This window comes from Eleutherodactylus coqui, chromosome 3 (assembly GCF_035609145.1).
Source record: "Eleutherodactylus coqui strain aEleCoq1 chromosome 3, aEleCoq1.hap1, whole genome shotgun sequence".
Taxonomy (NCBI): domain Eukaryota; kingdom Metazoa; phylum Chordata; class Amphibia; order Anura; family Eleutherodactylidae; genus Eleutherodactylus; species Eleutherodactylus coqui.
This window is the reverse complement of record NC_089839.1, coordinates 231668853-231808301: the sequence shown is the minus strand read 5'-3', so window position 1 is coordinate 231808301 and position 139449 is coordinate 231668853. Positions and strand designations below refer to the sequence as shown.

Here is a 139449-nt window from a genome sequence, read left to right as displayed (position 1 = left end):
ACTTATGAGGGTATTTTTTGCTGGGCAAGTTGAATTTTTAATGGCATCAATTAATGTACCATACAATGTATTAAAAACTTTTAAAATTTCTGATGTGATGAAATAGAAAAAAGATACAGTTGTGCTATTTTGGGGCTCTAAAGGATGTGATAAAAATGTCATATCCTGATTGTGTTCATCAGAATGATTATGGTGATACCACTTTTATATAGTTTTTATTATGTTTTGCCACTTTTAAAAACTATAAACCTTTAAAAAAATAGCTTTTTTTTGCTGTCACATTTTGCCCCCCGATAACTTTTTTATTTTCCTGTCAGCTGAGCCGTGTTAGGGCTTGTTTTGGGAGAGCGAGCTGTCGTTTTTATTGAAACCATTATGGTGAACATACAACTTTTCGATCATGTTTTTTTGAGTAGCAGAGTGAAAAAAAATGCAATTCTGGCATTGGATTTTTTTTTTCAGTGTTCATGGTCTATGATTAAAATATAAGCCCTTACCTGAAAATCATCCCTAACTGCTGTAAAAAATAAAAAATATATATACATCACTTTCCTCCGCTGTCGGAGCTCCGGCGCATCTTTTTACTGGCTCCCCTGTTGTCTTGCCCACTCCTCATGCACTTGTATCACGTTGGTAGCATATTAGAAAAGGCTGAAATAAATGTATTTATACTTGAAGACACCACCAATAAAAATCTTAAATGAGTATACCAAGCCATGCATCAGCCATTCCACTGCTGGGGGCGTCATCTGCCCCTTCCCTGTCACTTGTCCAGGCCAACCCCTGTCTCCACCCCTAGTTCCGGTGGAGACAAGATGCACCAGTACCGATTAATACAATGAATGTCCAACAGCTAGCTCTCATCAGTTTATTTACTGTATAACGTCATATTTGGCACATTTACTCATGATTTCCTACTGCTTTTCAGTTTCTCATAAAGGAAGGGAGTTGTCTCAAATATAACACTATGGAATCCTGAAACTTGACTTCAAATCTCCTAGGATAGAAGAATAGGAAACAGTAGGGTTTAGCGTTTGTAAACTATAAAGTCTAGTTAACCCTTAGTAGTTTTATGTCACAGCAACACATACTACATGTCAGTTTTAAATGTTATGGCAGCCAGAGCTTTTTAGTTGCCCCAGTGACTAAACAATCCTAATTAATGTGATCATATCTACAAATTCTAATCATGCAAATAGTTGCAAAAAAGGCTGCAAGAGAGTATTCATATAACATGAATAACGCGTCATGATCTTGTGTTTTGGCAATATTATATGGAGGTTTTTATTCAAATGTACAAACAAATGTCCACACATGATAAGAAAATACCGGCTCCTTTATTGCTCCCTTATTGTTCAAGAGATTAGGTGTTTTATGGTTTCCTGAGGAACTTTGGATGTACCGCCATAATGTTGGACTTTATGGTTGTTTTTTCAGATGTTCTATAAACACTGATAGCTTATTTATGTTTTTGGCTTATGTATACTGACCCTGTACAGCAACATACAGAATCCGCCTGTCCACGGACAATGATCCGCGGACGAGATCACGCTCTGTAAAGCTTTCCATAGGATTACTATGGAAAGCGCAGCACTGGCGTCCACGAGTGGAGAATCATAGTGATTCTCCACTCGCGGGATTCAAATTGCAGCATGTTGTGATTGCCGCCATTCTCCACGTGAGCCTATCTATTAGATAGGCTCATCTCAGAGACATGTCAGTGCTCCCCCTCCTCCCCCGCGAGGCTCGCACAGAAATAGGACATGCCATGATTTGTTCACTGCACAAGATTTCACGCGGTGAAATTGTGGCTGTCTGCATAAGATTGCATTATAAATTTCCCGCAGAATTTCCAACCGTGTGCATTTGGCCTTAACCCTTTCCAGTCCAATGTCGGGCCTGCCCCGACATCATCATTTTCCTCCACAGCTCCGATGTCGGGACAGGTCCGACACTGCAGTGCAGAAGTGCATCTGCACCCAATAATCAGACACATCGGGTGCAGATAGACTCCTGCACTGATCCTCATCAAGGACCCCCCGAGGAGAAGGCTGAAAAGGTTTTTAACCCTTTCTGCCTTCACCTTTACATATTACATAGCGCTCAATTAACGCTATGTAATGCACAGAGATTCCAGCCGGCGATCATGTGACCGCCGGTGTTACCTGACCCCCAGCGAACACATGAACGCCGAGACGGGAGCCTGCACCGTGGGGGACCTGTTTACCTGTCCAGCGTCTTCCGCATTCTCCTTCTGCCTCCTGGCCCGGCGATCATGTGAGTACCGGGTGCCACCTGACCCCAGCGGTCCCATGATCGCCGATCTGGGAGGCAGAAGGGAGAATGCGGAAGACGCCTGACAGGTAAGCAGGTCCCTCCATGGTGCAGTGAGCACCTGCACCCTCCTGAACTCTGTCAGTTCAGGAAGGTGCAGGGAAAATGTATTTTTTCTCATCCATTCTCCCCAGCTCCAATTTATTTGGAGCTGGGGAGAATGGTTGAGAAAAAATAAACGGATTTGAAAGGGTTAAACTAGTACACTGTGTGTGGATAACTAGAGATAAATTAAATTCTGGTAATTTTGCTACAATTTAATACTATTATATTGTACAAAAAGCCTAAAGTAAGTGACAGAAAAAATCTGGGCAGGATAGAAAAGCAAAAACATCGGGCATGAGTGCTACCAGCTTGGATAAAGCTTAACTTTACTGAAGAAAAAGTCTATGCAAAAACACATTTTAGGGGAACCGTTTCTTCTGATTGACTGGACAATATCCAATATGAAGATGGGTGGGGTTGGATCATGTAACGTAGAAGAGGCCAGACTGTCTTTCAGATAATAAAGTTTAGCAAGCAAAAAAAACGTGTGACTGGGAAAGGACCAGATTGTCCGCATTCAAGGTACATAAAGTTTTTAATAAAATGAATTTAAAAAGTCATGTGACCAACAGGAGACCAAACAGTTCTTCTGTTGATGATGAGTATCCATTCAGTCACATCCGACCATCGGTCACTCTATGAATCAATGTTCTCCATGCATTTCTGTCTTTCACCGCTTCTTTTAGTTGTGCGATTGACATGTTTGTGGTGGCCTTGATTGTAACCAGCCATCTTGTTTTCTGCTGTCCTGCTCTTCTCTTTCCACTGACTTTATCAAGCATCAGTACTGTTTCCAGTGAGTGAGCACGCATCATATGGTGAAAAAAAGAGTGATGTTTAATGATTTGGCCCTTTAGTGATATTTTCGGTTTGACGCGATCTAACACTACCTTGTTCATTGTCGTGGCAGTCCAAGGAATCCTCCAGCACCTTAGTTCAAAAGGCATCAATTTTCCTTCTGTCTGCTTTCCCGAGCATCCAACTTTTGCAACCATACGTCATTATGAAAAAGACAATTGCATTGACCAGTCTGGTTTTTGTTGCAATGCTAATATACTTGCTTTTCCAGATCTTTTCCATTCCTTGCATTGCATTCCTACCAAGTGTAATCCGTCTCTTGATCTCAGGTCCAGATTGCCCATTGCAATCGATTTTCCATCCAAAGAAGATGAAATCTTGGACCGTCTCAACTGCTTTGTTGTTGATGTTTATGTTCACTGCACCATTGCCTACCGCGGTCATGACCTTCGTTTTCTTGCTGTTGAGGTACAGTCCCATGCGTTCGCTTTCCTTTTGCACTCATTGGATAAGGTATTCCAGGTCCCTTTCCCCAAGAAGGGTGGTGTCATCTGCGTATCGAAGGCTGTTGACATTTCTGCCACCGATTTTGACTTCGATTTCTAATTCGCCCAGATTGCATCGCCTCATGATCGCTTCTGCGTATAGAATGAAAAGGACTGGTGATAGAATAAAAAAGGTTTAAATAATAAAAAAGGTAAAGAGAAATAAACCACTTCTGTGCTTGTATAATGATGGTCATCCAAAAGGGATAATAGCTTGAAGTTGCATCATCTCTACAAAACATGCTGCATATCTATGACTAATTAATATCTGTGTATATGTCCTTGCTGTAATGGATGTAGGGTTCAGTATTTTCCTTAAAATTGAATGAGAAACACATAAAACTTTTTGACATTAGGATTTGCTCATATCTGGGTTTGGGGGTTCCATCAAGTTTTTCAGTATTTTTTACATGGAAATAGTAGAACATTGACTCACTTGGGTTCTTCCTTCAGTACATGTTATGTTGTGCTTCCACTAAATGGACTAATTCCTATAAATTGTACTTTAAATTTTATATTTCAATTAATTTTATATTTTAAATACTTTCATGTCATTAGAATATAATGACCAAGCTATGTCTGCCGTACATCGAGACAGAAAACAAAAGCTTTATCCTCAGCTAATAGAAAAGTAGAACCATTGTGGAGCTCCGTGCTATAATAAATATCTACACAATACATATCTGCCCTTTTTTCCACGGTCCTGCCCATCAGCATCTCACCAGTAGAAAAATAAAATGACTCTTTAATTGCTTGGAGAAGACAGTTTCCTAAACAGGTGTAATGCGTACAAGTTAGCAGCATTTCCAAAAGGTTTACCGGTTGCTTCCAATGGAAAGAATTACATCTGATCTTTAAAGAATTGGACGAGTTCTATTATCAGGGTTTGAATTCTTTCTTTGTGTTACTTGTTCTTTCTGTTGACGGCAACTATGAGATCATATCTCTTTTAATCTTGCTGATGCACATAAGATACATTCCTGCGAGTCCTCATTGAGCTGCTGTTACGGAGCCTCGGGCCAGGCTCTTACCATTCATCATTTTGACTGCCATAATAAGTGTTAAAAACATTCAATGAATGCAGCAATTTACACAATTAACCTTCATCTTAACTGTTAGAACTTATTGCATCAATGCAAAATATAGACCTTTAACACACCTTCAGTTTAAAAAAAATTGTCTTCAAGTTGTGTGGCCTGATTCCTGACATATATTGTTGGCCTTAGGCCTAAATTCCTTCAAGTTTTTTTTTTTTTTTGCTTAGAACTAAATTTATTACCATTTTAGGCCCCCTGGACATAGGCGGAAATTCCGCGGCGGGATTTCCCGCAGAATTTCAGCCCGTGGCCGCTGTGGGATCCGACCCGACCCTGTACAGGCGGCCTTTAACTTTATAGTCATTTTATTTTGTCCAGCTGAAGCCCATGGTCAGATAATGTCAATGCTTAATAGCGATTTGTCTCTAAGGGCTCAGTTAGACGAACCAATTCTAAACGCATGTATAGGCGCATTTTTTAAATAGATTTATTAGAATCAATGCTTTACAATGAAAATGGTCACATGTCCGGTTTTTACATGTGTTTAAAATTTGCTCTGGGAAAAAAATAGGATAGTGTTTTTCGATTTGCGCAAAAACGCAGTTTTTGTGCGAATTGATGCAACTTTGACAGTAGGAAATCCTACCATCAATGCCCTTTAATAAGCCCTAGCTGTAGGAAAAAATTAGAAATAGTAATACATTACCTAGAAGCGCTGTCAGCTCCGACAGCTCTTCTCCTCGGGTCCCCGACTCTTGGACGTGTTGCTTATGATTAGTCAAAGCACTGCCATTGGTCAAAGCACTGTCAAAGCACTGCCATTCGGCTGTGATTGGTCAAAGTGCTCAGCAAATCAGAGGCAGCGCTTCCAAGAGGTGGGGTTTTTTTCAATCCCTGGACAGAAGAACATGAAGAAGAAGAAGAAGAGCGGGGGACCCGGGGAGCACTTCTAGGTGATGTGAAAATATATATATTTTTTCCTGCAGCTAGGGTTTCTTTTTGGAGTAGGGCTTGTATTTCAAGCCCCCCCCTCCCCCTCAAATCCCTGCCTTCACCCCATTGCTTTCAATGGGGCGGCAGCAGCGCCAGCTCCATTGAAAGCAATGGGATAGCAGTGTGCTCCCCTGCCACAGCTGTTATAGCTGTGGCAGGGGATTCCTTCATCCCTACCAGGAGTCCCCTCATCGCTGACCACTGTGACAGCACTGTCACAGTGTTCAGTGATGAGGGGACTCCCTGCGAGGATGAAAGAATCCCCTGCCACAGCTTTCACAGCTGTGGCAGAGGAGTGCAGTCTTCTCCCTGTGACAGTATCCAGGGGTGACAGCATCCAGGGGTTTCACATTCATATGTGCAAATTTTAGCTTTGTGTGACCACACAACAAGTGTGAATAGAAAACGCATTTGCCGCTTCGGTCACACATTTTTTATACATACGCTTTGCGTTTTGTTTTCACGGACCTATACGTCCGTGGAAAAAACGCTCGTCTGACTGAGCCCTAAGTATTAAATATTGTTTATGCAAATGGTTGAATAAAGCTGGTCTGGAAGATAGCTCACAAAATAAAGGATAAGATACTATACAGGGGTGTATCTAAAGGTTCGTGAGCCGGGTACAGAGGGTCAGTGCTCCCCTCCACCCCTCCCACATGCGCTACGTCTTTTCATGTCCACCTGCCCATACTGTTCAGCTGTACAAACCCCAGGGGCACTGCTAACTGCTAAGGGCAATGTTAAGCTACAGGCTTCTAATGAGCAATGGGGGAGATTTATGAAACTTACCCATAGCAACCAGTCACAGCGCAGCTTTCATTTTCTATTTTGCTTTGGCACATATGTCAAAGTACTCTGTTCTGCTGGATGGTAAAAGCAGCCAGTAAACCTAATGGGGGTTCACAAAGTAGCAAAAAACTTAAGTACCCACACTTCCAAGCCAGCTTCTAGGGAGAGGAAGATAGCAACCATGGTCAACATGTTTCCTTCCACATCATGTTTGAGATGTGGGGAAAGCAGCAGCACCATGAATTAAATTTAACATGCCCTGTGGGCTAAATGAAGAGTGTAGGCCCCCCACAAGTCTGAATAATAGATAGATTCTGTACCAGAACCAAGCTTACAACATAGATACGGTACCAGAATGAATCTTACTACATAGATGCAGGGCCAGAACCAAGCTTACTACAAAAACAGAACAGAAATCAAGCTCAATGCATAGATACTTCTGCATTGAAAAAAAAAAGTGTGTTTCTTGCAAATTGCAAGCTGTTCTCAAAGTTGTGCCATATTTATTAAAAAACCTGAATTTGAGTGTATGAGTATTTGTGCACGTATCAGCGTAGTGTTTTTGTAGAACAAGCAGTCCTTTTTTGTGTGCACATCGGCATACTTTACTGTATCTTTTCCACCCGCAGGGCATGTTCATTTACGTGCAGAAAGATCTCTGTTAAATTCATTAAATAGTGCAGATTGTAATACAGATTTGAAGAGGTGGACTCCACATGGCAGGAGGTATGCCTCCTCCTGCCATGCTTGCTGCAAACCTGACACTTTTTTGAGAGGTATTTCTTGACCTCAGCGCACGGATGGGGTGTAAAAAGTGGCGCTCTGTGAGGCTTCGTAAGCATGCTGAGGTGCGGCGCTCTCACACAGAAGGTGCTCAACAAGCTGCTCCTGGAACTGAAGGAAGGCGAGCGTTAACTGTAAATTATCTAGGCAATACAAGTAGAGTTTTGAGTAACGCTGGGCTCACACGGCCGTATTTGGAAACCCCTTACGGAGGCCCGCAGTGGATCCCAGCTGTGAGCCCACCCTTGACTCACATAGGCGCTCGTGCGCATTACACCTTTATTGTACACCTTATATCTCTTGTGCCGTCGCTTAGCGATAACGCGGGTACCCACAACCCAAAATTCTATTTGTTATAAAAGCAGTCATTTTAAGCATTTTCTTACTAAAGGCCCATTTATACGGGTGGATGATCGCTCAAACGACAGTCTGAGTGACAGCTTTGAGCCATCATTTTGCATAAACTATTAAGTAGCTACTCAGCTACCTAAGAGCAATTAAGTGTGCAAATGAAGCCTTAGCTGAAAGCGGTTAATAGCCGGAGGGCTCTCATCTGCATTCAGATCCTTTGTTCTCCACGGGAAAACAATGCTATCAGCACTACCTGAGGAGAACTGCTGATAAGGCTGAAGGACGATTTTTAGGTTGGACCGAATTTAACGATCAGCTAACAGTGCCCGAAAAGCGGACAATGGGTGCACATTTACACGCACCGATTATAGCTAAAACGATCGCCGATTAGCAATTTTTTTGCGATCATCAGCTGGTGTAAATGATCCTTAAAGGGGTTGCCCCGGGCCGAAACGGGTTTGTTTTTTTTTCAACCCCCCCCCCCCCCCGTTCGGCGCGAGACAACCCCGATGCAGGGACCTAAAGAAAAATCCGCACAGCGCTTACCTGAATCCCCGCGCTCCGGTGACTTCTTACTTACCTGCTGAAGATGGCCGCCGGGATCTTCACCCTCGGTGGACCGCAGGGCTTCTGTGCGGTCCATTGCCGATTCCAGCCTCCTGATTGGCTGGAATCGGCACGTGACGGGGCGGAGCTACACGGAGCCGGCATCCTGCACGAGCGGCCCCATTGAGAAAAGAAGAAGACCCGGACTGCACAAGCGCGGCTAATTTGGCCATTAGACGCCGAAAATTAGGCGGGCTCCATGGAAACGAGGACGCTAGCAACGGAACAGGTAAGTGAATAACTTCTTATAACTTCTGTATGGCTCATAATTAATGCACAATGTACATTACAAAGTGCATTAATATGGCCATACAGAAGTGTATAGACCCACTTGCTGCCGCGGGACAACCCCTTTAAGTCCTACATTAGTGCATTGAAAATACCATATCACTGTAGCCTGCTCTGTAGCCTCAGGTATAAAAGAAAAACTGACCTATATTCTATGTCTTCCTGCAACAATTCTTGGCACTTGTTAGATATAATCAACTTAAGTGGTTGCCCTAAACCAGTGATCTACTCCAGTGTTCCCCAACTCCAGTCCTTCTGACCCCCTAACAGGTCATGTTTTCAGGATTTCCTCAGTATTGCACCGGTGATGTAATTATTGTCGGTGCCTCAGACATTGCTACAGGAGTTCTTACTATGGGATATCCTGAAAACATGATCTGTTGGGGGTCCCTGAGGACTGGAGTTGAGAAACACTGGTCTACTGCACTATACCTGGTGCCTCCCTCTAAACGATGGTGCCATGGACAAATTGCAGCCCGCTGTTACCCAATCTGTCATTCCCCTGATAATTGTTATTCCTTACACCACAATATACTAATAGACTGAGTCTGCACAGCAAGTATTCTCAAAGTATTTTGAAATAGGTGCAATAGCACAAACATTAGGGAGGTAGGGTGGATATGGCTGTGAATCTTGGCATGCTGCTGTATGTTGTGCTACTTATCACACTGGCGAACACAGAATTTTGAAACCAATGATTTTCAATGGTATCGCTTACATTTGCAATGTTTTCACTCAGGCGATGTTGCAAGAAAAAAATTGTGGCATGCCCTATCTTTCTGCATTTTGCTTTTTATTATCTCCCATGTTTCTCTTTGGAGCCTCCTTTTTATTGCATTGCAAAGCACAAACTTGCGTTTTTTGTGTGATGCGTTTTTAACATTAGAAAGTCCTATTGACTTTCACGCAAACAAAATCGCTGCAAAATCGCGTGATAAAATGCGCAAGAAAATTGCAAGTGAGACAGCGATTTTTTTTGCAAGAAAAAGCAGGGCGGATGCTCAAAAATCATGAGAAAAAAGGTTGCGATTTTGCCATGATTTTCTTGCCAGTTTGAAGGAGTTCTTAGAAGGCAACACGTCTAGCAAGCAATATTCTACTACCATATTTCCCTGAAAATAATAATTTCTGCCCTGAAAGAGGTACAGTGTCTCACTTTCAGGGTGGGGTGGGGGCTTATACTCACCTGGCCCGCGGCATCTGAGTCCCTCCCGCCAGTCTCCGGCACTGGGCAGGCTTCCACGTCATCTGTGCTGACATATAACTCTTTTTCTGGTGATGAGGTTTTGAATACCCCGCCTCCAGCAAGCGAGTGCTGTGATTGGATCATGAGAGCCGCTGACCCAGCCAATCACAGCCATTCAGTGATGTAATTCACTGAATGGCTGTGAATGATTGAGCGCCGGCTCTGATTGGCTGGCGCTCGATCCAATCACAGCACTCGCTTACTGGAGGCGGGGTATTCAAAACCTCATCACCAGAAAGAGAGTGATATGTCAGTGCAGAGGACACAGTAGCCTGCCGCAGTGCCAGAGAGCAGCATGAAGGACTCAGACGATTCCGAACAGGTAAGTATTGATGTTTTTTTTTCATGTAGTTTAGCTAGGGCGTATTTTCGGGGGGGGGGGGATGGGTTATATTTCAAACCTTCTACGGAAATCGGGGTAGGGCTTATTATCAAGGTAGGAAAACACAGTATTTAGTAGTCTCCAGCACACTGGCACTTAATGTCTGAGCTTTGTTCAGATTCCTCTTTACCTCATTAGGATTTTGTGGACTGTCTTTTGGATTTTGGGATTTAATATTTACTCATATAGGGATGCCAGGTTCAGCCTAATTTCACAATGACTCTTGGATGGGGCATATTATCTATCACTTCCAGGACGCTTCTGGTTGTTTGAAGAGTCCCCAAGTAGAACAGGGCTTGGAGTGTCTTGCAATTTGTTTTCCAAATGGGGAATAATATAGTAGGAGCCTCTTTTATTGGGTTTAAAAATCAGGACAGGAAATGAGACGATGAAATGAAAGGAGTCACAGCAGAAATTCTACCATCTAATCACACTGCTTTCAAGATATCAGGAGCCAAGGCCAGGAAAACTAGCAAATGTTTTCATAGCAATTACAATGGAAGCTCTCTTATTGCAATATGTAACCAGTCACATATCTGATTGAACCCAAGGTCCTATGATTTGTAAGGGTTATGATATGGCATAACATTTGCAGATGTTTTTCTTGCCCTACAGAACAAGGCCTTAGGGTCTCTTTCACGTGAGTGAGAAAATCGCAGCGATATCGCACCTGTGTTCCCTGAAATATCGCTGTGTTTTCTTGGGGCGATACTGCGATTCGGTGTTGCCACAAAGTCATGCGTGCCACTACAAAAAGTGCTCTTTTACCGGGATTTTCAGTGGGGAGGGGGTTGTGCTTGGTTCATCAAGCGCTGACTCTGATTGGCTGAGCCATGGCGCTCTAAAACTAAACATAGCCAGTGCTTCCTGGAGGCGGGGATTTCGAGCCTCCAAACCAGGAAGCGCTGACTGAAAACTTCACGTAAGTCTGCTGGAGGTGCAGAAGAGACATGCGGCGGAATGGACAGTGTCTGTTATGTTATGTATTGTGGGTTTTTTTTATGCAGGGAAAGCTTATTTTAGGGCTTTTATAGTAGGATTTCCTACTGGGAAAGTCGCATCGCACCGCACGAAAATGATGCAATGCAACACATAAGAAGTTTTTGCTATAGAAATGCCCTTCACAGTTAGGATTAATACATGTAAACTTTATTAACGTGTTAAAATAAGAGACACTAGTGGGCGACAAACATAAATAAGTTTCCAAAAATCCCTCGGGATAGGAATTGATGCAAAGAGTGTAATGACACAAAACCATGTTTTGCTATTGAAGCTAAGGTTGTATGTGTGTATTTTCACTCAATGATAGTTCTAAAAACTATGTTTCTGAACAAAGAGGCAGTCCATCACTTGGATAATAGCCAATAGAACTCTGTCGTTCTTAAAGTTCAGTATAAAACTAGTTACTTATATACGTTCTGGAGAGCGATCTAATGGTACATGGACCAGAAGATAGTATTAACTCCGCTGATGTGAACTATTACACAATCAATTGTATTGGATGCGATGTTGCCCCAATTTATTAGTGTAATAATTCTAAAGAGAAATACAGTAACTACTTGATGTAGGGTGCAGAGGCTCCATTCAGATGGACTACAACAATCCGTAAGGTAAGTAAAGAAGTTTCCTCAATAGGGTGAAAACTCTTATGGAGATTATACTCAATTATAGCGCACTCCTGTGTGCTTGATATGGAGGTGTTTTATATATAACTATTGTGACTCGACGCGTTTCTCCGCAAGATGATAGCGGTTCATCAGGAGTATTGAGTTTGTGATGAACTGGTTCGTTAGTTCATTAAGAGTATAACGTATGTGCTGAAGTGGTTCGTTGAAAAACTGAGCTCAACCATTTGTAAGTGGGATATATACAGAGACCGGTCTGTTCTAAAAAATATATATCCTATGTCAGTATATGTGTCCTAGGGCTAGAGTATGTCAGCTTTGAAATAGGTAGCCAACATGCATTAGCCCGGACCAGATTCAAATTCTTTGAGTACTTGATCACGTATTTGCTACTAGGTATGATCACAAAAGTGAAATGAGGAGAAAAGCCTCTAAAGTAGACTTTGTCTATGAGATATTTAGACAGAGCCCGTATTTCGGTTAGAGTCTTAAGATTGGTATGTAGCCAATCAAGCCTCAAGGTGAGTAAAATGTATGAGCCAGAAGGAAAGTTAAAGCCCGAGAAGCCAATGCGATGAACATGGGTTGCTGACAAAAAGCATTCCAAATGGCTAGGGCTTTTCAACACTGTGCTCCACAGGTGGGAGTGCAGTGCTCACAGCTCAAGGTAGATGTTAAAGGATCTTCAATGAACACTGACAAACTACTGGGAGCACACCAAACGAACCAGACTTAAATGTGCTCAATTTAGCTTTCGTATTGACCCAGGACATAGAGTTAAATGGTCCATAAGGGTTGTTTTGCAGCTTAATGTATGAGCAAAAGAAACATAGTATAAAAGGAGCAGCGCCTCCGGCCTTCCTATCCCGAGGGATTTTTGGAAACTTATTTATGTTTGTCGCCCACTAGTGTCTCTTATTTTAACACGTTAATAAAGTTTACATGTTTTAATCCTAACTGTGAAGGGCATTTCTATAGCAAAGATATTTTGGGATTTCTCTGCCTCTGTGAATAAAAGCAACACATAAGAAGGCTCCATAGGGAAACATGGGCGACAAAACATAGCAAATTGCGGTAATACTCAGCAACCCACAATTTTTCTCTCTCGCAATGTAGCAGCCTGCAAAACATTGCTAATGTGAAGGACAGCATTGGAAAGCATGGGCTGCACATACATTTAATTTGTAGCAGTGTTGCATCGCAAGAAAAACACGTGATTTTTTCGCCTGTGTGAAACCAACCTAAAGCAGAAGGTATTAGCATCCTGACTTTCTGTGGAAGTAGGGCTCGGAAGGTACAAGGTAGAAGCTGTTTTGGTTCATTTTAGCTCTTCTCACTGTAATTTTGCTACCGATAGTTAATTTTGGGGTGATGATTTATTTCTGCTGGTACCTAAAGCGAAACTGAAGTTTCCTCATCCAGTTTAAGGGTGGGTTCACACGAGCGTGTTTTTGTGTGTGCGTACGCACGCAGAAAAACATGCTTGCATTTGCAACATTGCATTCCCTATGGTGTGTGCACATGTCTGTACTTTGCAGGTGCGTGCCGGCAAAGATAGGACATGCGTGCACCATTCGGAATGCATGCGTTGTTTTCAATGAAGCCGCGGCTGCTGCCAGCGGTTCCATTGAAAACAATGCTCTGCCAGAACCCCTGTATTCTTTTTCAGGGAAGGGCTTTACATATAAGCTCTTCCCTGAAAAAAAAAAGAAAAATTTTAGTGTAAAAAAAAAAGCAGGCATTCTCTTCAATGGAGCCGCGGCTGCTGCTGACGGCTCCATTGAAAACAGTGCTCTGCCGGCACTCCTGCATTCTTTTTCAGGGAAGGACTTTACATGCGGCAGATGTTTCCTTCATCCCCGCTAGTTAAATGAATTCTCTTCTGCTGCATCTGCCACATCTGTGACAAATGCAGCAGAGGAATTCTTCAATTCTCTACTGCAGCTGTCACACATGTCAGCTGCGGTAGAGGATTCTACTGCCAGCAATTGATTTCAGGGAAGGGCTTCAAATATAAGCCCTTCACTGAAAATCAAGTAAAAGTGGTTTAAAAAACAAAAAAAAGTAGATACTCACCTTGCTTCAGCTGCTGGGGCACAGCCACGTCTTCTCCTGCTGTCCCCTGCACTGTGGTGCTGATCAATCGGGGAGAGCTGCCTGTGATTGGCTGAGCACCTCAGCCAATCACATTTAACTCTTTCAGCAGACAGGGATTTTAAATCCCCGCCTGCTGATAGATCAGCACCACAGTGCAGGAGACAGCAGGAGAAGACATGTCTGTGCCCCGGCAGTTGAAGCAAGGTGAGCATCTGTTTTTTATGTTTTTTTAAACCACTTTTACTTGATTTTCAGGGAAGGGATTATATTTAAAGCCCTTCCCTGAAATCAATTGCTGGCAGCAGAATCCTCTACCACAGCTGACGTGTGACAGTTGCAGTAGAGAATTGAAGAATTCCTCTGCTGCATCTGTCACAGATGTGGCAGATGCAGCAGCAGAGAATTCTTTTAACTAGCGGGGATAATGTTCTTCATACTCGCGGCGGACACGGCAATGGCGGACAGGTAAGTATATATATATTTTTTTACACTAAAATCTTTCTTTTTTAGGGAAGGGCTTATATGTAAAGTCCTTCCCTGAAAAAGAATGCAGGAGTGCCGGCAGAGCATTGTTTTCAATGGAGCTGTCGGCAGCAGCCACAGCTCCATTGAAGAGAATGCCTGCTTTTTTTTTTACACTAAAATTTTTCTTTTTCAGGGAAGAGCTTATATGTAAAGTCCTTCCCTGAAAATGAATGCAGGGGGCCGGCAGTGCATTGTTTTTTTTTAATGGAGCCGCCAGCAGCAACCGCGGCTCCATTGAAGACAATGCGTGCATTCTGAATGGTGCACGCATGTCCTATCTTTGCAGGCATGCACCTGCAAAGTACGGACATGTGCACACACCATAGGGAATGCAATGTTGCAAATACAAGCGTGTTTTTGTGCATATGTATGCCTATATTGTAGGTCTTTATGAGTTGGGAAACTTTACCCAATCTTAACATTTTCATCATTTTTACCTAAAAAATGATAATGCCACGATATAATGCTAGTAAAGACTCTAATAATACACAAACATATTAATAGGTCACACACATAAACACACATGCCATATATATTTTTATAGACCTAAACATGGCCAATAGATATCACTAGAGATGAGAGAGCACCAAAATGCTCGGGTGTTCGGTACTCGAGTCAAACTTTTCGTAATGCTTGAGAGCTCGTTTCGAGTAATGAACCCCACAGAAGTCAATGGGGGACTCGAGCATTTTTCTATGCGACCGATGCTCCGCATAGCCGATGACTTGTCAACCACCAGAACACATCAGAAAGTCATGGAAACACCACAGAAACAGATAGGGAACGGCAGGGACAGCATGCATGGCTGCATCTGAGGCTCCCAGGTCCCGCTATTAAGCCAAAATGGGGGCAAGAGCCTGGCAGTCACCCCCCTAACAATTTACTTGGAACAAACCCTCATTAGCAAGGCACACGTGTTGGCACATCTTAGCTAAGCACCACACTACCTGCAACCAAGGACAATCATTGCCTGCGGGTGACACCGCTGCCTCTTTTCTTGGGTTACAGGCTGGCATTGCTGCCCAACCCTCTGCACGATCCCGCGTCCATAGCGCACACAAAATTTTCCCTGCGTAGCGTTCAGCTGGCCTCATGCCACATGCTCGCTTCATAGCCACACCACCCTCATGTCTATTTTTAAGTGCGTACTGGATGAGGAGGAACCGGAGGCACACACTGCAGAGGGTTGGCAGGGCTAGGTAGCGACCCTGTTTGAAATTGTGGGCGATAGCCCACAATGCTGTTGAGAATTGATGATAAATTGACGTACGATCATCATTCCAATCCCGTGCCACCTCCGTCACAAAATTGTCAGGAGCCACAAACGTGGGCATAAAGGGGACTCAGGTGCCAGCACTTCTACACATCTCCACAATGCAGCAATACTCTGGGTGGGAAGCACGTGAGCGGGTCCAGGGTCAGGCTCGGTCCCAGCCTCCACCTTGTGTGACCCAAGGTGCCGCAAGTTACATAGCAACGGGAAATCCATGTGTCCCCACACAATTCATTCTGTGTAGGTGTCAGATAGCTCAACACCACAATGGGAAGTCTTTGAGTTCCTTGGGCTCGCCTATGCTGTGGGTGCACAAAGATGGTATTACACAGGAAGAAATCAGAGCGCCCAAACATGGCAGAGTTTCACCCCACCAAGGACCTCGGCCCACATTTCTGCCCTAGTCAGTCAGTGTATTTGTGCCAAACAGGTAAAACACCGCAATGGGAAGTCTTTGTGCACCCACAGCATAGGCGAGCCCAAGGAACTTAAAGATGGTATTATACATAAAGAAATCAGAGTGCCCAAACATGGCAGAGTTTCACCCCGCCAAGGACCTCGGCCCACATTTCTGCCCTAGTCAGTCAGTGTATTTGTGCTGTATAGTATGTATAGTATAGTAAGGACTGTATAGTGTACATAACTTTCCCTATAGAAGTGGCTTGCCCCAACACTGTGTCTAATGCACTGCATACACAGAACGGTATAACTAAAGTCGTCTGCAGTAGGCTAGGAAATATTAGAGAGCAAATTCACGGTGGGAGCTGGTTGTACGGCACTGCAGGCTGGGAACGCTATTACTGAAAGGCTGGGAACAGGCCTAGATGCGTAATACAAAAGTTTGTGCACTACAACTCCCAGCAAGCCACAACTATAATGCACACGGTCAGATGTAGCCCTAAGAAGGAGCTTTGGGGTTCTTGTACAGAGGATCAGGACTGTAAAACTTTCCCAATAGAAGTGGCTGTGTCCCTAAACTGTGCGTTATGCACAGCAGACACAGAACGGTATAACTGAAGTAGTTTGCAGTAAGCTAGGAAACGTTAGAGTGCAGTTTCACGGTGAGAGCTGGTTGTACGGCACTGCAGGCTGAGAATGCCATTACTGAAAGGCTGGGAACAGGCCTAGATGCGTAATACAAATATTGGTGCACTACTACTCCCAGCCAGCCACAACTGTAAAGCACACGGTGAGATGTAGCCCTAAGAAGGACCGTTGGGGTTCTTGCACAGAGGATCAAGAGTCCTGTAAAACTTTCCCTATATAGGCAGCTCTGTCCCTAAACTCTGCATAATACACTGCAGACTGAGAACGGTATAGCTGAAATGGCCTGCACAGCCCGAGATGAAAAAAAAATAATTGGTGCACTACTGCTCCCAGCCAGCCACAACAGTAATGCACACTATGAGGAGTAGCCCTAAGAAGACCATTGGGGTTCTTGAAGACAGGATCCTACGCTAACACTTTCCCTATATCAGCAGCAGCACTTTACCTAACCTCTGCCAGCATGAGTCTGAGGCGAGCCGTGGGCGGGACCAGTTTAAGTCACCTGATCAGCCCAGCCACTCACTGCTGTGGGGGGGGGGGGGGGGGCTGGCACGTCACAGCAGGAAGTGGCAATGCCTTCCCCGCATGTTTATTGGCTAGAAGATGGCGCTAAACATGCGGGGAAGGAAATGCAATTGACTCGAGTACCACGTGGTGTTCGTCTCGAGTAATGAGCATCTCGAACACCCTAATACTCGAACGAGCATCAAGCTCGGACGAGTGCGCTCACTCATCTCTAGATATCACACCTCAGTATGCCTTTTTATTGATATTTGTCTTTATTTTTCAGTTAATTGAAGCTCAGAGAAACAGCAAATAATCCCAAAGGAAATTATCATGGCAAATATTTGATAACTATGTAGATTTATTGCCAGCCAAGGCCTTGTGTGACACATCTGTGCAGCGTAATAAAGGCTGACGTACAATGCAAGCAATGGATGGGATGCATCACTGGATAGAAAAGTTACTTGAATTTACTGGGTAAAAGCCAAGATTATAATGTAACAATTGTGCAGATAAAGGCAGGCCAAGCCAAGTGTAACACAAACTAAGAGAAGGTTACAGGGTTTACAGCTGCCTTATGTTACTTATACTTAGTATTCATGATGGCTGGAAGTTGTGATGCAGGGGGAGACTTTTTCTTTGCTAATTCTAGGGATGCCGCCTCCTGGATTGATACATATGAACGGTATTATTGTATCTTGACGTTACCAGGAAGTCCTGGTGGAGTCAAGATTGACAGGAGTGACGCCCCCTGTACCTGATTGGCTGCAGAGGCGGTTGGGCTGCAGGTCCTGGAAGGCCATTAAGCATTTTTTGGCAAGGCATACACCAGTGGAAGGCATACAGTGGTGGCCGCAGCTGGAAGGGGCTTCCCCGCTTGCACCCAAGAAGGAGGAACCGCATTCAGTAATTAAGTGCAGGTTGGCCTCGGCAGCAGGGACTGCAAAGCAGCATGAAGCGGCTTTAGTGGCGGCAACGACCGACAAGCACTAGCCTTCCTGCTGAGTGCGGCACCATTGGGGGATGTGAGCGGTAAGTGACGGTCACGCAGCACAGAGGCGGCGGATGGCATTGACCTGACATGACAGAGGCAGCGGCCGGGACGGAGCCTCCACATGCTACGGGAGCGGGGAGCGGCATCCACAGAGCCGGCAGCCGCCACCGACCTGAGAACACAGAGACAACAGACGGGACGGAGGCTCCTGATGAAATAGGGGACGGCTGCTCCGGCCACGCTCAGGGCTGCAGCATGTGAATTGCTTTTGCCGGGCACACTTTGGGTGATGGTAACTTTGCTTCTTAGGCTTACATTCTTACAGGTCAATGCTGTCATGTTCCAGTGCCAACATGGCAGCATTTAAAGCTACTCATGTAAGCTTCTAGGACCCTCCAGCCTTGACCCTATCAGGAGCTAGGAGTGTGACGTGGGCGTTCCTCCTGTCAAACCCCCAACTTCCAGTGGCGTCAAGATACAATAATACCCATAGGAACAATATTTATATAACATTAATAAGTATTTCTTTTTATTAGTGGATAGAGATGAGCGAGCACCAAAATGCTCGGGTGCTCGTTACTCGGGACAAACTTTTCGCGATGCTCGAGGGTTCGTTTCGAGTAACGAACCCCATTGAAGTCAATGGGCGACCCGAGCATTTTTGTATATCGCCAATGCTCGCTAAGGTTTTCATTTGTGAAAATCTGGGCAATTCAAGAAAGTGATGGGAACGACACAGAAACAGATAGGGCAGGCGAGGGGCTACATGTTGGGCTGCATCTCAAGTTCCCAGGTCCCACTATTAAGCCACAATTGCGGCAAGAGTGGGCCCCCCCTCCCAACAACTTTTACTTCTGAAAAGCCCTCATTAGCAATGCATACCTTAGGTAAGCACCACACTACCTCCAACAAAGCACAATCACTGCCTGCATGACACTCCGCTGCCACTTCTCCTGGGTTACATGCTGCCCAAACCCCCCCACGACCCAGTGTCCACAGCGCACACCAAACTGTCCCTGCCCAGCCTTCAGCTGCCCTCATGCCATGCCACCCTCATGTCTATTTATAAGTGCGTCTGCCATGAGGAAGAACCGCAGGCACACACTGCAGAGGGTTGGCACGGCAAGGCAGCGACCCTCTTTAAAAGGGGCGAGCAATAGCCCACAATGCTGTACAGAAGCAATGAGAAATCCAATCCTGTGCCACCTCCATCAGGAGCTGCACACGTGGGCATAGCAATGGGGAACCTATGTGCCACACACTATTCATTCTGTCAAGGTGTCTGCATGCCCCAGTCAGACCGCGGTTTTTTATAAATAGTCACAGGCAGGTACAACTCCGCAATGGGAATTCCGTGTGCACCCACAGCATGGGTGGCTCCCTGGAACCCACCGGCTGTACATTAATGTATCCCATTGCAGTGCCCATCACAGCTGAGGTAACGTCCGATTAAATGCAGGTGGGCTTCGGCCCACACTGCATGCCCCAGTCAGACTGGGGTTCTTTAGAAGTGGACACATGCAGTTACAACTCCCTGTGGACCGACAGCATGGGTGGCTCCCTGGAACCCACCGGCGGTACATAAATATATCCCATTGCATTGCCCATCACAGCTGAGGTAATATCGTGCTTAATGCAGGTGGGCTTCGGCCCACACTGCATGCCCCAGTCAGACTGGGGTTCTTTAGAAGTGGACACATGCAGTTACAACTCCCTGTGGACCCACAGCATGGGTGGGTGCCAGGAAGCCACCGGAGGTAACTAAATATATCCCATTGCATTGCCCATCACAGCTGAGGTAATGTCATGTTTAATGCAGGTGGGCTTCGGCCCACACTGCATGCCCCAGTCAGACTGGGGTTCTTTAGAAGTGGACACATGCAGTTACAACTCCCTGTGGACCGACAGCATGGGTGGGTGCCAGGAAGACACCGGCGGTACATAAATATATCCCATTGCAGTGCCCAATACAGCTGATGTAACGTCAGCTGTAATGCAGGTGGGCTAAAAATTCATTTGATTACACTGTAGGCGAGGGCCCCCAAAAATTGGTGTACCAACAGTACTAATGTACCTGAGAAAAATTGCCCATGCCCAACCAAGAGGGCAGGTGAAACCCATTAATCGCTTTTGTTAATGTGGCTTAATTGGTAACTAGGCCTGGAGGCAGCCCAGTTAAAATAAAAATTGGTTGAGGTGAAAGTTTCAACGCTTTAATGAGCATTGAAACGTATAAAAATTGTTTACAAAAATTATATGACTGAGCCTTGTGGGCGTAAGAAAAATTGCCCGTTCAGTGTGATTATGTGAGGTTTCAGGAGGAGGAGCAGGAGGAGGAGGAGGAATATTATACACAGATAGATGAAGCAAAAAGGTCCCCGTTTTTGATGGGGATAGAGAACGATGCTTCCATCCACGGGTGCAGCCTACGTATTGCTTAGGTATCGCTGCTGTCCGCTGGTGGAGAAGAGAAGTCTGGGGAAATCCAGGCTTTGTTCATCTTGATGAGTGTAAGCCTGTCGGCACTGTCGGTTGACAGGCGGGTACGCTTATCTGTGATGATTCCCCCAGCCACTCTAAACACCCTCTCTGACAAGACGCTAGCCGCAGAACAAGCAAGCACCTCCAGGGCATACAGCGCGAGTTCAGGCCACGTGTCCAGCTTCGACACCCAGTAGTTGTAGGGGGCAGAGGCGTCACGGAGGACGGTCGTGCGATCGGCTACGTACTCCCTCACCATCCTTTTACAGTGCTCCCGCCGACTCAGCCTTGACTGTGGAGCGGTGACACAGTCTTGCTGGGGAGCCATAAAGCTGTCCAGGGCCTTTGAGAGTGTTCCCCTGCCTGTGCTGTACATGCTGCCTGATCTCCGCGCCTCCCCTGCTACCTGGCCCTCGGAACTGCGCCTTCGGCCACTAGCACTGTCGGATGGGAATTTTACCATCAGCTTGTCGGCCAGAGTCCTGTGGTATAGCATCACTCTCGAACCCCTTTCCTCTTCGGGTATGAGAGTGGAAAGGTTCTCCTTATACCGTGGGTCAAGCAGTGTGTACACCCAGTAATCCGTAGTGGCCAGAATGCGTGTAATGCGAGAGTCACGAGAAAGGCATCCTAACATGAAGTCAGCCATGTGTGCCAGGGTACCTGTACGCAACACATGGCTGTCCTCACTAGGAAGATCACTTTCAGGATCCTCCTCCTCCTCCTCCTCCTCAGGCCATACACGCTGAAAGGATGACAGGCAAGCAGCATGTGTACCCTCAGCAGTGGGCCAAGCTGTCTCTTCCCCCTCCTCCTCATGCTCCTCCTCCTCCTCCTCCTCACCGCGCTGAGATATAGACAGGAGGGTGCTCTGACTATCCAGCGACATACTGTCTTCCCCCGGCTCTGTTTCCGAGCGCAAAGCATCTGCCTTTATGCTTTGCAGGGAACTTCTCAAGAGGCATAGCAGAGGAATGGTGATGCTAATGATTGCAGCATCGCCGCTCACCACCTGGGTAGACTCCTCAAACTTTCCAAGGACCTGGCAGATGTCTGCCAACCAGGCCCACTCTTCTGAAAAGAATTGAGGAGGCTGACTCCCACTGCGCCGCCCATGTTGGAGTTGGTATTCCACTATAGCTCTACGCTGCTCATAGAGCCTGGCCAACATGTGGAGCGTAGAGTTCCACCGTGTGGGCACGTCGCACAGCAGTCGGTGCACTGGCAGATTAAACCGATGTTGCAGGGTGCGCAGGGTAGCAGCGTCTGTGTGGGACTTGCAGAAATGTGCGCAGAGCCGGCGCACCTTTCCGAGCAGGTCTGTCAAGCGTGGGTAGCTTTTCAGAAAGCGCTGAACCACCAAATTAAAGACGTGGGCCAGGCATGGCACGTGCGTGAGGCTGCCGAGCTGCAGAGCCGCCACCAGGTTACGGCCGTTGTCACACACGACCATGCCCGGTTGGAGGCTCAGCGGCGAAAGCCAGCGGTCGGTCTGCTCTGTCAGACCCTGCAGCAGTTCGTGGGTCGTGTGCCTCTTATCTCCTAAGCTGAGTAGTTTCAGCACGGCCTGCTGACGCTTGCCCACCGCTGTGATGCCACGCCGCGCGACACCGACTGCTGGCGACGTGCTGCTGCTGCTGACACATCTTGATTGCGAGACAGAGGTTGCGTTGGAGGAGGAGGAGGAGGAGGGTGGTTTAGTGGAGGAAGCATACACCGCCGCAGATACCAGCACCGAGCTGGGGCCTGCAATTCTAGGGGTGGGTAGGACGTGAGCGGTCCCAGGCTCTGACTCTGTCCCAGCCTCCACTAAATTCACCCAATGTGCCGTCAGGGAGATATAGTGGCCCTGCCCTCCTGTGCTTGTCCACGTGTCCGTTGTTAAGTGGACCTTGGCAGTAACCGCGTTGGTGAGGGCGCGTACAATGTTGCGGGAGACGTGGTCGTGCAGGGCTGGGACGGCACATCGGGAAAAGTAGTGGCGACTGGGAACTGAGTAGCGCGGGGCCGCCGCCGCCATCATATTTTTGAAAGACTCCGTTTCCACAACCCTATATGGCAGCATCTCCAGGCTGATAAATTTGGCAATGTGCACGTTTAACGCTTGAGCGTGCGGGTGCGTGGCGGCATACTTGCGCTTGCACTCAAACACTTGCGCTAGCGACGGCTGGACGGTGCGCTGACAGACATTGGTGGATGGGGCCGAGCACAGCGGAGGTGAGGGTGTGGGTGCAGGCCAGGAGACGGTAGTGCCTGTGTCCTCATAGGGGGGTGGGATTTCAGTGGCAGGTTGGGGCACAGGGGGAGAGGCAGTGGTGCAAACCGGAGGCGGTGAACGGCCTTCGTCCCACCTTGTGGGGTGCTTGGCCATCATATGTCTGCGCATGCTGGTGGTGGTGAGGCTGGTGGTGGTGGCTCCCCGGCTGATCTTGGAGCGGCAAAGGTTGCACACCACTGTTCGTCGGTCGTCTGCACTCTCAGTGAAAAACTGCCAGACCTTTGAGCACCTCAGCCTCTGCAGGGTGGCATGGCGCGAGGGAGCGCTTTGGGAAACAGTTGGTGGATTATTCGGTCTGGCCCTGCCTCTACCCCTGGACACCGCACTGTCTCTTGCAACCTGCCCTGCTGCTGCCCTTGCCTCCCCCTCTGAAGACCTGTCCTCAGTAGGCGTAGCAAACCAGGTGGGGTCAGTCACCTCATTGTCCTGCTGCTCTTCCTCCGAATCCTCTGTGCGCTCCTCCCTCGGACTTACTGCCCTTACTACTACCTCACTGATAGACCACTGTGTCTCATCGTCATCGTCCTCCTCACCCACTGAAAGGTCTTGAGACAGTTGCCGGAAGTCCCCAGCCTCATCCCCCGGACCCCGGGAACTTTCCAATGGTTGGGCATCAGTCACGATAAACTCCTCTGGTGGGAGAGGAACCACTGCTGCCCAATCTGAGCAGGGGCCCGAGAACAGTTCCTGGGAGTCTGCCCGCTCCTCAGAATGTGTCATTGTAATGGAGTGAGGAGGCTGGGAGGAAGGAGGAGCAGCAGCCAGAGGATTCTGAGTTGCAGCAGTGGACGGCGCAGAACTGTGGGTGGACGATAGATTGCTGGATGCACTTTCTGCCATCCACGACAGGACCTGCTCACACTGCTCATTTTCTAATAAAGGTCTACCGCGTGGACCCATTAATTGTGCGATGAATGTGGGGACGCCAGAAACGTGCCTCTCTCCTAATCCCGCAGCAGTCGGCTGCGATACACCTGAATCAGGAGCTCGGCCTGTGCCCACACCCTGACTTGGGCCTCCACGTCCTCGGCCGCGTCCACGTCCTCTAGGCCTACCCCTACCCCTCAGCATGCTGTATTACCAGTAATGCAGAAACAGAACGCTGTAATTAAATGTGCCGCTTATTGGCCTGTGGTTGGAGGCTGACTTCGCTTACGGAACGCCAGGAAATAATTTTGCGCAAGCCTGCTATAACACTTAGCTGGCTGCGTATGAATTTGGAGAACTACTACACCCAGCAGAGACCCAGAACACTGAGGACACTCACAGGCAGCCCAAATAGATTTTTTTCCCCAAATGTTTTTGCAAAGGCCCACTGCCTATATTCAATCAATATGTCTTCTGTCCCTGCCTAAGCGCTTCTGGCCCTAGGGTATGTCAAAGAACTGCAGAGTGTTGCACTGTGGACTGCAATACAGCGGTAATTTCACAGCCCAGACAGAGCCAGGAAATAATTTTGCGCAAGCCTGCTGTAACACTTAGCTGGCTGCGTATGAATTTGGAGAACTACTACACCCAGCAGAGACCCAGAACACTGAGGACAGTCACAGGCAGCCCAAATAGATTTTTTTCCCCAAATGTTTTTGCAAAGGCCCACTGCCTATATTCAATCAATATGTCTTCTGTCCCTGCCTAAGCGCTTCTGGCCCTGGAGTATTACTGCAGGGCGCAATGCTCTGCACGGCCGATATACCAAAAAAAAAAAATGTGCAACACTGCAAAAAGCAGCCTCCACAGTACTGCACACGGTTAGATGTGGCCCTAAGAAGGACCGTTGGGGTTCTTGAAGCCTAAAATACTCCTAACACTCTCCCTATAGCAGCTCCGGCATCAACAGCACTTTCCCTGAACTATGTCAGAACGCATCTGTGGCGAGCCGCGGGCGGGCAGATTTTAATACTCGGCGGACACCTGATCTGGCCAGCCACTCACTGCAGGGGGGTGGTATAGGGCTTGAACGTCGCAGGGGGAAGTTGTAATGCCTTCCCTGTCTTTCTATTGGCCAGAAAAGCGCGCTAACGTCTCAGAGATGAAAGTGAAAGTAACCCGAACACCGCGTGGTACTCGTTACGAGTAACGAGCATCTCGAACACGCTAATACTCGAACGTGTATCAAGCTCAGACAAGTACGTTCACTCAAATCTATTAGTGGACTATTGGTAGAGTATTTGACCACGTGAAATGAGATTATCTGTTAAGCCGCCTGCACATGAACGTATTTTTGCTGTGAAATCCGCGGTTGGCATCCGCACAGAGGATCTGCAGCAAATACCTATCAAAGCATGCTATATAAACTTGCTTTTTCCTTTACACTTGCGGAAACGAATTGCGGTTTCCGTGAGCAGAGGAAAAATTGCAGCATGCTCTATTTTTCTGCGAACACCACACGAACGCTTCCATTGAAGTCAATTGAAGCCATGCGACTCGCAGCAATTGACATTGCAGATGGGCTGCAGGTACCTGCGTCTCTAGCGACGGTGCGGGAAAGACAAACATTTTAAAAAAATCTGTACTGCAAATGACTGACTGCGAGCGTCCACAGTCATCCACAGTACAGCAAAAGCAGGTACGCAGGGTAGTCGGCTGTGGTCAGAGCCAAAATCTGCTGTGGGAATCAGCATGTGGAATCCGTCTCTGCCATGTGCAGGCGGCCATAGGTAGGTCGGAGGTTCCCGGGTATTGCTCCTTAGTATTATTATCCTGCCTGAGGTGCTTGGTGAGGCAGTTGACTCCAGTCAGCTAAATCCCTGTAGTTATTTATTCTGTGTGGGACCTATTCGCTTCTTACCTATACCATATTATATTCATTGCTCTTTCCATCTGCATTAAGCATGGTTCCTGATGTGGAGCCATGCCTATCGGGGTGATCGCCCTACTTCTAGGCATGGTCTGTTAGTTTTTTCTGATGCAACTTTTTGTGAATCTTATCTTCTCAATAACTGTACATTGGTGATAAATATATTATCTTTCGGGTCACTATTCAGAGCAGTCTTCTATGCTGCTCCTAGAATAAGCATTTACAGGGTCAACAACTTTTCATACAACTTGTGCGTACGGCAAGACCACAACTTATTTACCTAAAATGATGTTCTTGCGCTGAAAATTACTTTAAAATGCTCTGAATTGATTGACCGGAGACATGGAGACCTTAGAACAAGGGTGGGGTGGGAATGAGTCATTAAAATGTATAGAGAGAAGAGCAATTGGGAGGAGAGAGAGTATGCGCATGGCAATCTGAAAAGAGTTAGATTTCAGTGCTGCGCTATCTTCCGATCAGGACACCACGGGTGCGCACGGAAATCTGATTCATTTTATGGTGCTGTAGGGAGGTGACAGGTTCTCTTGTCAGCTAAACACTAATTTAACGTACAGCTATTCTTACCAACTCCATCCTAAACATATATGTACTGCTCGGTAGCAGCTTATCTTCTCCTAAGATGCCTGATGCTTCTTTCGGGGACCTTACTGTTGTCGGGGACCTTACTGCTGAAGATCTATCCTCAGGATAGGTCATCGATAGTTGATTGGTGGAGGTCTGCCCCGTGGCATCCTCGACAATCAGATGTTTACTGAACCTACTGTCATTGCACACAGAGCTGGAAAGAGAGAACTCTGTCTATAGTGCAGTGGCCTGGGTTGGTATTGCAGGTGCATTTCCCATTGAATTGCATGAGAGCCATGCCTGCATTACCAAACCGGGCTGCTGCACTAAGAAACCAAAGTATACCTCCCAATCAATAAAAGAAAGTCTTGAAATGGCACAACCAGAGCCCAGACCTGAATCCCATTAAAAATCTGTGCGTTGGTCTCGGTACTCACAATTTGACAGATTTTGAGTGCTTTTGCAAGAAACAGTGGGCAAAGATTGCCAATTCAAGATATGGCATGCTTAAAGACACCTACCGAAAAAGAAGGAATATTGTCATAACGTAAAAGGGTATATCAACAAAGTATTAGTTTTATGCAAGCAGACTATTCTAGTTTTGTTATTTTTATTTTTCCACCGTAAGGGCACCTTTCCACTGGCGAGGTAATCGCACGTTTTCAGTGCGATGCGAGAGTGGGAGCTCTCGCAGGAAAGTCCCACACATGTTGTTGTATGACAACCTTTCCACTAGCGATGTTTAATGGCAAGCTGCGATGCGAGGATTAAAAATCGCAGCACGAGGATTGTTTCAGCGTTTTGCATTTTTCTGTCGCCCATAGAGTGCAATAGCAAAATAGATTCTCGCATCGCAACGCAAAAGCTTGCAATTTTGCAGCGTTGCGATGCGATCTTAACATTTCCATTTTTTCACAGAGACTTTTGCCAGTGCAAAGGAGCCCTAAGGCCTCATGTCCACGGGGAAAGCCAGGCCCGCTACGGATTCTCCATGTAGAATCCGTAGCAGGTCCCTCCTGCCCCGTGGACATGAGGCATAAAAATAAGAATTAACTCACCTCTCGCCCGCTCCGAATCTTCCTTCCGCCGCGGCTTCATCTTCTCTCCGCCGCAGCCGGATCTTCTTTCTTCGGCCCGGCGGATGCGCAGGGCACGTCGGTTGCGTGCCCCGTGCATGCGCCAGCCCAAAGAAAAAAGATCCAGCCGCGACGGAGAGAAGATGAAGCTGTGGCGAAGGGAAGATCCGGAGCAGGTGAGTAAATTCCGATTTTGGTTTCCGCACGAAAATGGAGCATGGTCCAGATTTTTTCATGCTCCATTTTTAAAAAAATCACTTTTATTGACCATCCGCGGGTATTTATCTACCCGCGGGTGGTCAATGCATACCTATGGGATGCGGATCCGCGGGCAGGAGAAGAGTTAAAATCCGCTGCGGATTTTAATTCTTCTTTTGCCCGTGGACGTGAGGCCTAAGGGTGACTACCCACTAGCATTTTATTTCCGCTGTGAATTCTCTGCGCTTTTTTTTTCCAGATGCTTATGGGACTTCCTAATGTTAAAAACACAGCGTGACGCAACGCGATGCGATGCAACGTAACTTTGCGTTTTTAACATTAGAAAGTCCCATAGGTATCTGGAAAAAAAAAAGCAGCAAATTTGCAGCAGAAAAAAAACGCTAGTGGGTAGTCACCCAAAAGATTTCTGTTGGTTCTTCAATGGAATTGTACAGATAACGGGTCACATTGGAGGTGGAAATCAATCAGCATATAAAATCAACTTAGCCTTCATTTTTAAGAATGCACCTAGGTTCCTTCTAGACTATTTATTTATGGTTATATACAAATTACTTTTTAATAGAAGAGTAATGGTTAAAATAAATTCTGCTTCTTAAGAAAGAGATATGGATCTACAGAACTAAACCACAAGCACTCCCCAGCAAGTTAAAGTATAACTTATTTTTCAGATTAAACTGCCATGTGTATACATGAGGAATAAAACTATTTCTGGCCAATATATTACTTGTATCCTGCATTTTTTTACTATTTTTTTCCTTTGTGAGCTGCATATTTGAGTCTCTCAGTATTGGTGGGAGTAGTCTTAGCTGTTGTGCTGTGTTCTATACACTGTGCACAGAGATCTGCAGATTCTGCTCTCTAGCTGTCCTGGACTTGGGGAAGAAGTTTGGCAACTGTACTGTGAGTAAAGGGATGTCTGATTGGGTGGCTTTGATTGAAATCTGTTGCGATGGCACGTGTGCTTTGTTCACCTGACATAAAGACAATCTCTAGGCATTCTGCTTGACATAACGCCATCCATCACATTACATGTAATGAAAAAAAATCACTGTGTTAGCATGAGAATGAAAAATGTTATGTTAAAATGAAGCACATTGTTTTTTTGATCTATCACACACCTACCTTTCTATTGGAAAAATTTGAGTTGAATCCAAGAGGGTGGCATTCAAAATAGCCATCATATTGGTTACATGGCCTAGTAGGTTTACCCCTTCACTGCCAGCCAAACTGTTTTAATTCTATATGGGTGTTTCCACACTTTTGAAGTATATCTGAGTTTGGTTGTTTCCTCTTCTACAATAGAGTTGCATAGAGCAGCAGCTGTAAGGATTGGCCACTGCTCCACACACTTACTAATGCTGTCAAACTAGTGGGTAGGGTTGGGAAACTTGGGTCTTCAGTTCTTTATGTTCTCACAGTTACTATAGGCTGTGTTAACTTTTTATTTTTATTTTTTGCTGATGGCATGCATAGGTCCCATGACAAATGCATGTGCAGCTCTTTTTTTCTTTTTTTAGGCAGATTCGTCATGCCTATCTGCACATGTACTGATCCACGAATGGATGACATAAGACAAAACAGCACAGTTGGGCGGGTTTATGCTATGAACTCCAGCCAGAAGAGAAGTTCTGAGCTCTCCCACCGGACCGGACAGCAGACATCAGCAGGCGGCGTGGCAAATTTTAAAATACATTTTCTGCAGGAATGCTTTCTAATGGAAAGATAACAAACTCATTTTTGGAAAGTGGTGTAATTCAGTATTCTGCTGCTATAGCCAGTTTTGTAGGGTTGAAAGCGCTGAAAGGTTCCCTTTAACCCCTTCACAAACAATGACGTACACAACCTCTCTTCATACAGTGCGGGCATCAGGTGTTTATAACAGCTGACACCTGCGGGCAATAGCCGCGAGGCCGATCACGGCTATTAACCATTTAAATGTCAATTCTGACAGCGGCATTTAAATCCCCCTAATGAAAGGCCCCAGGGCTGCCTTAACAGACTGCCTATGAAGCCATCCCCGTGGGGTGGCTTGATAGACTGCCTGTCAAAAAGCAGTATGACGTAATGCTATAGCATTACGTCATACTGCAGGAGCGATCAAAGCATTGCATCTTAAAGTCCCCAAGTAATATAAAAAAAAAAAATCAATAAAGTTTTTTTTAATTGACAAAAAAAAGGTGTAAAAGTTTAAATCACCCCCCTTTAGCCATATCTATTATTAAAAAATCTAAATAATACATTAAAAATATGTATTTGGTATCGCCGCGTCCGTAAAAGTCCGAACTATCAAAGTAGTACATTATTTTTCTTGCACGGTGAACGTCGTCCAAAAAAAAAATAAAGAACGCCAGAAATGCACTTTTTTAGTTACCCTGTCTCCCAGAAAAAACGCAATAAAAAGCGATCAAAAAGTCGTATGTATTCCAAATTGGTACTATCAGAAACTACAGGACATCCCGCAAAAAAATGAGACTTAGCTCAACTACATCGATGGAAAAATAAAAAAGTTATTGCGCGCACAAAATGACGGCAGAAAATAATTGAAAAAAATGTCTTTGAAAAAAAGTATAGTAAAAAATAAACTATACAAGTTTGGTATCATAGTAATCATACCGATCCATAGAATAAAGTTATCATGTTGTTATTGTTGCCGCTTGTGCGCCGCAGAAACAAGACGCACTAAAAGATGGCGAAATGTCGTTTTTTTCATTTTACTCCACTTAGAATTTTTTAAGAGTTTTTCAGTACATTTTATGGTACTTTATATGGCACCAATAAAAATACAACTCGTCCTGCAAAAAACAAGCCCTCATACAGCGACGTCAATGGATAAATAAAGGAGTTACGATTTTTTAAAGGGGGGAGGAAAAAACGAAAATGGCTGGCTAATCCCGGGATTAGCGGCCGCAGGCAGATTTGCCGCGGCGGAATTCTGCATGGAATTTCCGCGGCAAATCCGCCCCGTGTGAACCCAGCTGCTTCTGACTAGTATGCTTCTGAGCAGTCAAGAGTGTTATTATCACCTGCCCAGCTGATAACAGCACTGCTGCACCCCTGAGAAAGAGGGTGAGTGCCACTCCTGGATCTCAGGCAAAACACGGCACCAGTAAATAGGCTCTAATCTGTGAATTGATTGTACTGTTACGTTAGACCAGTATATCCTGATCAATGGAGCGAAAAATGCCCGAGGGCTTATTTAGTTCTATAGCTGACTTCTTGGGAAAAATCTGCCAATAAAGGCAAGTTAAGGCTCGTAGGCACAGAAATTGGAAGACATAAAGCAGCCTCTCCCATCTTGTAAGATAAAGGGAAGGTTTGTCAATCTCTGAAGCTAATGATAGTTGATGGGCTGTGAATATTCTCATAGACACAGGCACATTTACAGTAAACTGCTTCATTGACTGGAAGCTGTTTAGCTGTATAATCATAATATACTGTATGTCTGATCAAAACACACCAACCATTGAACCACTCCATGTGATTATCCAGCCCAGAACCTGTGGCTTAGGGCACTCTCACACAAGTGTGGATTACACATGAGGGTTTTGCACGAGTAATACATTACTTTCTTTACATCATTTTCATTGCTTTAAATTTTGCCTCTCATACAGAGCGCATAAAAGATCTCAGCATGTCCTATCTTTGTGCGTATTATGCACACATACACGGCAAGATAGTGTATGGGGATTGTCGGCACGCAGCAATGCATTGCATACTGCTGTGTACTCCTGTCCAGGAGATACGCTCTCAGTGCGCTGTGTTAACATGCTCATGTGAGGGAGCCCTTATAGATTCAACGCTCACTGACTAAATAACAATTAAAGGGGTTGTCCCGCAAGAGCAAGTGAAGTTATATACTTCTGTATGGCCATATTAATGCACTTTGTAATATACATCGTGCATTAAATATGAGCCATACAGAAGTTATACACTTACCCCCTCCGGTGTTGGCGTCCCCGTCTCCATGGCGCTGACCGAAGCCTTCTTCTGCCTCGATTAGACGCGTTTGCGCAGTCTGCCTCTTCTGTCCCGTTAAAGGGGCCGTTCCAGCGTGCCCGCACCGCACAGCTGGTCTGCGCATGTGCAGAAGAAGGCTTCTGTCGGAGCCATGGAGACGGGGACGCCAACATCGGGGGGGGGGGGGGGCAAGTATATAACTTCTGTATGGCCAATATTTAATGCACGATGTATATTACAAAGTGCATTTATATGGCCATACAGAAGTGCTTAACTTCACTTGCTTTTGCGGGACAACCCCTTTAATAATAACAATGAGGAACACAATTTTTGGTGACTGAGATGTTAGAACTTTTTGGGGTCATAGATTCTGAAAATGACATTAGTATTTCTCCATCAGGTCTGCTTATCAAGATATGACATATGTCCCTATAAATATATACATGTACACATATTGTATTATACATGTAATGACTGCCAATCAAAAGCGGAAGGTACAAAGGTAAATTCCAAGAAGCCTAGAATATGAATAAAACAAAAGTTTCTTCATTGAGACATGTTGTTGAAACAATGTATTTTTGTGTTTTCCTGCAATGAGATATTCCTGGACATTCGCGCAGGATGTATCACCAGTAGTCCGCCATCATATACGTATCCCATTGTCCACATTACTGTTCTTCCACGGTCCTTATTTCCTCATTAAATCGTTCACCCAAGTTTGATGGCAATATGGCAATATGCCCAATGGTGGCAATATGTATCATATTTGCTAATAGTAAGCAAATGCTGTCTTAATATAACAAAAATTGATAATGACAACAGGAATATGTCAAAAACTAGATCTCCTAGAACAAAATGGATGGTATTGTCAGAATCAGTGGCATAAAAATACCAAAAATAAAGTCTAAAATTCCAGGTATCATGAAAAAATGTTTTTCTTGTTCCCCAGTGTAATTGAAACAATTCAGTTGTCAATTCTCACTAGACACTCCCTGTGTCACCTGGCATCTTACCAGACAAAAGGGCACGATTTTGCACCGGCTCTGAACTGAGCCTCCAACATAAATGTGAACACAGAGATCAAAGCATGTGACGAGATAGTGGATTTTTAGTCATTTTTACCGCACGGGAATGCTGTAAAAACTAAACCTAAGGCCTCATGCCCACGGCCGTTACGGACTCCGCCAGCGGAATATCGCATTGGAGCCCCCCAAAGACCCCATACTGACCACTCTGGATCCGCCATGCGCGTCCCGCCTGCTGAGCCAACGCGCATGTGCAGTACAGCGTGTGACATGCCGGCAGTGCGGGATGTCGCGGCCGGGGACGTGTAATCACACGATGTGCTCACAGCGGAAGTATAGTGTGACGGCCGGCTTCCATTGACTACAGTGGAGGCTGGTCGGGCGTTTTTCCGCAGCAATTAGAGCATGCTGCGGTTTCTTTCATGCTGCGGAATTCCACAGCGTGAACATTGAGCTATTAGGTTCAATAGAACCCAATAGCTGCAGCATAACGTTGTGAATTTCCGCCAAGTAAAACACGGCAGAAATCCGGCCGTTGTCATCAGCCCTAAAGCACACTTGAGCAATCATATTTTTTTCCCTTTTACCACACTGAAAGTTTTTAGAAGTTTTTCAGTACATTATATGGTACATTAAATGGTACCATTACTAATAGGACTTGCAAAAACAAGACTTCATATGGTCATGTCACCGGAAAACGAAAAAAGTTACAGCTATTGAAAGATGAAAAACAAAAAAATAAATGGAAAAAATGAAAAATGGCTGGGCATCCAAAGGGTTTTTTGGGACTTTGAAATGTGTAAATAAAACTAAGGGTTCCTACACACAGATATATTTAAGCGTGCCATATACATTGAATTGATTTCAATAGGGCTGCAGAACTTCTTCTTTTACTCCAATCCCCTACTGCTCACAGGACTTCTGGGATTTCCACAAACGTTTGGAACAGTTTTACCCCCAGGTCTCTAATTGTTTGTATGTACTAATCCAGCTGAACTGATGAAGGGGGTCATACCTCGAAAAGCATTTTCACTTGCTGGCTTTTCACATTGTCCAATAAAAGAGAAGTTCTTCACTACCGTATCGATGACCTCCAGTTTTACTTAGTTTAGAGCGTTGCGCCTTTTGCACCAGCCTTTTCCTTTCTCCTCATCACATTTAGGTGGAGCGTTTTCTGGCAGGCAGCACCTCTACCATTCCAAACACTTATTATTCTAGAGCCCCATTGGCTTATCACCTTTCCACCGAGTTTTGCTCCAAACTCTATTTTTTTCCTCTATCTCTATTTTTCCTAGCTGGAGCACTGGAGTACCATTGGTGTAGATTGTGACTGGAAATTAGCTGCTTATCCACAGTTGATTTCATACTATGCGGTGTTCCCCCTCACCTCCTCCGTAGGCTTCCCGCTGTTGGCGCTCCCCAGCTTCTGGTTCCCAATGGCCTATAGGGGCCTCACCTAACCAATGGCGCCGCACATCACTAGGCCACTAGGAACCGGAAGCCAGGGAGTGCTGACTGTGGGAAGCCTTCGGAGGAGGAGAGGGGGAACACCGCATAGTATGAAATCAGCTGCAGGTACGCAGCTGATTTCCAGTCAAAATCGGCACCAATGGTGTGGATTTTGGCTATTTTTTGGATGCGGAAATGCTGCGGACATTACGCAGCATTTCTGCCATGTGTATACATACCCTAAGTCAGCTTGATGCATGCTGCCATGTGCAAAGTGTCCTCAGTAGTAATATTATCCCCTATATTAGCCCCAGTAGAAAGAGTGACCCCCACAGTGGCCTCAGTAGTAATAGTGACCCCTATAGCAGCTCCAGAATTAATAGTGTCCACTACAGTAGCCGCAGTAGAAATAATGAGCCCCACAGTAGCCCCATCAACAATAGTGTCCCCCATAGTGACCTCGGTAGTAATATTATTATTACTGGGGCCGATATAGGGGACACTATTACTAATAGTGTCCCCTATATCAGCCCCAGTAGTAATAGCGCACCCCCAAAACCCATATACCTACCTCCTACTTGTAGTCTAAGCGCCGTACACCTCCTCTCAGTGCTGCTGCAGGTACCCATACTGTCGGAAGTGTGTGTGTCCGGATGCATCCTTCCTTCTCCTCTCCTCCTGTCGAATTAAGGAGGAGAGGTTAGGGCAGGAGGATCCCCGATGCACACAAGCCGCTAACAGCGCCACTGAGTGATTACTGGCCGGGGAGCTGCAGCACCCAGGCCGGCATTCACTACCGTGGTGAGCAGGGATCGGCATGTGTGCCAACAGAGAGGGCTCTGTGTGCCTTATCTGGTACATGTGCCATAGGTTCGCCACCATGGACCTAGAAGGTTAGTGAGGAGACTTATAAGGCCATGCATGCTACTCTGGGCAATATATTTGCAAATAAGGAAGATGGAACAATACCTCTGCAGCGCCACCTATTGGATTCCTGCTTTATACAGGTCTTTGTAACAATGTTTGGGAATTGAAAACCAAGCCAGAATCCATATACAGACAGCTGTGTTGGAGTTTTTGTCCCTCATCAGTGTGCAGTAGGTTTCTGGCTTGGCTAGTGAGAGGTCTATTAGGTGGGTCGGGAGGAGACTTATAAGGCCATGCATGCTCCTCTGGGGAGAAACACTGCATGTAACAGCAAGCTATGTTACACAGAATGGAGTATGCCACAGCAGGAATATGCCGTCCCAGAATTTCGCACCAAAATCTGCACTGTTAACTGTGGATTTTAATGTGGAATTGCACAAAAATCCGCAAGTTAGCAGTCCAGTTTTTGGTGCTGAATATTCTACAGAGGGGCATATTTTCCCAGGTTGTGGCTCAACATTCTGTCCTGTATGAAAGGTCCCTTAGGCTGCCTGTCCACGGGCGTAGCGATATCCCGTGGCAGATCTCCGCCACGGGAGCCGCCACCCGGGAGCAGGTGAGAGCTGACAGCTCTCCGCGCTGCGCCTATCTGACAGATAGGCTCACCGCGGAGAATCGTGGCATGACGTGATTTAGATCTTAGATCCCGCGAGCAGAGAATCGCTATGATTCGCCACTCGTTGATGCCGGCCCTGCACTTTCCATAGCAACGCTATGGAAAGCTGCAGACAGCGTGATTCGCTGGCGATTTACCACCAGCGAATCATCGCCCATGGACAGAAGCCCTTACTGTTCTCGTTTACAAGAGGGTGAGTCCCAACACAGCCTCATACTGTAAGCATATTAGACTGACAGAATATATAGGGACTCAACCCCCGAAAAAGTAAACTAGCATCACCCAGTTGTCAATAGTTATACATTTCTAGGCACATTAACAGAGGAATTGGACAACATGAAACACTTGTCAGGGCCATGGACAGGACATTGGGGAAAAAATCTACATGTCAGAGATGCATGTGATAATATACAATACACAGTTCTACAAGGGATGATGGTGCTATATAACCTATATACAATAGACTAAAACTACTCCCAAATATAACAGCTGCTGTGTATTGTCTCCTGCACAGAGCCTCACAAGCTTCACTAAGCAATAGTCATACAATGAAACACATAGCTGCCAGCAAGGGGAGCACTTGCATATAGATCCAGTGTACTCTCGAAAACAGGAAAAGTTGCAGATAAAGTTATTTGAAACTTCTCTTTAAGTGGTAGCAAAGCATGCTGGGAATTGTAGTTTGAACTTTTACTTCCCTGCCTGACATTTGTACGCAGAGAGAGAGAAGAGTACAGGTGAGTGTATGTCATTGATTGTCTCCATCACTAAGCTTTATATATAGTGCTGTGATATAGGGGAGATGCTCGGAGCTCCCTTCTTCCACCACTGAGGTGAGTACTGTCAGTGGTAGGTAAGTGGTTGCGGTATACAGCGCAGCGGTGCCTTCAGACAGTGGCTGTTCTGTATGTAGTGGGGCAGAACAACTTGTCCTCAGCAGTAGTGCCGGCGCAGTCCAGCACCGCGTACACCGCAGGGCTTCCTGTCCCCCTGCGGCTGGGGGATCGTTACTAGTCGACACTTATCTCTCTGCTTCTGCTTTTCCTGCCGCTGTCTTATATGAGAACTATGGCTCCACATAAGGGACCCTGCAGGGAGCTGGATGGGATTGTCGGCAGCGCAGATGGGGAGTTTGTCAATATGTTGCAGATTTTGCTACATGTTTAACTATGGAGTGACTAAATAGAAACTTTTCTATTTACTTTTTCTGTTGACTTTAATTGCAGAATGACATCCCCTGTATGTTAGAAATCTGCAACAAATGTTTTTAATTACATAATGGAAAACTTTTTTGCTACTGAATTCAATCTTGCGGATTTGCAGTAAAGATGTGCGCAATTAAACAGGTGCGGAATTCAAGCCTCATAGGGATAACATTGAACTGTCTGCGGGGCTTATTCATACGGGTGTATTTTCACTGCGTAATACCTGAAATACGTAATAGGTGGTGAATAGTGAGTCAAAGTAAATAGTTATTACATTTGTCACGCACGTAAAAATAAAAAAAATTCGCAGCATGCTCTATTTTATCACTTGCATAAGAGCCCTATTGTTCTCTATGGTTGCGTATAATACGCAATGCTGGTATAGTATATATCGTATAATACTGGTGTAGCAGTTGCGTTTTTCATTCATGTTACTGGGAAATATGCTAATGAATTAAAGAAAAAGAGGAAGAACATCATTCTAGGCTGTTTTTCCTGCTTGCATTTAATTTTTTTTTTATGCACGCATAACCTACACATATGCTGTACATATGCAGGTATACACACATAGAAAAACCTGCATTAGCATCAGGTTGGCAACTCCGCAGTTAGCAGAGCGGATTTGGTGCAGAAGTCAAGGTCGGCATATGCAATTACATTGTTCCGGAATACTCCATTCTGCGTGAAAGGTCCCAAAGCGAAGTGTGACAAAGGACTTTGTAGCATAGAAAAGACTAGAAAATCGTCTTCCAACTGTAGGTAATGTCTAGTTTGTACACTGCCCCATTCATGAAGGTCACTGCGGCACATCTGTAAAAATGCATGAGAAAATGGGTGATCAGCACCAAAAAAATGATGCAGATGCCAGATTAAGAACTACTTTGGCTGTCTTTTATCACTTGTGCGTAAAACTGACTTTGTCAAAATTTGTGGCAAATGTATTTTTGGAAGAAAATATTGGAGTTGTCATTCCTGTGCTGTAGAAAGAAATGTGTTTCTAGCTGTGGCTGACTAAATATGTGCGCCTTTTTGATAAACTTGGTGCATAAATAAAATAGATCTTTATTAGTAGAGCTTTAGATTTTAAATTTCTATCTACTGAGCATCTGCTATAAAGGGGAAGACCCAGCTGACACATGTGCTAACGTGACAGTAGTCTAAATAAGTTGCTGGCTGTTCTGTATGCTTACATTATGGATACACATGCAATAAAGTTTGTTACAGAAAAATGTTCATAAATTATACCAGCTGTACACATAAGATGGATCGTTTGGGCAGCAGCTATTACTTCTGACTCACACATGCATGTCTGACTTCTTTTTTTAAAGGGGTTATGCAAGCCTAAGATATTAATGACCTAACCCTAGAATAGGTCATCAATATCAGATTGGTGGAGGTTTGCCTCTCAGAACCCCTGCCAAGTAGCTGCCTGAAGTGGCTACAGTGCTCAAGTGATATGTGGAACAGGCCCATGCTGTATAGTGCAGACATGTAAGTTTTTGTTTTTTTCTTTATTCTACCACAGGAGGTGGTGAGTTCTCCTTCAATGGAAGCCCTCAAGTAGAGACTGAAGCGCATCCCAGCACCCGACTACTTCTAGTGAATGCTACACTGCTGGTTAGGTGATGTACTAGTGACCAGTGGCTCTGTGCTCACTTAAAGCAGTGTGCTGACAGCGCGAAGAATTGCAAAGTGAAGGGGAGCATTGTGGCTGTAGATACGCAGTTGGTTTTAAGTCAAAATCTGCACTAATGGTATAGATTTTGACTGTCTTTTGCGGAATTTTCTACTACAGAAAATACACATTTCTGCTATGTGGGAGTACTAGAATTATAGAAGGGAGGAGTTGGAAGGGACCTCCAAGGTCATTGGGCCCCACCTTCGTCTCAGTGCAGGATTCGCTAAATAATCCTAGACAGATGTCTGCTCAGTCTCTGTTTGAAGGCTTCCATTGAAGGAGAACTCACCACCTCCTGTGGCAACCTGTTCTACTCATTGATCACGCTCACTGTCAAAAAGTTTTTTTCTAATATCTAATCTGTGTCTGCCCCTTTCAATTTCATCTCATTGCTTCTAATATTTCATTTTGCAAATGAGAATAGGGCTGATTCCTCTTCATTGCGACAGCCCTTCAGATATTTCTTCCCCCTCCCCCCTGTAAATTGAGGTGCGCAGAACTGGATGCAGTATTCCAGATGAGGTCTCACCAAGGAATAGTAAAGGGGATAATTACCTCACATAATCTAGATTCTATTCTTCTCTTAATGTATCCCATAATTGTGTTTGCCTTTTTTGCTGCTGCATCACACTTTTTACTCATGTTCAGTCTGTTGTCTATTAGTATAACCAAATCTTTTTCACAAGTGCTGCTTAGCTCAATTCCTCCCATTCTGTATGTGTTTGCTTTCTTTTTTTTGCCCAGATGTAGGACTTTGCATTTCTCCCTGTTAAATACCATTCTGTTACTCACTGCCCACTGTTCAATCTTGTCTAGATCTTCTTTCTCTCTTCTCTGAATCCTCTTTCTCTAGTGTCAGCTTACTCTCCTAGCTTTGTGTTGTCTGCAAATTTGATCAGTTTTTCCTTAATTCTGTCTACTAGATCATGTTAAAATATTGTTCAACACTGGGCCCAGGACAGAGCCTTGTGGTACCGCACTTAAAACATTCTTCTAGTTGGATGTGCAACCACCAATGACCACTCTTTGAGGACGTTCACTCAATTTTGAATCTACGTAACATTTGTCTTGTTGATCCCATATTTGGTCTTTTTTTTCAATAAGGATGGTATGAGATTTTTTTGTTAAATATTTTACTAAAGTCAAGATATACTATATCTACTGCATTTCCCTGATCAACCCAGTCGGTGATTGTCAGAGGATGAAATTAGATTCATCTGGAATGGCTTGTTTGTTACAAACCCATGATGGTTCTGGTTAATTATCCCATTCCCATCCTAGCACTGACATGCATGCCGTTTACATTTTTAAAAGCTCTTTCCTGTTATAGAAGTCAGGCTCATAGGCCTGTAATTTCCTGGGTCCACCATCTTCCTTTTTTTGAAGATGGGGACAACATTTGCCCTTCACTAATCTACTGGGATGAGTCTTGTTCTCCAGGAATTTTTAAAGATTAGGGTGAGTGGTTCAGTAATTATCTCTACTGCTATTTTTAGTGTCCAGGGATGTAATTCATCTGGAGCTTGAGACTTGAATTCATGTAAGTTAGCTAAGTGTTCCCTCACCATTTCTCTGCTTATGGATAGCTGCATTCTTTTATTCTTTCAATAGCACAGAAAAGATCAATCGATATTATACTTACTTTTTGAGAGAAAAATAATACGAAATAGAAATGTAATTTCTCAACATCATTTTTAAACAATTCACAGTTTTCATACTGTAAACAACCTATAGCATCTTTGACTTTTCCATTTTCCTTTTGACATACCCCCAAACTTTTTTTTGCTTTTGGCCTCTCTTGCAGGCCTCAATTCATTTTCAGCCCTCCAGTTTCTACTGACTGCATTATATTCTGCTTTAGATATGCCCGCTATTTTCATTGGAACTTTTTTTTCTTCCTTTTTAGCATGTGTTTAAGTTTTTTGGTTCATCCATCCTGGTCTTTTTAAAAGCTCCCCGTTCTTCCTTCTTTTAGGGATTGTTAACAATTGTGCTTTGAGAATCTCCTTTCACAAAATTTCCCATCCTTCTTGGACATTTCTGTCCGTAAGAACATACATCCATTGGATCCTTTCTACCCTCCTTCTGAGTCCATTAAAATCAGTTTTTTTGAAATCCAACCTTAAAGTCTAAGGTCTCACTCACACAGACATTATTTTCAGCTGAACTCTGTAAGAGGCTCCCATTGTTTTCAATAGAGTCTCTCACACAGCCTCAGACAGCTGTTTGAAAAGCCCTGCGATTTTCAAGCACAGTCTTTTCTATTTTAGGGCGTTTAATGCTCCTCATCAATGATTTGAATCACGGCGCTTTCAGCAACGCCTATGTGAGAGAGGCCTTAGTCGTCTCATGTCTTCCTCTCCTTCTCATCCAAAATTCAAGGATAACATGATCACTGCCTCCTAAGGTCCCAGCCACTGCTACTTCATTGGCCATTTCCTTCCTGTTAGTAAGAATTAGGTCCAAGATAGCAGAGCCCCTTGTTTTTTTTTCTATATTTTTGGAAGATATAGTTGTCAGCAAGAGAAGATAATAATTTGTTGGACCCTGTACTTTTGCCTGAGAGAGATTCTCTGGGTAAAATCTCTTATGATTACGGTTGTAGTTTTTTAAGAATTTGGCCATCTGTTATAGAAAGAGTTCATCCATATTTTCTGCTTGTCCAGGTGACCCTAGTAAATGCGTACAATGGTGTCCTTTCTGTTCTCTCCTAGTATTCTCAAACAGTTTCTACAGAACTACCATTCTCTGAAGCTTGAATCTCTGTAGAGATGAATGTTTTCCCAACATACGATGAAACATCTCCTCCTCTTTTATTAGGTCTGTTTCTTATAAAAAACGGTTGTATGCCTTGTATTCCAATCATGTTTATCATCCCACCATGTTTCCGTGATGCCTATGACATAATATTTCTCTTCCTATGTTAGGAGCTCCATTTCCCTTTGTTTGTCTCCCATGCTCTGTGCATTTGTGTAGGAACATTTTAGTTTGTGATCGGTGTCTCTTAAAGCCCATTTAGACACAACGATTATCGCTCAAAAGATAGCTTTTGAGCGATAATCGTTGCATGTAAAGTTTTCTGCTGAACAATGGACTTCAGTTCAGCTTGAAATCCGTTGTTCAGCAGAACAGCTCATAAGATAGACAGCACACTGTGCTCTGCCCGAGGACCGCTGATAACAGCTGATTACATTGTCTCAGCTTTAATCAGTGCTGCAGAGCAAAGAGAATTTAGGGCTCCAACCCACTTGCGTTTTTTTCACGCGTTATAGCTTGCCTTTTTTCATGCTATATTGCTGCTTTTTTTTTTACGTGATTGTCAATGGGACTTTCTAATGTTAAAAGCGCACCAACTTGCAAAGCGTTTTTAACATTAGAAAGTCCCATTGACAATCGTGTAAAAAAAAGCAGCAATATAGCATGAAAAAAGGCAAGCTATAACGCGTGAAAAAAACGCAAGTGTGCAGGAGCCCATATGGCATGAAAAAAAAGCAAGCTATAACGCGTGAAAAAAAAACGCAAGTGGGTTGGAGCCCTTATTCAGAGAACAGCTGTTGGTCCTTTGAATAAATTCAGCTTCTGGCAGTTCACTAGCTACTAATTGGTACTAATAGACATTAATACCAATTAGTAGATTATGCAAAATGATTACTCAAAAGCCAAGCTTTTGAGCGATCATCTTTGTGTCTAAATGCACCTTTACTCCTCTACTTTCCTTCTCATTTTTTTATTTTTGTTCCGTCTTTCCACTTCTACAAGGTTCTCAATTGTATTCATTCGCTGTATATTTTTGCCTGGCCTTTCACTTCCCTACTCATATTGTTCTAGTTTAAAGCTCTCCTGATGAGTGTAGCAAGGTGGCTGCCAAATATATGCTTTCCTGTCTTTCTTAGGTACAACCTGTCTCTAGCAAGCAGTCCATCATATAAGTAATTCACTCCATGGACTATAAATCCATATCTTTCCTGACGGCACCATAGATGTAGCCTGTTGTTCACCTCTACAATCCTCTTCCATGTCTTCATTTTATGGCCATCCACTGGGAAAATGGATAAGAAGACTAGTTCTTTCATTTTGCTGCCAAGGTCTTCAAAGTCTCTGTAGATAGGTGCAATGTCCTTTTTATTGCAGTGTCATTTGTCCATACATGTATTAGTAGGAATGGGTGGTGTTCTGTAGAACTGAAGAGTCTTGATCGGACACATCTATGATCTATGAACCTGGCAGACAGCACACCTCTCATGAGCTTATGTCAGGTCTGCAGACAGCGGCCTCTGTTCCTCTCAATAGGGAATCTCCCACAACCAGCGCTCTCCTTTTGTTCTTCACAACACTCTTTTCTCAATCCAAGAGGATTTTGAGTGCTTACTAGATTGTTCCTATTGGTCAAAGTCATTTCTCAATGTACCTCTTTGTTTGGGTCAGTGTGCCTTAATTTTCACAGTGCATATGTAGTGCTAGACTGATAATGCACTATACCTGTTCTATGATTGACCAATAAAGTCCCTTGCCCCTCCAATCCTGAGACAGAATTTTATCTCAAAACTAGAATGTCGCTTAAAGCACTAGTTAAATGCTGCTAAGGCATGTATTCCAGTGTTATGGTAGTCCCTCAAGCCACCATCAGTGTCCCGATGGTTAATTAAATTATGTATATGGAGGATCTTATGTATACAACACAGGTTTGGTTTAATTAACCTTATAAAACCTGGTTTTATTGGATGGAGTTCACATTTACATCTCAATATAATCATCTGGCCGCTCACTCTGATGAAAACTGTGTAATGGAACAAGCATTATAAATGTGCATATGAGCATCTAACTATAGGTAAGCAGCTCTCAGGATTTTACTGATTGAGACAAAGCCCCCTATCATCCCCTCCCTTCCGAGTCGCTTATGGTTTCATGTATGGCTTTCCATAAGATATCGAGAGTTATCGACATTCCTTATTGTTTGCTTAATTTTTGATTTTAATGTTGGCAAGTAATAAAAGTGATATGTACTTACCAGATAAGACAAGGAACGCTAAGGGTGCTTTCACATTGGATGGAAAATTCCACAACAGTGTTGCAGAGTACGCTGGCCTGGAAACTTTGGCAGATTTTGGTGCTGAATGTTCTGCAGGAAGGTATATGCTGCAACACTGTTGGGGAATATTCCATCCCGTATGAAAGCACCCTTAAGGACTTTTCACATAGGCAGAATATTTTCATATATCGCAGCTAAAAATACTGAGAGTTCTGCACCAAAATCCGCATGTATGAAGGTGGGTAACAAGTTGACATTCACAGCAGCAGATTTAGCTGTGGGATGCAGAAATATTCCACTTGTGTGAACAGTTCCTAAGATCACTTTTTTGATGTTCCTGTCCATTCACACAAGTGTATCTTCTGTCTGTATTTTTAGATGTATTACAGACAGTATAGAACGTCATAGATTTGCATTGGTGTATTGAGATTTGCATAAAAAAGCAGCATGTCTTATTTTTGTCTGTATTTATGGACTGAAATCACTCATTAAAGACAAGGGGATCACATACAATGCGGCAAATACACATATTCATGCGTATTTATACATAGTACTGGGCTCCGTATATGGAAAAAAGAGGCCCTATGGGCCCCCTAAGGCTCCTGGGCCCATGTGCAACCGCATTCCAGGCATCATCTATAGTTAGGCCAGTTAGTGGAGGCATGTAAACGATTAACATACTTTTGTTACTTGGTGACTAACTTTGTTAGCATGATACCAAAAGCATCCTGGACGCATATATCTATATTACTCCCTAATTGCACACCATGTGCAACCTAATTGGTTGTTTGGATTTGCTTATTCCTGGTGATTGGTTATTTAAGTTGGCTGATTCACGGTGATTGGTTATTTGAGTTGGCTGATTCACGGTAATTGGTTATTGGAGTTGGCTGATTCACGGTCATTGGTTGTTTAGGTTGGCTCGTGTAGAAGTGGGGAGTAAAAGGCTAATATGCATCCTGGACAGTACAAAGCAATAAATGGAATAAAGATCCTCAGCTAGTTGCAAATTAACATGGAAATCTGCTTGAGTTAGGACGCATGTATCAACAACTGACAGAAGATACAATGTCCACCACCTTAATATAGTGCTTGGCAACACCAGGTTAGAAAACCATTGGCTTTGCAAAAATTCCATTCTGTAGGAGTTTTTTTTTATATAAAAAAACCCCAAAAACTCTAGTGTCTAATGTTAACATGTGTATCAGTTCGGTTTTTCCCACCTGATCTGAAGCAGAGAGCACATTTAGTTGATATCCTGTCACCTTTTTTTGGCAAAGTCACGTATTGGAATTGCTAAATTATGGGTAAAAGGTTTCTAGTATATAATCTTTGATTTTCTAAAACTGACCAGGGAGTAGTGGTGGACGAGCAGTGTATCAAAGGGTTTCAGTATTGGGTAGCTGTCCCATCGATACCCAGTAGGAGGGTGACATTCAGATTATATCAATATTAGCAGCCTCTGATATATATTGCTAGGTATTCTACATTCGAGGCGGCATATTTCTTCACCAATTGTCCATCCCTTCTCTTTGAGAGGCATAAATAGATTTCTGTCAACTAAGTAAGCCGGAGAAGTCTCCAAATTTGTCTAATTAAGGGCTCATTCACACAGGCTTATTGTCACCATGTATTACACTTGCATAATTCCCATGCGTAATAAGCGGTGAATGAAAGTCTATGGCCTTTCACTCGTCCATACACTTCGGTGTGTTGGCACTGTGTATCGATACGCTGGAGAAATAAATCGAAGCATGCTTAATTTCTGTTCAGAACGGAGAATTAAAAAAAAAGTCACACTGTGCATGTCCGTGATGTCATATTCCCTGGCATGCGCAATACCAATCACAGCCCATACATGGCTTCTGCCTGCAGAGTACAAGGGCTGTGATGTGTACAACGTTACGGGACACTTGCAGCATTGTATGTCTACAGCCATGTGAATAAGCCCTAATATGGCTTATGGTAAAGTGAATTTTGGGTTGGAAAGGAATAAAATCATGTTGTCAGCATATAAGGTCTTCCCTTGAACCAATTGTTCTACCTAGAAAATCTGGGTCTCGTCTAATTAGTAATGGCAAGGGTTCAGTAGCAATGGCAAATAAGAGGTGACAAAGGGCATCCTTGCCATGTTCCTCTATTAAGATTAAAAGAAGGAAAAAGTCAATTTAGAGGGATTGTAGCTTTAGGTATTTTATATGTGATGGAAATACAATTAACAAAATAGTAGCCAAATTTGAAACTGTGTAAAACTTCTAATAGATAGGGCCATTTAATTGAGTCAAAGGCCTTTGCGGGATCTAAGGATACTAGAGCCCAATTTTGTTTGTTTCCAACCTGTTTGGGTCATTATCTGCGCACTCCTGGTGCTATCTGATGTTTATATACCGGGTATGAATTCTGACTAATCAGGATAGATAATATCGTGGATAACCAGGTTTAGTCCATTTGCTAATTATTTAGTGATGGATTTAGTCTGTATTTAGGAGGGACATGAATCTATAAGATCCATTATTCAGGGTATTGGTAGGATTTTAATAGTTACTTAAAAAATGAATCTGGCAATCTACTTTCATGACCTTGTGGAAAGAGTAACCGTGGGATTAAGATTCTGCTGTATGCTAAATAAACGTCAATGGGAAGCCTATCTGGGCCAGGTGCCAATTCTTGGCCATGGACGAAAGTGTCTGCCATTCCTCTTGAGGGATGAGCGAGTCTAAAAAGGAAGCGTGTTCTACTGAAATTTTTAGTGAAATCTAACTTTTTCAGATATGTTCTATTTTTTTATATGGTATACATCGCCCAAAGATTTCCATTGTGTGGCGCTCCAGCTAACTGATTATTCTGCTGGGGTTTGGAATATTTGGGGTTTTTTATTTTTGGCTTTTGGAGATTCACCCTATTGTGTGAGTGATTGTACATTTGGTTAGATTTCAGATGTGGAATGGGGTTGATCAGATATTTGATATTACATACACACTGAGTAATCTGGCATAAAAGTTGCATCAGAGTAGCCTATCTTTAAGATGTGCTTGAACAGGTATTTTTGTTAGTAAGAATAAAAAGCATAGTTGATTAATGGATAGTTAATTCTCTTCTCATGTTTAATCACTCTACCACAAATGGGTTTTGTGAAGTATTTACACATGAGTGTCCCGAAAGTGGAATGTTTGCCTACCCTTTGTTATAAAATCAGAAGGTGTAATTTTTGTACAAGTACATTGAATATTTTTACTAATTATGATTTATGTCTCATTGTTTCAACTAAACTTTTTTGTTGCTATGTTCCAATCAATTACCTGAAGTCTGATGCACTTGGCCAGTTACCAAATAAAGACTAGAACTTTACTCAACTTATTTATTCGCCGGTAGCTCTAGTTCCTTGTGTCCTGACTCCCTCTATATATTTTATCAGGTCTCTTTGGTTCCTATAGATTTGTTGGCTGTTTTTGCCTTGTAAAGCCTAGACAGAACTTTTTGTATAGTCTTATGCGGATGCTATTGTCTCTTCCGGTTGATATTACTTTTGTAAACTTTGTCAACTAAAACCTCTGCTTCCACTTTGTCATCCTGAATGGCCCTAAAAAATATATATTTTTTTCTGAATTGTTTAACTTCTTGTGAAATTGTTATTCCAGAGTAACTTCCAGTACTAACTGATGCAATCTTTAGCACCGATATTATGCATAAGATCTACCTGCACTTCTCGTAAAATCGTTCATGTTCATCTTACTTGTAATGTAAAGGTAATCCCACAGGGCAGTTTACTAGTTTTAACCACCACTTTTACATGAATCTAAAAACTTTCAGTTCTTCTGCTTTTGACAAGGCCATCCAAATTTCGGCCCACCACCTAGTACTGATGTTTTAGACTGAAACTTCCCATTTAAATGTGCAAAATTCTTAACTTAACAGCTGCAAGAGGGGTACTGTGTGGACCATTTTGTCTGTTTCAGTGGACTATTTCATAGTGTCTGCCACTTTAAGGAGAGCAGCAGGGAAGTAGGTATGGTGGTGTAAGCAGTGAGAGAAAAAGCAGCAAAGCTGTTGGACTGGGATCAAGGGGGTACTCCCAAGAACAATCTTGTGTGAAAAGCTGTAGCCCTACATGCCTAAAGGTCCTGGAAAGGAAAAGAGTAAAGTTCAGCAAATCTAAGGCTCCCTTCACTGACTTCTGCAGAAAAATTCCTCAGTGTTTGTAGTTACCTTGTTCCTGACCAAGAAACGGACAAGAGGATTTCTAAGGAGCGAAGTCCCATTAAATGGAACAGCTGAAGGCTTTCAGTTTGCCTGATTACATCCTTATTACCAGCAAAGACTATATATTATGAAAATCAGAAACTTATTCTGTTATTTCCTAAATTATTTTTATTAGTTTGCATGATTATACTACCATGTTTCCCTGGAAATAAGACCTACCCCTAAAAAAAGCCATACCCTGGTTTTTGGGGGGTGAGGACAGGAGGTGGGCTTAAAATATAAACCTTACCCCGAAAATAGGCAGGCTTCCGTGCAGTTCAGCTGACAGAACATTGCTTAATGAACCAATCCCAGACATCGCATGAGAACTGCACAAAAGCCTGCCAGAACTGTAGGGAACAGTGGCAGGGACCCAGATGGTGCCTGCTAGGTAAGTATTATAAGACATCCCCCGAAAATAAGACCCTGTACCTCTTTTGGGGCAAAAATTAATATAAGACAGGGTCCTATTTTTTTAGGGAATCACAGTAGCTATGGCTGCCATCTGCAAAAACCTATTGGTGCCAACTCCAGTTCATATGGACCAGGGCACTCTGGTGAGTCTATGGGATCTGGGCCTGGCACTTCCTACTTTATCCCCTGTGCCTCGGGCCTCATCCACCTGTCTGGAAGCAGAGGGAACAGAATTGCCTACCTTGGGTCCTTTATGTTCACAACAAAGAACGTAAGATGAGGACTATATTCTCTTGTCACCTTATCTAAGTTTGGCACACATGGCCGTAACATTTGTATAGGGGTGGGATTTTATTAACAACCTGGTCCCATCTTGGTTGTCAAAAATAGCCACCACTTTCAGACATGCAGTATGGAGCACTATACCCTATGTGTAAATTGTACTGTACCAATCGGATCAGGAGAATTGGTGAGTTCCACTCTTGAATTTTGTATAGTTGGTGACTGGAAATGGTAGAATTGCCATTTTTCTTTGAAGGAAATCGGACTTGCATTTTTGAGAATTAATGGAAAAGAGAATATATAAGAGAGTATTTAAGAGTCATCCTTAGAGATTTTCAACAAATTAGTGGTTCAAATGATTCACTTTAGGAGAGTCAATGTAAGAGTAACTCATCTTAGATTTGATTATATTTTATTACAATGAATTATATAATTCTGTGCCAATTACAGAATTGGTAGAGGCCCTGATCAAGACTAGTGGGGGAGGGAGGACAACACCCTTTAATGTGTAGAAGAGCCTACTAATTGTTTCAGGAACGGAAATGAGTAAGATGTACTAATTATAAAAAAATTAGAAGTACATGTTATGATATGATTTGTAATTCAAGTATTTGAGATTAGAACAGGATATGAGTAGAAGCACTTGGTACTTAAAGAACCCTGAGACTTACTGTGAAAAAGTGGTGCACTAATATTGTAATCCATCGTTTACTGGGGTCCTACAAAGGAAAAAATAACAATTGTGGTAAAAAAACAAATTAAAGTATCAAAAACCAATGTGGTACAGACCACTAACAAACCTTCTTTGGACCATCCCTCCCTACTAGTTATCTGCTTTCTAATGATGTCTAAAGGTAGCCTTTAAACAGAGCCGTTAACACCAAAATAATTGCTGGAAACAGCGAATTTGAACGATGATAGTCCTGTGTAGATGTGGCCACCAGCAGGGCACTGAACAAGAAAATAGTTGCTTGTCCTAAAAACCAAGTTGTAATCGGCTCGTGTAACCAGGCAGTCCTTCATCTAAGGACTGCCTGTTTTTCTGTGAATGGAGGCAGGTGGTTGGCAGAGATCTCTGGCCCACCTCCATTCAATAAATGATTATTACTCCTGTATGAAAGGATATAATCTCTGAAAACAGCCATATACTTACTGATACAGGAGGGCAAATATGTGCACCACCTCAGCATGCAGGCAGCAAAATGCCCAATGAGAGAGCCAGACTCCCCTTTTAGGACACCGATGAGACAGCAACTCACACAATCTCCTAATATAAAGGGGGGTAGCTGCTTGGTGTATACTGCTGCACAGACTAGATACAAAGTGCCAGACCATTCTAATACATGTGGTGCACCATGCAGACTAGCAACCTATTAATGATGCCATAATAGTTTGGCGGGCTGCCCTGCACCTCACAAAGTGAACCACATTGGTGCTGTCACCCTGGGTTCCCCTGGCATTTAAAAGCCGCACTGCATGTGAATAATACGTAATAAATGCGAGGTATTACTTGGATTTTGGCCAAAATACTTGAGCTCACAAGCCAATCGTCTTTGACAAAGACCCGAGCACAGGGTCGATACGTGGCTGCTTGCTTCCTCATGTTTTCTCAATAAAGAAGAGGATTTTAATGAATGCTGCCTGGTTCTTCCTTTCTACATTGAGGACACCGATGAGACAGCCACTGACACAACCTCCTAATATAGAGGGGGGTGGCTGCTTGGTGTATACTCCTACACAGAGTAGATACAAAGTGCCAGAGCATTCTGCTACTTGTGGTGCACCATGCAGACTAGCATCCTATTAATGACGCCATAATAGTTCGGCGGGCTGCCCTGTACCTCAAAAAGTGAACCACATTGGTAGCCCAGGGTTACTAAAAAAGGTGAATCGAGGTCTTGCTTTGCAAAGCTGGTTTCACCCTTATTATGCTCATAAGACGCGTGTCAGACCTGTGGGAAGAGATGCTCTTTTTGAAATTGGAAAGCGGAGACTGTCAAATGTTGACATTAACCCCTTAACGACCACTCTTACGCCTTTTTATGACAGCCTTTCAGGGGCTTTATTCTGATGCATGTGCCTTTTTACAGCCCTGCATTAAAAGCCTGGTGTGGGTCTACCATGTCAGAGGGAGCAGGGGTTCAGCTGTCTAATGACATCCAGGCCTCTGCTCTAACAGCAGGTACCAGAGAGTCAGCCGATCACCTGTTTTTAACCTTTTACATGTCCTGAAAATTGCAAACGTGGCATGTAAAAGGCTGAAAGGGAGGAGACTCCCTCTGTCACCCATTGGACCCCAGGGATGGGTTGCTATGGCCTCCAGGGCAATATAGTACACCAATACTGAAGTATTGCAATGTGTTATATAAATGGTCAAATGTGATGACATTCAAGTCCTACACTAGGGCAAAAATAAAGTTGGTGTAAAAAATGGGTAACTAACTTTATCTGTTTAGTCGGACCGACTGTCAGACACTTTACTGATCAGCCCTTTCTACGCGGTTCAGGTTCTGTTTTGCTTCTTTCAGTTTGTTCATTTGTATGTTGGTGTTGGCTTTGATGGTATCAACTCAGCGTGTATTTGGCAGCCGGGTCTTCTTTGGCTGTTGACCACTCTAGGCATTATTGATGATTCTAATGAATTGGCTTGCATTAAGTGGCCGAAGTATGAGAGACTGTTATATACTTTTGCCCTCCAATGAAAACTTTAGTTTGATCCGGTCTAGAACTGTTTACTTGGTGATCTTCGCGGTCCCAGGAATTCGTAGAAATTTTCTCCAGCATCAATCTTCCTCTGGTCTGTTTTCTTCAATATCCAACTTTCGCAGCCATAAGTTGTGATTGGGAAGTCTATTCATATCTATATATTCAAGACCCCACTTTTAAGAAAAATTCTCCACAAATTTGGTATCGTGGCATTCGTTATCACCCACATTAAGTTTGTACATTATGCAAAATGTGAAAATATATATATACTGACAAATAGCTAATTTTACATATCTCTCCTGACAAAAAAACAAGTAGAAAGCAATCAGTCATATTTATTATAAAATGATATCATTAAGAAGTATAACTCCTCCAGCAAGAAGATAAAAACCTTTAGGCTGCCTGTCCACGGGCGAGTTTGAATTGCGTTCCCCGAGGCAATAATCCGGCCGCGGGGAACGCAGTGAACGCTTTCCAAAGCGTTGCTATGGAGAGCGCTTCCCCCATATCCACGAGCGGAGAATCAATCTGTGAGATAAGGCTGACCATGGAGATCTGCCTGCAGGCTCCTGCTCCCGGGCGGCAGCTCACATGGCAGGGATCCGACGCGGGATACCGCAACGCCCGTGGACAGACAGCCTTACACTTTTTTTTCCTATAGACGCATTCAAAGACCCGTAACATTTTTTATTTTTGTGTGTGCAAAAAGTTGCAAAAAACCTATGAAATTCAGTATCAAAGGTACCGCAGAATGAATTTTAATATATATTGCACAGTGAATACTGTTAAAACAAATAAAACATGCCAGAATTGCAGATTTTGTTAATCTTGCCTCTAGAAAAATGGAATAAAAAGTAGTGAAAATATTATGTTCCCAAAAATGGGATCAATGAAGATTAAAGCTCATCCCATGAAAAACAAGGTCTCGTAGAGCTTAGTGTAAAAATAACATTGTTACGGCTCTTGGAATGCGACAACACAAAGTCTTTAAAGGTGTTTTTAGTGTAGAAAAATGGCAAAACCCGAAAGACCCAGAGAATGTTATCACATCATTTATTCTGTATGCTGAATGCCATAGAAATAAAATACAAAAAACAAGGATGGATTTATTTAGTTTTTCTCAAAAATAAAAAAAAATGATGCTATTGTCTGTCCGTGTGTGTGCAGCTGTCTCTTGTCGGCTGTTAGCAAAGGGAGGGGGACGACGGGGCAGAAGTTTAGAAAACTAGCTCCTGTCCCGTCCTGCCTCCTCTCATTGCAGACAGCCGGCAAGGGGCGGAGAGAGGGAGAGAAGGGGTTGGGAGTTTAGCATAGCTAAACTTCCGCCCCTGTCGATGGTATCCCAGGCTCAGCATATACTCGCCGGACTGGGGCTATCTGAACGGGCGCATAAACAGGAGATGCAGCTGTGTCTTGGTCACAGCTGCCTCTCATTCATGCGATTTTCGGTCGCTTTGCGGCCGTGACACAGCCGGACAAAAATCACAGCGCCCTAAGGTTGGTTTCACATCTGCATCAAGGTCCGTTAAATATCCATTTCAAAATACCAAAAGAGAAAGTGCTGCATGCAACGCTTTTTCTCCCTTCCAAAATCTGGGCAGAAAGTGGACAGACCTCATTATAGTTAATGGGGACTGTCCAGTGCTGTTCGCTTCCATCCAGAGACGGGCCTGTTCCATTGCGAGGATTCCCCTTTCTTGCTCCCCATATACAAATGTGAAGCCACCCTTTTTAGTTAGGAAAATATGGTCACCTGGTGGTGGATTTACATGGCAAAGCTCATGACAAGTCCTGTTTAGGCATAACAAGAACAGCAGAAGAACTTACAGTAGATGTAATGAAAGGACTAGGTGACTAAATTTACTTTAGGTGTTGGTAAAATAAAGGTCAGTGGTGTGGTCAGATGTGCATATAAATGCTTTATTATTTTTTGCCATTTTGTATTTTTTTACTTTGGTCAGTAATATTGTATGACTACAGCTCATTATAGTACTCCTCCGAATGGCACAAATATTGCCAATAAGAGTGATCAATTATTAAGATTTTTTTTCTTTGTGCTACTTGAGCTAACGGAGTGGACATGTCCCTGTAATACCGGTATGCTGCCAATATATAGGGCAGATTTGTCGAAAGGTTACCCTAAAACTGAGCTTCTGGCCATAGATGTGCTGGTAACTCACCCCGAGCACTTGGAGTGGTAATTCCTATAGTTTATGAATGTTTTCAAATTTCAAAAATCTGATCAATACATTTTAAAATCTAGTTAAAATATATTGTCGGCATGACTGTAGCATATAACCCAGCATTTTCCGTGTGGACCTTGCACAATCGGTATGAAAGGGAAGGGACTTGTGATTTGTATAGCGCTAACTTATTCCACATTGCTTTCAGGTAATTTATTTATTACCCCCCAGCAAGCTAAGTACTCATTGTACTGACCTTGGAAGGATGGAAGGCTGAGTCAACCTTAAGCCAGTAACCTGAACCACGCAGGGATTGAACTCGCAACCTTCAGGTTGTGAGCGAGAGCTTAGGACTGCATACTGCTACCTTAAGTCTCTGCGCCACATGACATCCCTGAGAAAATTATTTGAACCCTTGCCAAATATCTGAGCATGTGTGCGAACAATATTGTATCTAGGAGTGTCCATTTAAATACGGCTTGGGATGGATTGTAATTAAGTGGGGACGCCATCCAACTGCACCACTAGAACTCTCAATTCTCAAGTATCTCATTGGGGTTGGCCATCCATTTAGTTTGTTGTTCATTATACTGTGTTTTTCCTTATTAGTTGCATCCCAAAAAGTAAATTCCTAGGTCAAATGGACTTATCAATTCTTTGCTGAATGAAGAAATCATGGAATGATTTTATATATGATAGATTTTAAGTGCAGTTTGTTATATTTGCGTCCGCCCAAGTGGCTTTATTGAATGCTCTCAGAGTAATGTGATTTATGTGTTCGGATCGTGCTGTAGTATCGTCTTCAGCACCGACACAACAATGCGTCAAGTACAGTAATTAAATTGGTTTCCGAAAGTAGGCAAGGATCTAGTTATGAGTAAGAAGACTGTCTGCATTCTTCTTTGTGTAATAGGTTAATCGGAAAGGTGGTGGTACATACAGTATGTGTCAGTTCCTGGACACTTGGTTTTTTAACTGTATATTAAATTGTTAGTTCATATTTATCTACTTTTCAAGTAGTATTTTACTCACTTATTTAATAGCACATTTTACAGTGAAAATTTGTATTTTTTTTATCTCTGAACAGAAATGTTTATATAAATTGTAGGCTCTAACTGTTTTACACTAGTGATTAAATAATCCCCTGCTCTTGGTTTAGTCCAGCGAGCTTTCATATTTCAAGAGTAGTTTGTTTACTTAGAAAATCTGTCTAAAAATTGTAAAAAAATAAATAAATCTGAGAATTTTTGTATTTTTAAATGTACATTGTAAAAACAAAGAAGTCACAGGGGCGAAGGAAGTCCTAACGGGTTGTGTGCAGTGTCACGGGAGGGGACCCCTTTAAAATATAACCTTTATTAAATACAATTTAAAAACTTTAAATATGTTTTTTTAGGACCAGTAGCAAAAGACAAGCAAACATGTATCAAGTGAGGCTGATGCAAGAAAACGGCATCACCCACGTGCATGTACACTAGCCACTCCAGTCTATCACTAAGGCTAAAGACTACATCTGTCTCGGCTCTCCAGTCTGCCACTAAGGCTGTGTCCTTGTTTGTTATTTTTCATGGGGGATGGGGAATTTTTCCTAGCCTTGGCGAGATTGTTCACTAGGGCTTTAGATATCAGAGCTTCAATTAGCCAGTTTTTCACCCAGTCAGACAGGGACAGCATAGTGGAGAGTATTCTAATCTACTAATTTGAGTATTTTTTTTATAAAACTCTTATTTTTAAGTGCTTTACTTTATTTCAACTACTCCATACTACTCTCCTTTTTTATAGTTGTTCTGGAGGCTCACATGTGTTGCTTTTCATTTTTAGACAACCAGTACTCCAAACATCCTCCTTTTGAGCCATTTGTAAAACTTTTCAAAGGTTCTATTTTTTCATGGTTTCCTGATGAGTCCCTCTCGCGACGAAATGCATAGAACCACGAACCGAACCAAGATCTGAATATGAATTAAATTTTGTAACCATATCTGAACCTCTAGCAAACCGACTTGCTGGTCCAACTTACTGAACCCAATATCCATGTTGAGTTTAAACCAGAATTCGATTCACCACTCAAACTTTTTCCTTATCTCTATTTGGAGTTGGCTTCTCAGACAAGGGGTTGAACCGCTTCAGGTCGTGTGCAGACCCCACACTTTTGTCGGTATATCCAGTCCTGAATATTCCTAAACAAAGGGGGTTATCTACCAGACCTCCAATGCTCCTATTTCAGCATTGCAACACCTCACACCTATGAAGAGTCGTGCAATCTCTATATACGATTGCTGAGTAATATCCTCCCACATTGCCGTTTTTTACCCGGCAGGGTGGTTACTCACGATTTTGCCCTTTCAGAGAGGTGGAGACATTTATATTGATCACCTCTTTTACTTTGCCAGAAACAAGTTCACACTGGCACCGTAGTCATTATTACATAGGTGCAAGGGGAGAGTTCTGTAGGCTATTGTCAGCACCTCTATTGTAGGTGCTCAAGATAGTACATAGCCTACCGCTAGTGTATATGCATCAGCCTCACTTGATACATGTTTGTTTGTCCTTTGCTACTGGTCCTAAAAAAAACATATTTCAAGTTTTTAAATTGTATTTAATAAAGGTTATATTTTAAAGGGGTCCTCTCCCGTGACACTGTACATTGTAAAAACGTTGCTTCTGTTATGCGTGATCTACTGTTCCATGCCACTTTATTTTGATAGCTAGTCGAATGCTTGTAAGTGGTATGGAATCTGAAGTGCTTTCAGATAGAAGTAGGAGAGCCTTCCTGAGCAGCTGCTGGAAGCTCTGAAATTGCTTGTCGGGAATATCACTCTTGCTCATGGGCTATAACTGGAATTGAAGCTTGTCCCCATTCAAGAGAAAGGGGCCCAAACTGCAATAGCTGTTTCCAATTAGGCAAGAAGGGACTCTATCCAAGAACGACCTCATTCTCAACTACTGAATCCACAAGTTGTGTGCATTTGAGTCAGCTGTATTCTTTGGTAGCAGCTTTTAACCAAGCATAGAAATAATTTTGAATAATGTAGAAACCAAAAAAAGAGAAATGGGGCACAACTCTGTGTGTAATATTAGCAAAAACAGGTTGTACAATAAAACATACTGTGTGGCTTAATGTTAACCTTGCCAAAACAAACTGACGAATTTAGACTATTTCCCAATTTGAATGCTTTCTTCAGGAAACTGGTAAGGTTTTTTGCCGTTAGCAAGGAGAGAAAAGGTGAAGAAATTCCCTTTCGGAAGAATTTATACCAAGATGTAAGGAACATGCCAAGAATTTATCCACTATGTGGGTCACAAATTGCAAACGTTTTATGTATTAGTGGCTTTTGAGATTAATTTCCAATAACAAAATGAAGGAAGAGGACTGGGCTCCAAATGATATGAATAGAAGTATAAGAAGTGTTTAAGGCGGGGGAGGGTAAGCATCCCGAAAAAGGATCAATATCTCTACATAAAGAAAGATTTTAGGATTATTTTAGATGTCAGACAGCATATGAAAAACATTCTAAATGTGAAAAGATTCTCAATGTTCTGAATCCAGACACTCCCCCCCCCCCCAATTATCACCCAAAATTCCATAAGAATGATGGAAAAAAACCTTGTAAGTGACCAATATCGGGGGATAGGGTCTTTAGCAAAATCCCTATCACACTATATTGGCAGCTAGTAGGAGTATCCCTCCCTTAACATTGAAAGGGGTTTTCAAATGTATAACTACATTGGTGGCAGTGGGTGTAATGAAATGTATATCGATGCTGCTTGCCCAATGCTGCACCAGAGGTTTACTCACTTGACCACTGCAGTCAATAGGAGGCTCTTACACAGAACATTGGCAGGTCAGAAGACCTGGTGACATAACAGGTCAGATGCAGTACCAACGAAACGGCACCATAGTAAGTTTTCATGGCTCACTTCTGTTGTCTCGCCTGCTTCTAAAGCCACAGGTTGTAACCACCATGCACCTGCTCCTTCCGTCTCCCTCGCTTGCCCATTGACTGTTGCCCACAGGGCGTGTGCATGCTCCTGCCCAGTTTTTTAATGGACCAGTGTGTCCTCCCATAACCCTTTGTCCTCCAATTTTGTTCCTAAACTCACTAAATTTGGCATCCACACCCCCTCAGGATGGATGTGTTAGCCGATGGTCTCCTACTGCCATTTGTGAAAAAGTACCTGGTTGTTCTGGTTTTGACTCTTGACTGACTTTATTCTGACTTCTGTGCTCACTGAGCTCAGATTTCTACTCTGAACTTCATTATTGCCTGCTGCCTCCCCAGACTTTCATCTTTGAACTCATTACTGCACCTGTGCCACCTCCCCTGACTATAGACTGTTTCTGGACTACGCATCTGTTTTAGGTCTTCAAGTACTTCGGTCAAGTGCAGGGTCTGCAGCCACGTTACTGGGACTCTGTGCATGTAATTGCTTGGAAGTCCCACAGAAAATGCATATCCTGCTTGTAGAGTTCCCCAGGTGTTGCCTCCATAAATAGCACAAAAGGACATAGTGCTCCGAAAAGTTACTACTTCAGGCCATATCGCACTTTACTAGATTGGACCATTTTTTCATGACAATTTTATGGTAATTTAGGCCAAATTTATGGTTTATTGTTCTTTTGGGTCCTTTCTGAGTATCCCTTGCCCTTTACGAGCTAGTAGACTAGGGCTAGTTTATCATTCCTTACTACGGAGCTCTCAGCTTTATTTAGGGCTAGTTAACCATTCTTTGCTATTGATCGGTCAGCTTTTTGTGCTGATTTATTGTTCTATTAGTACAGGTGTATCACACTAATCTGGTTCCCGATGAATTGTTGATTGAAAGAAACGTCTCAAACCTGAGAGCCTGAACTTTTATTAATGTCAATAATTAATGTTCAAGATTTGAGAACCTGAACTTTTATTAATATCAAGAATTAAGATCAAGACTAGAACAATGTTCAGTATTTGAGTGAACTAACCTGAGAAACCTGAATCTTGAACTTCTATTGAGAATTAGAGCATGAAGATTAGAATATTATATATCGGAGTGCACTGTAAAACTTTATCTAGTTTAGAACTTGTATCAAGAGTAGATTGGTGCTGTAAATCTGAACCTATTGATTAAACCTCCTCGCGAAATTGTCGAAAGGCTATTGATCATCCCACTTGGACTATTAACATGTTTTACGAGTGAGACATTATGCACACAGACTAGGAGTGTGCTCTTTAAACTTGGGCTGGTTCTATTGATCTGGATGCTATCTAACAGATTTTTTAGACCCAGTTTTTCTTCTTTGTGTGACTGCAACTTCTCAAACTTGTGCAGTCTCCTTGGAGCATATTTTGCTATTAGGCGGGGTAATGTGTACTTGGGAATACGCTAGTCACAGTTTGAACCTACTGTGGCTGGCTATCTCTGACCTAGCATCTCTCACCTATTCTTTGGTTACATTGTTGGGGTCATTAATTGACATCCCACCAGTCTGTGGTGTGCGCATTTGTCCTTTTTGTTTTGGTATTCTCCAGTGGGATTATTCTCGGCGCAAGTTCAAATATTCATTGGAAATACCAATTATATTTTTGTCTATTGCCCTGAATTTTAATTAGATATTCAATAAAGGTTATTTTTTTAGGGTTGTCTATTCTGTAAAGGGCTTCTTTGTTTATATTAGACCCCTCTACAACAGTGAGTTCATTAATGGCACAAAGTCAAATCAATGTGTGGCAAGGTGAATCCATGTCCACCTGCCTGACATAAATATATTGATATATAGTTTGGGACAGGGGGGCTCAGGATGTTTAAAAACAAGTTTCACACCCCCTTAAGACTCTTTTCTAGCTTGAGTAGAAGATCATCATATTCGAATATTAGTCACACTTTAGGATTGCAAGCTGAGTTTTATTTAACTCTAATATACTTGGTGGGATGTTGGTTTCTATTGGAAGGACTCAAGTTTTTGTTTTAACGTACAATGTTTTTACCTTTCAAGGAAAGTTATTTCACAATAAATGTGGTACAGCTATAGGGACTTGTGACAGCTGTGGCAGAGGATCGCGATGTTCTCCCATTGCTTTCAATGGGAGCAGTGTTTCTACAGCCCCACTGAAAGCAATGGGCTGCCAGCAAGCCCTGCAAGAATTTTTGGGGAAGGGCTTTAAATATAAGCCCTTCCCTGAAAATCATCCCTAGAATGTGTTAAAAATGTAAAAAAAAATAAACTCACCTCTCTGCAGCTGCCGGGGCTCAGGCGCATCCAGCTGCATCTTCTTCCTGCACTGCTCTGAATCTCTTTCAGCAGGTGTGGATTTAAAATCCCCACCTGCTGAAAGGGCTGTATCTGATTGGCTGAGCGCTCAGCCAATCACAGGCAGCGCTCAGCCATTCATTGAATGACAGCTGAGCACTGCCTGTGATTGATCACAGCGCTCAGCCAATCACAGGCAGCTCTGGGTCATTTATTAAATACTGCATGGACCTGCATTCACGTGTATTTGTGCATGTACGTGGGTGTGCGGTTTTGTGCGCACCTATGTACGCACCGCACACACACGCTCGTGTGAATGCACCCTTAGGGCGCCTACCCACTGGCGTTGCGGATTTTCGTGCATGAAAAATGCAGCGTTTTTCGCACGTTTTCCGCGCCTTTTTCGCAGCGTTTTTCGTTAATTTCCATTGACAATCATGGGTGCATTAAGAGAAAAATAAGGAGACATATGCAACTGACAGTTCCTATGTGAAAAATTGCAACGAAACGAAAAAAAAAACCCAAATGGACAAGAACACATTCTATGCTAATTGCTCTTCAGAAAAAAAACACAAAACGCAATTTAGCATTGCAGGAAAAAAAATCGCCAGTGGGTAGGCACCCTAAGGACTATGTCACCAAGTCTAAGATAATTGGCAGTAGGTTTAGAGAATAGTTACCCTGTAGCTATCAGAGTGGAATTTCATGGGAATTTCAGATTATCACACAACTATATTTAAAGAAAACCAAAAAATAATGAAGGGAAAAAGTTTAAAAGCAATTTCATCACAGCCTTTGGTAATCTAATCCGTAAAATGCTGGGTAAGCATTGCAACATTTCGTTGAAAGATGCAGTTCTCAAAGTATTACATTTCTCACCCTTGGTATACAACTGCATACCAGGGGTTATGTTGGTATGATTAGGTTTTCCGGAATTGTGTGTCTAATTATGTAGTGTATCTGGTGAGCTGCCAATGCAGACTACAATATGTAGGGTGCACCAGCCAAATTTATTGGGCTCACATATGCCAACTATGCTATTTAAAGCTGAACTCGTATGCATTGAGGTGTACCTGACAAAGACCCCAACACAGCGCGGAAATGCATTGTATTGTTAATACAACTTTTTGACATACTTTGGCGGCATTTGAAGGGTTAACAGCTCCAATCTGCGGCGGCGCTGATTAAAGCTGTTGCAGGTGAGTGCCGACTGTAAGAAACAGCCGCCACTCGCATTGTGCGGAGTGAGATCAACCCTCAATCCCCCTCCATACAAACCACGAACCTCCATGGTGTAACTGTACTTCCTGGAGTGCTAAGGGGTTAAAGTTTAAGTATTTTCAGTGTTTCGCGAGTTCATCCAGTGCAGTTCAGTTGCAGTACTTCTATTTTTAAGTTGTTCCTTTAACCCTTTCCAATCCAATTTGTATCCTGGTTTTCCTAGGGGGCTTACTCTTTTTCTGCTGTTATACAACGGTGCTATATGCTGGCTAAGGCCAGTACTGCATGAGGTGACACATTGGAGAGGCTCCGACAGCAGAGAGGCTGCCAATATACAGTAAGAGAACCCTGACGGATGTCTTCCAACATCAGAGCTGTACAGCCTTAAATCATAATGTCTTCAGAGGTCAGACAGAGGATTGGAAAGGGTTAAAGCCCTGACCTAACAATCTGACATGAATATTCATAGGAACTCGTTTGCCTGGGTGTTGGTCCATGTGATTTTATACGCAGTCAGCTGATGGATGGACAGACGCTTGTTTTTTGACCGGTCGCAACTTTTGTGCCTCTGAAAAAAATTGTTGGCTGCACAACTCCCCAAGTAAACGGCGGAGATTCTGCCAACAGCAATGATTCTCTATGGGTGATAAATGACCATATGAATGATTGTTCTTCCCACATAGTGCTCATCTACCTAGTCTGATTCAGACTATTCCATTGATCAGCACTCGTCTACCAGAGTAAATGGTTCTATGTAAAATTACTTGTGTGGATTCCCTACAATAAACTTAAGAGAAGCATGGAACTGTTTTATGTGTATTTTGTATTGTTATAGTTGTGATACTCATTGACTAGAAAGCCTCTTGTCATTGATTCAGTAATGATTTCATGTACTGTAGGGTTTAACTGACAACACTTAGTCAATTATACTTCTCTTATTTATTTAGGCTTGTCAACACAGTACTATTTTAGGAGGAGAAAGCGCTGAGTAACGCTGTGGGCACAATCTTCTTTTCATGGCATCCATAGATCCCTATCAGTATATAATAGTAAGTATATCTCTATTCTTTTCAATGTAGTAGTTTTCCATGCAGCAACACAAAACTGGTTATGAATCACTAGAAAGTCATTCCTTTTAAAGGATCAGCAGCTTGATCCTGTATTGACCTGCTAATAATTCTGTCAGTCCCATATTTGCTTTTTTTTAATACAGATGGTATGAAATAGTTTGTTAAATGCTTTACTAAAGTCAAGATATACTATATCTACCGCATTTGCCTGATCAACCCAGTCGGTGATTCTGTCATAGAAGGAAATTAGATTAGTCTGGCATGACTTGTTTGTTACAAACCCATGCTGGCTCTGGTTAATTACTCCCTTTTCATCCAAGTACTTGCATACATGCTGTTTAACAATTTGTTCAAAGATCTTTCCTGGTATAGAAGTCAGGCTCACAGGCCTGTAGTTTCCTGGGTCTACCTTCTTCCCTTTTTTGATTGCCCTTTTCCAATCTTCTGGGACTTCTCCTGTTCTTCATGAATTTTCAAAGATTATAGCAAGTGGTTCAGTAAATACCTCCGCTGCTTCCTTCAGTATCCTAGGAAGTAATTCATCTGGACCTGGAGACTTGAATTTATTTAAGTTAGCTAAGTGTTCAATCACCATCTCTCTCTTTTTGTAGATAGCTTGCATTGTTTTAGTTCCCCAGTAGCACAGGGAGGATCATCTGATGCTATATTTACAGAAAACAGATACAAAATAGGAATTTAAATGCTCCGCCTACTCAACATTTTTTCACCCAATTCACCATTTTCAACCTGTAAACATCTTATGGCATCTTTGACTTTTTTTTACATACCCCAAAATCTTTTTTTCTTTACTTTTGCCGTCTCTTGCAAGTCTCAATTCCCATGCTCTGTGCATTTGTGTAGAAGCATTTTAATTTGTGATCAGTGTTTCTTATTCCTCTACTTTCCTTCAGTTTTTTTGCCGTTCTTTCTTTCCACTTCTAATAACAAGGTTCTCAATTGTATTCCTTAGCTGTATATTTTTGCCTTTCGTTTCCCTTCCCATATTGTTCTAGTTTAAAGCTCACCTGATGAGTGTAGCAAGGTGGCTGCCAAATATATGCTTTCCTGTCTTTGTAAGGTGCAACCCATCTCTAGCAAGGAGTCCATCATATAAATATTTCACTCCATGGTCTAGAAATCCAAATCTTTGCTGACGGCACAATCGACATAGCCAGTTGTTCATCTCAGGAATCCTGTTCCATCTCCTTCTTATATGGCCATCCACTGGGATAAGAAGACCAGCTGTGCTCCTAGTTTCTTCAGTTTCCTGTCAAGGTCTTCAAAGTTCCTGCAGATAGTTGCAAGGTCCTTTACTTGCAGTGTAATTTGTCCTTACATGTATTACCCATGTTTCCCTGAAAATAAGACCCTGTCTTATATTAATTTTTGCCCCAAAAGAGGCACATGGTCTTATTTTTAGGGGATGTTTTATTAATACTTACCTAGCAGCTGCAGTCTGGGTCCCTACCCCTGGTCTGTGAAATTCCGTAGCTCCACTGGGCTTCCTGCACTCCTCGGCCGCCGACAGAATATGACTTTCTGGTTGCTGTGTTTGTAAACCCCGCCTCCTTAAAGCAATGGCTCTGATTGGGCAGTGAGCACTGCTCTCAGCCAATCACAGCCGTCACGTTGGCCAATCAGAGTCATGATTTCCTGGAGGTGGGATTTATGAATGCCGCAACCAGGAAGTGATGTTCTATCAGAAACCGAGGAGTGCAGGAAGCACGGTAGGTCTGTAAACATATAGCATACCTTGCAGTTCACCATATGGCTACTCTTTCATTTCATCTGCACATAGACAGTTGAAGTCCACTTGCAAACTTCTGAAAGTCAAGAATTCTCGTGCTGTATATCCTATAGTATGGTATGCAAAGTACAGTCACCTGAAAAACAGTCACACAAATAACAAGGTCATATTAAGGCCTCATGTCCACTGGGTAAATGGAATTGCGGATTCCGCAGCGGATTATGCCCATAGGCAATCATTGCCATCTGCGGGTCCATTAAATTGATTTTTGCACCCGCGGATGGCATTTTAAAAGAATTGCGTTTTTCATGCGTGGGAGAAAAAATGCGGCATGCTCCATTTGTCACGGAATCCGCGCGGATCGGCAACATTGCTATCACATTGATAGCAATGTGTGCGGATATCTGCATGCAAAAAAATGCCATTTAAACCAAATCTGCACGGAATCCGCCACGGAAATCCGCGGCAGATTCTGCGCGGATTGTATTTTTTGAGTGGACATGAGGCCTAAGGTGTGCCATGGTCTTGGTATGCAAAACAGTGTGCATTTTATTGGGAGTATCAAGTAATGATAACATGCAGGGTACATGTGTCTTTCTATATAGTTTCTTTAGTAATCCCTTGGTGAAATGCAGGAAAATAGATAAGCATTAGAGATGAGCGAGCGTACTCGGAAAAGCACTACTCGCTCGAGTAATTTGCTTTATCCGAGTATCGCTGTGCTCGTCCCTGAAGATTCGGGTGCCGCTGCGGCTGACAGGTGAGTCGCAGCGGGGAGCAGGGGAGAGCGGGCGGGAGAGAGGGAGAGAAAGATCTCCCCTCCGTTCCTCCCCGCTCTCCCCTGCAGCTCCCCGCTCCGTGCCGGCACCCGAATCTTTAGACCCGAGCACAGCGATACTCGGATAAAGCAAATTACTCGAGCGAGTAGTGCTTTTCCGAGTACGCTCGCTCATCCCTAATAAGCATCTATTCATATCATGTTTATGTGATAGATGCCATATAGCTATTCCATGTGTGAGTTTGTTACTTTGTTTTTTCAAATATACTGGCCATAGAGGCCTATGGATGCTTGTATGTTAGGGAGCTTTCTGACATACATGCTGTTCATGTGATGTGAACCTAGCCTACAATCTGGAGTTCTGTTGAATCATGTCTGTTTCTGGGCTAGTCAAGCCATGCCAGCCTAGCGCACAACACCTTTCCTTCTTACTATCCAGATTCTTTTGGAATATACTAACTTATTGGGCTATATAAATATTTGTTTAATGCTCTAAAGTCTTACATAAATGAGCAACGTGTTCTTTATACACTCTATAAAGCCACATCATAAATGCAGCTGAGCTTGATGGAAAACCTAATTAAAAAATGTACTGGCAATGTATGAAAACTCTCTCAGAAAAAGTAGACCTGATGTTCCTGACAACCAATCAGAATGCACATTTCATTGCCTACCTGCAATGGAAAAAAAATCTAAATCTCGCTCACGTTTTTATTATTGACGTTCAATGTGTTCCATTTGAAGGAAAAGTTTCATAGAGCTGTCACATGTAGAAAGCAAATGTGATCCTGAAATGTTGATCTTGTATTAGACTGTCACCATCTTTTTGCAGCCCTTACTGAGAGCACCATGGGGTAGTGCCTGTCACACTGATTGCAGAATATGTCTGCTGTGTGTATCAGTGCAGTAGTTTGGGAGAAATTTGCATTTTATTAGTAGCACCCAGACTCAGTAGTAGTCCTACATATTCATGAGCCGACTGGGTATAGCTGGTCTGCAGCTCATGAATATTTAGGACTACTTCCTGTAGTCCTCTGTCCATGTGCTGCTACTGATAAAATGTACGTTTCTCAAAAACTACTGCACAGATACGTACAGCAGATACATCACTGCAATCAGTGTGACTGTCACTACCTTGTGCTGTCCTCGAAGGGGTTCAAAAAGACGGTGACTGTCTCTTTTAAGTTAAGGTTCTTTTTACATGGGTCAATTCTCAGCTGGTTTGCTTTGAAGGCCGAAAATCACTACTATCGGGACAAAAAAACGTTGGTCCAATAGTTCATCCTCATAAGGTGGCTGTTCAACCAATCAGCGAGCATTTTTATCCTTGCTGAAAATCAACGATCACTGATACATTGGTTGATCGTTGAGCATTTTAGATTGACCCGATTCTTGAAGGCACATTTCATGCTGATAATCTGACCATCAAATGGGCTTTAAGACTATAGATTAGAAATAGACCTGGGAATTGAACTATCATGTGTATGTAATATGAAAACTGAATGTATCAGTAACCTTTCTTATACAACTTTCACCCCAGGTTGAACATCAGTATTCGCACAGATTTACAGTAACAGTCCTAAGAGCCACTAATGTCACCAAAGGAACTTTTGGTGATATGCGTAAGTAATTATCTACTTTTCTACTCCTTCAATCTGTAAATTCCATTTCAAGTAATGTTTGCAATATGCACTTAGCACTTAGTTATATACAATGTAACAGCACGGTTATATCTGTTAGGGACCTCCATAGCTGATTCCATTACACTTGATGAAAAAAGGCATTGCATTCAGCTGTACAGTAAAAGGATGGAACCCCATTACAAGTAGAAAAGTCACCAAAAGCACAGAAATAACCAAATAATCAGGGTAGGACTCCTCAGAGATGCAAACGCCACCAGGACATGGACCACATCAGAGAACTTCAACCCAAGAAAGCATGAAGCGGCAGCATCAAGTGATGCAAAAATGTCTCCAAAAGTTTATTCTTCCATGACAAAGTAACAGCGACGTTTCGACCGGCAATTAGGTCTTTGTCAAGCTTGACAAAGACCTAATTGCCGGTCGAAACGTCGCTGTGACTTTGCCATGAGAGAAACTTTTGGAGACATTTTTGCACCACTTGATGCTGCCGCTTCATTCTTTCTTGGACCTCCATGACAAGTCACTAGGGTCCATTGTGTACCATTGGTGTCTGTTGTATGACAGAGCCATCACCACTTTAACTCCATTTAATAAACTGGAATTCGCAACATAGATGTAAACTTGGTCTTGGCTAATTATCCCCCACAGAACTTGTAAAAGGTCTAAGCATTGCTGCAAACCTAGCGGAAGATTGTGGAGCTGCACCTACATAAATACTTTGATCTTTCTTCTTTTCTCTTTCAGTTGACACACCTGACCCCTATGTGGAACTTTATATTGCATTAGCACCAGATGGCAGAAAAAGAACAAAGCACATAAACAATGACATTAATCCAGTTTGGAATGAGTCCTTTGAATTTATTTTGGATCCCAACCAGGATAATGTTTTGGAGGTATAATGAACGTTCTGTCTTCACAGATGATTCCATATAACAAGGCTGAGCGCCTCTCCTCTGGCACCGGCATGTTCCTGCATGTACCCCTTACGTTTCTCAGTCTGTTAGTAGGAGCTCTGAATTCCACGATTTACAAATAAACCCCTACCTATAAGGCCTTAAGATGGGTCATTTGTTTCAATAATTTCTGATGGTGATAAAGGTTGGAAAAGCCGCCGTCTGGTTTATATGTCTGGCACACAAGTGGAGGGTCAGTGGTGGAATCGGGTGTGTCCGCTTCTTAGTCTTCATGGAAGATGGGATCTGTTTGTGGAATTTGGCACATAAACTGTATTAACACTATATAGATTTTACATATTAATCTTGGGATCAGGGGTCTTGAGAATGGGGGTCCCATGTCCCCTATCCTCTTCACCGCAGGGTTACTACAACCCCCACCTCAGTGAGGAGGAGACCGGAGTGCTGGTCACACAAGTGCACTAGCACTCCATTCACTTTCAATGCGACTGCAGAAATACTTGAGTGATTGTTGCTTGGCTATTTCCGTCAGCCCTATTTAACCCTTTCCAATCCACTGTCTGACGTCTAAAGACATTATGATTTAAGGCCGTACAGCTCCGATGTTGGAAGACGTCCGTCGGGGTTCTCTTACTGTATATTGCCAGTCTCTCTGCTGTCAGAGTCTATCCAATGTGTCACCTCATGCAGTACTGGCTTTAGCCAGCATATAGTGCTGTTGTATAACAGCCTAAAAAGAGTAAGCCCCCTAGGAAAACCAGGATACAAATTGTATTGGAAAGGGTTAAACAATAGCGCTGACAGCTCACACTCGGCTAGCACTCCATTCAGTGACTTCACTGCCAGGGACGAAGTGACTCCAGCAGGGACAGAGTGGGACTAAAAAGTCCCGTTCTCGAGATCGGTGGGTTTCTTAACAGTGAGAACTCTAACGATCAGTGAATTACACCCTATTCCTGTGGATAAGGGATAACTTGAAAATGTGGTACAGCCCCTTTACGCCAACCTCCTGTGTGGTTTTTTGCTCACCCGCTGCTGCTTCTTTTTTGACTCTTGTTTCTCCATGTGTTTTCTTTTCTCATTAATCTCTTGTGAGCCCAAAATATTCTGAAAGCACGTTGATACATGAGGACCAATTTGTGTTTCTTAGGTGACTTTAATGGATGCTAATTATGTGATGGATGAAACATTGGGCACAACAACATTCAACATCTCATCATTGAAACCTGGAGAGAAAAGAGAAGTTCCTTTTACCTTTAATACGGTACCGTTAACAGTTCATGAAATGTAGCAATGTTATAGACAGACCTATAGCCGTATTCAGAAACAGTTGGATTATATTAACCCCTTAGTGACCAAGCTTTTTTTTTTCGTTTTTCCATTTATGTTTTTTCCTCCCCCCTTTTAAAAAATCATAACTCCTTTATTTATCCATCGATATAGCTGTATGAGGTCTTGCTTTTTGCAGGACCAGTATTTTTCAATGGTACTATTTAATGTACCATGTAATGTACTGAAAATCTTCAAAAAAGTGTCTTGTTTCTATGGCGCACAAACTGCAACAAAAATGACCTAATAATTTTATTCTATGGGTCAGTACGATTACTACGATACCAAACATATATATTTTTTGATGTACTGCTTGTATTTTTTTTTATCAAAGATACTTAATTTTCTGCCACCATCTTCTCCGCACAATAGTTCTTATTTTTCTATCGACTTAGTTGTGCGAGGGCTCATTTTTTGCAGGACGTCCTGTAGTTTGCGTTAGTGTCATTTTGGAATGCGTATGACTTTTTGATCGCTTTTTATTGCATTTTTTCTTGGAGACAGGGTGACCAAAAAAAGCACATTTCTGGTGTTCCTTATTTATTTTTTTTGCTGAAGACGTTCATCGTGTGGGGTAAATAATGCATTACTTTGATAGATCAGACTTTTATGGACGCAGCGATACCAAATATATATTTTTTGGTTTATTATTTTGATTCTTTTATTATAAATATGGTAAAAGGTTTTTTTTTTTACTTTTATTACTTTTTTTTCTTTAATAATTAGTAAAACTTTATCCTTATTTCTACTTTTTTGTTTTTTAGTCCCTTGAGGAGACAAGAACTTGTGATGGTTTGCTTGCTCCTGCAGTTTGATGTAATGCCATAGCATTACATCATACTGCGATCGGGCAGGCAGTTTATCAAGACAACCCAAGGGCATGTCTTGATGGGCATTCTGCCATAACATCCCTGGGGCCTTTCAGAAGACCCCCGGCTGCCATGTCACCCACACGGCTCCCTGCGATCTTATTGTGGGGGGCTGTACGGGACCCCTGAACATCGTTTGGGGGATTTAAACGTCGCTGTCACAATTGACAGTGGCCTTTAAAGGGATAACAGCTCAGATGAGCCACGCGGCTTATCGGAACTGTTGCCAGCGGGTGTTGACGGCAACTGTATTGTACGTGGTAAATTGCATTTTTCTCTTCCACGTGGTATTAAATAACTACACTCAGCCACCACAGCATTCTTTTCATTGTAGTTATTCTGAACATAACCTAGCATGCAAATGACTATTACACAGCTGACTATTAAAAGCAAGATTTAAAATTCAAATAGGATCTGTCAGTCTTCCTACCATGTTCTGTTTTAGTAATGTATCCCCAATAATATCAGAGATTTGAAGCTTATTTTCTTAGAACTCTGCATTGTTATGTTCCTCTGCTACTCCTTAGAAATAAAGGAATAAATTGACAACTGGGTGTTACCAGTCAGGGTGGGGCTACATAATCTAACACTGTCAAATCAGTGCGGACAGTGTGGGGACAAACCCTTTAGACTAGAGGAACGATAACACCTGGTTTGAAATATAGTCATACTTTACTATTAGGAATAATAGAGGAGCAGCACAGTGCAGATATAAGAAAATACAATTAGTTTCTAAAACTGCCAAGCCAGGAGAGCTGATCATTCTGCTAATCCTTATCAATTGTATGTTATATACGGTATATATTGCTCACCAGGCTGGGGTTTCTACAGGTTAAAGTTCATACGGTATATTTTGCTTGTGCATGAGCATATGTGAATAGTAACATTCCAGTATTAATGGATCGATGATAATTTTTATGCAGTTTTCATGATTCTGTTCTATTAGGTTACGGAGGTAATCCTAGGAGTCTCACTAGAAGAATGGTATGTATCATGTTCTAGTGCTCTTAGAACATTTATGACATACGTAGTTTTGTAGCAAACAGATATGCCATCCCATGCATCAGATCTGTCGAAAACGGTGCCTCATATGTCCAGAGGTTGGTTATGGTATTACAGCTCAGCCAGACTTATTTAAATAAAGCAATCGGCCATGTTTTTCTAATGCTGTACAACCCTTTTACCATCTGTCTTTTATCCTAAAAATATGTTCTCACTAAACATTTATTTAGACCAACGATTCGCAACTCATTTGTTATGAAACGTCAACTCCCATCGAGCACCGATGGCCTCGATCTGGGAGCTGTAGTTACACATTAGCTGGTCAATCAACAGTGCTTTATAATCAAATGTGTTTATAGTATACTTTGCAATGCACGCATTTTTAACTCATTAACGGACCGCCTGCCAGGAGCTCAACCTGCCCTATACCCACTACGGGCTGGCAATTTCTAAGAGCTGACACCCACCTGCAACAGCCACAACTTTTCCAATACTCCTTTTTGCCTGCGTACATACATTCTGCCAGTATATGTATTAGAGATGAGCGAGCATACTCGCTAAGGCAAACTACTCGAGCGAGTAGTGCCTTATGCGAGTACCTCCCTGCTCTAAAGATTCGGGTGCCGGCGGGCAGCAGCGGGGGAGAGCGGGGAGGAACGAGGGGGGGGGAATCTCACTCTCTCCCTCCCGCTCCCCCCTTCTCACTCCCGCAACTCACCGCTCTCCCCCGCCGGCACCCGAATCTTTAGAGACAAGCGGGCAGGTACTCGCATAAGGCACCACTCACTCGAGTAGTTTGTCTTAGCGAGTATGCTCGCTCATCTCTAATATGTATCTACTTACATTTCCAATGTTTGGAGAAGTTTTAAAGTTCTGCTTGTATTTGAATACAGTTCATCCACGGATCTAAGGTTCAGCATGGCTCTGTGCGATCAAGAAAAACTCTTCCGTCAGAAACGAAAACATACAGTTATCGATGGAATAAAGAAACTATTGGGACCTGAACAGAGCAAAGATTTATGTTCCACGTCAAGAGATGTACGTTGTCATTTACAATGATCCAAAATTATACATTTAATGGAAGGTCATATGTAGTAGTGAACTTTTCAAGTTTTATGGCTGCTGCAAATTTTCCTATCTTGTCTTGATGGGGGAAGAAAATCAAACAAAAATCTTCTTAACATATTTCGGACATGTAAAATTCTGTTTAGAGCTAAAGGGGTTAGTGTGTCATTTTTTAAAACATTTTTTTTAATTATTGCACTATAAGAAAAAGTTCCATTTATTGGAAATGCAATTGCTACTTTATTTAACCCACGGTGCAAATAAATTAGGCAAAGGTATTCTTGACACAAACATTATCTCCCACTATCAGTCCACACCATATCTGATGTGCCTTTAGCATATACGTTAAGTAGTTCTGTATATACCAGTGTGGCCATAGAATTTGGTTATCCAAATCTATATGAAACTAAGGGCTGGTTTATCTGGCAGGCAGTACATCAATGTATCTATTCTGTAATTGTATTGACAAGCGTGGTTGAGTACACTCCAAAACAGGTGGATTGCATAAAGAAATGTATCACTTGGTGCGTGCTACATTTTTACAATGAAAATCAAAAGCAGGAACATGTAACTGTATATGTTTAATGCATACATGAAGCAGTACACTAAATATAGAGCCTGAACAGAGCCTTACCACAGTGGATACACAAGATTTCATTGCCTCTTCTTCATATCAGACAGGATCGCTTCAAATTTCTCAGCAATGGCTGCATGATACAGCTGACTGGTATCTGTAAAGTAACCTTCATATTCCAATTCTATCCGTTCAGTAATGTCCAACTCTTGGATACTCTGTAGGCCAGTCCTCTCTATTCTCTGCTTTCAATTGCCCGATGTCCATTCCCGTGTCCTTCTTTCAGTCAACGTGTCTTTTGTCTTCCCGGTTTCCTTTTACTACTGACCAGTCCAAGTAGCATCTCTTTTTCCACCAAATTCTCCCTCATCACATGTCCATAGTAAGTCAGTCTCTGTCTCATGATCTTGCCTTCCAGGGACATCTCTGGGTTGATATATGGGTGGTAAAATAGCCCTTATTGTTAGCATTTTTATATGTGTGCAATGTCTTTTTTTACTTCTGGAGTAAATCATTCTTCTGTTTTCTATCTTAATTTGGAAACCACTTTTTACTGTTTTCTAGGTACCGGTAATTGCAGTTCTTGGCTCTGGTGGTGGATTTCGTGCCATGGTTGGCTTTGCTGGGGTGATGAAGGCTTTGTATGAGTCAGGGGTTCTTGATTGTGCCACCTACATTGCTGGGTTATCTGGATCTACATGGTAAGTGCCTCTTTTTAGAGTTTAGATATCTACATACATTCATGTATGTGTAGTGTATATTGAAGAAAAGTTTGATGATTCGGTTATTGTAATGGCATCTGCCTAAAACAGTGACATACACAGTTTCTGTTTTTTATTACTTTATGTATCATACTGTATGAGCTAATATCATAAGGATGAACTACTAATAAAATGCTCTAAAATATTTGTAAATTTACTCATAAATTTGAAATACTTGACTGATTGTTGAGGGGTTAAAATGTTGAGATAAGTTTAATATGAATTTAGAGTGATATGTGAGTGCTTATCATTGGTTTTGCCCAATGTACTGCCAACAAACTATGTTTTTTATGTCCTCCTAGAGCATACAAATTTTTCACCAATAGAATCATCACTGATGGGTTGTATGTGTCTATACTGTTAAATTGATCAAAAGTTCCCAGTTATTCAATTTTTCACACAATAATCGCTCTGCATAAAAGACCCTTTAATGCCTGGTTTTATTGATTAAATGACTTTATAATCACAATTGGCCCTTTGGACGGCAACCATAAGGCTGTTGTGGCCCTTGATGAAAATGATTTGGACATCCCTGCACTAGAAGTAAAAGAAATTTAAAGTTGAGTAAAGTCTCTCAAAAAAACAGCAAAAATGCTTTAAGCTGGCTGTTCAACAAGCAAATTTTTTTCTCCCATCTCTGCAGTAAACATGCACACTTGGAACAATGTATCAAGCAAGTTGAAATCCAGCTTTCCCACCCCTTCCTTCCCTCTACTTCTGAAAAAACAAATATGGCTCCATCGTGCATATCTAATTATGTGATATATTTAAATAGCTGGGATAGTTGTGTGACATGATCACATGACTCTGTGATATCTGCTCTGTCCCCAGTCTATTTAAGCTTGGTTGTAATACTGCTTATCAAAGGCCAGATGAAGGTGCTAATTTGGCTTTGAAATGTGTTGCCCGCAAGGTCTCCTCTTACTGGCTTTCTCCTTTCTAACGCACCATCACCCTTGTTTTCTTGTATTCTCTTGTGTTCTGAGTTTTGGGAAGATTTTGAAGACCATTAAATCCTAGCCAGTCCATCTGAATGTATTTGGTGGGTTCAACCAATTTGTATCTTGCTATACAAACAAAAAATTTGCTTGTTTGGTGCTGTATTACATTTTGTCCAGAAACGGCACCACTCCTCCTATTGCTGTGTCCAGTATTGCATCTCAGCTCTGTTAAGCTGAATGGGGCTCTGCTGTAATGAAAGAGTTTCTGGGGAGGCATGAAACTTTTTTTTTCTAATCTCATACAATCCCGTTTAAGGGGGAACTAATTTATGACTGCATCTTGGTGTTGCATCAAAATCCCCAAAAAGTGGATTACGATAGAGCCCCAAACTAAATCATAGACTGTTAGTAGTTAAATGTGGTCGACCCAGGGGTGTAACTATAGGGGATGCAGAGGATGCGGTTGCACCCGGGCCCACGAGCCTTGGGGGCCCATAAGGCTTCTTTTTTCCAAATACAGAGGCTATGACTAAAGCATTATAGTTGGAGGCTCTGTTACAGATTTTTCAATGGAGGCCAGAAGCTTCAAGTTACACCCCTGGGTCGACCACACTATTCTGTCTGGCACAAATGCTAGAAACTAATAGAAACTTAGTCTAATGGAGTTCTGTTTGGTTTCCATTTTAACTACAGCCTATAGCTTCCTTAGAGCTTCTATCTGAATCCCATTTTTGTGGATTCACACATAAACCTCGTGGACGAAACCTATGGACATAGTCATAAACCTTAAGAATAACTTAACAGGGTGCTACGATCCCCTTGTCAAAGGCCTGTGCTTAGTCTGGCACTGACTGAACAGGGTCAGTTTATTCTAAACATTTGTAAGATGAATAACGGAGTAACAAAACGCAGAATTCCAAGTAACTGCAGAATTGTTAGAAACGTTATGAGAAATGCAGTTTACTGAAACTGACACGGGGACATGTCTGTAAACAGCATAAGCTGTTGTGTTCGTATTTATAAACTGTCCGTCTCCCTGTATTGCAGGTATATGTCTACACTTTACTCTCACCCTGAATTCCCAGAGAAAGGTCCAAAGGAAATCAATCAGGAGGTCATGCACAATGTCAGTTACAGCCCGCTTCTTCTACTAACACCCCAGAAAATCAAACGCTATGTTGAAGCGTTATGGAAGAAGAAGAGTTCTGGACAGCCTGTTACTTTCACTGATGTTTTTTCCATGCTTATTGGGGAGACCCTTATCCAAGATGTAAGAGATGTTGCTTTTATTTGTCTACATTTTTTATTTGAATCGTCTGAATTGAGATTTTCTTGTAATTTAGCATTTGCTCCCACAAAATTGAAGATAGAGAGGAAAAGTACCCTGCCTCACTCTATCGTCTATGACGGTCTGTAATCATATTGGTAGGAGTGCACAGGTCTACAGTAATCTTGTACTTTGCAATCTACTAATAGTTTTAATGCCCTAAGGACCAAACACGGCAAATTTACGGTGTTCGGTTCTGGGCTTTAATCCTGGCACATAGCAGAAGTACGGCAGGATTAAAGCTCCTACTCCTGCAATGAAGCAGGAGCAGGTCGGGTCCTTGGTTGTTACACAGCTTTTCCCTTCTCTTCTGGGTCCTCGGCTGTTTTTAACCACTTCTGCCTTCTCCTTTTCATTATTATTACTTCTGCTATTTGACCTGGTAATCACAGGAACACCAGGTGTTCCCTGGCACAGCAGCGCTGCAGGGTCCTAGCAGACCCTGATCAGGTCTGTTAGTGACTATTGTCACTACAGGGGGATGTTTTCCTCTGTAACTGGGGCTCCTATGGATGCTGCTCCTATGGATGCCCCAGCTACAGTGGAAAAGTGTGAAATTTTAAAAAAACAGAGGTCTTGTATGACGTCATGGGGGACATAGATGTTACATTGTTATGAAGATAAGTAAAAAAAATTCATGGAATAAAATAAAAATATATACATACATAAAGAAAAAGACCCAACACCGCCTGCATACCAAAACCATTGCCATATGCACCCTGTAATCAGACTATACAAATTCGGAAATAAAATGAGGAACCCATTCTCTTACTTTAAGTTTTTGGGGGTAGAAAAAAAATTCTAATTTATAGTTTATTTTTTAAATTTATTCTAATATAAATGGAAAAATTATGTTAAAAATAGCTCTGTATGTCATGGGGAAAAAAACACAGCAAGATAATTTTGGTAGCTGACAAAAATAAAAATAGGTACGTAAAATTGCTAAAAAGTATCTGTCCTTTAGGACTGAAGCAGCCTGGTCCTTAAGCGGTTGATCTTTGAAATCTGAAAATGGATATTGAAGATTGATTTAAAAATTGCTTTCCCGCATTTATTTTGCAGTTTAAACCTGAAATTGCACAAGTAAGGCCACATTCCCATTGTGTCTTGAAGCTCGTGCTTGGCTTCTCACCAGGGGTTTTGTCTGAAATGCTGGAAGGCTCCATAGGCTGTCACTATCAAAACTACTTATGTTCATTTCCAGCAGTTTGGCTGGACAGAATAGTGTACTGCAGCACAGAATAACTCAGTCCTGTTCAAATAAATAGGAATATGCAGTCAACTAAAAGGCACAGCTACTAGTAAAAGTACAGAACTGCGACTAACGGCCAGTGTCATGCCCACTTCAATCAGCTGATCACTAGGGCTACCGAAAGTCAGAGCCTCACTGATCTGATATTGATGATGTAGCCAATGGTTAGGCCATCAGTGTTGTAGCCCTTAAATTTTACGGGCGAGTGCATCTCCATTTATTTGGCCAATGTGTTTTGTGTGTGTGTTGTTTTTTTAATTTTTTTTTTTTTTTAAATATGCTCAAACATGAATTTTGGGACGTTACATTTCTAGAGGACTACTTGCCGAACAAGAAGAGGAAGTAGAAGCCTGTACAAGTATGAATGGTTCTTTGTATGAAGCTAATGGCGTGGTTAATGATTCACTATGGTGAGAATACCAAAGCCCTAGGCATGGACAAACAGTTAGGGCTCCTTTACACAGGACCATTATTGTTCAAATGAATGAAAATGAATGATGATCGTTCAGTGTAAGCACAGCCAACGAGCGAACGGTAAATCGTCTGCTCATTCCTTTCATGCAAGCATAAAGATCATTGTTTACTAATCATTCGGCTCAACTACCGATCGTTAGGTCATTCTCATTTGCTTCTGCATTGAATGTGAATGATTTAGTGAGTGAAGGAGCCAACTATTGATCTGGCTGTAAAAACAGGATGAGCGAGTCAACTCTGACGTCATTCGGGCAATTAGGTGTAAAAGCACTTGTAAATACCATATACCTCAGGCTCATTTAGTTTAACACTTCTATGCAAATAAACCCTCATTTCAAAGTACAATAAGGGGCTGTTAATGAGTAATGTTTCATTTAGACTGCTAATTCTACATTCCTATTGTCTTTGGAGTGCCTGGTTGCCGTATGCATTGGGAAAGCTCCTGGTTAATAAATCAATGTATCCATAGGTCCCAGTTTACCTGACTGACACCAAGTGTCCCATTGGCTTTTGTCTTGCTGGTATATAATGTATACCTCTTTTCTTTTCTCTTGTTATATATTACATTTTGCTGCACTATTCTATAAAAAGGCACCCTGTAAATAATTTTCTATTTACAGGGTGCCTATGCGCAATGTTTGCTGCTATACAGTGGCATACATTACTATGTTTTTATTCCCACATCTGCCTAAAACTTTGCAAAGTATGGATGCTTTCAAAAATAGAGATGTTACACTTGTCAGTTAACAAAATGCAAAGTGAATGCACAAAAGAAGTCTAAATTAAATCAGTATTTGGTGTGATGACCCTTTGCTTTCGAAACAGCATCAATCCTTCTAGGTACACTGTCAAATGTCTAGTATAATTGGTTAATCATATATCTGACTACAAACCTACAAGAACAGGTGATGGTGATCGTAATTTTCATATGTAGGTTGAAATAGTCATTCATTGAAACAAACAGCTTTGTAGGAAGTATAAAACTGGGTGAGGAACAGCCAAACTCTGCTACAAAGGTGAGGTTGTGGAAGACTGTTTCATGTCACAAGTCATGCACCATGGCAAGACTAAGTACAGCAACCAGATACAAGGTAGTTATACTGCAACAGCAAGGTCTCTCCAAGGCAAAGAATTCAAAGCAGGCTGGGGTTTCAAAGTGTGCTCTTCAAGCTCTTTTAAAGAAGCACAAATAAGCAATGTTGAGGTCTGTAGATGCAGTAGTTGGCCAAGGAAACTTAGTGCAGTAGATGCAAGACATGGCATGCTTGCTTCCCTTCAAAAATGTCCAGCAGTACCATCAGCTCAGAACTGGCAGAAACCAGTGGGACTCGGGTACACCCATCTCCTGTTTGGGAAAGTCTGGCTAGATGTGGTCTTCAAGGAAAAATTGTAGCCAAAAAGCCATAACTTCTATGCAGAGGCAAGGCCAAGCAACTCAACTATGCATGAAAGCATCGGAACTGGGTTGCAGAAAAATGGCAGCAGGTGCTCTGGACTGATGAGTCAAAATTAAAAATATCTGGCTATAACAGAAGGCTGTTTGTTCGCCGAAGGGCTGAAAAACGGTACAATGAGTGTCTGCAGGCAGCAGTGAAGCATGGTGGAGGTTCCTTTTTAAGCTTGGGGCTGTATTTCAGCAAGTGATGTCGGGGGATTTGGTCAGCATTAACAGGGTCCTCAATGCTGATAAATACAGGCAGATACTTATCCATCATACAATACCATCAGGGAGGCGTCTGATTGGCTGTATTCTGGAGTAGTACTACAACTGCAAACATACAGTCAATGGCACTAAGAATTATCTTTAGCGAAAACAAGGAGTCCTGAAAGTGATGATATCCCCACAGAGCCCTGATCTCACATCATCCAGTCTGTCTGAGATCATATGAAGAGACAGAAGGATTTCAGCAAGCCAACATCCACAAAAGATCTGTAGATCTCCAAGATGTTTAGAACAACCTCTTTGACAATTTCCTTCAAACTGCGAGTGTACCCAGAAGAATTGATTTTGGTTTAAAGGCAAAGGGTGGTTACACCAGAAGAAAGGGATATTTGTTTATTTTTGCATTTTGTTAATAGTTTACTTTTGTCAATTAACACTTCTATTTTTTTATGCATTCTTAGGCCGGGTCCACACGAGGCTGATTTCCAGTGGAATGTCCGCAGTGAGCATTTCGTTGCAGAGCAGCCACTGAATGTCTGCCTCCAAACCATTTGGTGCCGGTTTTGAAGAAGGTCTCATCACTAATTACTTTGCAGAATTCACCCCCTCATTAAGAGGTGGGGAATTCTACAGCGGAAATTCTACAGTGATAAATTTGACATGTGGCAGATTTGAATTCCGCACCGCAAGTCAATTTTTGTGCAGGTTATTTCCACAGCTTGTGGACGAGATTTTCAAAATGTGCATTGACTCTTGTCTTGACCTGTTTTTCTTTAGGAAATGCAATATTGAGGTGGTGGGGAGCGAAGTGCTCTTCATCCTAGTCTTTCACTTTCTGCTGTCCATTTTCCAGATGACGTTTTGTAATTTTGTGTTTTTTTTATAACAGAGAATGCACAGCAAGTTAAGTAACATGCAGGAAAAATTAGGTGATGGCCAGTGCCCAATGCCATTATTCACCTGTCTTCATGTCAAGCCAGATGTGTCGGAGCTCATGTTTGCTGGTAAGCTTCCTGGATATTGGAGTATAATACTAGTAGTATATGTGACTGCTGTTTAGATAACTCATCGATAATCAAGTAATCTGCATGACAAGATTGATCAATGGAAAGATCTACTATCTGTCCACCTATCTCATATCTCTCTAACTGAGAAGAGTAACAATGAAAGCTGTGAATACACCTGTTTGTTCCAGGTCTGATTATATGACAGTGGAAGCGATTCGTGTTGCCTTATTTGTAAATGTTGCTCAGATGCAAATCTTCTGCCTTCATGGGCACAGAGTATCATTGTCATATTAAGACTTTTAGTGCTGAATTGTATCCTTGATAGCTGCTAACAATTAGCCATAAACGGTATAAGCGTAATTGTTGCTTTTGGTGACCTGCAATATCAAAGGCTACATATCTGTTGTCCTTATCTACATTATCTCTAGTGTAGTACGAGGGCAGCTAGTTAGATTGTCAGAGTCCTTTGTCCTCCCCTAAGCCTACAGTTTTTCGGTCTCCTAGCTTGTACCACACCAAAACCGGGTGCACCAAGCTGTACTGCTTCCTGTCTGGGATATAGTATAGTGCACTCCAAATAGTTTGAGAAATGGGAGAGAAGGTTCATTCACACTTACACCAATCTAGCTTTTTGTCTACTGATCTAATGTTTCCGCTCCTCTTCTTCTTGACATTGCTGCAGATGGGGAATATAAACATAGCTTTAAAGTGGGATTCCAAAGATCTAGGCTTGTAATGCAGTTTACAATGTTGCAGCTTTTGGACAAGTTTTCTTAAAAATGTTATATAATACAGTAGATTACCCTACTGTACCCCTTCATGAAATTATTTCCTCTCATCACTGAATTATATTATCCAGCATGCCCGCCTAGTTGATAGTGACTTTTCAATAACTGTCTTTGTTAATGTGTGCATTAACCAATTAAATGGTCATTTCTATATCTTTAGCTGCAATGTTGTGAAATGACAAGTCCCAATATGCCGCTGTGGAAAGCAGGCAGGGGCAGGTTCTTTTGGATGGCAGAGCAATAAGGCAGGTGGAAGCAAGTTTGATTTGTAGCACGCAAACCTCTACAGTACAGTATTTTACACATGACTCCATAAGAGGGTGCAAGCTGTCAGTCCATGGATCACTGGTCACATACCTCAACTATAGGCAAAGTCTCTTACTGCAAGTCCAAAAGGGGTCCTTCCTGATACAAGGGTGATGCCACAGGTTGCTATCTTGGCTTGGAATCTCCTATAACAATTATGTGGCCTTTAGGGGCTGATGCAAGAGCAGATACATAAACTCTTGTGATCTAGCGGATTAACGTTGATGCTGTCTCGTCCTTCTGCACCTCGTCACTCCCTATCCTAGCAGTTTAGCCGGGAGGGAGACTTCTTCAATGTGCATCTTGTTCTCAGCTGCAGCCTTGTCGTTGCTATTGTCTTTTGCTTTGTGATGCTCACTCACAGTAATGGGTTGAGTCCCTACCACGTGCACAAAGTGGCACCTCACTAAACGGAGCAGGCACTCTTTTTACAGAGCAGTCTCTTACAAGGCACTTATTGCAGCACCATTTACCAACAGTGGTGGGGAATGGCGCCATTGTGGCTACTTTCATTGGCATCAACTCAAAGGGGTAAAGGATTGGGAGTGTTGAGCATGCACATCTTGATAAGGAGCTCCTACTCTTCCCTTACACTATGACGACCTACAACTTCCATGGCATGCTAGTTTCACAAGAGCTAGAGATTCATAAGATACATACCCATGTTGTACACTGGTTGATAGGTGCTGTATACAGTTTGGCTGCCTACTGCCAACCAGTACTGTACTAATGAAAAAAATACACCATAGGCTGTTGGCATGGGCACTATGATACTTGCAGTCTCACCCTTTTACAATGTTGTACATTTTTAGAACAGGTTACCACGGGAGGTGGTGAGTTCTCCTTCAATGGAAGTGTTCAAACAGAGGCTGGACAGACATCTGTCTGGGATGATTTAGTGATCCTGCACTGAGCTGGGGGTTGGACCCGATGATCCTGGAGGTCCCTCCCAACTCTACCATGCTATGATTCTATGATCTGTAATCCATTATTCCAGTGCTCCTATCTTACTATGAATTTCTGCCCTTACACATGACATACTTGGACCTTACTGCTCACCTACTGTATTTAATGATGCACTTGTCTTAAATTTAAGGACGTGGAATCAAAAGAAATTGCCTTACTATCTTGTTACTGCTCCCGTCTACGTACTAGAGCTTTTGAATAATTTTCATTAAAGGTGTAGTATTATCCCATAAACGTCTGCCGGGATCTGACCTAAGCTATTAGCCCTTGACTGCATTTACTTTGGCTTAATGCACTCTCACACAAGCAGGAAACTAATGAGGGTTATAACGTAGGAGTTGTTGAAGAATTTCTGAAAACACTTAGCTCTGATGCAATAAGCAAATGATTGCCAATCTAGACGCACGCTGCTCGTTAAGTGTTTGACTAAATTCCTAATAAAAAGTTACTAATGCATCTATATATTGTAGCTAGTTGCTAAATCACCTGTATGCTCCTCAAATAAGCACTGCCGGGTATTTCCACACACCTCCCCTTCTCTATAAATCTGACTTCTACTGGTTACAGTAAAATTATGCAATATATGGCACGTCTGGTGTTACACCAAAGCATGGCTATGCATATGTTTACAAGAACTATTCCCAGAAGCAAAGTACACCTACACATAGTATAGATGGGGAAGATTTCTTTACAGATCCACCTCAACCACTAAGTGCCCTACTACATGGTACGTACCATGATGATGGTGCATGGCTGCATCGGGCATAGTGGGAAAACATGGGGTGGGCTTTGAGGGATATCGGTGGCTGGAACTATGATTGACCTCTGTAGATTGCACTTAAGGTGGATCTGTGATTGAACAGTCTTAGAGTACTTTGCAGTTTTTAACTCACAGCTTCAACAACTGGTGGCTTTATACGCTTCTTTAAGGCATACAATTCAGTAATGTTCAACTGTCTTTGATTGTCTGAATGTGTAAAGACCCAAAGATTATTACTTTGGAAGCATTAAATTGGTAAAAATTTTGATTGGAAGACCAACGAATCACTGTGTAAACACAATTGCTCGATTGGCTTGTAATTACAGAGAGTCTTGCCATGTCAAACAGTCCATTGAGGAATAATAGTAACATAGTATGTTAGGATGAAAGAAGACAATGTCCACCTAGTTCAGCCTGTTTCTACTCTTCCCATTTGTTGATCCAGAATAAGGCAAAAAAGACCAATGAGGCAGAAGCCAATTTAACCCATTTTAGAGGTAAACATTTCTTCCCAACTCCATAATGACAGGCAGAATAATCCCTGGATCAACGTTTGAAAGTTCCTACCTAACTCCAAGACCCGGATCAACAACCCTGCTGGTCACCTAATGTCTGTATCCTGTAATATCATAGCACTCTAAAAATATGTCTAGTCCCCTCTTAAACTCCTCTATGGATTTTGCCATCACCACGTCCTCAGGCAGAGAGTTCCACAGTCTCACTGCTCTAACAGTATAGAATCCCTTCCTATGTTAGTGATGATACCTTCTTTCCTCTAGACGTAGCGGATACCCTCTTGTTACCGTCACAGTCCTGGGTATAAGCAGATTATGGGAGAGATCCTTGTATTGTCGCCTAATGTATTTATATATAGTTATTTGATCGCCCCTTAGCCGTCTTTTTTCCAGGGTAAATAATACCAGGGTGAATAATCCTCTCATTCCGTTTATTAATTTAGTTGCCCTTCTTTGAACCCCCTCCAGCACTGCAACATGTTTCCTGAGCACCGGGGACTAGAACTGTACGCAGTATTCCATGTGAGCCTGACAAGAGCCTTATATAGTGGGAGGAGAATGTTCTCGTCCCTCACCCCTATACCTCTTCTAATTTCAAAAGGATTTTTATTTATTTTAAATCAAATTCGAATGCCTATTTATGTTAGTGATTCCCCTCACAGGGGGTATAACCAGAAATAGTCATAGCATATCCAATCATATGACAACAATGATAACAGTTATATAAGACATCCACATTTAGCTACTGATATGAAGGAGGAGGATCTATAAAGAGTGGTCACCCCTCGATTTGGCTGTCAGTAGGTTGTTTGACACCTTTGTAAGGGCGGTTTCTGTTAAGTGTTGAATGGCATCATTGAATGGCTATGATTGGTTCATCGAGCGCTGGCTCTGATTGTCTGAGGTGGTGTTTCTGAACCAATCACAGCAATCTCTTACTGGAGGCAGGGTATTCAAGCTCCGTTACCAGAAAGAGAATGCTCTCTCAGTGCTGCAGATTTCCGAAGTGCCAGAGAGCAGTGAGAGAAGGGGGTGGGGAAGAATTAAAAGGCTCACCCTGAATATCAGGGTAGGGCTTATTATCATGGTAGGTCTTATTTTGGGGGAAACATGGTATATACATAATACGCTTAGCAGCATTTCACTTCAATTTCATGTAGTCACTTTTCATAACAGAGGTTGGGAAAAAATGATGGTATTCAGTGCGCCCTCTCTTCCATGCAAAGCTTGGAACACAAATTATATTGCTGGTTTTAAAAGTCATCGGGTTCATTTCTGTTTTGAGCTTATTTCATGATAGGTAGGTTGTGCTGCATACCAGTGTTTTCCTTCTTTCATCCTCTGTCATTATCACACCCACAGCTTTGTTCGCTTCATCCCTGGGCCGGCCTCACTTCCAACAGCCTGCTTTCCTCCTCTGGATCATCACGTCCTTATTAACACATACTGCTTTTTCTTTGGATTCTCCAATCTGTTCTTTGCACAAATTCTACCTCTTCGTGTCATTCTGGCTGTTATATGTTCATTCATGAATGAATTAATCAGCTTTACTTTCCAACCATTCTCTTTGAATCTCCTTGTATTTAAACAAGCGGCCAACTATTCAGAGAGAGAAAATGATCCATATGCCAAAACACTGCAACCATTCTGTTTCACAATATTATGGGGACTACTATAGACAGAAATGTATACCAGGTTTAAGTTCATGGTATAATTTACAGCAGTTTCTGACATATATTATACATATGTGTCAGCCTGAGCGGCCAGTGTATATTTTTTATGGTTTTCTTTAAAAGTAGTGCAGGGAAAAACTATATACATTTTGGCATCCTAGTACTCATACTGACCCATAGGATAAAGATGTCATTTTTGCTGCTGAGTGCACATCATAGAAATAGGACCCCCCCCCCCCCCATCACCCCCAGAAGATGGAATTGCATTTTTGTGGGTTTTTTCATCCCCCACCACCATCTCACTGCACTTAGAATATTTTAAAGTTTTTCAGTACTTTACATGGTACATGAAATGGTACCGTTGAAAAATACAACTTTTCTGGCAAAAAAAGCCCTTAGACTCCTACGTTGAGGAATAAATAAGATTATGATGTTTTTAAAAGTTGAAAAGGGTGGGGACTAGAGATGAGCGAGCATTGCCCTTAGCGAGTACCTGCCCGCTCGGAAGTAAAGATTCTGCTGCCGGCGCGGGGGAGCCGTGAGTTGCGGGTGTAAGCAGGAGGGAGCAGGGGGGAGAGAGGGAGAGAGAGATCTCCCCTCCGTTCCTGCCCGCTCTCCCCCGCCACTCCCCGTCCCCCGCCGGCACCCGATTCTTTTCTGCCAAGCGTGCAGGTACTCGCTAAGGGCAATGCTCGCTCGAGTAATTTCCCTTAGCGAATATGCTCACTCATCTCTAGTGGGGACCGAAAATGAATAAAAAATGGTCGTTTTTTTAAGGTGTTAACTTCAAGTGTCTATATAATGTTCAAAATGTCATGCAGATCATCTAGATTTTTGTTTTAAAGACATGAGGCAAGCATTACTGTAATTTTACTTTTAAATAGCAATGATTTACAATTTTCTATTCTTTCATAAATCCCAGACGTTCACAGTAAAACTAAGCTTAGCTGAGATGGAAGAAACTTGGGGTTCTTAAGATGTATTCTGTTTTCTTGGATGAGTTGTGGTTGGCTAAACTATTTGAGGGCAGATATACATGAACTCTTACTGTAGTTTTTGATGCTTTAGTGTTTTTGAAGCTTCTCTATAAAGCATTCTATTAAAAGTTAGATGGAAGCTTATGTTATACTGTGTATGATGTTTATAGATTTTTTTTGTTTTTGCAGATTGGGTGGAATTTACTCCCTACGAGATAGGAATGGCAAAGTATGGCACATTCATGTCTCCAGAGCTTTTTGGAAGCAAATTTTATATGGGCACGGTTATAAAGAAATATGATGAATATCCACTTAACTTTTTAATGGGTAAGTAAACAATACTGGGTTATATATAGCATTATAGGATTACGGTATATAGCATTCTAATTTATTATACAAATGTATAAGCTATTTTGAAGAGAAAAAAACATGATGCTCTACGGGAGAGAAATAAACTTTGATTCTGAGTTAGTACTCCTAAATTTTTTTAGATTAAACATACATTGGGAAATTGGGACCCTAGGGGGTCTAGGGCAGTGAATGGGTTTAATGCCCATACTCCTAATATAGGGTAGTTATGAGATTAATAAAAACATATCTGGTGGTATATGACGGGGAAGTGTTACCATTCAGAAAGCTGAAAGTCATAGAGAGTTTAAACTCTACCTCCACACAAGGTTGAATTTGCTGCTGTGTGTCCGCAGTGGAAATTCCGCACCGTTTAGTGTGGGATTTAGCACAGTTTTCCCCTCCCTTATTCTAAGAGGTGAAATCTGCACTTCAAATTAGCTGGCATGCTGCTGTAAATGCCACTGATTTTTTGTGCAGAGTCTTGTCTAAAACTTTGCTGTGAATCTGCCTTGTGTGAACATGACCTTAGGCTGATTGCAAGGAAGTTCTTCTTCCTCTGTTCATATGATTGGGGAGAGCATTTTATAAGCACTTTGTATGGCCACTTAGGAAGGCTGAGCGATCGTGTTGCCTGACCCCCAACAAAGTTCCAGTCCTTACCGCATGTTTGTCCAGCCATTGAGTACAGTATATCATAGAATTTTATATGTAACATAAAGTTCCAGCAAAACTGCAAAAAGCATGTGAAATGGACAGTGCTATTGGTGAAACATAAAATACATGTTAATATGTTTTGTATATAAATACATATATGCTATATGAAGTTTTCATGTCTTTAAGAACTAATATGTGCCAATTCTGCACTCAAACAAGTACAAGAAACTAAGAATTTCAGGTGGAATTCCACTCCAGTGCACAGGATTCTCATTCAGACTGGCCTCAGCCAGCTTCATTTGTGTTTCTCAAACAAAGCATTTCGCCTACAGTACACATTTCAGAGACCATTGTAATCCATCTGTCCACTAGACGTCATAGCTTTCCTAGTTATTCAGGTGGAAGGCTTACTGCCTTCTACTTCCAAAAGGCACATTTGTTCACATCAGTGATTCTGGCCCCGACACGGATGTCCTATTCTGTAGTCTGGGAGCCCTGCCTTGTAGAGTCCTTACTGACAGTTAAAGGGGTTGTCCAGTTGTAAACTATTCATGGCCTACCCTAAGGATGGCCCATTAATAGTAGATTGGCGGGTGCCTGTTGCCTGGGACCCCTGTTAATTGGCTCTCTACTAGGCATGCTTGTGCATTATGCTGTTCTGTGCAGGAAATGAGCAGCTCCATTCTTACTGTGGTGGCTAGGATTGGTATTGCAGGAAAAGTTTCCATTCACTTCACTGGGAACTTGGCCTCCAATACTAAGCCTGGCCACTACAGTAAGAAAAGAGTTCCTGCAGAATTCAATTCAGTAGATGAGTGTGCTGATCCAGAAAACCACTGATCGGTGGGAACCTGGGCAATGGACCACCGCCAGTCTACTATTGATGGCCTATTCTGATGCTTGGCCATTAATAGTTTACAACTGGAATACCCCTTTTAATGAGGCTCAGAAACCCGTCTGTTTGAGGTTTTCAACACACTAAATGAAAACTGAGGGTACTTTCTCTAACAAAGTAGCTTTGGATTATCACACCCCATGACAAAATCCTGTCTCTTTTGTTGCTGCACTATTGTATAACCCTGTTAGAGTTTTCTTTTTTATATTCGGTTCATATAGTTTTGTTAATCTTAACCCACACCATTTTTTTAAACTGTTTATAAAAATGGTGAACTATAGGTATATATTAGTTGTTCCCAGTGCTGGCCTACATGTATTGGCTGTGAAGGGTTTCTACCCTGTAAAATTGTTAAAAATGCTTTTGTTTCCTTTAGGTGTCTGGGGTAGTGCCTTTTCAATACTGTTCAACAGAGTACTCGGTGTTTCCAACCAAGCTAAGGGCGTCACAATGGAAGAAGAACTAGGTAGGTACAGCATCATCATCTACATCTTTCTATCATGCTGAGTGTGTTTTGTGCACTTTATGCCACCTTTTTTACACTCTGGTAATGAATCTGATACCTATGTGCTATTTTTAATCCAGTTTGTTTTGTATATCTTTTGTGTCATATTGTCATTGAGTTTGTGGACCATACTGTCTCTTAAAACAGGACAGAGCCTTGTGTGGTGCAGAGTGTTAAGGCAGCAGAAATGCAGTCCTAAGCTCTCGCTCACAACCTGAAGGTTGCAAGTTCAATCCCTGCATGGTTCAGATAGCTGGCTCTCAAGTTTGACTCAACCTTCCATCCTTCCAAGGTTGGTAAAATAAATACCCAGCTTGCTGGTGGGGTAATAAATTACCTGAAAGTATTTTGGATAGATTTACCTCCCCTAGCTCCCAATTGGGTCAAGACACAAAGGTCCTAGGAGCTTACATAAGTAGCTGTAAATGCTTCCATGTTTCACCTGTAACGTGGCAGCATTTACATTTAATAATGTAAGGCTAAGAATTAAAGTTACCCTCACCAGAAGCCTGCAGGGGTCGCCAAAGCAATCGACACGCAGCAACCGTCAGTGTGAGCGCAGCAGCCATCCCCCCTTGGATGTGAAGGCTCGGTCACCGTCGCTGTCTCAGTGCTCTGAGGTAGGTGGCGTCCGGCGGCTGTGTAATCCGTGACTTCCAGTCCCCTGTTGCCTTTCCATGTGGACGCTGTGTCCCACCCGCTTCGTCTGTGCCTTCAAGTCTGTGCCAACAGCCGCCTTAGTGCTGCGTGACCGGCGATCCCCCCACTGCATCTGTAGGCTCTGTCCCGCCCGCTGGCTATGTGCTGTCAGTCAGGTGCCGGCGGCGCTCCCCCGCTCACTGCTCCCATTGCTTCCCGGCCATTGTGGGGGAAGGACAGCGCTTGTCGGTCGGTGCTGCTAAAGCCGCTTAGCACTCCGCTTCACCCAGGCCGCTCTGTGCTTCTTCAATGGCTGGGGCTCCGCCTTGTGGGGCGCAAGCGGCCACCGCTGTATGCCTTAGGAAAAAATGCTTAGTGGCCTTCCAGGACCTGCAGCCCCACCGGCTCTGCAGCCAATCAGGTGCAGGGGGCGTCACCCCCCTGTCAATCTTAACTCCACCACGACTTCCTGGTGGCATCAAGATACCCTAATACCCACAGCTTCTGTCTTCCATGCATCGTCTCCAATCCTTTATACACTATAAAATAGATTAGTTATCTACTATGCAAGTTTAGGGCATCTTTAGATTGTAAAGAGCAAAGGTTTTGTTTTCCTGAAGTTATCACACATCCAAAGTGGCCACATTTAGAGTGTAATAAAGTCTGATCAAACAAGACTTTACGTCAGACAATGGTGATGTTATCACAGGATTAACCAGGTTTAACAGGTCTTCTATAGAGAAGTTCATAGTCCATACAAAGATACACTCATGGAAAATCAAATTATACAATCATTATAGTATATAATCATGGCTACAAGATGGCAGGCTGCAAATAGCCACTTTTATATATTTTTACCACAGGATTGATGGTCTTCTCTGCTTGTAGGCATGTCCTTCAGCCTAAGATCAAGTAAGATTAGAGTAGGGTTAAGCTTCTGGTTTAAAGGGGTTTTCCACCTGTCCTGTCCTGTGGCTGGACCATCAATAGTAGATTGTCTGGGATCCATCAACTCCATCTTGATTAGTTGTTTGCGCTTGTGCACTGAGGTAATTTCTGCAGTAAGCAGACAGCGCTGTTCCCGCTGCAGTGTTCAAGTTTGGTATTACAGGCCAAGCCTCCATTGAAGTAAATGGCCTGTAATACCAAGCCTGGCCACTATGGTAGGAACTGAGCTGTCTGCTTTCTGCAGAAATCTTTTCTGTGCATGAGAGTACCAGCATGATAAATAGCTGATCAGTAGGGGTCTCAGCTGGCAGACTATTTCTGATTTACTATTGATGGCTCATCCTAAGAATGGGCAATCAATAGTTTACTTTTTCCTGCAGCTGCGTTTGTTCCGTAAAAAGTGCTGTCCAGTTATAAAGAAGCCCTTTGGAATTACCTGGATTTCTGCATTCCTTTTTGTCCCTACATTGTAAATGTTCACTTAATGTGCTCAATAAACATGAATGGGTATAACTGTTATTAAGTTGGTTGAATTGTGTTTGTTACTATAGTCAAAATTATAGACCATCACATACCTTTTCTTACATTGATTGGTAATAAAATGGCAAGTAAACCCTTTGACGTTACCTGGACTTCTACAAGTGCATCTTGTATGTGGCCTAATATTTCAGACCAAAGCTCATGGAGGACAGATCTGTTCCACCATATATTGTCCAGCAAGAGACTGAGCTGGGAAGGAACAAGGCATGCCCCTATACTCTCTGGTAGTGTTTCCCAACTCTAGTCCACAAAGCACCCCAACAGGTCAGGTTTTCAGGATTTCCTTATTGTTACACAGGTGTTGTCATTGTCAGTGCCTCAGACATTTCCACAGGCATACCAGGGCTGGGTTCTCACAGGGCGGATTCTCGGCGGAAATCCCGCGGTTTGGCCACAGCGAAAAACCGCTAGATTTCCGCTGGGAGAACCGCTGCTGCAAAACCCGCAGCGGCTTTGAAGCGGCCCAGCCGCTCGCTCTTCCGCTGCGGCCGGCGCTCCCATAGAGGAAAGCGCGGCCGCAGCGGAAAAAAAATGGACATGCTGCGGTCGGCAAATGTGCGTCGCAGCAGCGGCTTCTGCCGGCTTAGCTGCAGCAGATTTGCCGTCCCGTGTGGACGAGATTTCTGAGAAATCTCGTCCACATGGCTAGCTAATCCTGGAATTAGCGTCCGCATGTGGATTTGCCGCGGCGAAATTCCGCACGGAATTTCAGCGGCAAATCCGCCCCGTGTGAACCCAGCCTTACTGTAGGATATCCTGAAAACATGACCTGTTGGGGTGCCTTGATGACTGGAGTTGGGAAACACTGGTCTATGGTCTGGGGGCAGATGGAGATCAAATAGACTAAAATCTGTTTCTGGGGGGTCTTTTTCTTTAGGGAAAATGAGAATGTGAAAGTTGTAGGTGTCAGAGAGTGAGAGCGGGCTAGCAACAAAATCTTAGATTATTTCTTAATTGTTTTGTCATATGTAGATAGCACGCACATAAAGCTGCAATAGACTTGATGCAGAAGCTGTCTTATAGACGTATTAGGAGTCTTACATCCCAGCATGGTAACAATATTGTTTTTTTCTCTTTTCTACTAGAAAACCTTAAACCAAAGCATATTGTTAACAACGATGACAGTGATGATGAGCAGCAAGAACCTAAAGGTAACATCTTCAATTTTCCTGAAACTCCATTTCTCAAAAAAACTGTAAGTTGTCCATTCAGCAGGAAGTCCTATGAGAGTTGAAGTACCTTGTTATAATCAACCACTCAGCTCTGACTGGTTCTGCTGACTATTTCATTCTTTACTTGCTGTATTCATAAATGTCGAAAGCTGTTTATTAAGGGGAAATTGTGGTAAAAAAAATTACTAAACAATTAGGAAGTCTGTGACTAATTTTGTTGACTGTTTAAACTCTGCTCCAAAAAGTGATTATGCGAACACCAGTGCAGTCCCAGTCTTTTGGAAATGGGACAGGTTAAATTATATTTAAGTTGCCTGTCTTGTCACTTGTCATGCAATTTTTTGTATTTTTACAAAAAAACATTGTTAAACCAGGGATGCCTTGTGTTGGTGCTCCGTAACTTGCCTTGGTTTGTTGCGGTTACACTTATGTATTACTCTTGATCTCATTTAGGTAGTGAAAACACCGAAGCTGAAGAGGAATATCAAAGAAACAGTCAAGCAAGCTGGGTGCAGCGCATGCTGATGGCCTTAGTTTGTGACACTGCCCTGTTCAACACGCGTGAAGGAAGAGCTGGCAAGGTCCACAACTTTATGCTGGGTTTAAACTTAAACGCATCATATCCTTTGACACCTTTAGCACTTTTGACGAGCCAGGAATCTGTTGATGATGACGAGACTGATCATGCAGTTGCAGGTATCCTCTATCTTAATGCTACATTCCTTGTTTTTTTTTCTTTTCTTTTTACATATTTTAAGGATATGATGTCTAAAATAGTTAGAGTTTATCGTGTGTTTGCCATACTGGGAAGTAGCAGTGACAATGAGCCGCTGGAGTGTACATGGGAAGCCATGGATATGATTATAAAGGTTGACAAGACCTTTGCTTACAGAGTAAATCGTTGAAGGACTGTTGGGTTGAGGTCTGCGCTTTGACAAGGCCATCCCAAGACCTATAAATGTTCCCCTTTTGAGCCCCTCCATTGTGGCTTTGGCAGTATGTTTAGGATCGTTGTCCTGCTGCAAGGTGAACCTCTGTCCCAGTTTCAAATGTCTAGCAGATTGAAGAAAAAGAAATATTTTCCTCCAGAATTGCCCTGTATTTAGTACCATCAGTCCCTTGATCATGACCAGTTTTCAGTAATCCCAGCTATGAATGGTCATGGCATTACTATAGCTATTCCTATCTCGGCCATAATTAGTTGAGATGGGGAAAACCTCAATGTTGCATTGCACAATGCTGTGGTACATAGAGGCTTTGCAGGAGTACAACACACAATCACATCTTGCATTAGTGTCAGCACTTATTACCGGAGGCATTGAAGGATACTCAGTAACATCACACAAGGATGTGACATCACTGAGCTCCACCGTGTCAGAGGTTGCATTAGCATTATCGAGCAGTGCTGTATTTTAAAGAGATTCAGTGGGCTCTAGAGGGGTGCACCCTACATTATCATTATTGACACGACACCCTTCTAGAACATTATCAACAGCAACATTGTCATTGCACAGTTCACTAGGCCTTGGGAGTCATCTGCTATATACTGACACTAACTGCCCAAAATCCGTCACCAATAACACATTTGTGGGAATGTCTTTGAACACCCTGACTTCCTTCAAGCTTCCCCACACCCCAATCCAGGTAAATACGGGCCATCGCCACAGTAAAGCTGGTGTCCCTAATTCCTGTAACTGTTAGGGCCTTTCCAGAAATTGTATCCATGGAGGACACAAGTTCAGGAAAAATGAGGTTCATCTCAGCGCCAGTGTTATGAAGCCCCAAAGTCATGATCTTGCCCACTGTGATTGATTGCAAATTATTGGCTCTCCCATCACACCCACCCACAACAAAACAGCTGAAGCAAATATCAAGGGTTTAGGAGAGGGAGCACTTTTCTTTTTGTCGCGGCAGGTGACGCTGAGGTGACCCACTTTGTTACAAGTAAAACATCTGCGGGAATCTACAGCAGGCTGGGAGGGAAGAGGGGGGCTAATACCCCTGAGGGTTGTTTGGTAGGGTAAGAAGAGTTGTTCAGCTTACCTCCTCTGCAGCTGGTTGTAGTAGATTTCCAGACTTCCAGTGTTCTATTAGTATTGTAGTTGTCAACTATCTGTGTTGCTTTTGCTGCATCCTTGAGCTCACGGTCCATGACTAACTGTTGCATGTCCTCTGGGCAGACATGCAGGAACTGGTCTATTACCATCACATCCTTTTAGGCTGTCAAAGGTGGTGATGGCTAGTCCCTGGATCCTTTGCTGGAGGGTAGTATTCAGGTCCTCTATCAGGTCGGCATAGCTGTCCTTGGGCTCAAGTCTAGAAACTATGCAGTACACCTCTGGAGTGAAGTTGTACTTGCGGATCAAGGTCTCTAGGGAGAGCTGCAACACCTCCAGGGCTTACCCTCTCAGCAATGGGCTAGGTATGTGACTCCAGGGCCTAGAGGCAATGTGGTACTGGTGACAGGTCTTTTCAAACCATATGATAAAAGAGAACACTTCCCTGTGCAGAAGAAAGACTGGGACCCGGACAACCTGGGGTTTAAATCGTGGTGTAACACTGGACTCACTGCTCAGAGGGGTAGGCAGCGTTGCCTAGAATACAGCTAATTCCAGCTTGTGCTGTCTCCAATTGAGCCTGTCATTCCTCAGCCTCCCGTTTTATGTGATGCTCTGCAGCCTATTGCAACTGGACAATGGGCTGCAGGCATAGATTAGGGTCCTCTGTGTCCAACTGTTGTCTATAAAAGTCCAGGTCCTCCTGAGAGCTGGAGAGCTTGCTCCAGGATCAGCATCCACTGCTGGTCCCTCTTGAGCGCTACTGGTGTCCAGCACTGATTCCAGGGAATGCTGCTCTAATTTATTCTCCACCAGTTAGTAAACCATCTTTTCCTTGGTTTTGTCCACCGAGTCAATGTGTTAGGGTGTGCTGCTGGGATCTGTTGTTCTACATGGGTTTCTAGCAGCACAGCCCCACAGGTGGGGGTTGATTGAGCTGGCTGGGTGTGGATTTCTCCAGCCAACCAATCGCCACTGGTCTGCTGCTCTCCTCTATTTGTTCAGTGTGAATAATGTCATGTTCCTACGTGTCAATGCATGTGCCGAATGTATGGTGTGAACAGTCCTGTTCAGGGTGCATGGTGTGCTGTGTTGAATGCAAATCCCTGGTGTGTTAGTGTGAGCTGTGTTCACTCCTGTTGTGTTTTGTTTGTCATCTCTTTGTCACTGGGATGATCCGTAGAATATAACCTTTATTTGATTAATTTAAACTTCGGCTTCCAAACAAACATATAAAGAAAAATATATGAATATCCCCCACCACCTTGTGTCTAATATCAGTAGCTTGTGTTGCAGCGTCCCATAGGGTGACCCCGGACACATGGCATACGCTGAGGAGCGGGGGGGGCAAGATGCTGGCTTGTCACAGGGCACTTACCATGCTCCCTCTCAGAGGGACACGCACAGCCAAGGCCAGTGCAGCGCTGGACCTCTTCCAGACAACTCCGGCATGGGGATGCCCAATAAACATTATGACAGGTGATGAGGTTGTCACGGGTGACACCGCCGTTCCAATTCCCACCGGTGTGGAGACTGGCGAGGAAATAAACTAGCCACAGACAGTTGTATAGTACTTCGGGTCCCCGGGAACAGTCAGGGCTGGTATAAACTTTACTGGAAACTTTTAGTAGCACAAGGCACCAGTGACAAGTTTAGAACATGCAGGAACAAGATGAAGTAAAGTACCTACACACAGCAGACCCAGGCTGTAATTGCCTGTGTGATTCTATAAAGACGCGTACCTACACTCAGCAGGACTCAGCCTTTGATATGCTTGAGTGTGAACAATGAAGCTGAAGTACCTCCACCCAGTGGTCCCAGACTGTGGGATGCGCAGGTGTGAATTGATTAGATAAGAGAACCTCTGCACTAGGCATTGTCCCAAGAACACACATGCTTATCTCTCGCCTCACTCTCTTCTCACTCTCTCTCTCCTCACGCTCACTCCTCACTTCTTAAGTAGCATTTCTGGTGGAGTGCGGAAAATCTCTCCTCTTCTTCCATCTTCAACACCTGAGGGCTGAAGGTGCCCCCTTGTGCCCGTGATCAACCTCCAGTTGGAACTCAATATGGCACTGAAGTTGGAACTCCTTTACCGCTCTTAATCACTCACATTTATAATCTCTTTTGTACCACATGACAAGAGTAGAAATAGATACATTTACCAGACAGCCCATAGAGTTTTGCAAACATTAACCTCTGAATTGCTGCAGCTGTGCAACACGCATAGCGGAATGACAAGACAGTTTTGCACAGTGCATCAACATAAGGCAGGACATGTATGACATTAAGGGAGGTAACCAGGATGATGTACTGGGCCACAACAGTATAACTGCTAAAACAGATATATGCATCTAAACCCATATGGGTTCTATATTCTGTTTTCCCTAATTAGGTAAATCTTATATTTAGGGATATTATTTTTTTGTAGTATATACCAGGTAGTTATCACATCCTTCCATCAAGGCTGGAGGCTATTCCGCATTCTTGTTTGTTATTTTAACCCTGTACTATCCAGATAAAGTTAGTTAATTTCAGGCACTTTGCTCTATTCTAGGACAGATTTGCCTGTTCAGCATATTTGACGTTGGGCTATTGGATATTGGAAAATGAAGATTGAGTGCATATTGCTAGATCTGGATCCAGCTGTAATCTTCATAGCTGATATGGTACCTTGACTGGAAATCTGGCATTAATTGTACATACTGCTATTCCAGTCTTGGACCAGAATCCAGGTCTCGCGTTCACCCCTAAGGGGGATTCAATGTGCCAGTGCTCACACCACCTGCACATCGACCATATAGTTGGTACAGATCCCTAATAAAGTTGTGATCAGCCAAGGTTATTCATCACAGGTCTCAACTGTGATAATGCATATATCTACACGCAACCCCCCAAATTGCTAAATAGGAAATGTGGTAGCGTATAACTACCTGGTATATACTACAAAAAATATTATCCCTAAATATAAGATTTACATACTTAGGGAAAAAACAGAATATAGAATCCCTATGGGTTTAGCTGCATATATCTGTTTTGGTAATGATACAAGCTACTGATATTAGACAGAAGGTGGTGGGGATAGTCATATATTTTTCTTTATATGTTTGTTCGTTTGGAAGCCAAAGTTTTAAATCAAATAAAGGTTATATTTTAGGGATCATGCCAGTGACAGATTTAAGAATATCCTTGATTCCTCTGCCCCTGTGATTTTCTTGCTTGTCATCTATGTCTAGGTAGGTCCCTAGCTTCTATCACATGACCGTCCTTATTGGGACGATCGCCCCGCATGCAGGCAGGTTTCATGTGACGGTTTTCTCATTAGAATAGGAACCCACAAGTCAATGAGGACCCTTGAAGAGGGCTTGCCTGCCAAAGTATCTTGGCCAAAATAAAAACCAATACCTTGCATTGTATCTATTTACATATTTTTATGTGTGCGGGTATGCTTGGTTATGTTTTGGTCTTTTGTCAGTCAGTGTGTAATGTCTGTTCGTGAGTTATGTCCGCTGTTTCCAAGTTCCAACAGAGTTTCGCCAGTTCGTGAGTGTGAATGACGTAACACGATGTCTCTATGCACAAAGGTTAGCCAGATCCTCCTTGCTCAGTTTCCTGTACGTGACTGCCATCTTCACAACCACTTGCCAAACAAATAAATTATAGGACACAAAAGACAAGAGGGGGGCTGTCTGGGAGTATTGTATGCCCTTACACAAATGAGCACTGAGTCCGTGTAAAATTGCAGTAATCCTCCCAAGGAAACTGCCAAATTTTTAGTGCGAGAAATAATTACTTACTGCCAGGTTTCACGCTTTAACTAGCCCTCTGCTATAACTAATTCTCTTATTCACTATGTGTAGAAGAGAAAGTTGTTTTTTTTTGTTTCTAACTAGAGATGAGCGAACGCGTTCGTCCGAGCTTGATATTCGTGCGAATATTAGGGTGTTCGGGATGTTCGTTATTCGTGACGAACACCATGCGGTGTTCTGGTTACTTTCACTTCCTTCCCTGAGACGTTAGCGCGCTTTTCTGGCCAATTGAAAGACAGGGAAGGCATTACAACTTCCCCCTGCAACGTTTAAGCCCTATACCACCCCCCTGCTGTGAGTGGCTGGCGAGATCAGGTGTTCGCCTAATATAAAAGTCGGCCCCTCCCGCGGCTCGCCTCAGATGCGGTGTGAGTTAGATGAGGGACAGTGCTGTTTATACCGGAGCTGCTGTAGGGAAAGAATTGGTAGTTAGTGTAGGCTTCAAGACCCCCCAAAGGTCCTTATTAGGGCCACTGATAGCTGTGTGTTGGCTGCTGTTAGCAGTGGGATTTTTTTTTCTTTCTCAAAATCGCCTCTGCAGACCGTTGCACCTGGCATTAGGGACAGAAGTGCTGCATAGGCAGGGAGAGTGTTAGGAGTGAGTGTAGCCTTCAAGAACCTCAACGGTCCTTTCTAGGGCCATATTTATCCGTGTGCAGTACTGTCCAGGCTGCTGTTGGCTGTGCTGCATTTTTTTTGGGCTTCTCAAAATCGCCTCTGCAGAGCATTGCACCCTCCATTGATACTGCAGGGAAAGAATTGTATAGGCAGGGCCACAACACAGTTATTATTCATAGAATATACGCAGTGCTGCCTGTTGGTGGGAAAAAACTGAAAACAAATCTATTTGTCCAGCCTGTGTCCGTCCTTACGCCTGTGTAGACGTGTGAGCTGCGTGAAAAACATTGCTAAATCATACGCAGCCAGCTACGCTTTACTGCTGGGTTCGCCATTTGCTTTCCTTAATTGGGAAAAAAAAATACCTGCTCTCCAAGAGTTATAATAACTCTGCTACCCTCACGTTCTGTGACACATAAGCAGGGACACAGCGCAGTTATTAAACTTCGCAGGTTCATTGAATATACGCAGTGCTGCCTGTTGGTGGGAAAAAACTGAAAACAAATCTATTTGTCCAGCCTGTGTCCGTCCTTACGCCTGTGTAGACGTGTGAGCTGCGTGAAAAACATTGCTAAATCATACGCACCCAGCTACGCTTTACTGCTGGGTTCGCCATTTGCTTTCCTTAATTGGGAAAAAAAAATACCTGCTCTCCAAGAGTTATAATAACTCTGCTACCCTCACGTTCTGTGACACATAAGCAGGGACACAGCGCAGTTATTAAACTTCGCAGGTTCATTGAATATACGCAGTGCTGCCTGTTGGTGGGAAAAAACTGAAAACAAATCTATTTGTCCAGCCTGTGTCCGTCCTTACGCCTGTGTAGACGTGTGAGCTGCGTGAAAAACATTGCTAAATCATACGCACCCAGCTACGCTTTACTGCTGGGTTCGCCATTTGCTTTCCTTAATTGGGAAAAAAAAATACCTGCTCTCCAAGAGTTATAATAACTCTGCTACCCTCACGTTCTGTGACACATAAGCAGGGACACAGCACAGTTATTAAACTTAGATAATTCATTCACTAGAGGCAGTGGGGCCTTTCGTTTTCCAAAAAGGGCAAAAATTATATTTGGCCTGCAGTCTTGCGCCAATTTATTTCCTGCCTGGGAAATCTAATCACTGGTAATACAGCATGCTGAGGGGTAGGGGTAAGCCTAGAGGACGTGGACGTGGACGTGGCCGAGGACGCGGAGGGCCAAGTGAGGGTGTGGGCACAGGCCAAGCTCCTGATCCAGGTGTGTCGCAGCTGTCTGCTGCGCGATTAGGAGAGAGGCACGTTTCTGGCGTCCCCACATTCATCGCCCAATTAATGGGTCCACGCGGGAGACGGTTATTAGAAAATGAGCAGTGTGAGCAGGTCCTGTCCTGGATGGCAGAAAGTGCTTCGAGCAACCTATCGTCTACCCGCAGTTCTGCGCCGTCCACTGCTGCCAATCCGAATCCTCTGTCTGCTGCTCCTCCTTCCTCCCAGCCTCCTCAGTCCACTACAATGACACCTGCTCAGGAGCGGGAACACTCCCAGGAACTGTTCTCGGGCCCCTGCTTAGATTGGGCAGCAGCGGTTCCTCTCCCACCAGAGGAGTTTATCGTCACTGATGCCCAACCATTCGAAAGTTCCCGGGGTCCGGGGGAAGAGGCTGGGGACTTCCGCCAACTGTCTCAACAACTTTCTGTGGGTGAGGAGGACGATGACGATCAGACACAGTTGTCTTGCAGTGAGGTAGTAGTAAGGGCAGTAAGTCCCAGGGAGCAGCGCACAGAGGATTCGGAGGAAGAGCAGCAGGACGATGAGGTGACTGACCCCACCTGGTGTGCAACGCTTACTCAGGAGGACAGGTCTTCAGAGGGGGAGTCAAGGGCATCAGCAGGGCAGGTTGCAAGAGGCAGTGCGGTGGCCAGGGGTAGAGGCAGGGCCAGACCGAATAATCCACCAAGTGTTTCCCAAAGCGACCCCTCGCGCCATGCCACCCTGCGTAGGCCGAGGTGCTCTAAGGTCTGGCAGTTTTTCACAGAGACGCCTGACGACCGACGAACAGTGGTGTGCAACCTTTGTCGCGCAAAGCTCAGCCGGGGAGCCAACACCAACAGCCTCACCACCACCACCATGCGCAGACATATGATGGCCAAGCACCCCGCAAGGTGGGACAAAGGCCGTTCACCGTCTCCGGTTTGCACCCCTGCCTCTCCCCCTGTGCCCCAACCTGCCACTGAGATGCAACCCCCCTCTCAGGACACAGGCACTACCGCCTCATGGCCTGCACCCACACCCTCATCTCCGCTGTCCTCGGCCCCATCCAGCAGTGTAGTTCAGCGCACCGTTCAGCCGTCGCTTGCGCAAGTGTTCGAGCGCAAGCGCAAGTACGCCGCCACGCACCCGCACGCTCAAACGTTAACCGTCCGCATCGCAAAATTCATCAGCCTTGAGATGCTGCCGTATAGGGTTGTGGAAACGGAGTCCTTCAAAAGTATCATGGAGGCGGCGGCCCCGCGCTACTCAGTTCCCAGTCGCCACTACTTTTCCCGATGTGCCGTCCCAGCCCTGCACGACCACGTCTCCCGCAACATTGTGCGCGCCCTCACCAACGCGGTTACTGCCACGGTCCACTTAACTACGGACACGTGGACAAGCACAGGCGGGCAGGGCCACTACATCTCCCTGACGGCACATTGGGTGAATTTAGTGGAGGCTGGGACAGAGTCAGAGCCTGGGACCGCTCACGTCCTACCCACCCCCAGAATTGCGGGCCCCAGCTCGGTGCTGGTATCTGCGGAGGTGTATGCTTCCTCCACTAAAGCACCCTCCTCCTCCTCCTCCTCCTCTGTCTCACAATCAAGATGTGTTAGCAGCAGCATGTCGCCAGCAGTCGGTGTCGCGCGGTGTGGCAGCACAGCGGTGGGCAAGCGTCAGCAGGCCGTGCTGAAACTACTCAGCTTAGGCGATAAGAGGCACACGGCCCACGAACTGCTGCAGGGTCTGACACAGCAGACCGACCGCTGGCTTGCGCCGCTGAGCCTCCAACCGGGCATGGTCGTGTGTGACAACGGCCGTAACCTGGTGGCGGCTCTGCAGCTTGGCAGCCTCACGCACGTGCCATGCCTGGCCCACGTCTTTAATTTGGTGGTTCAGCGGTTTCTGAAAAGCTACCCACGCTTGTCAGACCTGCTCGTAAAGGCGCGCCGGCTCTGCGCACATTTCCGCAAGTCCCACACGGACGCTGCCACCCTGCGCACCCTGCAACATCACTTTAAGCTGCCAGTGCACCGACTGCTGTGCGACGTGCCCACACGGTGGAACTCTACGCTCCACATGTTGGCCAGGCTCTATGAACAACGGAGAGCTATAGTCGAATACCAACTCCAACATGGGCGGCGCAGTGGGAGTCAGCCTCCTCAATTCCTTTCAGAAGAGTGGGCCTGGTTGGCAGACATCTGCCATGTCCTTGGTAATTTTGAGGAGTCTACCCAGGTGGTGAGCGGCGATGCTACAATCATTAGCGTCACCATTCCTCTGCTATGCATCTTGAGAAATTCCCTGCAAACCATAAAGGCAGCTGCTTTGCGCTCGGAAACGGGGGCGGGGGAAGACAGTATGCCGCTGGATAGTCAGGGCACCCTCCTGTCTATTTCTCAGCGCGTACAGGAGGAGGAGGAGGAGCATGAGGAGGATGAGGAGGAGGGGGAAGAGACAGCTTGGCCCGCTGCTGACGGTACACCGGCTGATTGCCTGTCATCCTTTCAGCGTGTATGGCCTGAGGAGGAGGAGGAGGAGGAGGAGGATCCTGAAAGTGATCTTCCTAGTGAAGACAGCCATGTGTTGCGTACAGGTACCCTGGCACACATGGCTGACTTCATGTTAGGATGCCTTTCTCGTGACCCTCGCGTTGCACGCATTCTGGCCACGACGGATTACTGGGTGTACACACTGCTCGATCCACGGTATAAGGAGAACCTGCCCACTCTGATTCCCGAAGAGGAAAGGGGTTCGAGAGTGTTGCTATACCACAGGACCCTTGCGGACAAGCTGATGGTAAAATTCCCAGCCGACAGCGCTAGTGGCAGAAGGCGCAGTTCCGAGGGCCATGTTGCAGGGGATGTGCGTAGATCGAGCAGCATGTACATCCCAGGCAGTGCAACAGTCTTTAAGGGCCTGGCCAGCTTTATGGCTCCCCACCAAGACTGTGTCACCGCTCCCCAGTCACGGCTGAGTCGGCGGGAGCACTGCAAAAGGATGGTGAGGGAGTACGTAGCGGATCGCACGACCATCCTTGGTGACGCCTCTGCCCCCTACAACTACTGGGTGTCGAAGCTGGACACGTGGCCTGAACTAGCCCTGTATGCCCTTGAGGTGCTTGCTTGTCCTGCGGCTAGCGTGTTGTCGGAGAGGGTGTTTAGTGCGGCTGGGGGAATCATCACAGATAAGCGTAGCCGCTTGTCAACCGACAGTGCCGACAGGCTAACACTCATCAAGATGAACAAAGGCTGGATTTCCCCAGACTTCTGTTCTCCACCAGCGGACAGCAGCGATACGTAAGCAATACGTAGGCTGCACCCGCGGATGGAAGCTACGTTCTCTCTCACCATCCAAAACGGGGACATTTCTGCTTCATCAATCTGTGTCTAATATTCCTCCTCCTCCTCCTCCTGCTCCACCTCCTGAAACCTCACGTAATCACGCTGAACGGGCAATTTTTCTTAGGGCCACAAGGCTCACTCAAATAATTTTTCAGAACAATTTTTATAAGTTTCAATGCGCTTAAAAGCATTGGAACTTTAACTTGAACCAATTTTTCGTTACACTGGGCTGCCTCCAGGCCTAGTTACCACTTAAGCCACATTAACCAAAGCGATTAATGGGTTTCACCTGCCCTCTTGGCTGGCCATGGCCAATTTTTGGGATGTACATTAGTACTGTTGATACAGCAATTTGTGTGGGCCCTCGCCTACAGTGTAATCAAATTAATTTTTAGCCCACCTGCATTACAGCTGACGTTACCTCAGCTGTGTTGGGCAATGCAATGGGATATTTTTGTGTACCGCCGGTGGGTTCCAGGGAGCCACCCATGCTGTAGGTGCACACTGAGTTTTTAATACTTCTGTACACTTCTAAAGAACCCGTCTGACTGGGGCATGCAGTGTGGGCCGAAGCCCACCTGTATTACGCACGACATTACTACCTCAGCTGTGTTGGGCAATGCAATGGGATATTTCTATGTACCGCCGGTGGCTTCCTGGCACCCACCCAGGCAGTGGGTCCACAGGGAGTTAAACCTACATGTGTCCACTTGTAAAGAACCCCAGTCTGACTGGGGCATGCAGTGTGGGCCGAAGCCCACCTGCATTACGCACGACATTACTACCTCAGCTGTGTTGGGCAATGCAATGGGATATTTTTGTGTACCGCCGGTGGGTTCCAGGGAGCCACCCATGCTGTAGGTGCACACTGAGTTTTTAATACTTCTGTACACTTCTAAAGAACCCGTCTGACTGGGGCATGCAGTGTGGGCCGAAGCCCACCTGTATTACGCACGACATTACTACCTCAGCTGTGTTGGGCAATGCAATGGGATATTTCTATGTACCGCCGGTGGCTTCCTGGCACCCACCCAGGCAGTGGGTCCACAGGGAGTTAAACCTACATGTGTCCACTTGTAAAGAACCCCAGTCTGACTGGGGCATGCAGTGTGGGCCGAAGCCCACCTGCATTAACCCTTTCCAGTCCACTGTGTGACCTGTGAAGACATTAGGGTTTAAGGCTGTACAGCTCCGTTGTTGGTAGACGTCCGTCGGGGTTCTCTTACTGTATATTGCCAGCCTCTCTGCTGTCGGAGCCTATCCTACGTGTCAGCTCATGCAGTACTGGCTTTAGCCAGCATATAGCGCCGTTGTATAACAGCAGAAAAAGAGTAAGCCCCCTAGGAAAACCATATACAAATTGGATTGGAAAGGGTTAAGCACAACATTACTACCTCAGCTGTGTTGGGCAATGCAATGGGATATTTCTATGTACCGCCGGTGGCTTCCTGGCACCCACCCATGCTGTAGGTGCACACGGAGTTTTTACTACATCTGTACACTTATAAAGAACCCCAGTCAGACTGGGGCATGCAGTGTGGGCCGAAGCCCACCTGCATTAAGCACGACATTACTACCTCAGCTGTGTTGGGCAATGCAATGGGATATTTCTGTGTACCGCCAGTGGGTTCCAGGGAGCCACCCATGCTGTGGGTCGACAGGGACTTCACAATAGGGAGTTGTACCTGCCTGTGTCTATGAATTAAAAAGCCCGGTCTGACTGGGGCATGCAGACACCTTGACAGAATGAATAGTGTGTGGCACATAGGTTCCCCATTGCTATGCCCACGTGTGCAGCTCCTGATGGCGGTGGCACAGGATTCTATTTCTCATTGCTTCTGTACAGCATTGTGGGCTATCGCTCCGCCACTTTTAAAGAGGGTCGCTGCCTAGCCGTGCCAACCTCTGCAGTGTGTGCCTGCGGTCCCTCGTCATGGCAGACGCAATTCTAAATAGACATGAGCGTGGTGTGGCATGAGGGCAGCTGAAGGCTGCGCAGGGACACTTTGGTGTGCGCTGTGGGGGGGAGGGGGGGCGGTTGGGCAGCATGTAACCCAGGAGAAGTGTCAGTGGAGTGTCATGCAGGCAGTGATTGTGCTTTGTTGGAGGTAGTGTGGTGCTTAGCAAAGGTATGCCATGCTAATGAGGGCTTTTCAGAAGTAAAAGTTGTTGGGAGGGGGGGGGCCCACTCTTGCCGGTATTGTGGCTTAATAGTGGGACCTGGGAACTTGAGATGCAGCCCAACATGTAGCCCCTCGCCTGCCCTATCCGTCACTGTGTCATTCCCATCACTTTCCTGAATTGCCCAGATTTTCACACATGAAAACCTTAGCGAGCATCGGCGAAATACAAAAATGTTCTGGTCGCCCATTGACTTCAATGGGGTTCGTTGTTCGAAACGAACCCTCGAGCATCACGGGAAGTTCGTTACGAATAACGAACACCCGAACATTTTGGTGTTCGCTCATCTCTATTTCTAACCAGAAGCATGAGGTTGGGAATAACATTATGAGGAAGAGCCCAGTTTCCGAGGCTTGAAACATGTAAAAATTGTTCCCGGGATGCTATCATTTTTGTTTTTAACTTCATGAGTGCTGGAAGAAATCTTGTGCTTTGGAATACGTTCACTGTACCCGTCTAGCTATTTTCTTCCTCCCTATGTCATGTGACCCTCCGCATGAAAGATATATCTCCACTTCCTTCCTCCCCTGTCCATAGCCTTCAACATCTTGCGAGCATTGCATGATGGGAGGACAGGAACAGAAGCACTGCACTATATTGCTCATGTGCAATTCATAGTGCTGGAAGTGACTGATTGAGCAGATTGCGATCACCTGCACTGAACACGTTGGGTAGACCTTCTAAGAAGTAATCAAATGCACAACAGGGGGCGCTATAACAAGCATGTTTTTAATATTAATATCTAGAAACAAGTAATATAACACTTTGTTATGCTGGTTAACATGGTACCAACGTCTAAACACTGGAGCTCTTCTTTTTTTTTAATTCAAATTGATAATTTTTGTGTGATCTAGTTGAGAAATGTAATTTAACACAGTGTGAGATTATTAAATATCACTTTCAATGTCATTATAGACCCGGCTGAGTTTGAACTGATATATGAACCACTGGATGTGAAGAGCAAGAAAATACACATTGTTGACAGCGGTTTGACATTCAACCTACCATACCCCATTATCCTAAGACCTCAACGAGGAGTTGATCTTATAATTTCTTTTGATTTTTCGGCAAGACCAAGTGATTCCAGTCCCCCTTTCAAGGTAATGGGTCATATGTATCTTGTAAGCATGTACTTAGCTGTATACTTTATATGGATGCTTGGGGTTTAGTTCTCAACTTTTTACTCCTTGTTGCAGTCTTGCTTGGATCCTTAATCTGTGGCTAGGTGATAACATAATCACCAAGCCCTTAAAATCAGACTTGTACAATTTTTTGCTTCCTGTTTAAAAGATAAAACCCAGAAAATAAAGAGAGAAACTGTAAAAAATTGGAAGTTTAGACCTACCCCTTCCAGTCCAGGCACAATTTCATCACCATGGATGCCTTATTCAGAATCTCCATAATTTAGAGGAGTATTTTGGTCTTTGTTTTTATTTTGTTAGAAAAATGTATGATTTCCCATTTTATAATATACATGTATTTAAAATTCTGCTTCCATAACTTTCTGTGCAATAGGGGAGGAGGTATTGCATTGTATGTTAGGAAAACATTCATCTCCACCGAGAATCAAGCTTCAGAGCATGGTAGTTCTGTAGAAACTGTTTGGGTAAGAATACAAGGAAAGAACAACAGAAAGGACACTATTGTAGGCATTTACTATAGGCTACCTGGACAAGTAGAAGATATGGATGAACTCTTTCTACATCAGATGGCCAAGTTCTCAAAAAAGCATGACATAGTGATTATGGGAGATGTTAACTATCCTGACAATTGTTAGGAATCTCTCTCAGGTAAAAGTAATGGATCCAACAAATTCTCATCCGCTCTTGCTGACAACTGTATCTTCAAAAGGTAGAAGAGAAAACAAGGGGATCTGCTATCTTGGACCTAATTCTTACCAACAGGGAGGGAATGGTTGAGGAAGTAAGAGTGGCTGGGACCTTAGGAGGCAGTGATCATGCTATTCTTGAATTGTATAAAAAGAGGAGAAAGACCTGAGAAAACTCAGACCTCAAGGTTGGATTTCAGAAAGGCAGATTTTAATGAACTCAGAAAGAGAATAAGAAGAATGAAATAACTGGATGTTCTGAACACAGAACTTGCACACATGTTAAAAAGGAAGAAAAATCTGTTTATCAATATTTAAAGAAGAATATAATGCGGTCTGCAGAAACTGTAGGGCAAGTGTCAGAAAAGCTAAAGCTTAATAATGAATTGAGGCTTGCAACAGAGGCTAAAAGCAAAGAAATAGTTTAGATTAGCAGTACTTCATTATGATCAGTGTAGGAGGTGGGGGAGGAGGAGAGCCTAAGTTGGGAAAAAGGTGCATGTCTTCACTTAGCCTATTGATTTATGCAGTATTTCTTTAAACAACTATTTAAATGATTATTACTAAAGGTAAATATTTTCAGTGCAGTTAATGGCCAGCTGTGACATATTTTGTATGCAAGCGATCTTGGTAATAAAGAACATTTAACTTCCGGTCATTTTTAATTTAAAGGGGTGGTCTCGCGAAACCAAGTGGGGTTATACACTTCCGTATGGCCATATTAATGCACTTTGTAATGTACATTGTGCATTAAATATGAGCCATACAGAAGTTATTCCACTTACCTGCTCCGTTGCTAGCGTCCTCGTCTCCATGGTTCCGTCTAAATTCGCTGGCAGCTTGCTTTTTTAGACGCGCTTGCGCAGTCCGGTCTTCTCCATTCAGCACGAGCCGCTTCAGTGTGCTCCCCGCTACAGCTCTTCTGCGCATGCGCAGACGAGCTGTCACTGCTCGGGAGCGCGCTGAAGCGGCCATTCTGCACCATCCTCTGTTAGAGGAAGGTGCAGAAACTGGAGCTGCCCAGCGGAGAAGACCAGCCCAGCCCAGCCCAGCCCAGCCCAGCCCAGCAGCCCCGAGAAGCCTCCCAGGTAAGTGATGGGTCGGGGGGGGGCTGCCGCTGCGCCGGGCTGCGCCGGGGGGGGCTGTCGCTAGGCCGGGGGGGGCTGCCGCTGCGCCGGGGGAGCTAGCGCTAGGCCGGGGGGGCTGCCGCTGCGCCGGGGGAGCTAGCGCTAGGCCGGGGGGGCTGTCGCTGCGATGGGGGGGGCTGTCGCTAGGCCGGGGGGGCTGTCGCTAGGCCGGGGGGGCTGTCGCTGCGATGGGGGGGGCTGTCGCTAGGCCGGGGGGGCTGCCGCTGCGCCGGGGGAGCTAGCGCTAGGCCGGGGGGGCTGTCGCTGCGATGGGGGGGGCTGTCGCTAGGCCGGGGGGGCTGTCGCTGCGATGGGGGGGGCTGTCGCTAGGCCGGGGGGGGCTGCCGCTGCGCCGGGGGAGCTAGCGCTAGGCCGGGGGGGCTGTCGCTGCGATGGGGGGGGCTGTCGCTAGGCCGGGGGGGCTGTCGCTGCGCCGGGGGAACTAGCGCTGGGGAGCCGGGGGCTAGCGCCGGTTACCTGCTGTCTGGTCGGCGGCTGCGGGGCGTCTGGTCGGCGGCTGCGATGCGTCCGGTTGCCATGGAGACACAGCTGGCGGCGTCTCGGGAGCGCGCACGTCGGGCTGCAGCGAGCGACTGGGAAAGAGCCGGCGGCCATCTTGAGGAAACTTTTATAACTTGCTGAAACGCTGGAACGGTAAGTACGAACCAGCTAGAAATGTCATTTACAGGGGGGCTTAGTAATGTGTGTTTAATGGGGGGGACTGGGCAAAAAAAAAAATTAACTGCTTCCTCGAGACATCTCCTTTAACATGTTTACTTCCTCTCCAGGAACTCCTACTTGCTGAGAAGTGGGCACGTATGAATAACCTACCTTTTCCAAAGATTGACCCACATGTCCTTGACAGAGAAGGGTTAAAGGAATGTTATGTATTTCGACCTAAAAACCCGTCAGTGGAAAAAGACTGTCCCACTGTGATTCATTTTATTCTGGCTAACATTGCATTTAGAGAATTCAAAGCTCCAGGTACGGTCCTCAACATAGTGTCTGCCAGTCAGGTTTAAGTATGTATGTGTTTTGTCACGGGTATATTTGAAATGGAGATGAGTAAAGATGAATACAAAAATCAGTTGATACACAGCAGACTGTTTTATACTGACCTCTGCTTATATTCCATTAACCAACAATCTGAACATCGGCTGTTTGAACGAATGTAGAACTGCATAACATCTAGCAAATAGTGTCCAGTTTTGCCAAGCAAAAAATACAGTAGGTCTGCAAAGGAGAAGAAAATATCTGACACATCTCTACATGAGTTTGATTTGATCATGTTGCAAACAAGGACAGATGTACTGTGTTTCCCTGAAAATAAAACCCTGTCTTATATAAATTTTTGCCCCAAAAAAGGCACCAGGTATTATTTTCAGGGGATGTCCTATAATACTTACCTAGCAGGCTCAGTCCAGGTCCCTCCCGCTACAAGATTACAGGAAGCGATGACTGTGATTGGTTCCTCGACTGCTGCTCAGCCAATCAATGCAGCACTGGATGAACCAATGCGATGGCTGTGATTGGTTTATGCAGCATTGCATTGATTGAATGAGCAGCGATGAAAGACCCAATCAACATCTATCGCGTTGTAGAGTCGGGATTTAGGAATTGGCTGAGCCACGGCCAATCACAGCCATCGCATTGGTTCATCCAGTGCTGCATTGATTGGCTGAGCAGCGGTCGAAGAACCAATCACAGTTATTGCTTCCTGGAGGTGGGATTTATGAATCCCATAACCAGGAAGTGAAGTTGTACAAGTGGCTGAGGACTGAGGGAACTGCAACGAACCTCTATAGAGCAGCGGGAGGGACCAGGACGAGCCTGCTAGGTAATGTATTCTTTTTTCTTAATGTAGTGTAACTAGGGCTTATGTTCGGGGTACGGCCTATATTTCAAGCCTCCCTGAAAATTAGGCTAGGACTTATTTTCAGGGTAGGTCTTATTTTTTGGGGGGGGGGGGAATCACTAAAAAAAACCTTAAGCCCAGTTCACACAGTGTTTTAAGATTTCAGACTGCATGTCCTTTTAGCATCCCATTGAATTAATTGGGAATCCATGCCATACCATGCAGATTTTTTTCTTTCATTGCATATTCATTTTGAAATCTGTGTCACAGAAAAAAGAAATTGATACATAGGTTTGCTTTATTTATATTATCATGAGTGCCATGATGCACAATGAAAGCTGCAAAATTATGAGACCCCACTCTTTACCTTGTTGTTTACTATGACTATACGATACGGTATCGATATAAGACAAAGTACTTTTGGTGTCAGCCAGTAGCCGGCCTCCACTACCTTTTGAGCAAGGGAGAAAAAAAATGAATTTAAACTTTCAGTTTGTTCCAGCTCATGAAAGCATGCCTTCCACAGCTCCATCAGCATACTTTTTTTTTCTTCCTCATTCTGTCTACATAAGCATCATCAAGTATACAATTTTTTTTCATCTTTTCGACATATTCAGTTTTTTTAACATTTATCATTGCACAGCAATGAATGTAAAGCGCAAAAGCTTAATAACTGCACTTATTAATCTACTTTTACTTTGGTGCATACTATACATTTTCCTAACTATTCTTACTTTTTTCTTTTACCATGGATAATCTCAGGTGTCCCCAGAGAAACTGATGAAGAAAAGGATTTTGCAGATTTTGACATATTTGATGACCCGGAAAGTCCTTTCTCAACATTTAATTTCCAGTACCCTAATGAGGCATTTAAAAGGCTGCATGATCTCATGGAGTTCAATACCCTCAACAACATAGATGTACGTATACCATTTTGACAGTTCGTTAGCTTTCATTAACTTGTTAAATGTCTGGTGTTCTCAGCAGTGTGATAAGTATGCTCCATGGTCCAGCTGCATAGTACTGTGCTAGGAGATAACTGAATACATCAATAACATGAAGCCTTTTCCTCTTCCACCCCCATCCTCATGATCATGGTTTTAAAATTTTTCTTAAAGGAGTTGCCCTATGAAAAATATTAGTTAAATACAGTCCATAATTTGAAACCTTTTCTATTTCCCAAAGAAACTGTTAGAAAAGCTCTTCTACAGAATAGTGCCACTTGCTGTATGTGCGTCCACCTCAGGGCTCAGAAATGCTCTTTTCTCCTTAGGGAGAACAACTATATACTATAAACTAAGTGAGGAGACTCAAATGGCCACGCACGCTCCTCTGGGTAATATGCAAATAAGGGAGATGGAATAAATCCTCCACAGTGCCACCTATTGAAAGGCAGCATTCCTTCGAGTCAAAGTGGGACTTTTTATACAAGTCTTGTTACAATAACTGGGAATCAAAAGCAAAGCCAGACTCCATGTACATACAGTCTGACTCGAAGGAATGCTGCCTTTCAATAGGTGGCACTGTGGAGGATTTATTCCATCTCCCTTATTTGCATATTACCCAGAGGAGCGTGCGTGGCCATTTGAGTCTCCTCACTTAGTTTATTGTATATAGTTGTTCTCCCTAAGGAGAAAAGAGCGTTTCTGAGCCCTGTCCCAGGCCTCTCACTAGCAAAAGCCAGACGCCTACTGTACACTGATGAAGGGCAAAAACCCTGAAACAGCTGTATGTACATGGAGGCTGGCTTTGCTTGTAATTCCCGGTTATTGTAACAAGGCTTGTAAAAAAAGTCTGACTTTGACTTGAAGGAAAGCGTCCACCTCAGTAAATGTTGCGGGTGGTCACACCTGCTCGGTCTTGCTTCTTTGTAGTATCTCCTTATCACTCTTATCACTTGCTCAGCATCTCTTCTCATATCAGAAAAGTTGCTGCAACTTCAGAAGCAGCTGCTCATCACACAGGGATTCCTCCATATACTCAGTGCAGCAGACAGAGAAGTACAACTGAGCAGGTGGAACAATTACTGTGATGCACACAAATTAGAAACAGCAGGTGGTGCTATTATAGCGTTAGTCCTGGAATATATGGGGGTAGAAATATTTCTTTATGGCTGGATTCACACGGGTGTATGCGATTTTACGTTCGCCTGCCAGCAACGTAAAAATGTGTGAACGGGCGCACAGATCTAACGTTTGTGCGCCCGTTTAGAAGGCATGGCCCCAATGCATATACGCCGAGCCTGCAATGCCGTTGGGTAGGTAGAGACAGTTTAGCTCTGCTAAGGTGTTCTCCACATTCCCTCCCCCTTGCCGGCTCTCTGCAAAGGGAGGAGGCTAGTGTGCTAAGCTCCCGCCCCCTCTCAGCCGCTTGCCGGCAGCCAGCAATGGGAGGGGGAGATAAGCTGCACCCTTCCATTGCAAACAGCCAGCAAGGGGCAGAGAGGAGGAGAGAAGGGAGAGGGAGTTTAGCAGTCCCGCTGCTAAACTCCCTCCCACCTCCCCTCTTTGACAGCAGTCATTCGCTCCCACAGGAGTCTATGGCTGTGGCCTTATTCTGTCTGGTAAAGATATTCCAGGACTATCTTTCCCACCCATGTAAAAGCGCCTGGCGCTATATTGGCTGGCTGGGTGCTTTTACGCCGCGGAAATACGCCCGTGTGATCTGATGCATTGGAATCCAATGCATCAGATGGTAGCATATATTGGCCGGCCGTGAAAACAGCGGCCGATCTACGCTTGTGTGAATAAGCCCTAAAAGTGTAACTACAGAAAATAGAAAATGCTCAATCCAGCCAATAATTGTAAACTATATATATATATTTTTTTATTTTTATTTTTTTTTTTTCTGGGAGAACCCATTTAGGGCTATCTCCATACAGTGTTTTTGTTTTCCCCAAAAAAGCCAGAAAAATCGCTTTGCATTTTTGAATTCCTTTTTTATTTTAAATGGCATGTCTTTGGTCATCCTGTTCTTTTTATTAACTATAGAGAAACCTATGGGAATATGGCGTGCTGCAATTGTGGAGGGAAAAAATCCCCAAAGTCACTACAAAAGTGCATTCTTTAGAATGGGTTTCATAATTCCTTGCTGACCTCCAGCTACATCCTTTTACATTGCATTGATTTTCTTCCCCTATTTTATAGAGCATCATATCAGATGTACCGTACATGGCTTACAGCCAATATATTTGATGTACATAGCTTGCAGCCAATATATTTGATGTACATAGCTTGCAGCCAATATATTTGAAGATCTTTTAGCATGGTATGACTATAGTCTTATAGATGACAATGCTGATGGCACGGAGTTATTAAACAACTTGAGGTCAATGATTGGCTGGCACTGTCACATAATGTATTCCCTGCCTTTTCAATCTTTATTCACTGGACAGCCCTTTTATATCTGTTAATCCCTATAAATATTTACTCCTTCTCAATTCTAAATCTTTCCTTTCCAAGTGTGGCTCTACATGTAATCCTCCACAGCAGCTGTGGCATTGAGGTATTTTTTGTGTTGCCATCATAAAACATTAGTTTTTATACACATGAGAGCAACGCCACTTGTCCGCTAATAACACACAAGTATTATATAATAACATGCTGTATATATCATAACTAAAGGTTCCGATCCCAAACAGATTAATCCTATTTGGTTTGATTACAATGTTGTATAAACAGATTACTACAGCCGTTCTAGAATATTTCTGCGGTTTGTGTTGTGATGGCTGAGCATTTCCCATAGCAAGCATTAAGATATATTTAATAATAATCCCTCCGCGGCTCGGATATGTTTATAAACTGTCTAAATATTCTACTGTCTACATGTAACGAATGTGGAAAGGCCCTTGAATTTAAACTGGTGGGACACATTTGTAATGCTGCTTCTGAAACAGCCTGTTGTACTGGCACGAATACAGTTTAATATATCCTGTGAATAATAAGTGTTTATGACCTTCAGATCCCATACCTTACATTTTTTAAGAAGGTTAATGTCTGTGGTGGGCAGGGAGGTAATAAGGGATGAGCGTTTATAAGAATGGTAACGATGGATGGCATGGCATCAGTAGTATATGCTGTTTGTTACTGGGGGTCTTCAGGAGATGTTGGGGAAATTATCAATTTGTAGTGCAGGATAATGCATAAATCCACTAGGCTCAATATGAGACAATTCTGACTGTATAGCCGTTACAATAATGGGTTGGTTTGCTCTTTTTATACCTGTTTTGTACGAGTATTGTAGATATTCACCATTTAAAGGCCACCAAAGTACTATAAAGCGGAATATATGGGAAGTTAAGGTTTCCTTTTATGAGTTCTTACCTATATTCATGCCAGATCTTTCCACGGTCTCTTGGAGACATATTAATATATCAGGCAGAATGTGCCAGGAACGCTTGCAGTGCAACAATCCAAGAATTTAGCTGGTATTCTACTACTGATACGGAATTTTGCTTCAAGCTTCCTGTTTTTGTAAATCTAAGGCAAGGATCTCGTGTAAGTTTCGTGTGTCTCAATGCACAAAACTCGTGCAAATATGATTTTTTGAATGGAGTTATTCACATGAGTTTTTTCCCGTCACAGCAATATTGCGAGGTTAAAAATCGCAGCATTTCCTCTATTTTGGTATCTCGCCATTGTTTTCAATGGGACTTCTAAAGACATCGTGTGGCACTCGCATGCAGTGCGATGGTTCAATGGGAAACACTTGCAATCCTCTAGCATGCATGAAACATCTGCCTGAGGATCACAATTTCACAGAAATGATGCAAGGCGTTTTTGAACAAAAAACTCCTCATCTGCATGTAAAAGTCATGTTCGCAAGCGCGAGTTTCTTTGCCCAATATCACATTCACCAATATGCATGTAGCCTACGGTTTTGACCAACCAAACATCCTTGCCCCCTCAGCAGCAGGATGCACTTTGCACACTGAGGTGAAAGAGGAGTGCCAAAAAGATAAAACACCACAAAGTGTCTTCGGCAATTGGTGCGTCAGCGGTGCTTTCTGCAAATGGCTTTGTCAGTGTTGATGAAAACAGTGTTCCTGACTGGGTAATCGCTACATTGGGCATGAGTGAGTGTAGTAGACTACAGAAACAGTAAAGGCAAGAAAACCAGGGTATGGTTCACACATTTAAGAGTGTGCTATAAAAAAGAAATGAGGTTCATACCTTGATTCAGATTTGTTCCAAACATACACATGGTATAATGGTACACTAATAACACCATGAAAAATGCCAATAGTGAATACATGAAATTGAACTGCAGTACTGCTAAATGGACTATGTAAATGGAGCTCTTAGCGCACATTTTGATCAAATTGTGAGAGCCCATCTGTTAGTGACATGGTGATTCCATCAGATAGGACCCTTACACTCAGATTTACCTGTCTTTGGGCAAATGGCCTTCACATGAACTAGGGCATGTAGAATTTAGGTTAATTACAATTTATATGTTTAGTGTTTTGCTTTAATCCACTTTTAATATAGGTACATGTTGTTACTTTAATTTTGGGTGTGCTGTCTGATTCTCTTTGCATTGAGCATTTAGAAGTGTGGCTACCTCCATATTGAATGTGCACTCAGCCCCATCTGTCCGAAGCATTTTAATTAATCTTGATCCTATATGTCCACGTTTATTTGGCGGCCACCGGCCCAAATGTTAGCGTCCCATCTGATGAAGTTGCCTTGTCACTGGCAGATGGGCTCTCACAATGTGATCAAAATTAGTGTTAAGAATTCCAATTATTTACATAGTACATTTAGCAGTATTGCAGTTCAATTTTATGTATTCAATATTGGCCTATTTCATGGCGTTATTGTGTGCATGTTACTCATGACTGAGAGCAAATAACAAACACATACATTTTGTAACACGCACCTATTCTTCATTTTGGATTTCCTATCTGACTTCTCTTATTAACCAGTGAATATAATGCATGTTAGAGCAGTACCTTGATCAGATAACTCTGGACTATGCACTGTTACAATATGGGTCAAAAGGAAATGTATATTGTATAGGAAAAGCAGACAAATAAGAAAAGATGCATGAGGGGGAAAAAGAATGGAAAAAACGATATTTTCGTTTTGATACACTGTTCCAAATTATTATGCAAGTTAAATCCTAACGGGTTGCAGTAAAATGAGCATTTGGGTTATAGTTTGATACCACACATCTAAAAGGAGATGAGAAATAAAAGCATCTCAGACAGCTTTGCTTAATTTTTCCTTCAATCAAGATCACCTGGCAATTTAAGAGTGTTCCACATTAAGCAAGCAACAGTTCTCATGCAACATAGGGAAGGAAAAGACCTTTCTGAATATGAAAAGTGTGACATTTTTTCATGCCTTTTGCAAGATATTGAACTAAAATTTCACAGAAACTGAAGAGGGATCATCGAACTGTGATAAGATATGGGAGTTATGAAAAGAATGGGTGAATGCAATCTGATAAAGGCTTAACCCTTTGCAATCCAATTTTGGATTCAGGGTTTTCTAGGGGGTTTTCTCTTTCTGCCATTATACAATGGCGCCACCTACTAGCCAGAGCCAGTACTGCGGTAATGGAAATGCTGGAGAGGCCCCTGACAACAGAGCGGCCAGTAATATACAGTAAGAATACCCTGCCGGACGTCTTCCGACATCGGAAACTGTGCAGCCTTCAATCAGAATGTCTTTAGACGTCAGACAGTGGATTGGAAAGGGTTAATGAGGAAAGTTTCTGCCAGACAAATTAAAGAGATTTTCCAGGCAAAAACACTATTGAGGACTAATTCTCAGGATAGGTCATCAGAATTGTTTGATTGGGGTCCGCCGTTTGGGGTCCCAGACGATTAGCTGAGCGGGTGCCCGCTGTCGGTGTTTGAGACAATGCGAAGGTTGCTTGGTTCTGACTACTTGGTGTAGGTGGCATGGACATTCCAGTAGGTAGCATCCGTCCTGAATTGTGCCTCAAACAATGTGATCTATTTGGAATGATCTCTCCTGTGAAGATTCTTCTAAAAATGTTGGCTGTGTTTAAAGTTTCCTGAGAGATTTAAAAAATATATTCAAAGCCAAAACCCCATCTGTACACCAGATTAAGTGTTAACCTTGTGCAAAATAATATAAAAGTGCAAGCCTAAAGGTAATCCTCCGCCTGGCTGGAATCATCTTGTCACCTTGACTTTGATTTGTTCCACAATACTAAACGTGTGCACTGTACCCTCATTCACACAGGCGTAAGTGCACTCTGTATTACGCACATCTTATGTACATTATACGAAGGGAATAGAACCCATTTATTTTAATGGGCTTATTCACATCTACATCTCCATGATCTCCTGTATTGCATTAAACATTCACAAGGAAGGAGATGCAGTCTGTCGGCAGAGTCTAGGGATACAAGCTCTCACTGCGTTCACCAGATGGCGCTCCCCCGAGCGTTTGTATGTGGCCTAGAAAGAACATGTCACTGAGGTGCAACAAGAACGGCGTGCGTCATTTGGGCCGAATGAAATTCATGAATTTTGAAGTAATTCTCCACACTTTAGACCAAAAGCTAGTCAGTATTGGACAATCCCAGAATATGTGCAACATTGTGCCATGCTCTCCTCCATATCTCTAGCACAAAGGGAAAACCTAAGGGAACATTGCATGCAAGCGAGAAGGGACCCTATACCAGCTAGTGAGGATCTTAAACTCTCATTCCTGAATTTTGCTGAAGATAGAAGATTAATGTATGCATGTAAATCTTGCATCTCTGTTCCAACGTGAGTGACATCAATAGGTCTCCTTTCCAGTTTTGAAGCTATGAGGGACTAGTACATCTGGATGGGAATTCAATAAATTATAGATGCGTGAAAGAGTGTATCTAGAAGGGCCTCCTTCTATGCATACAAAGGAGTTTTTGTGCAGGTAAATCCTGTGGGATAGGGTAGGGATGTAAAGAAGTGTTGAAGCTGGAATATCTGCCAAAAAGACAGAGGAATCAGGTCAATGGAGTTCACCAGTTCCTCTGCTAATATCCAAGAAGCTTCCTGTATAAAATGACAAGCTCTAAATTTTTGGTTGGCTATCCATCTGTGGAAGGCCTGGCGCTCCAGTCCGGGTTGGAAAATGGGATTTCCTAGTAATGGAAATAGAGGGGAGGGGGAAGGAGATATATCTGGTCTCTGAAAGACCATAAAGGTCATCTTTTTATTAGGGCCAATTGTGGGATGGTCTTTAATCGTGATGGGAGGGTTGCACTGAAGCCAGGGCAATACTGTTAAGGGCACAGACAAGGATGCCCTCACTATGGTCACCCACTACTTAATGTTCCAATGACTATGCTAATCAACTACCCTTAGTAAATGAGATGCTTGGTAGTATGCTTTCAAGTCAGACAGCTCCAGTCCTTCCCCTGATTTAGACCTCAAGTGTGGAACAAGCTATGCAAGTGGGTTTGTCTGCCCAAATAAATTTGTTTAGTATGGAATTAAGATGTCCAAAAAATTGTGATAGCGATTGTGAGGGCCTGAAATACATAAAGAAGTCTTAGAAGGATGTTCATTTTAAAAATTGAACATCTACCAAACCATGAGAATTAAAGGGGTTGTCCGGCCATAAAGAATGAATCTCATTACTTCTGTTTGCCCAATACAATGCACTTTGTAATATACATTGTGCATTGTAAATTAGGCAAACAGAATTTATTCACTTACCTTTTGGGGTGCCCCCCCCCCCCCTGTGTTGCTCCTCGGTTGCCATTGGATCCGACAAGTCTTCTCCTCTTCTTGTCGGGCCAGCTCCAGGTGTTCTCTGCACATGGACGCGCTTCTTCTACTCCGCGCATGCGCAGTAGATCTTCTTCTGCCGGCTGCTTCAGGAAGCTATGGTCTGCCTGCAGGGGCCGCGCGGCCGTGGGATCTTCAGCTGACAGGTAAGGGGAGTGGAGGAGGGGGAGTGGAATGCCGGTCTCTCACGGGGGAGGGGTGCTGCGAGCTGTCAGTAGTCAGGGGTGGGGGTGGGGAGGTGTAGGGGTGACAGACCTGTCAGTCAGTAGTCCCGGGATGGGGGTGAGGGGGAAGGTGGGGGAGCTGCTGGTCGGAGCTGTCAGCCAGGAGGGGGGGGAGGAGGATGCTGCTGGTCGGAGCTGTCAGCTGGTGGCTTGCGGGGGAGGGGGGGGACACTGTGGGGTGCATATGTGTGGGGGCAGTGTGGAGGGGGCGCTGTGTGTGGGCACTGTGAGGGGGGGCATATGTGTGTGTGTGTAGGGCATGCTTGGTGCTACTTTCACTTTCAATAGCAGAGGATCGCGATCCTCTGCTATTGAAAGTGCTGCTAGAGATCACGATCTCCTGCTAGAGCTCTGACAGCTGTAGCAGGAGATTCCTTCATCTCCTCATCATGTCCCCTCGTCACTGGACACTGTTGTCACAGTGTCCAGTGATGAGGGGACATTCCGGGGAGATGAAGGAATCTCCTGCTAAAAGCTGTCACAGCAGTAGGAGATCGCACTGCTCTCCTTGCCTTCTCATTGCTCTGAATGGGGCCGGACGGCTGCCAGCTCCATTTAAAGCAGTGAAGCGTGCGTTTGCATTATGACGCCGGTCCTCCAGTCATGTGACCGGTGTCATCGGGAGCGCGCACGCTGAGGAGAGAAAGGCAGCAGTGCATCATGGGAACTACCCAGCGGCGCCATCTCTGAAAAATTCTTCAGGCAAACTTTATAAAGGGAAGAAAAGGAATAAAAAGGTAAGCAGAATATCGATTTTTATGGGAAAGGCTGTTGTGTGTGATGCTTCTACTCTACAGGGCATTCATGGGGGAAAAAAAATCAGTTTGGGTGGCGGACAACCCCTTTAACCTTTTGTCCAATTGTTCAAGTCTGATCTGGAGATGTGGCCATTTGCCATTACTGAGGCAGAATGAGATGTGTAGAGGCTTGAGACCCATGACAGCATATGTGACCCAAATCCTATGTGCCAGAGGGTTTCAAGCTTTGTCAGCATCTGTAGAAAGCAAACCTAATGAAAGGGATTTTTGGGGGACTGTAATGGTGTTGTCTCTTGCTTCTCGAAGGGGGATAAACCCTACCTGGTCTCCGTGCATGATCTGATGGAGGAAGGGGGAAAACCTGCTATCTACAATTTTTGTAAAAGGTTTTTAAGGTCCACATTCAAGCGAGATATACGGTGGTAACTTTCACCAAGGTTCGGGTATTTTCCTTTTGGTATTACCGATATGGGCTTTCAGGGTGTCCCTTGGGAGGGCCTGACCAGAAGCTAAGGAATTGCAAGCCCATAAAAAGTGTGGAGAAATGATATCAGACAAGGTCTTGTAATAAAGGGGAAGAAATTATAGTTTTTAATGGCTAAAAAAAGGTGTGTTACAGAGGGCTGGAGAAGGTTTCTTGCTCTTGTGTGCAGTATATGGAGACGGCCTAGCATCTAGCCTTCACCCATTAGCTCAAAGGGCTGAGACTTAGAAATGGAGCTTGCAGATGGAAAAACTGGTGAAAAGTTCATAAGCAAGTCATGTAATGGCCAGAAATGGTGCTACTTTTTATTTACACATGGCAGCTTGTTCTAAAAAGTGTGGTACTCGAAGTGTTGCATTAAAGTATACATTTTTGTCTTGCAGGTGATAAAGGAAGCAATTAGAGAAAGCATGGAGTACAGGAGGCAGCATCCATCTCGATGTTCCGTGTCACTCAGTGATGTTGAAGCTCGAAAATTCTTTAACAAGAGCAAGCTACCAAGCTGAACTGTTCAACATTGTATGACAATAGCTGGAAGGGGGCTGGATTGTGTTGTATGTGTAACACATGTATAAACATGCGATCATTATTTATCATATCTACAAGTTCTATTCATTACTTTTGTAGTTGCTGTCCATTGTTTTTTGTATTTGAAGTAAGCAAACAGCTAATGAATATTAAAGGTAAATCTTTTTTTCAGACGTGTAACGAATCTTGTTTCATCATAGACTCTAAATTACTCATACTTTTAATTTTATTGTAATATTGCATAGAGCTGAGGATACTTGTTTCCTGCCCATGTCTCACCATCTGGTGATGATATCCTGATTGTGCTGTTTCCTTACATAGATGGTGAAGGCTGATAAGACTTAATTTTATCTGTATGCCTCTTTTGAGAATGTGTATATTTTACCTTTCTTCATGCATGCCGAACAACCAAACTTTTCTTTGGGGCATATTGATGTTCCTATGGCTGTCAGATCAAAGCTGAATTAATTTTTTTTGGGAGGGGGGGAGTAGGGAGAGGGGTTCTGCCTACTCCAACTCCTTTCCTTACAACAATCAGTGCCACTAGCAGAAACTGCAGTTGTGTAATTCCTTCCTGTATACAGTTTACTGTACTACTGAGTTGAGGTGGGTTTTTTTTTGGGGGGGGGGGGGGGAGTGAGGGGGGGGGGGAGTTACTGAACATTGACAGTGAAACATTGCAACAATTACAAATGACTAACAACATATTTCTTATGTAAATCATTAATTTGTCGGCATATATTGTTTAACAAAGTTTTTACTAATTTTTGGAAAGGTCAACAAAACATATTAATCATGACTTTCAAGATTACATTCATTTAAATAGTCAGGGAGTTGCAGTGTTGAGCAAAATGCCCAGAATTACATACCAGGACTTACTTCTTACAGAGTAAAGTAAAGTAAAATTCAAGGTTCTGTTCCTTTATTAGATAAAACCCTGATAAAATAAAATAGAATCTGCCTGAATAGACCTGTAACAAAAGTAACATTTATGGAGAGACGAATATGAAGACAGTGGGGAAAACACATAAGGAGAAGGTCATGGGGTGAAGGGAGTTGGGCTGTGCTTGTAGCTTGGCATATCGGTTAAATAGGTAAAGTAAAATCTACTGTTGATTAGCTCCATTAATATGTACCTCATAAATTTGTTGGAGGAGTAGAGGATATACTTGAGGGTGAACTAGAATCTCCTGGGAGGGTCAAAGATCTAGCTGTTGGGTACCATAGGCGCATAGTGAGCGAGTATTGATAGCAGGACAACCAGGTTCTTTCGTATACTGTTTCTCAGTCTGCAAAGATAGCCGCCAGTTTCTCGTTAATCATAATCCAAGAAAATTTTGTTTTAGCTAAATCAACATTAACTGATGTTTTCCTCCAGGAGCGAGGGATTGCTATATGTGCAGCTAGGAAACAATACGATATGCATTCATGAGTTTGTTTGGGGATGTTAGGAATACGTTTGCCCAGTAAGGCTTCCCTGGATAATTTTTGTAATGAAATATTAGTAATGGAATATATAAGGGTGTATACCTGAATCTAGAACCTACGGAGTCTAGGGCAGTTCCATCAGATATGTAGAAAGGTACCCTCCCCTCCGCATCCCCTAAAACATAGGCCTAGAAAAATGCTGGAGACTCTTTTAGGAACAAGATACCAATGCATTAGAAGTTTATAGCCCGCTTCTGTAATTAATAGGTTAATAGAAAGTTTTGCAGTTGATATTGGAATTTTATGACACTCAAAAATTAGCAATTTCTCACCTAGCTCCCCTCCCCATCTCCTCATGTAGGGGAGTTTGTCCTTGGGTGTTATGAAATTGGAGTATAATTTGGCAATTATTCCAGGGCCCCTAGCATTTGTGTTACAAAGGCTTTTGAAGATAGTTAATGCAGCTAGATTTCGTCTATTTTCGGTAGGACCCAAACCATAATGCTTAATTTGCTGTAAACAGATAATGTCTGCGTTTGGAATGGAGTGAACAGCCCGAAAGAACTCAAATTGTCTGAAGCCTAATCTATCCACAAAATCAATCATCCTGGTAAGATCTTTGGCTATCCTTTATCCAAAGGTGGTTGTGTTCATACTGGGAGGGAAGGCAGGATTAACAAATATACCGGACATGGGGAGATATTTGGATATTAGGCTACATCTTTTTGATAATCTATCCCATAGCGCCATGGAAGAGAACAGGGGCGGGTTCAAGATTGCTTTTTTGTAATTCGTTCTGTGCCATATTATACCTTCCAATGATTGGAGGGAAACTGCCTGTGTCTCAATAGATACCCATTGAGGTTTATCATGATGGGCAAAATGGAGGTTAATTGTGCTAGTTGAGCTGCGTGGTAATATTTAATGATATTAGGGACCCCCAAACCTCCCACACTTCGAGGTGCATATAGGGTAGACTGTTAGATACACCTGGATTTGCTCAACCAGATCAAGGTCAACAATTTGGATTGTAAGCATTTCAAGTCTGCTACTGGGATGGGAATGGGCAAAGCACGGAAAAGATATAGAATTTTTGCAAGCCATGTCATTTTAATAGAATGGATTCTGCCTAACCATAGATTGTGGGAGGCCCATGTATTTAGGTCTTGTTCTAGGTTTTTAATCAGGGAGGAAAAGTTAGCTCGATATAATGTCTTAAAAGAATCAATGAGACATAAGCCCAGATAAGGAAGGCTTTTTGTGACCCAATCAAAATTAAAGTTAAGTTGCAATAGCTTAAGCATGGCAAGGACATATATTAAAGTTGAAAAAAAGAAGTTTTTAAATTTATCCAGACTTTAACAATACTGTATTCTGTAGGTCAGTGTGATTACTGCGTTACTAAATTTATATAGTCTTACTACTTGTAAAGAAAAGTAAAAACCCCTTTTATTTTAATTATTTTGTTGCCACATTTTAACCCTTTAACTTTTTTTGTAATCTAGATAACTGCTAAACTTTGACATGGTCCTGCATATGTAGCATAGTTAAGAGACAAAGCACACTTTGCAATAAACAAGAACAATTATTACTTGGCAGCTTAAAGGGGTTCTGTCATTAAAAAAAAATTCCATACTTACCTATTCCTTCCCCATCAGTCTCCATACCACATCTTCTCCTCCCTAAGCTTCTGCAGTGCCCCCTGGGTCAGCTCACCACACACCCAGCCAGCTTGTTATGAAGGCTGCATTCCTCACATTCTTCTTCCGGCTGGGTCAATGAAGGTCACGTTGGTCACTGGCTAGGAAGGAATAATAATCTATTTCAGAGACAACTCAAATGAGCAGTCTCTGAAGTAGATCAGCACTCCCCCTGCTGGCCTGTGAACTGTGATGTAACGTACATTGTCTGGCAACAAGAAGACTGCCGGCAATGTATGCAACCTCACAGAAAGCAGAGGAATCCACCAGCTGGAGATGAGGTGACCATCCCGGACTGCAGGAGACAGGAGAAGATAGGTGAGGTAAAGATCTGGTAAGTATGGTAAGTAGACTGACGGGGGAGGAATAGGCAAGCATAGATTTTTTTTATGACAGAATCCCTTTAAATATTATACAGTCACTTTAACTAGTATCAGATCAGTGATACATCCCCTTTAACATGGACCACGGTTTCATACAATACCAGTACTTTGCCAACTCTAGCTTTTTTGCTGATGTGATATAGGTTGAAAATATCCAGGGGATAACATTATTATTCCTTGCATGTCCAAATGTGTTTAGTGCCTAGGGCACGGGTTCTTTTAAAGTATTTAAATAAGTTATATTTTATATATTTTCCCTCTTTCTCAGTGAATCTAGAAAACTTTTTACTCAGTGATTTCTGTCGTTTGGGTGAGACTGTAGTCCACAACTGACCATCTCTGGGCAGACATGGCTGGTTTCCTATCACAAGTGATTGACACAAGCGAAAGGGCTTAAGGAGGCAGATGATATGTTTTAAGAAACAGATTTACCCACTCCCTCTTCTAGTCAGTCTATAAAAACTGTCTTCAGGAAATGAATGTCCACCTATAAGGTTCATCATATTCGGTCCTGATGGGAGTGTAAAAGTCTTGAAAGTTATCTTAAAGATAATATAGTCCCTAGGGGACCGAGAATAAATTTAATACCAGCAGTTCTTCCTTCATTGAAAAATGGAACAAAGAAGTAGCAGCAACATGTTTGAGACTAATGAAGCTGATCATAGAAAAAGAAAAACTAGACCTAAACCTGGATCAGTAGAAAAATGGGTATCTGGATGGCAGATTCTAAGTGGGTATTATACTTTATGTCAAGAAGGAACAAAGTTTAGAATACACTATTCAAAAATTTACAACATCCCTGAAAGATAAAAAAAACCTTTAAATTTGTTTGAGATGTACAGGATTTATAATTATGCAGTACAGGACAGGATGATACATAAGACAGACCTTTCCTCTTCAGATTATAAAACCTCCGACACAAAACTAGATTCCAAACAAATACTAGAGGGGGATCATCCTATAAGAGAGGACATAGAAATAGAGGAGGCTGGAGAGGAAAAGAGGGTAACAGAGGTTTTTTTAGTAGACCCACTGTTAGGTCTACTAACAGTATCTGCCGTCCTCTTGTGGTTCCAGGCAGACACGAGCATCGCTCTGCTCCTCCTGTGTGTATGGACTCTATATGTCTGTTTTCTACCAGCACTGAAAGAGTTAACTAGTTCTCTGGCTCTCAGCCCAGCAGCGGGGTTAATACGCATTACTCTCCTATTTAAGCTGGGCTGGAGCACTTCCTCTTTGCCTGAAAGTTGTTGTGTGTTAGTCTCAGACACACATCGTTCCTAGGTCACTTGTTTCTGTCTTTATTGTCTGTTTGATCCTGTATCTATATTCTGTTTATTGGTTGTCTCCCTGTCTCTTCAATTTATTCTGACATTTTGTATCTTAGCCTCATGTGAGCCTGCTCCAGTCACCCAGCATAGGCATCCTGTACCTACTTCTGTGTGTACGTTTACAATCAGATCCTGTCCCTGACCTATTGTCTAGTGTAATCCTGTACTTATAAGTTTGTCAGTTGTAAGACCCTGTTCCTGACCTATGGTCTGTTTCTGTCCTTGCTTGTGTCTTTGTGCACGTCTGTCTGCTGCCAGATCCAGTCTTGGTACCGTTCAAGGTTCAGTGGTTTGTACAGCTCTGTCCTGTGTAATTGGTGCATCTTGTGCCCAGTACATCCCTCCTGTGTCCCGTCAGGGATAGCCAGTCCCCAAGTGAAGACCGCGGGGGTCATTCTTGTCAGGACGCCTATCCTGCCATTAGGCAGGGCTCTCCCATCTTCCTGTTAAGTAAAGGGCAAGATTTGTTCATATGTTGTTCTGTTTCGTAGTGGCTGTGCTGATACCTCTGACAACAGGGAGTCAGCTGCCAACCATACCAAGACTAACCCAAAGTCTAAGGGGTTGGTTGGTCCAGTGGGTCCACAATTTGTGTCCTTATCAACCGCATTCAATCACGTTATATATGCTAAGAGGAAGGAAACCTAACTACCCACAATGATAAATTACAAATCATTAATCTGACTAATCATATACTTTCTGATACTGGGACATCTCTTTTAAAGAAGTGTATAACATTTATTCCTACTACTACAAAATGTAATTATTTCACTTGGACCAAAGATCTTAATTTATTTGCGAGAAAATAATTCTTTGCTCTAACAGACAAAAATACATGTTCTGAGCTGGCTCTGGAGTTGGAAGATCTGGGGGGAATACGTGATCTAGAAGATCTACTTGTAGAGAGTCAAAGACAAATTTCTGAAGGTCCGTTCACAGATTTGCATCATAGGAGTGTCAAAGCACTACCATTAGGAGACTATATAAATATCAAGATTTTTGTTGCATTGGTGGAGAAGAGGTTTAGAAAATTGTGTGTGTGGGGGGGGGGGGGACATGAAATCTCAGAATTTGACAAAGGAAGAAAGAGAAGCTTTTCTCTATTTTGAAATAAAATTACATAATAATCAAAACTGCCGAAAAGGGTGGGAATATAGTTTTGATGTCAAAGATCATGTATGAAGAAATGTGTAATAATATACTACAGAACATAAAATGTTGCAAAAGATTGACTTTGAATTTGTTTCTCAACCACAACTAAAATGCTCCTCCGGTTCTGGAGCAGAGTGGGAGGAATTATATTACCTGATGCCATCTTTTTCCAGGTTCAGCTGCCAATCCACCTGGTCTAGGGCCGCTATTCTTATATCAAAGGTGGCCTTCGCCACTCTTAGAAGACACATTGCACACTGAGCACTGGTTGTGCATGGGTAGTCTAAGACATGTTGCTCCAATTGGCCAGTTCTGCTCACGTGAACAGCACTAGCCAGTCAGTAAGCAGCATGCATTAGATGTCAGCTAACGAGTAAATATTAATCTATGATGAAGAATATAATTTCATGCTCCCCGAACATCCAGTTACCTCCACCCTCTATATTCTACCTAAAGTTCACAAAAAATATCCACTATTAAAAGGCAGAACTATTGTAGCCGACGTCGAGAATTTGACACAAAATGCCAGCATACACCCGGACATTATTCTAAAACCTTTTGTGGAGACATTACTCTCCTATGTCAGAGACACAACAGATGTCCTAAAGACTACAAGCAAGATCTATTGAACAGCAATTCCTCTTGGCAAGTCTAGATGTGGAGGCGCTTTATTCATCTATTCCGCTTGTGGGAGGGAGGAAAACAGTGAGTCACTTTCTTAAATCAAGGTATTTTTGGAAAGACAAAACATCTTTGTCTTGGATCTCCTCTCCTTCGTACTGGAATACAGTCTTCTCCTTTGGTAACAAGATCTACCACCGGGACTGCGATAGGCACGCCTTGCGCACCAACGTATGCAAATTTATATCTTGGGCACTGGGGGGAAAACAATTGTGATCAGTGAGCAATATAAATTATGGTCTAAGGATATACTACGATTTTATGGCTTAGATTTATAGACATTTTTATCTGGATGTCCACAAAAGATAAATTAGTGGAATTTATACAGAAGATATTTCTCTAGGCCTGAGACTGCCCCGTGAAATCAAAAAGAACAAACTCTTCTTTCTGGATTTAGAAATCAGCAAAACGCACAATACTTTGAAAACTGTTGTATACAGAAAACCTTCAGCTAGTAATAACCTCTGACAGGGGCGTAACTAAAGAGGATGCAGGGGATGCGGTTGCACCCAGGCCCAGGAGCCTTGGGGGGCCCATAAGGCCTCTCCTCCATAAAGGAAACCCGGTACTATAAGTAAAGCATTATAGTTCAGGGCCCTGTTCAAAGTTTTGCATCGGGCCCGGGAGCTTCAAGTTACACCTCTGACCTCTGACATTATTAAAGCTATCATCTAAAGCCCCTTAAAGATACTGTCCCTTAGGGATGCCTTCTTTTACAGAGACGTAATTGCTCTACGCAACATGACTTTAGGGTTCAATCAAGAGATTTGAGAAACCCAGAGCAAGTGCTGAAAGGAGCGTACAATAATGCAATGGCAAGTGATAGACAGGACATTCTAACCAAAAGAAATAGAACAACTGAAGAAACACAAGTGCGGATTGTCGATACATATGATGACAAGCATTTCAGGGTAAAGAATATACAGATGTACTAAAATATTCTGAAAATGCATTCAATAATAGCTGTTAAAATAGCTGATTTCCCCTTTAACATATACCTATTCACAGTAGGAGTGAATGTATAGACTCAGAAGGAGTGTTAAGGGTAGGTTTGTAAACTGCTACCACAGATCCTTGGAAACAAAGCATGTCACAGTAGGCAATTTTACATGTGGTGGTTGCATTGCATGCCTCTATATTCAAAAAGGTCGAACCTTTGCTGTGTAAATACTGGAAAACAGTATCAGATTCGTCACTTTGCATCATGCAAATCCATTGGAGTAATTTACCTGGCAACATGTCCTGCCCTCCTAATTACCATATATACTCGAGTATTAGCCGACCCGAGTATAAGCATAGTCAATAATGTTACGGTATCCTATCCAATGATACGCCAGCCTGGGTTGCCCTAGAACTTACGCGCAACCCCTGTCCCTGCCTACTTGCCTCCACTCCTGGCTAACCCCAGGCGGGCAACTGGGCGGCTGTCCCTACACTCGCTAGTGACCGAGGAGGGACGCGTACCAAGATGGAACAGGGTAGAATACCGACAGGAAGGGCAGATGAATAAACCAACAGAAAATAAAGCAGACCGAGGCAGATGGATAACCTGGCAGATAAAGCACACAAGCTGAACCACAGGAGACTGACAGAGGCAGGAAGCTAGCACACTGAAACAGAAACCAATAACTGGCAGTGAATGGACCTCACTGCCAACCTTATAAACAGAAGCCTCCGCCCAGGGGCAGAGAAGGGGAGGCGACACCTCCCAGCAGAATTCCATAACAGGGACTCGTGCATAGAGCTGCACTCACAGACGCCCGCGTGCACGCTGCCGCCCGGACCCACGAGCACGCGCACCGCGCCGACCAACCACCTGCGGCCCCGGCAGCCGCCGCATGGTAACAAATAAGTTTTACCACAAAAAACTGGTAAAACTTATTGACTCGAGTGTAAGCCTTGCTATATATATGTATATACTAGGGGGGGAAAAAAACGTAATACTCACCTCCCAGCCAGCACCTGGGTCCCCGGTGCGATAGTCTCCCCAGTAGTGCAGCAAGCTGCTTGAGAATTCTCCCCACTGTCATCTCCCTGCTCGGCTTTGAATTCCCCTGCCATCAGTGCCGTGATTGGATCAAGTGCCAGCCAATCACAGCCGGCGCTCAATAAACCAATCACAGCCATTCAGTGAGGTCATTCACTGAATGGCTGTGAATGATTGAGCGCTGACTGTGATTGGCTGGCACTTGATCCAATCACAGTGCTTACTTACACAGTGCTGACAGCGGTCAAATTCAAAGCCAAGCAGGGAGATGACAGCAAGGAGAATTCTCAAGCAGCTTGCTGGGGAGACCATTGCGCCAGGGACACAGGCGCTGGCTGGGAGGTGAGTATTGCAGGGGGTTTTTTTTTGCTTTTGTTTTTTACCTCACTAGAACATAAGCCGAGGGGACCTTTTTCAGCACAAAAAAATGTGCTGAAAAACTTGGCTTATATTCGAGTATATAAGGTACATGGGAAAGACAAGGCAGTTTTGAAGAAGAATCAGGGACCATTAAGGCAATATTCAATATAATAGAGACAAACGTTTGGCTAACCATATGAATATCCACCATAATAATGACCCCAGAGGGAAGATCAGTTGATGTTACATTTACTCTCTGAGAGAAAACTGATACAAAATTGGAATTTAAAAATTTGGTCTTCTCAACATTTTTAAACAATTCCCCATTTTCATCCTGCAAACATCTTGTAGCATCTTTTGACTCTTCTTCTGCATTTGACATACCCTCAAAATCTTTTTTTTTTTATTGATTTTGGCTTCTATTGCAAGTCTCAATTCATTATCAGCTTTAGCTTTTCTGACACTTGCCCTACAGCTTATTTAGATATTCCCTCCTCATTCCATTTAATAAACAATCATATTTTTCTTTTTAGCATGTATTTAAGTTCTGAGTTCATCCATCTTGGTATCTTCAAATGTTTCCCATTCTTCTTCCTTTAGTGTTTCCGATTGATTTCAGTGGGAAACCTCGCTTTGCACTCACGTGCACATCGCATGGCATGTAAGAGCCATGCGCTGTATTTAGGGTTCCATTGAAATTAATTGGAGATGCATTCCAAGAAACACGAAGAAATAGAACATGCTGTGATTTTTTTATTTAACTTTTTTTTTTTTTAAATGTTCCTTGCCGCATCGCTGTGAGGGAAAACATCGCTCCCGTGTATGACTCAGTGGAGTTCATTTTCGCACAAAACTCTAGACATGCACAAAACAGATTTGTGAGATTCTTGCCCGAGTGAAACCAGCCTTACCCTTCATTGACTGTATCGGGAATATTTCCCTTCTTAGTCAGCAGCATCCTATTGCATCACTAACTTCCCTCTAGTCATCCAGCATTTACTCCACTATACAATGTAAACTTTTCTAATCCCCCTTATAAATTTACTGTGTCTGAATAATTGCTCTCTTCGGTGTGATATTTGCGTGACGTGTTGTATGCTATCTTTAGACCCCTACGTAGACTGGTGCTAAATCATCTTGGTGCAATGTGTAGTTTAAATGAGATCCTATAACCCACATGTTGTCATATTTTAGGGAGCATGTGATCTTTGTTTATGACTTCCTAGTTGGGAGTTTAGGATGACTAATAACAGAAAAATGAAACATTTCTTTATTTTTGCCAGACAGACTACATGAATGATGTGTCCTCCATTAGGTTTTTAGAGATCAAGTTGTACTTCAAGCCCATACGTAATGCCAAACACATTCTTTTAGCTGCTTATTAAACATGAAACTAAAGTTCATATCTTGCCATGTTTCGGTATTTGAACTAAATTGCCAAATACTTAAAAATGTTAATATTTAATGGCTGATATGGGAGTAGCATGCATTATGGCTTACTTCTGAGGAGCATGGATGGCCTTATAAGTCTCCTTACTCACCTTCTAGGCCAGTGGTAGCGAACCTATGGCACGCGTGCCAGAAGCGGCACGCAGAGCCCTCCCTATTGGCACGCGCCCCATCGGCCGCTCACCACCACTGATCCTGGCACACACTGACTTCAGTGTGCAGCTGGAATCCCCCTCCCCTCTGCCCTGACGTCTCCTACTACTTGGTACCGCCGGAAGGGGGGAGGCGTCCGGCAGCACACTGAAGTCAGAGTCTGTGCCGGGAGCATATTAATTCTTTCTTCCCCACTTCTGCCGCAATCAGCAATTCTCAGCAACCTGATTGGTTGTTTGGGTTGGCTGATTCACCAAACAACCAATCAGGTTGCTGGGAATTACCTATTGAGGCAGAAGTGGGTAAGAAAAAGTTAATATGCATGCCGGGACCATCTCTGACCAAAAAAGGAGCTGAGCTTCCAGGAGGAGGAGGAGGAGGTAAGTATGTGGGTCTCGAGAGGGGCACTGTGGGGTGTCACTACTGCACTGGGGGGCCGCTGTGGGGTGTCACTACTGCACTGGGGGCCTCTGGAGGGGTGTCACTACTGAACTGGGGGCCGCTGAGGGTGTCCCTAATGCACTGGGGGCCGCTGTGGGGTGGGGGGTCACTATTATCTCTGGGGCCGCTGTGGGGTGGGGGTCACTATTACCACTGGGGCCGCTGTGGGGTGGGGGTCACTATTACCGCTGGGGCCACTGTGGGATGGGGGTCATTATTACCGCTGGGGCCGCTGTGGGGGGTGTCACTTACCGCTGGGGCCGCTGTGGGGTGGGGGTCACTATCACCGCTAGGGCCTCTGTGGGGGTCACTATTACCGCTGGGGCCGCTGTGGGGGTCACTATCACCGCTGGGGCCGCTGTGATGTGGGGGTCCCTATTATCGCTGGGGGGTGGGGGTCATTATTACTGCTGGGTGGGGGTCACTATTATCGCTGGGGCTGCTGGGGGGGTGTCACTATTACCGCTAAGGGGTGGGGGTCACTATTACCGCTGGGACTGCTGTGTGGTGGGGGTCACTATTATCACTGTGGGGGTCACTATTACCGCTGAGGCAGCTGTGGGGTGGGGTTCACTATTCCTGCTGGGGCCGCTGTGATGTGGGGGTCACTATTACAGCTGGGGCTGCTGGGGGGGGGGGTGTCACTATTACCGCTGGGGTATGTTTACAGATGGCGGAAATGGGCAGGGCTGTTTCAGAATAGACCGGGTGCAGATTTTGACTACTTTTTGGATGCGGAAATGCTGCAGAATTTTCCACAGAAATTTCCACTGAGGACATTCTGCAGTATTTCCAGATCCAAAAAGCAGTCAAAATCTGCACACTGTCTATTTTGAAGCGGCCCTGTTCTTTTTAGAACGAAGGGGGTAAAATCATATGTCGTGATAAGCCCTGCCCCCTGACGTGTTGGCACTTTGCGATAAATAAGTGGGTTTTAGGTTGCAGTTTGGGCACTCGGTCTCTAAAAGGTTCGCCATCACTGTTCTAGGCTCTCTCCTTAAAGGGTTTTTTTCGTAAGAAAAAAAATATCAATACTCACCTATTCCTCCCCCATTAGTCTTCTTACCGCATCTTCTCCCCACCGATCTTCTCCTGGCTCCTACCTCCAACCTCCTGGCTCCTGGGTCATGTTACCTCCAGCCGGCTGGATGCTCTTCTTCCGGTGACATTCACAGGCAGTCCCCTTCCTGCGGGAGAGTGTACGCTACATCACTAGTGACATAACATTCACTGCCTAGCAGAGAATGCCAAGCTATTGCCAAGATTGCGCAATCACACTTTCTCGCAACAATCGCATAGGAATACTCGTATTGAGACAGTGTGCATACGCAGTCTTGGCAATAGCTTGGCATTCCATGCTAGGCAGTGAACATCATGTCACTAATGATGTAGTGTACATTCACCTGCAGAGGGAGACTGCCTGTGAATGTATGCTTCGACACCGGAAGAAGAGGATCCAGCCAGTTGGAGGTGACGTGACCCAGGGGACTGCCCCCGAAACAGCTGTATGTGTATGCTATTTTGGCTTGGTTTTGAATTCCCAGTCATTGCTATAAGGCTTGTCGAAAGAGTCTAACATTGGCTTGCTTGCAGGAATGCTGCCTTCCAATAGGTAGTGCTGCAGAAGCATTGCTCCATCTTCCTTCCTTATCTTATTTCAGTACACCACAAATAAGGCAAATTATATATATATATATACACACATTGCCATTTGGTTACCTCCAGGCTGTCTTCTTTTTTTTTTCTTTTCAAAACCAAATAATCCTAACTTTGCTAATCCTTCTGGGTAGTTCCCAGAAGTAGTTTGCTAATCCATCCATTCCATTTATTACTTTAATTGTCCACCTGTGTAACAGCTCAAGTTCTTCTACATGTATGTCTGTCTTGTGTTCTGTTGTCCAAAACTGTACACCCTATTCTATGGGGTTTGAACAGTGATTTGTAAAATAGCAAAATGCATTTCATCATGTGCATCTATGCTGCTTTTGATGCCCGGAACAATCGCATTTGCCCAGCTGCTTGACACTTAAAGTGTGATATCAACTAAAATTCCAAAGTGCGTTTCCATATCAATGTCACCTAGTATTTTTCTATTTAGTAAGTAATCTTGCGATTCATTTTCTCTTCCTATGTGCGTAAGCTTACATTTATCAATCTTAAACCTCATTTGCCACTTCTCTGCTGAGACTTCCAGTTTACAAAGATCTATGAGACCGTCCTCTTTTGTGTTAATTACTTTGAGAGGGATTAGTAGTAAGATATCAATTTTTGCAGATGATACTCAACTACAAAGTATAAAGTCGCCAATCCCTTTATTAAATATATTAAAGGGATTGGTCACTTTATAATTCCATAAAAAATACGATGAGTGATTATTGGAATTGGTTTGGGATGGGATAGGTCCGATTTCACAAAAATCATCAGGAACTGGGATGGCCGATTCCGACTCCTGTTAAAGAAAAAATATGAGTAAAAATCTGGTTCACTTATTTGCCTTCCAGAAGATCCCTAATGTAGCCAAAGACCTTCAAAATGCATAGGAATACAGCCACACATCTGGGGAACACTGTGATCATCAAAAGAAATGTTAGAACAGTACAGTGGTGTGGTCACTCATGGCACAATGCATGTTTTACAAATTTTTTTTGCATCTCAAAGAATTTAATAGAAGTTATGTTGCAAAAAGTTAAATGAGATATTTTGCAAATGTTAAAGGCACCACATTTAGCTGACTGCCATGGAACAGAAATGTTAGTCTTACGCAGTTATTTCCCTCAATTAGTTGTATGAGCTGCGAAAACTTCCACATGTGCTGCTGTACCGTCTCACTTTTTCTCACCTTGTCATGCTGGTATATTTCTGAAGTTTAAATAAACAAGGCATATTTATTAGTGTTATTTTTAAACCAGCCTAATAACAATGACTGGGAATTGTAAGCCAAAGCCAAAATAACCATACACAGGTAGCTGTTTCGGGGTGATTGTCTCATCAGTGTGCAGCAGGTTTCTGGCTTGGTTAGTGTAGTGGCCCTGAAGGTCGTACAGAATGTCACACAGTCACTCATTTTAAAACTCTTGTTTATGTACTCCTTCAGAGACATTTCAGGGGTTGTCTATCAAAGAAACCCTGTTTCTCCCCTTTCCTCACAGATGACGTCCTAATCTACCCGCAACGTCTGTCTCCTGATTGGTTAATGTCACATAGATTGCTGATTGGCAGAGGGGTTCCAAACCTGGGAAAAGAGAGCAGTGCAAGTCGGGATATGGGGAGGAGTTACATGGTTTTTCAGTCAGAGTGTTTGAGCGGGAAAGGCAGTCTCAGTCAGAGTTCAAGTCAGGGAGTTAGTGAGAGAAGAAGTCTGTGAGTCGTTCAACCAGACACGGTCAGTCAGAGCTGGAGCGTAAAGAAAGCCAGTCAGCAAGTTGTTAGGTCAGTGAAGAAGTCAGTCAGAGAGGAGTCTGAGGAGAAGTATGGTTGCAGTGTGGAGGAGAATAGGCTTGAATCTTCCTAAGGAACAGCGAGTGTGACGAGCCCCTGTTATATACTAAAGTCAGTCAGGCAAAAGCCTGGCCTCACCCAAGACTCTATTACCCACATAGTCTGCCTCACCGACTAGTTAACAAACCCTAGATAACTCAAACTGATGGGAGTCCCGTAAAGGGGAACTTAAATAGGGAGAGAGTGTGTTGAAGATAACTCTGGTAAAGGTTCTAGGAAATACTGAGTTCCTCGTGTTATCTTGTATTAAACTGAAAGTTGCATTTTGCTGTGAATTGTACAATGGTTTTGAGAGAAAAAGGAAAGAAAGACTGTTAGTAAAACTGCGTCCCTTTGGTTTTGCAACAGAATAACTGTGGACTCGTCTCAGTTATTTTCGTGTCATCCACTAAGAGTTCACAACTTAAAGGTACTGGTGTCACCCGTGGCAAAAACCACTCAACCTTAGTTGCCTTAAGTCTCAAATTCCGTCTAACTGCCATGCGCGCACCCGGCGAGGCCCCTGTAGCGGCCATTTTGTGGGGAGCGAGAGACTGCAGAGCCACCCGTGACCGCCATCTTGTTCATGCCCGTGGTCTTCCCAGCAGCTGGCTTGCCTCACGTCAGGTTGCCGCACTACTGAGAGGCCTATACATGTGAGTAAGGAAGGGTATTGTTTCTCCTTAAGGAGGGAACCTAGAAGGTATGCAAGGAGACTTATAACTAATGTCAACTCTTTAATTGAAAAAAATGTATTTTTATGAAATTACTAATTTAGTTCTGTAACAGTAATTTAAATTGAATATGCTTCTTTCAGAAATATGCAATTCAAAATTCCATTTCCCCAAGTATGTTCTATGATGATAAATCACAACCACAGGTCAGACGAAATTTAATTAAAAAGTTTAAAGGAACTTGTACAAGGTTGACTTTCACATGACCTTTCCCCGATTCCCATTGTTGTGTGTACTGGTTTCTCAACAGTGGAGGAAAATACGTGTGTAATAGGGTTTGAAAGGTATGTTAAATGTGTCAATTCATCTAAATCTGTTAAAACAATAATATAGAAGGTCATTTGTGTACGTATCTGTTCACAAACATTATTGCTAAGCACTTCTAGTAGGGCTGGGTTCACGCAGAGCGGATTTGTCCCGGAATATCCCTGTTGAGTTTTGCTGCGGCAAATCCACCTGCGGCCAATAATCCTGGGATTAGCCAGCCATGTGGACAAGATTTATCAAAAATGTCATCCACATGAGGCAAACAATCCATCTCGGCAAAGCCGGCGTTGCAGTGCGGATTCCAGGGACGCAGCATGTCAATTTTTTTTTTCCATTGCAGCCTCGCTCCTCTCTATGAAAAGCGTGCGGAAAAGCCGCTCCAAAACCCATGGCTGAGTGCCGCAGGATTTGGAGTTGCACTTATCCCGCAGAAATCTTGCATTTTTTTGCTGCAGCAAAACCGCAAGATTTCCGCGGTGAAACAGTCCCATGTGAACCCAGGCTAAGAGTATATAACATTTTGCAGTAGTCTCAATGGGTTTGAAGGAGAAAAATTATAATTAAAGGCCCACTGTTTTGCTGCATTACTACTAGAGATGAGCGAACGTACTCGTTTAGGGCTATTTCGCAATCGAGCATCGCTTTTTTCGAGTAACTGCCTACTCGGGCGAAAAAAATTGGGGGGCGTCGGAGGGCGGCGCGGTGGAGCGGGGGGTAGCAGTGGGGAACAGGGGGGAGCTCTCTCTCTCTCTCCCCCCCACTCCCTCTGCAATCCCCCGCTCACCTCGGCGCCCCCTGAATCTTTTCACCCGAGTAGGCAGTTACTCGAAAAAAGCGATGCTTGATTGCGAAATTGCCCTAAATGAGTACGTTCGCTCATCTCTAATTACTACATTTTCAGTTTATAGATCATTGGCCACATTCCAAGGGTGGGGGTTAGTCACATATTTACTGAGGGGCCATACATGAACTCTCACCAGACCAAGACTTGTTTTATCCTGGAAGGCAGTTGCTAACTGTGTAATGTAAATGTGTAAAGGTCAAAAGTAAAAGACCACGTCTGCATGTATGAATGTCTCCAGGAGAATTAATCTACAAATGTTAAGCATCCGATCAGGGCGATGGGGATGTGATGTATAACGAAAACTGTATGTGTATGAGTCCCCCACCCATTCTATGAGCACTATCCTGATTTGCACTGGAGGCGTTAATGCTCCTGGTCGGCTGTGAAATAAACTTATCTTCCTGAAACCTTTTGCCACTTTTACATGGGATGATTATCATTTAGAATAGTTCAGGTTCCCGCGGGAGCGCTGGAATCTGAGCAATAATTGTCCTGTGTAAACGCATGTAGTGACTGTAAACAGCAGTCGTTCACTTTTAAATGACTGTCTGCTAACTGGGAATGGAAACGAACAGGGAAGGAACGCTCCCCAGCCACCCCGCCTTCATTCTGCAAGAGTTGTGAGCGATGCCAGCAATACTCACTCCTTTGTAACCGCACAGGAGCGAGCATCACTGGGGCAAGCTATTGGGCATTGTTTGCCCAACAGCTCATCCCATGTCAAATTTCCATTTGGCTCTAGGGAGTGGCATTCCACAACAGGTTATCTAATGCCCTGTTTACACAGAACACATCGTTTAGATAATCATTTAAAAAAATGAAACTGAATGATAATTATTCAGTTTAAATGCAAGCTAATGACTGAACGACTAGTGAGAACAGCACGCTTGTCATTGGCCGTTAAGTTTCAGCTGGCATAAAAAAATGGCGCAGGCTCGTGCACTTATCGTGGCGTTAAAACACTGCTTGTTCTGTGTTTGACATAGGAATGGGAAACAGTGAATGATAAATGTCCGGGGACTAAACAGGCAGCCCGAGCGAAAGAGCAAGTGATGATGTTACCAGCTCGGTCCATCGGGCAAACGAGAATCATGAGATTTTGGATGTGCAGACCATGTCCCTTCTTTTTTATAAAATAATTCTGATGAGCTTTAGTGACATCCACTCTGCTTCCAGGTCCTGATTACCTTGTAGCTGTTGTATGCATTTGATTCAACTCTGGATATGATTTCTTCATGCTTCCTTTCACTTGATTCATCCATTGGCTTTGTACCTAGCTGGTCTTGTCTCTGCCACTCATTCTCACTCTGCTCTTTTCTATTATTTCCAGTTTACTGTCATCCTTTCCCGGTAATGATTTAAACTACTTCCTAACTGCCTTGTTCGGCCCTACTGCTCCATTATCCTACCATTTACCTCCAACTGGAGCCTTTTCTGAGAGCTGTGATTTACAAAGACAACACCAATTGATTAGGGCAAGTGGTAATGGTAAAGATTAGGAGTTATACTATCTACTTGTAAGCTTACTATGCATATCTGGTCTACTCTAAGGCTTACCTGGATAATAATGTGGCATCATTAAGATGTCACACACCCAGTGGGTACAACCACTTTCTTTTGAGTACTATGGTCTGTCACCTTAGGCTACGCTCACATCTGGAGATCCATCTGCACCTTGCACCAGTTGAAGTAGGGTCTAACTGACAAGAGCACACACATATCCACTTACCACACTGGCATCCTTTCTCTTCTCCCAGGCTCATGTGGCCAGGGAAGCAGTTGGGGTTGCACATCAGGCAGCAGAGTGATATGCAATGTTCAGTAACATCGCTAACTCTAGACACAAAAAAAACTTCTTTAGCAGAGCAGTATAACCTTACATAAGTCATGAGGAGTATGCGTTGCAGTGCTTTGTCAATGACTTTTAGCTGTACCTGAAAGTGACCTGCTGCTTAACGCTCGGCAATCAGTTTGCTGGGACCCCTTAAGTAGAAGTGATATCAGAGTCTGACATTATTGGCCCTAATTAAACAGTATTTAGGAACACATCCCATTGACAGTAGTAAAATCGTAACGCAGCAAACTTCAGTTTTCTATAAATGCCCATACCCATTTAATAGCTTTTGACTGAATGAGTGTTCAATCAACAGCTATTGAATGTGTGTGGGCATCTATAGAGAACTGAATGAATACTAATTTGGTCAACAGCTAATCATCCGAACCACCTAATACACATGCATTCTTGGCTTGACAAGTTAAAATCAACATGCCCAATCTTTCTTTCCCAACATTCTTGGGCACGATTCGCAATGTGGAGTGCACAAACACTCTGTGTCCTGTGTGATGTGTGGGAGACCACACATGTGCATTCTCTATTCTCATATGAGACTGGCACGGAAATAGAGCACGCTGCAATTGTAATATCTTGCAGAATTACTACGAGAGAAGAATTGTCCAGGTAAATACACCCATCGGAAATTAGGGGTTGTATTTTTGTGCGCCTTGAAATGCGGAAAACGTGCACCCTTCTATTGTGAAGTACTATTTTCCCATTAAGTTACGTTTGTTGGAGATACAGCTGTGACACACTACTGTATCCATTAATGTGTCCAGACATTCTGGTTGGCAAATTATTACTGCAGATCAAATTGTGTTGTGAAATCAGAGAGCTACATCTTAGTGAAAGATCATATTATGTGATTGGGAAATAATGGTAGTTTGAAAATTGTGCAATCCAGTGATGATATCTGGCTAATGGATTTGTTCCAAAACAGATACATGTTTGATGCAGCAAATCATAAACGTCATCATACTGATAATGAACACTATTTTCCAGTTGAAGAGTTTAGGTTTCAGATGAACGATAATGAGGATGCTGTGGCTGCTAGCCAAACCTCCCATGATCAACTTATCCATCCTTATATTTGGTGAGGGTTTTCCAAACAGAGCAACCCAATTAAATAGAACTTCTACCCCTATTCACTTGTTTACGGGTATATTTTATAATAATTTATGTGTCTTTGTGATAATAGATGAAAATAGAAGCATGAAACGATCAACAATGAACAAAAATTAATTTGGAATAAAAAAAAATAAAAATACGGTAGTAACATAGTATGGTAGGTTGAAAAAGACATATGCCCATCCAGTTCAGCCTATTACCCCCCAATGTTGATCCAGAGGAAGGGAAAAAAAACCCTCAAAGAGGTAGAAGCCAATTTTCATTGTTTAAGGGGAAAAAAATTCCTTCCCGACTCCATGTCTGGCAATTAGAGTAATCCCTGGATAAACAAACCCTTCTGAA

General features: G+C 43.5%; 1 protein-coding gene across 2 annotated transcripts; it reads left to right on the top strand.

The window, feature by feature from the left end:
* Window positions 1-36267: 36267 nt before the first annotated feature.
* On the top strand, window positions 36268-119931 carry PLA2G4A (phospholipase A2 group IVA). Of its 2 annotated transcripts, none has more exons than XM_066597080.1 (18): window positions 36268-36409; window positions 61803-61904; window positions 65991-66072; window positions 66838-66986; window positions 68158-68271; window positions 70152-70189; window positions 71101-71245; window positions 72411-72547; window positions 74596-74818; window positions 79154-79268; window positions 85446-85583; window positions 87533-87622; window positions 90874-90939; window positions 91414-91656; window positions 105115-105299; window positions 107943-108138; window positions 109772-109929; window positions 119614-119931. In XM_066597080.1, exons 2-18 carry the CDS (start codon window positions 61872-61874, stop codon window positions 119734-119736), a joined length of 2235 nt encoding a protein of 744 aa, XP_066453177.1. In that variant the 5' UTR covers window positions 36268-36409; window positions 61803-61871; the 3' UTR covers window positions 119737-119931. The 2 variants fall into 2 exon arrangements, with proteins under 2 accessions (XP_066453177.1, XP_066453176.1); XM_066597079.1 differs by lacking the exon at window positions 36268-36409 and adding an exon at window positions 36420-36505.
* Window positions 119932-139449: the final 19518 nt, after the last annotated feature.

Bases quoted from the DNA above. Each gene is read 5' to 3' on its own strand.
- PLA2G4A (XM_066597080.1), top strand. From the start codon at position 61,872: ATGGCATCCATAGATCCCTATCAGTATATAATA. The intron at 61,905-65,990 runs GTAAGTATATCT...CTTTCACCCCAG, and splicing joins ATCCCTATCAGTATATAATA to GTTGAACATCAGTATTCGCA. The intron at 66,073-66,837 runs GTAAGTAATTAT...TTTCTCTTTCAG, and splicing joins AGGAACTTTTGGTGATATGC to TTGACACACCTGACCCCTAT.